The following is a 144,179-nucleotide window of genomic DNA, read 5'->3' as shown; positions in this document are numbered from 1 at the left end:
GCTCTTAAGTCTGCATTTTATTTGGTTAATAACTTCAAGCTTAAAACTTTGAAAATAATTGTTTACATTCCGTAGCATTACATTCTTCATCTCAGATGAAAATAAAGCATTGAGAATAAAAATACAGCTTGTTTTATGTTAAAAGAAAAATTTGCCCGAACACAGTCAAACCAGTCTACCATTAAATCCCATAGATTTTCAAATGTATACAGCTAAATTACATTTATCATTTCTGTTATTATATATTATATCTCATATTGCTTTACGTATATCAAATACATTCTCTCTAAAAGAATGAAGAAGAGGCAATTCCACAGGAAAATATGCTGCGAAATATTGCTTTTTAATCATATCACTCTACGCTCCTTGTGATGGATATGGATAGAAGGATGCTGCACCATTAAAGGTGGAATGGAAAATTTAACGTGTTGCTTGTGAAAGCTATACTGGTCATGTTGGAGGATGTGTGACCAATCCGTCCACCGGGAGGCGCTGTTCTTGTTGCTCACTGTTTGCTGTGTTCATGACAGATATGTTCTAACATTGCTGATGGCTGTATGTTTCACATCTTTCACCTTATCACATATGCTGATGAGCGCGGATGCTTGTGGCAGGTTACGTTAAGGAGATGCGAAATGGAACCTGAGGCTCATGAATATTTAATCATTCTCTGACCCCTGTGGTCTGATGGATCGTCTGTCCGCTTCTTACCTCGCAGCATGGCTATCAAATATGCATCGGGCAGAGAAGGAGAGGGACCCAGGGGGTCTTATTTAGCACCTACACACACACACATAGTATCACATATATAATTAGCATGGTGTTTACCCTTAAAATCTAAGGGTCTGTAGATAGGGGGTCCACACTTGAATTTTTCACTCTCTTAACATCATAATTTACATTTTACTTTCTAGTCAAAATAGCCATTAAGTATTAAAAAGGACATATTATGAAAGAATCACTTGTTCAGTGTTTGTACACATTATTATGTGGATCTAGAGCCCTCCAACCCCTAAACTGTGAAACAATTTGCAAACATCCCAGTCAGATTTTGTGGGCTGCCTATGTCCTGAAACGAGCCATTGTGATTTTTAGCTGTTACGTGGAGTGCAGGGAATTTAGAATTGCCCTATGGCTGCCATTTTGAGTCTCTCCAATCACAGCACTGGACATATGTTTATGTGAGAGCATAAAAACGAAGTTAAATGGAGCCAAACTGACATGAGTGAGACTAAACAAGGGCACTGAGTAAAAACTGAGAAAATAAAAACAAGAGAAGAAAGAGAACTGAGCGAAAACAGTTAAAAAACAGTGCTTCTGCTCCTCGCTCCTCACTGCTGTGCGCTGGGGTCGAGGTGAACAGCAAGTGGCTCATTATGTTTTTTATTATTCTAAAAACACTGCTGTGGTGTTTGATGCTTGTGGTACATTTTGTTAAGAGCAGGTCACAGATGTTAAATTAGATCCCAGCACTGTGTTAATGTGTGGAATGGGGTAGCGTATATCCTCTTAATGTAGGCATATAGTGTATAGAGGGGACTATCTATCAGCACCTATCCAATGTAACACCTGCGAAGTGTGCTCTGATAGGTATATGACTAGTGTATAAACAGAGCCAGACAGAATGGGGGAGGGAGAGAGGGCAGAGGAAACAGAGAGACAAAAGCAGACATGCAGCCGCAGGTGGCTGAGGGGTAACTTTGACAGATAGAAACAGGTACAAGCCACTGGAAAACCTGTGGTCTCCATTTATTTTTTATCTGCTTACCTCCCATCTCCCATCTCTTCTGAAAACAATATACTGCCATCTCAGAATATAGCCTTCATTATCCCCGAATGCAGCCAACATCTAAGACTGAACTTTGGAGATGTGGAAAAGTATCCCTGTACATTATTCCTAAATTTCACTCGTAAAAACTGAAACTGTAATTAGACCTGTCCCAATAAAGAGATTATTGACTTATCATACAATATACGAATATTTCCCCAATCATTTTTGCTGACCTCAATATTGTCCACTGGGTTTACTTGATGGTTTATTTACATAAAAATGAATGTCACTAGTAATTTAGCCATTCACTCTGTTCTGTTCTCTGGTTTTCTCTGGTCTATATTCTGGGACAATTATGTTGATTTGTTTGAAAATTAAGCACAAACAAAAGGTTAAGGGAAGCCTGGCTGTAATAAAATAATGAACAAAATCATAATTTTCCTGGGGCTTAAATCGTATTTAATTGCTGTTTATACTGGAACTTGTAGAAAGTAAGGGGGTTAAATAAATATTAAAAATAAAAAAGAAGGAGGAGAGTGAGGACAGAGCATGGATGAACGACAGAGTGAAAGAAAGAGCAGGTGTGTGGGGGATGGGGAGGAAAAACTGACTGATGAAGGGATGAAGAACACTACCTGCTCTGGATTACCCAATCAGATTAAGAGATTAGGCAGTTAGAGGAAGCGCACACATATTGGTGCTGCTGGAGAGTATGACACAGAAGGACAGTGTGTGTGTGTGTGTGTGTGTGTGTGCGTGTGTGCGCACGCTCCCACTGAAACATATGTCATTCATCTCATGGAACTAACCAGCCCCTGTTAAGGAAAAGACAAGCATATTTCCAGCTAATCTTTATCTGCTCTTTCTGTAGCATATTATTGCTGTCATAATAACAATAATTTCATTATTAATCTTATATCTATCTTTTATCAAACAATAATCCTGTTTGTAGAGAATACCCACTGACTCACAAACATGTTACAGCTACACTGTGTGTCCCAAGGTTGTGCATATGTGCCTTCTTTGTTTTTCACATATTATAATACTTATTATCATTACCCTGCATTAAACCCACTCCTTCAAATGCACTTGAAAACACAATGGTGTACTAGGGAAAGTAAGCACACATACAGCTGCTTTACTCAACAGCACTGCAGCTGTGGATGTTGAGGGAGCTTGTATAATCACCATAGAAAAGGGTAAATCTCTGTCATCAAAGTCACTGAAAAGCGTGGGCTGAAAGTCTATAAAGCCTTCCAGTGTTGAGCTGTGCAGCAGTGGAAAAATGTGTTCCCTGGAGTGATGGAACACCATCCAATATCTTTGAGATTAAATGAAGTGGGGTTTGTTGTATAGAACTAATCATCCAAAATTAGTACCTGATCGCATTATATCGCATTAGTGTGTGTGCACAACAAAGTACATGGTAATATCAATTTTGACTGATCAGGTGTCCACAAACATTTGGCCATATGGTGTAGATGACATGATTCTACCCAAACTCATTCGCATAAATTGTTACCGACAGCTTTAAGTAACTGTCCATTGGTTTCTGCTCTATTTTGTAACATGTTGCTTTGACTTAACAAATTTTCTGCCATTTTACAAGTACAGGGAATCCTTTGTGAATACAGTTTTGTGGAGGTCCCCCACTGATGAAGCAGATGGAGATTTGGGTTTACCAACGCTGCAGTGTCCCTTTAACAACACATGAGACAGATGTGGATGGAGCGAATGAAGAGAAGCAGGAGTGAGGTGAGTGAAACTGGTTTGTTTTTATTATTTCATGCAGGTGGCAGACTAAGCTGCGCTACAGAGTTGAGGAGTGATTTCCCTGAAAAGATGGAACATGCGATTTGTACTTTCCTAGGGTTCTCTAAATCTAGCACCACCTCGACATGAAATCAGCGTCCCCCAGATGAGCCGAGAGCTAGTGCCCTCAAAAACGTAAGACATGATACAAGAAATAAGGATAAAAGAGAGAGCACATACACACACAGACAAACTCTCATACACTCACAGACATCCACACAAACACACACACAGCTTTCTCTCCACTCCTAAATGGAACCAGAACCAGTGCAAATCAATACAAAATACACAACCCCTTTCACATGTGAAATAGACATTAATATACATGAAAAAAACCCAAAACAAAACAGGAAATAAACTATTTATACAAACAAATCAACGTAAATAGTCATGTCTCGCAGAAATGAGGAGCGTCTGAGAATGTAGAATGTGTGTGAGATGACAGTATTGCGCACATGATGACGGCAAGAATGAAAACTGCAGAAATGACCAGTGCATGAACTCCCTACGAATCCAAACAAACTGTAAAATGTGGGGCTGACTTCGAGCTGTGCTCATGACCACCAGGAACTTTCCTGGAATTTTCCTTGGAACCCAGAACCCTTTCTACTTATGTCCTCAGAGCTTTCACACACATCCAGCAGTTTCAGTAGATGGATAGATAGGTAAAGGATTGATACATGGATGGACAGACAGTTAAACCTTTATTGTTCCCAAGAAAAAATAAAACATAATGGAACTCACTGTTTAACATAAGTCACGGTTTATCTGTATTTCTGACCATGTGCTATATATTTGTTTTTGTTCTACACCCTTGCCTCACACTTCATCTGCTGCTTGTCCTGTGGGTGGCCCCCATGGTTACTGATGTTCCCAGGTGTTCCTTGTTGACCCCCTTAGGACCACCACAGAGCAGGTATGAGCAGGTGGATCTGAATGTGCTGGTTAGTGTGTGTTGTGCTGGTATGAGTGGATCAGACACAACAGTGCTGCTGGAGTTTTAAAAACACTGTGTCCACTCATTTTCCACTCTGTTAGACACTTGTACCTCATTGTAATGTCAGAGACAATAGCTCTGTTGCCAAATGGCAACTGAGAGTCACATTCAAAGAGGATTCCTCCAGCTTGGAAGCTGGAACTATCTCAGTTCCCACCTGGTCATGAGCATAGCTTTACAGATACACAAAACCAACACACACGCACACACACACACACACACACACACACATCTGTTCCCTCAAGACACTGAGGGAAACCTCATGTAGATTTGTGGATGTGTCTCTGACAAAGTCAGCCAGAAAAAAACATAGAAAAAACGATGCCCCTATTAAACACATTAATAATGCTTTGTATTGTACAGTATACAGTGTTATCTTTATTGTTTTATTTTCTTTTTTATGTTGCCCTCATCTGAGGCATGACTTGAAAACTGCACCATGTTAAGATCATAAATATTTCTCATATAATCATGCAGTATAAATAGATTTCTCAGATTTTGAGTTTTGAGAAAATAGATCTGAATGTTCTGACATGTTTGTGTACACACACACATACACGCACACACACATTCACAAACACACGACGGCTGCACTATATATGATGATGAAGGCCTTTTCAGCACTGATAGAGCAGAAGGGTGCAATGTGCACACAAGCCCTTTGACCAATCAGCAATAATTTTTACTGCGCGCTGACCAATCAGTCTCAGATGAGAATTTACACAACAAACAAATAAATAATTAATTTAATATCTTGATCATTATAGATTCATCTTTGTATATTTACACATTGCTGGATATAACATAATTAGAATGTGCAGCTGTCTGATATATCGTCCATATCGTGCTGCCTTAACACATCACAGACTCACAGACAGCGTCATCAGTGGCGCCTAATTAATTTTGATTTGCTCACTGGAGCCGAGAGTGTACAGAAAGCACTGTAAACATGCTGAGTGCGGAGTGCTGTGTCTGGAGATGTCTGAGAGCACAGTGTATGACAGGACAAATGCGTATACATGTAGAAAGCCAATAATATGTGTGTGTGTGTGTGTGTGTGTGTGTGTATGTACACAGAGATAACGCACTTTGGTCTGGTCAGTTTTAGGAGTTGATCCTGAGCTTGAACGACACACGGCCGGCGAACTTGTCCCTCTCATTTTCGGTGAGGATGTTGTTGGCGATAATTTTGCACTCCACATTGACCTCAGTGTTGAGAGTGATGTTGAGAAACTTGACAGCCACCAGAGGCTGAGAATAATTCACCTGCAGTGGTCAGAGGCAAGACTGGGCTTTAACCAAATACTCATGGAGAAAAAGTGTGTACGTGTGCAAAGATATTTTTTAAAGCAGTTTCAATTAGCATATTAACACTTACATTTTCAAAACAAAACCTACGGCTCATATATGAAAGGGACCAGCTTTTTTAAAAAAAAAAAGTACACAAAAATGTGCACACAATTTAAAAATGGCTGTGTCAACACTGTGTGAATTTTATCATTATTACCACACCAGTAAGAAATGGTTAAAATGTACTTAAAATAAAATCCTGTATGTTTGCACATTTCTTAAAAAGAATTTGAATGTATACCTGAGCTTTCTTGCCATAGTACGGGTAGTACATGCGGTCAAAGGTGCCATTTTGTGGAAAGTAAGCCACCTCCCCCATTTTATCTGTGTCATCCGCCTAAAAAGAGCGATAGAGAGAGAGAGAAAAAACACAGAGAGAGAAAGTAATAGTTAGCTAGCACTGAAAATATCAGCATTAATATTAATACTAAAACCTATCACCAATCATTTTAGGGACTGTACATGTTGGATGTTATGCGTACACCAGAAACATAAAGAAATGCTCCTGTATGTAATATAACTGAGTAATCATACATTAAGTGGCCTGTCCAAGCTCTGTCCACAATTGTTACCAGTCTCTACATATTTTAGCGAATGTTGGCAAAAGTCCTACTCAGCGAACCTGTAGAAACTATAGCGCACAACTCTGTTTTTGCCAACAAACCTACACTGGAAGTTGTATTAAGTTCATGTGCAAGGACAGGTCACGGAACTAGCATTAGCGTGGGAGGAAATTTGTTGTTTCCAACTAGCCTAGTTTTGATAACTCAGATAGCTGACAGGAATTCAGTTCAGTTTAGCAACGTTTTGAACTGGAAAATTAACCTTACATAACCATTCTAAACAGAGTCCACCATGTGTGGGTGGAGCAAGTTTTGAAAAGAAAAGAAAGAGCTGCTAATGAGAATCTCTAGCACAGAAATGAGAACTGTGTCTTCACCGGCCACGTTCCCAATGTCTAGAATCAATGCTTATCTTCATTGGTCAGCCAATCAGGGAAAGTAAATCTCAGTAACTCTGGATGAAGAAGAGGCCGGTGAAGATGAGGCTACTGAAAAAACTGGTTGCTGCAAATGGTTTTTGAAAAACAATTGCCTTAACTCTTGTCAAAAGAGATGTGTTTTTTGTTTGTGGATTACTTCTGTGTAAAATCCATCCAGGCAATCGTTTCCCACAAACAGAGCAAACTTCACATTGCGTCTGCTCAGCTTTGATTTTTTTAATGCTACTTCAGTCTGAATATCTGCCGTTCTTACCCATTCATCTTTGCCGGTTTTGTATTTCTGGGAGAGGAACACAAGAACAGGAGACAGAAACATCGCAACAGATGGAAAAGTGGGAATAAAATCATGGGGAGCAGAAGAAGGGAGGAGAGAATAGAAAGAGAAAAGCCAGAAATGGATGAATGTGAAGGTGAAAGTTGTCAGTGATGGACAATTGACAGAGGAGAGATGATGGAAATGGAGTGACGTCACTGGGAGTTCAGTGCAAATCTAGATTGTAAGTTAACAGGAGCTATAAGAAGTACTTGGAAACTTAGATCTACTAGGAGGATCTACTGAAGGTTTTACATGGTTAAGTTGTGGTCACATTAGACTTTAGTCAGTGAAATTTTGTGAGTGAAATTTCATTCAAATTGAAGTTTTGGGCTTGGCTGCAGAGATCTGAAGGGACAGGGCTTTGAACAGTAGTACTGTACATCCAAAATGGAGGAAATGCTAACTGTAGCCATGTATACACACAATACTTTATAAAACACGGTCCGAGCTGATTGTAAAATAGTAAGAAAATGTGAGGCTGATTTGTATTCAGTGGGAGGTTGGATTAGAGTGTATTTCTGCTGTGGCTTATGGCGGGGGAACTAGGCAATTCATTTGCTAACCGCATCAAAATGATGAAACTATTACTGCTTATTTTTACAGAGTCACACAAGCTGCAAATATCTAGTGTGACTATGGCTTTACAGTGCTGTTTCAGTGTAAAATATAAAAATAAAAACGCAATTGTTATGATTTACTAAATTGGCACGGTGGCCTTATGAATGTCAAAGTAATGGTCACTACTCTGTGGTGCCTTTCCCACATTGGAAATGCAGTTGAAACCAAAATTATATTCCTTTCATCTATTTGTCTTTATATTCCTCTCTCTCTATCCTTCACTTACCAGGAAGTTGCACGCAAGGAGTTTCAGATTAGACCACTGAATATTGGCCTACTTAATAATTCATCAGCCAATTAAACTACTACCGCTGTAGTACTTAGGGACATTTCCAAGAAGTCCCAGCAATCAACAGATATCCTGAAGGACCATTTAATGAAACTCGACCAATTCTGTACAACCAAAGAATTTCTGCTCAGACCATGAGAATGTAACTGCAACCCAGCTCCAGACTGACTAACGGCCAGGGTGTCCATTTCCAGCCGTGAAAGAGTACACCATAATAAAATCTCTCTGTACAATGGAGGCAGGACGTAGAGTCACGTTTTACAGAGGAGATCCATCAGTGTCTCCCTTCAAGGCTTGTTTTCATCTGCCATTACTCCACAGAACTGTGCAACAGGTCAGAGACCTCCTGGGAATTTATTTACTTTACAGTTTACAGCCATTAAACACAAATTATTAATATTTTTCATGTCATCAATTATTCCAGACCTAAACAGAACACTGAATGTCCAGGTATTTACTGTGTTCAGGTTTTCCTGGGGTCGTTGTACACATCTACACAGTTTGCATTTTTTAACTTCTCAAAGTTCAAGTAATTTTCCACAGCTTTGTACAAACTGGAAATACGTTTATAGGTCTGTGTAGGTCCACAGGGCTATAGGTAAAATACTGAACATTCACATACACCATGGCTGAAATGTAAAGTTTATTTGCTCACTGTGTGAAGGTCACTATCACAGGGTATGCTAATCTAACATCTAGGCCAACTACTGAGTGGAGGGTTTAATGAAACTTTAATAGGAAATAGATCCTGTTGATGGCAAGAAGAAAGGAGTGTGATGTAGAGAGAGAGAGAGAGAGAGAGAGAGAGAGAGAGAGAGAGAGAGAGAGAGAGAGAGACATATGAATTACCTTGGGACTACAAATAACGGAGGGAGGCTGACCATCCTTCCCTGGCAACAAACCAATCACCTGGCAGAGAATAAGAGAGAGAGAGAGAGAGAGAGAGAGAGAGAGAGAGAGAGAGAGAGAGAGAGAGAGAGGGAAAGGGAAGTTGAGTGTCATTAGAAAGCCAAACTAGCAGCGGTGAATAATAGATGGCGAGGCAGCTGGACTGTGGTGTCTCAGCAGTGTCCATTACCCAGAACACTCCTCTACTCACTGCAGGAAGTCTCCCACATAGAGTATTACATCTGACAGGGTTGACTCAAGCCACAATGAGGCCAGAGAGAAGTGAACTGAGGTGGACATACTGACCATGACAAAATCATGTTTTAAAAAAATTGGATTGTACAAAAACCAGACGCAAAGTCATGCTTATTAACATACACAGGTACACGTAAGACATGAACTCACTCAACCAATCACTGTTGTCTCTGCCACTGTCGTGACTATACTACTATTTATATTACTATTATGTTATCTACACTCCCTATAGTGTACGCAACTAGTAAACGATTATATACTTGTATATAAATGGTGTTTCACACTGTTTTTAAGGGTCAGTCTCAGCATAGAGATGTGTTTGTTGACGTACCCGGTTCAGTTTGATGATGATGCAGGGCTTGCCAACATTGTAACCATAGAAGCGGTCAGAGATGCCAGAGCAGTCCCCTAGGATGGAACGTTTGAACTGACACGAGCGTTTGGGATTGTTCTTCACATTGTTGCTGTCCTCTTGGTAGAAGTACTGGTCTGGTGTACAGACAATATTCTTCTGGTTCTGAATGGAGTCATTATAAGCTGAGTGAGAAACAGACAGGACCAGTTAGAGGCCAGTCACTGGGGCCAAATTGTTTTAACTATTTTATTGTCAGTCAAATTTTGAGATATTCTTTTTTTTATTATTAACTCCAACTCACATGAGATGAAAAATCTAATTGCTTTTTAATCAAAGATTAAATCACATTTGTCTCCATAGAGTTGGTCCCCCACATGGGGTGGCCATTTTTAAAAAATGTTTATTATACTGTTTTTGATACATCCAGGTCCCTAGGTGCCCGTATTATATTTCAGGATATCTGAGTAGTTGAGGATAAACAAACGTGATAACTCACACACATGCACGCACGCACACACACCCACACACACACACACACACTTACGCGAGAGGAAGCGGTCAAGGGCCTGAACGTGCATGTCCCAGCTCTCTGTGTTCTCTTTAGTGTACAAAATCTCCAGATCAGTACCTTTGGGCCTGATCATTACCCCTACAATGAGAGAGGGAGAGGGAGAGGGAGAGAGAGAGAGAGAGAGAGAGAGAGAGAGAGAGAGAGAGAGAGAGAGATTATATGATATGATATTAAATATGAATAGTATATAAGAACTAATAGGACAGTGTTAATACCTGGTGTAGCGAGTCTGTCCTGGTAGGTGGGTGTGTTGTCATCCAGTGTTAGAAGCAAGACGTACATGGTGAGACTGAAGAGTCCAGCCAGGAAGGTGTAGAAGGCCAGATAGAACAAGAAGATCAAACCTGTATATACATACATACAGACACACACACACACAGAGAAAGAGAGAGAGAGAGAGAGAGAGAGAGAGAGAGAGAGAGAGAGAGAGAGAGAGAGAGAGAGAGAGAGAAAGAGAGAGTAGGAGAAATCAATATCCATATGAGTTGTCGTGTTGGAAATATAGACAAAAACAGACAGATGGACTGTTAAGTTGACAGGTGTGTGTGAGAGACTGGGTGATGTGTATGTGTATGTGTGTGTGTGTGTGTGTGTGTTCCTGCCTGGAGACCAGTGGTACTGACACTGGACCAACCATAACCATGAACAGCATGCAATACAGAATATGAATGAAGGAATTACAGGATGAATGAACAAATTAATTAATGTTTTGCCAAAAAGAAGTAAATGAGTGCATCTGTGTGTGTGTGGTTGTATAAGAGTGTGTCTCCTCTCTCCTCTTCTTGTAAATGAACACTTGTTGGAGCAATAATCCTCTTAGCAGTGATCACTAGAAACCCTGCAATCCCCCACCCCTCTCTCTCTCTCTCTCTCTCTCTCTCTCTCTTTCATTCAGACATTTACAGAGAACGCATTTATGTTACTTAATCTTATTCCCCACAACACACACACACACACACACACACACACACACACGTCCCGATAATGTGTTTGGATTAATCCTGAATTGAACGCCTGTTTCTGAACAGATTAATTATCCCTAGAAGTATAGCATCTGACCCACAGAGGCCAATAATATAAATGGGTTTAGGGCCAGTTTTGAGAGATTTGCTTTTGTACATCATCAGCTACCTGCTATGACTGAACCAAATTTGTTTTAAACCCTAGAAAATCTACTGTGTCATTGCTGTCCAATCAAAAAACATGTATCTCCTTTTTAGTACATTGTTTTGTTTATTATATCATTTGAAACCAGCAGCTGTCTTTCACACTGTGTTAAAATGTCATGATGAATAGACCGATAGAAATGTGAAATAAAATGTTTTTACATTGACTTTCCTTGAAATTTTAAGTTTTTTTCCTTCTCCTCCTGTAAAGTTGCTGTTTTGGAGATATGTGTTTTTGTTCGAATAGTGACAATATGTAGATGCAAATGTTTATATAAAATCAACCACCTTATACTGTCAAGGTTACTCCATTCTGGGAGCCTGGACTGTACCATTCCACCTGGGGATTGGCTCGTGCTCAAGCTCATCTCAGGCTCCACCCCTTGGCAACTACTCACACCTGCAGTGATTCTGAGACTCATTAACTCACATCAAATACCCCTCGTTCTAAATCCTGCTTTGTGAGATCTGTTATGTTACTGAGCATAACGCCTTGTTAATTTGGCCTTGTATTTGTGTTGCCAACCTTTGCTTTGTTAGATTTGCCCTCCATGAGTCTGTCTGCTTGTGGATGAGGACTGTAGGGTTACTCTGAAGAAGGACACTGAGTGATTGCATTCTACCCACATGCCTCCTGTGTTACAAAATTGCTTTTATCTGTTTACTGTTTATGTCACATTGTTCGATTGGTGTGTGTGTGTGTGTGTGTGTGTGTGTGCGTGCACACGCAGAGGATCAGGGCAGGCTAAATTGCATCAGATCAGCAAAATGACATCACCATACAGAGCCCAAAGAAAATCCCATAATGCTGACAGACAAAAACATAACAGAATTTCAATCTGTACACGACCACGCAATTGGCTGCTGCTGCCCCTGAGGATGTGGCATAACGGACGGTACAGAGTTCGTTAAAACTTCATTGCTGTCAGAGCACATCCTCATATATTCCCAAAAAAATTGATTTCCAGGAGGAGGAGAGTGTTACCATCTCTATTTTCAAATAGATTACATTAATGACAAAATTAAAAATGTTTTTAAATTTTGACCCAAATTGACCCAGTGAGCCAATAAGGTTATGCACCGCTTGGTCAGAGGTTAGCGCTAAGCTATGTCAGGCCACTCACAGTCAGGCCACGTGTGACCCAGGAGAGTCCCTCTGTGGGGGAGAAATATTGGATTTCACCTTCTCTCACCCTGGCGTCTCCACTAATCACTGATCAATAGCAGAAAGGCAACAGAATGCAACATCATAGGTTGCGTTTGCATGTGTGCGTTGGGACAAATGGAAAGGCCCCATGAGAGTTAAAAAATAAGGATGCAATCTAAGACCCAACAAAATTCCATTAGGTTCACTAGGCCTCAAACACATACATTATACCACTTTTACATTTCAGATGCCAACACTTATAGAACGTATAATATCATTAGTGAGACAAGCTAGGGACTTGGATGTTGCCAGTTCAATACCCTTGACTGACAGGATAATGAAGAAACAGCACTGTCTCCTCCCTCAACATGTGGGTGTGGGTATGGGTATGTGTGTATTCAGCGAGTTCAGCTGAAGCCCCTCATGGAACTTGCAGGTAAATCATTCACACACTCACTCACTCATGTTTAGCAACTGCACCACAAGGGGGTGCTAAAAAGTGCTTTACATTATAAACACTATGCAGTGTACTTGTTATCTAATATAATCATCATGCCTATTGTCTTTAGGCTGAGTAAGCATTGCTTAGAAACAGAAATCTAATCAAATCAAATTAATTTGTATAGCGCTTTTTACAACTGATGTTGTCATAAAGCAGCTTCACAGATTTCTGGTAAGACCAAGTTTTGAAATGAAATGTGAAAATGTAAAAATACCCAAGGGCGTCGGTTGAAAGGAAAAACTCCCTCAGCTGAGGAAGAAACCGTGGGAGGAACCAAGGCTCAGAAGGGGTGACCTATCCTCCTCTGGTCAATCTACTGGTGATAATAGTTACACAGAAAATTCTCAAGTGTTAAATCAACACTATTAGTGTTAACTTAAGAGAGTGTTAAATTATTACACTAACAGTGTTAATTTAACACTTATAGTGTTGATTTAACAAAACTCTTTACTGAAGGAGTCACTGTAAAATCTATGAAAGCCTCTGAAACATATACTGACTGAATGAATGAGAGAGAGCTGCTCTGAGAGTTCATTTTTTTCCAGATACACAGCCACACATCTGCCCTACAGAGGCTTCAGTTGAGTGATAAAAATAACAATCATGAACATTTTAACCACTTGACCACCATAGTTATTAATGTATCATTCGTTAATCGCAACCCATACTCATATATTGACCATAAGCATATTCCCTCTATGTAGTGCAGCTCTGCTTCTCAGATGAATGCGTCACTGCAATGTGACAGAAGACACCTCTCCCTCTCTCTATCTGTCTATCTCTCTTTATCTCCTCTCTGTTTCTCCATGATGAATGCTTTCTGCACTCTTTTATCACTCTAATCAGAGGACTGACCAAAAGGCTGAAAGAGAAGAACAAAGAGCAGCGCATGATTAATTTAATTAAAGCAAACATGCACGCAAGCACACACACACACACAGGTTTGTTTTCATGAATTGTTGGCCCGTAACATAGACTTCCATTATTTTAAGGGGACTTTCCTGAACCTGATACGTAAGTACTACTTGCCTAACCCACAGCTTTACCTTAACTCTAACTCTAAACCTTACTCTAACCTTAAAACATGTCCTCGTCTTAAAACGGAAGGATTAACATTGCAGCGACCAATCTGCGGTCCTCACAAGAAAGAGGAGTCCTCGCAATTCGTGTAAACATGATATATTCCTGGTACCCACAAACAGACACTCAGAGCTGTCTCCTCAGATCTGACACTTTCTTCTCTCTCTCAAGCTGAATGATTTATTCAGACATCAATCACTGTGTTTACTGGAGCAGAGCTGCTTGAGGATGTTCCAGTCTATGAATAAAGAGAAAGAATCGGTGTCCCTCTCTGATCTATACAAGCTAATATCCCTGTTCCAGCAGGGCCTGCATTAACCCTTTTGAACCTTTTTATTTGGTTGTTTAACCCAGAGACGTGTTATCCAGAAAGTAATGTGGAACCTTTGAGAGTGCTGTTATAGGGGTGAGAGACTGAAATGTGGCCCTCATACCCTAACCCTAACCCTCATATCGACCTAGAGTTTCAGGAGTATAAGAGGCATCATACACTGTAGTTACTGAATTATTCATAGTGGTTACTCAACTGAATATCAAACCTAGACTTTAGGGGTGAAGGCAGAGTCAGGAATGCTCATCACATTCATGATCGTACTGTAGTGTATGGACGGGTGAAGAGCATTTGAAGAGTATGTAGTTCTGTTTGTAGAGATGTAGGAGAGTGAGACTATAATGTAGCAGCATCCTGCATTCTCTCAACTATAAGAGTGCTCCATCAGTACACACACAAACATCCCGCCAACACACACACACACACACACAAAATATCTGAGTTAGCAGTCTGACACAGCAGCTAGAGGGGATGTTCGGGCCCATTCTTCAGCTCTCCTGGGGAGCTGCTTTTCAAACTCTTTAAAGGCCTCCCCCCGCAATGTGCCGTTTTCCCACTGTACAATTCCTGCAAACCTCTCAATATATGACCACAACTGGGTCATGGATGAATCACTAACCAGTTCTCACTTCAGAACCGCTATGAAAACGGATGATATAGTGGGCTTTCTACAGCTTCCATTAAAGACGCAATATGCCATTTTTAATAATATCTATAAATGAATTATTATTTGTGCAATTTTCTCTGAAGTGCAACTAAACTGAGCTGGAGAATCAAACTGATTGCCTCCCTCAGTGAACCTGTTTACAGTCGATGGACTGTGTTTTCTAAAGAAGTTTATTTCCGGGTCAATAGGTGTCAGTACATATCCTGCGTCATATTATCTGGAGACGTCTTCCACCCACCAACATGTTAAAGGTTTGCTTTTGTTTATCGATTTCATGTCTGTCTAAAGGCCCATGAGGCAATATCCGACTCAGAGTCAGTTATACACAAGGGGGGAGTGAGTTCGTAGCCAAACCCAAACATTTATTTTCTCAAGAAAACGAGCATATTGATTTTTTAAAAGGGCCACACTGCATATTATTTTCTAACAAAATGTCAACTTCATGACATCCTACAAACATTCTTTATGTAGCATGGGTGTTGTTTGGTAGAGACCCAGAATCATTTTTTACAACGCCATTTTAAATTCAGCATAGGAGCCTGTATGTTTTCTGGGTTCTATCCCCTGAATGTCATTGCTTAAGGTGTGTTTCTACTCATTGGTTTGTTCGCTGCACAAACCAAAGACAGTCTGTTTTCAATTCACTTTGTTCTCTGTTTTGGTTTGTGCTCTTATACTTGAAACTAACCACACCGGAATTTATTTAAAAACGGACTGAACCCACCTGCTCAGGGGGTCTGGGTTTACCTGTTTTTGGCTGAGTTACCAGCTCTGTGTGATTAGGTTAATCAAACCATTCTAAAAATATAAAATATTATAAAAATGGTGGCTCTTGTGATTTGAAAATGGCACTCTTGCGAATGTTTAAGGACATGGAACTGAACGAATGGAACTGACTCTGTTTTCTTTCTGCAGCTTTTAAGTGATGACAGATCCTGCACTGTTTGACGTGTATGGAATTGCACTGCTGTGCATCTCTTTCCCAGGATTCAGCACTTATCGCTGTTTGTTATGGCACTAATGTTGACTTTGTATTTCTCTGCATCTAGGTCTCCGCATTGACTCCTGTGCCGGATGATATCGTGACTCAGTGGTGCTTGGACCCTAAGCTATCTCCAGTGGTGAGGGTGTCTTCTCTGAGTAGATCAAAAAGCAGTTTTATAAGTAATTTTGGACAAGGTCTTCAGCTGAATGACATAAAAGTAAATGTGAATGTAACTCCCCTCTCCCCCTGCCTTATTTCTGTCAATGGCATCTGCTCTGCCCTCAGCAGCACATATCCTCAGAAGCCCTTTGCTCTGCTCAGCACTGTCTTGCTAATTTCACCTCAGAGCTTCCAGTGGCTCCTCTAACAGTCCGACGTAAAATCAATCTAGAATTTATATAGTTTTGGGCTTTACTCCAAATGTAGTCAGTTAGCATAGTCATGTTTAGTGTCGGAAGTTTGCTTCCTTATTTTCTGCAGTAGAGCTATGAGGCTACTGTTGCTAACAAGTATAGGAAGTTCATCCTGCTTATTATCATTGTTTAAACCACACACAAACATCACACAGTTCATTTACAGTTTGTTGATTTGTCTAGTGATCTTAAACAGACCTGCTTATGGGTTTTGAACACTGTACAGCACACTCATCTAGTAAAAAGTGTGGCGGCTAATACTGGTTTTTGCTACACAATGGTTGCTATGTATCAAAAGAACATGTACTGGAGGAAGGACTTTAACAGGACGAGGAACGTTGTGTAAATGGCACCTTTAGCCAAACTACTCCTTTATTTAAGGCTTCCTTCTGTTCTGTCCAGAGCTTCAGCCTGTAAGACAGATCCTGGGTCATTGCTAAGTCCAGGTAATGAGGACATACGTTGAAGGGGCCAAATATACCACAGTTCAGTGCAGAGACAGAGATAGACTCATTAAAGGAGCTCAGAGAACACAGCAGCTTAACCGGGTGAAAAGTCCTAAGAAAACCCTTCTCTTTTTCCTTCTCTCTCTCTCTCTCTCTCTCTCTCTCTCTCTCTCACACACACACACACACACTCATACTAAAGCAATTTGCATGAACACACAGAGCTTAAAAAATAGCACACACACACAAAAAAACAAACAAACAAACAAAAAAACATGCACTCACATACTGCTAAATGTTAACACACACACACACACACACACAAATAGGTGTCCATCATTCATACAGGAATTAAACAATTTATACCTCTTGCAGCCAAAATGAATGAAATCAAAGACAATGTTATATTGTTTTGAAATATTTCTCTCTGTTATGGACATTAATTATGCAAATGTATGCTCCTTTCAGTGCATTTTATCAGCAAGAACACAAACAGCCAGGCCTGGTATTAATGTTATAATTTCAGTATACATATTGAATTTAAATAAATGTAATAATTGTAAGGATGCCTCAGTACTTCTTTTACTCTGTAGAGAGGAGTAAACCCTCTATGAGTGGGAGTTAATTTGCAGATGCTCTGATGTCTTTGAATTGAAGCCTTTGTCCCAGCAACTCCAACAGCAATGAGCCTATTAGAGCAGGATTACATCTTACACTAATACAAACACCCACACGCACACACACAAACACACCCACACACAGATGCATAGAATACATGCAATAGAAAAGATGTTGTGTCTGCAAATTGTCTACACTAAAGACAGCCAAAGAGGTGCACTCCTCTTCACTCTTCACCATTACACAACACGTATCTTATCACAAACCCTTTCATCAGCTCAAATGTGTGGTGATAGCTCCAAATACATCAATACATCACAATACTGATTGGGATCAGTATCGCCCAGTCCTGAGTCAACACAGCCCTGTGACAGGGAACTGAGCACTGTGGATGTTTCTGTCCTCCCACAGCCGCAGTCTGAACTCTGCACATTCAGCTGCAACAGTTTTCAGCTCCTGGTGCAGGCTCTCTCTCTCTCTCTCTCTCTCTCTCTCTCACTCTATCTCGCCCTCTTTCTTTCCTCTCTTTATGTCTCTTTTTCATCTCCTATTCTCTTATAAGCACCCCCCCCCCTGCAATAATCTGAGAGAATGGTGTGACAATAATTTTATTATTTAACTCTCTCTCTCTTTCTCTCTGTCTGTCTCTGTCTCTCTCTCTTTCTCTCTGTCTCTCTCTCTCTCTCTCTCTCTCTCTCTCTCTCTCTCTCTCTCGAAGAGCAAGCCGCCGGCTCGAGCCCGAAAATGCCGCAATGCAATACTGCAATACTAGCGCCGGGAAACTCAGGTCCAGTTAGCAGCTCGAACTGGAGTGAAATCAAACTGAGGTTAGCGCCTTACTGGAATTTCCCGCTCCACCTTAAAAACTGCAGCAGCTCTATCACACATGATGCAGAAGTTGGTTTATTATACGAATAACGCCGGTCTATCTCAAATACAGCATTTAAGTTTGGAACAATATTAATTATTTCTCTCTCTCTCTCTCTCTCTCTCTCTCTCTCTCTCACACACACACTCACTCACTCTGTCGGTGCCAGTCTGCTGCAGTATTTAAGGTGGCCCTGTACTAAGGCTCTCTCAGGTGTCTGCTGACGGTGCTGAATGTACTGGAGCTGTATTAAAGTGAACGCACCCCAGCTGCTCGCCGTCCTGCCGCAGAACTCGCGGGTCCTCGGGTTCCATATGAACTCCTTCCATGCGTTCTTCTTGTCGTCCTTTGCCATCTTCTCTGTTCTGCTCGGTTCGGTTCTGTTCAGTTCCACTCGGTTCTGTTTGTTGTTGTGGAGCGAAAGGGAAGAAACTGCAGCGGAAACCCGTGAGGCGAAGTGAAGAAGCCGGTGCCTGTGGTGCTGTCAGAGAGGTGCTCACGTCACCAGACAGAACGATTCTGATTGGACAACAGCACGATCCGCAGGAGCGAGAGAGAGAGAGAGAGAGGCTGCAGTAAACTATCGGTTAGAGAACACCTCCCTCACACACACCCACACGCACACAATTTATATTTCTCTATTTTTCTATCACTAATTTATTTCTTTTCCCTCTCTCTCTCTCTCTCTCTCTCTCTCTCTCTCTCTCTCTCTCTCTCTCTCTTCACCAGTCTAATAAATGCCGCTATTTGTTCCTGACAGAATACATTTTGAGGACAACATCTAATGTGTCGGTATTGAACTTTTTCTGTCTCTTGTCCAATAGGAGACCGGTGCGCTCTGTAAGCCCTGCCCTCATTCGTTAACTGACATGCTTCTGAACCAATCAGAAAAGGGGAGGGTGTTTCTATGGGGACGGTTGAGCTGGTGACGATGTGATGTTCCAGTTAAAGCATTTCTCCTAGCAAACAATAACAATAATAGGGCACTAAAATCTACCTTTTAATCTCTAAAGCCCTATATTTGGTCCACACTTCTGTTTCACACTCTCAAACTAAAACTCAAACTCAACAGAAATGCCGTTGTAGTGTCTTTACAGAACTCCGGATCAGCCGTAGTAAAGTAAGAAACCTATACCTGAATAAAGTTTTGTCTTGAGCTCCCAGCTAACAGGAAGCATGTCCACAACTTTTGCTAACGTTATGTAAAGGTTCTCCTAATGTTAGAAGCAAACGTTCTCAAAGAAACGTCAGTGGAACGTTCAATAAACGTTACTTGACCTTGATAAAAGTTCTCACGATGTTAGTTTAGTTTGAAACATTCCATGTGAACGTTACATGAACGTTCTTTTAACTTTTTATTTATTTATTTTAAATATGAATAGCTTAAAGGAATATATGTATGGTATTCTTTAGACACATATTAGGAAAGAGTCACCTCTTTTACATCAATGTTTGAGATAAGGTACACCATTGAAAGATGGGAATCCATTGATTGTGTTTAACTACATGAACTTTTTTTGTCTTATATATAATTCAATAACATGTTTAAAATTTGTACTGCTTTTTATCTTTTACTTAACAGGATAGTGCCCACCGGTGGGCAAAAACACTGATTGCTTATATGCGTAAGTATATCACAGGTCCAATATCGACAGTCAATGTACCAAATTAAAACATAAAGTTTCTGCTTTTCACTGGGATTATATTTTTATGTATAATTCCACTATAACTTTTCACAGAGCCACATTGGAGTCTATGTGTACATATTATACACAGTCGAATATACTTTACACACACACACACACACACACACACACACACACACACACACACATATATATATAGTCAAATGGGCAGACTCTATGACTAAGAAATTAAAAGAAAAAGTTATTCCAAAGTTCAGATAAACTATCAAAAGAACACAAAAAGAGCTACCAAATTGTGTTCTTATTAAAATTCTTGAGTAAGTTCATTGCAATGAACTGATAAATATGAAGAAATACTTAATAAACCTTTTGTTTGTTTACTTTGCAAGTGGAGCATACAGAGACCCACTAAAAGTTTGGATTTTTGACCACATTTAAATGTGATGATGATGATAATCATTTTAAAATTCATTTTTAATTCATTAAACTTTTTGCCTCAGTATGTCATTATCGTAGCAACTGAATTTTATCATTATTAAATTAGACCACTGTAGCAAATCAGAGTGATGTGGAGAAAAGTTTTTTATTTTTTAACAAATTGGAATGTTTGAGCCCTCTTAAGAGGGATTAACAGAACTATATACTGAGAAAAAATAATGAAATGTTAAAAGGGCTATCGTTTGAAAAAATCTCAACTTTTGACACTGCACTGCTGACTGTTCCTTGTATTTGACACAAGGTTAAAAAAAATCAAAAACAACAAAATAAATGCTCCACTGCAGTGCACAAAAGATATTATAGTGCATGCAATCCACTAATTGGCAGCACAGTGGTGCAGTAGGTAGTGTCGCAGTCACAGCTCCAGAGACCTCCCAAGGAGTCCCACTCCGGGTGACTGTCTGTGAGGAGTTGGTGTGTTCTCCCCGTGTCCATGTAGATTTCCTCCGGGTGCTCTGGATTCCTCCCACATTCCAAAAACACACCTTGGTAGGTGGATTGGTGACTCAAAAGTGTAAGTATGTGTGTATGAATATGTGAGTGTATGTGTTACCCTGTGAAGGACTGGTATCCCCTCCAGGGTGTGTTCCAGGTAGGCTCCAGACCACTGTGATCCTGAACTGCATAAGTACTTACACACAATGAATGAACAAATTAATTAATTAATGAAATTCTACTAACTTGCAATGAGTGAAAAGGAAAGAACAAGGAAACTGCAACTATAAACCTTCAAAGAACATTAAATTGTCAGATTCTTTTTTCACTTTCAGGGAAAATTTCCAGAGCAACATTTCCGTAATTGTAATGGAATGTTAAGAGTATGTTTTTACATTGTGCATATTCAGAACATTTAAAGACAACATTCCTAGAATGTTAAATTGAAGGTGCAAATAAGGTTGAGCTCATATTCTGGGAATGTTATCGTAACTTCAATATTAAACAAACTGGACAGATCATTGCTGAGGGAACATTTCAAAGCGATGTTCCCAACAACCAAAATAGAACATTATGGGAACATTCTAAGAACATAATTTGCAACATTCTAAGTATGTTCCAAGACAAAGTTCTAGAATCCTATATAATTGGTGTAAATAAGGTTGAGGTAACATTCCTGGATGTCAAAAAAAAAAAAAAAAAAAAATGGGACAAATTTATGTTGAGGGAATATTCCAGTGCAGCGTTCCCACAACCAAAATGGAACGTTAGGGGAAAGTTCCAAGAACGTAATGTTGTTAGCTGGGCTGCACCTTCACATTCGCTGAACTCTTTTCATCTTTAAAACAATCTCAATCAGGGAGTACTAGTGGTCTCTTAAAGCTACCATAGATCCAGCGCCCCCTGACTCTGACAAACTCCCGAAACTTTGAAATGCAAAAGATAGGAACCCTTGGCGAGGGATCACTACAACTTGGAGGAAGAGAGAGGCTGTGCCCTTATGTGTGGAAAGGCATGTTTACACTGTGGTCTCTTGAGTAAAACATCTTAAGGGATTGTCATGGGGTTACCAGTGGTTTGCTTGTGCTACTGTAATGGAAAATTACAGAACTCTGACTTTACAACCTTTCTGTGTATTGACATAGAGCATGAAACCATGAGCCCTTCTAAAAACCATGTTTAACAGCATGGTTTGGAAGAGGTGCAAAAGTATCTTGCAAGTGTGGTCAGGACTTTTAGCTTTATTTTTTAAACTATCTGTGAAGATGTGGTTTCCTTGCCATTTCTGTCTGTAACCAAAGGGTTTACTCTTGTCACAAATGAGTGATAAGAGAACATCGGTTGTTTCTTCCTCTGCAGACGTTCACACTATGCTTTGGTGTCAGCTTCTTTGCGCAAAAAAAGAAAACCAATGAAAGCCTTTGTCTCTCTTAATATTTAAGGAAGTGCATTTGTGAAGCCGTTAGACTCAGGACAGGTCAGCTCTTGGCTGACAGTGTCCTGCTGCAGAATTTAGAGCTCGGCGTACCTGAGTCAGATATAAAAGTAGAACTGGATTACCCAGAAGTCTGTGCTGCTTCAGGACATGGAGAAACTGTGTGTGCTGCCTAACCCAGGAACAGCTTTCCAAGCACTAATCTCTCCCCCTCTCTCTGACGTTTGTTCCCCCTTGTGCTGCAGTAATAGCCTCTACCCTTCAGGGAAAAAGCAAGATGTTTGAACACTGTTGTAAGTATAAGATGCCTTTGATCTGGAATTGCAATAGCAATGTCATGTACTCATGTTGGTTTACTAGTTCTGGATCACAAACTTCACTTCAACTCTGCCTAGTGGTACAGGATGGAGTTCATCACTCCAGAGAACTCCACAGCTTTATACCCCTCTGGCCCATGTTTAACAGTGAGCATGTTGAACTAAGGCTCACGTGCAGCTGCTGTGGAGCATCCCCTTCTTTGGGTGCACCTCACTTATTTGAAGGGTTGTTTATAACAGCGTTTCTCAATGTATAACAATATATGTTAGTGGTTTCCCTGCTTTACCACACTCTCTGCGACACAATATTGGGTTGTTAATGAACTGATTAATACATCTGGAATGTTGGGATCAGGGAAAATACTAAAAACTGCAGGGCAAGGTGCCTCCGAGACAAGGGTTGAGAAACACTGGTCTATAGACATGAATATATAATGTATCTTTTGTTATTCTGCACCAGTGGCACCCTCTTCTGTCTCTCAGCAGAGCTGCAGCGGAAGCACACACAGCTGTAGAGCCTCAGTCAGCACTACAGAACTGAGTATGCTGTGTGGAGAAGGAAGATCACTGAGGTCAGCCGTCTTAAGATTAGGAAACACAAACAGGCTGAGCAATCAGTGCAAAGAGCGCCTGAGATAAAATACTAATCAACACTTCTCCAAGGCCTTGAAGCTCCTTGGATATTTTACTACAGTGGGATAAATATTTCCATTAAATAAATAAGACTTACAATTCTAATCAGGTTGCCGAGAGGGATGGTTGTAGTTTTGCTCACAGACTCTTATTTTTGGACTATGGTATAGTTACCTGAGCAGGGACTTGAACACCAGGCTACTGTATATAGGTCTTACCGAGCATAATGTGGATGCCATCAGTATGTTTCATTATTAAGAGATATAACTGTTTAAGTAGATTTACCTCAGCACAATATGCACAACACTGAATAAGACAAACATCTTTACATCATGGTCAAAACAATGTTATTTTGACCCCCCCCACTCAAAGATAACACCTCGACACCCCAAACCAATTGTTCAGTTCATCATATAAAATTTATTTCATGACGATATCAATGCAAATATAGCACTACAGTGATTTCCAAGGTACATCGTATCTTACCATATCAATATATTATGGCACTCATAATATGGCCACCGTTTAAGTAGACACGCAAAGCCGACAGCTTCTGTAAACTAGTTTTCTCAATAATACTTAAGTTACCCCTTCATTGTAATAAATTGCAACTAGATGATTACTTAGTATATCTGAAGTACAAATTGGGCACAGTTTATTTAGACTGAGACACAGCCCAAACGTTCTGTATGTCGGAGAGACTCCTCTAAGAACTCTCAGCATGCATTGCACCAGCCCTCTTCCTCTACTGTGATTCTACTCCCTGTTTGATAAAGTCTTTACTCATCGTGGCCTATTGGGTTGCTGCCGTGTTGTCATCTCTATCTTATTGACAACCTGAAAACACCACTATGGCAATACATTGGTAGCACCATTTTTACACCATGGCTTCCTTGAGGTATAACTCAAGTAGTGCCATGGTAACACTACAGTAACACCATGGCAATGCCATGGAAACATCATGGTCATACCACGTTAGAACCATAGTAATGGCATCATTATAGCGCAGCCTCAGCATGGAATCACCAAAGTATTGTGGTCCGACTATGGTGTTTCTACAGTGTTACCATGGTGCATCAATCTAGCGCCATGGTAACACTATAAAAACATCATAGTAGGGCCACAATACGATGTAAAAATCACCATGGTAGCGCCCTACACCACAAGACAACACCACAACAACCCCATTACTGGCACTGCAATGTCACCTTCACATTTTTCAGTAGTGTTGACGAGGTGAAAACTGTACAGGTTGGTGCTAACTATTCAGAAAATAACAACGACGATAAAACACAACCACAGCAAGAACTGAAACCCACTCGAGTGCCATAGTACGGTTACGGAAGGATCCATTCATCAGTGGTGAGAACAAACTCCGTAGTATTTGACCTCCGGAAATAAATAAATAAATAAATAATAATAATAAAAAAAACAAAACAAACAAACAAAAAAACAGAAAAGTGAAACCAATGCATCAAAGTAAAGGAAGATTAAAAGAAGTGTTACCAGCAGTGAGGAATATGACAACCTATTTATAACAGCAGTAGTAATTCAATATAGCAGCAAACAGTATTCCAAAATATCCAAACAGTGACCAAAGTGGGCTGGTGGTTCCTGTACAGAAATAAACACATGTGTAAAAAAGCAGTAAAAGTAGACCTGTTTTAAAGGGACTTGCATAAATCTAGCAGAGTAAACTGTGTGGGTGTGTCTGTGACTGTGCCTTTAGTAAGAGGGCTTGCATTTCAGCGGGCCAAACCATTCGGTACAGTGTAGACAGGTTGCCACAGATAGAACTACTAAATTCCTTTATAAAACAATTAAACACCTTGTACTTTTATACATCGTATGCTACAATATATTTGTTGATTACAAGTATGAAAGTGGAAATAATTGCTACATAATCAATACAGTTGTACATTTCTATTATACAATTTTTAACGCTTGTGTATTTTTATTCTTAGCACGTTTTCTGTGGATTGGTTTTGTTGTGTGTGTGGGTTGTTTTTTTTGTTTTTTTTTTGTATTTGTGCGGTTAGTTCCAGCATTCGGTTGAGGAGTGCTGTTGCCAGAAGCCTGTATGTGGGATGCATACGAGTGAACCTTTGCTTGAAGGAACATTGAGAAATCGATCTTGACATGTCTGTCAGAGTTGGATAATATGGCAGGGTGCACACTGTCTGTGTGTGTGTGTGTGTGTGTGTGTGTGTGCCTCCCTGTGGTCATGGACCACTCCCCTTTGCACTAGGCTAATCTCCATGGCAACCCCTTATGATTGACACTTGCGACTACACTGTCACGGAAATGAAGACGGACAATAAGACTTTAGCTTATGTACATGGATTTGCGTATGATACAGACTTGTAGACCTGCAGAACCATCCAGAATATGTGGGTGTCTGCTCTGGTCTAGCTTTGTTCAAACTGCCCTGAAACACTGGACCATTCTCTTTAGAGCTCTGGAGTTTGAAAAAGAAATGTAGTTATACCTCTTTCACCAAATACAGTCAACATGCCAAAGCAGGTTTAGTCTATATCTCCCATTCAAAACTATGCAGGCCTGTAATTTAATTCAATATTCACTCAAAATATCCTCTACGAATAGATGTTCTTCACTTTTCATGTTTTGAATATCTAAGGAGATCAGATAAAGTCATAGGAAGATGATGCAATTTCAAAAATATCTTTTTTTTTTTTTTTTTTTTGAGAGTGGGACTCATAACCACCGTGCAAAACCTGAAGCCCATATTCTCAGAATAATTGACTCCAGGACCCAGACCTCAACATCACTGAATATGTTTGGGATTATTTGGCATTATTAAATGACTCAGTGTGGTTTGAGGCAAATATAGGATAATTTAGCTGCACAAAGCTAACTAGTAGCTTCTTGCTAACACCATTAGCCTCATAGCCACTGTGCCATTCTGGATCCTGGCCAAACTCTTCCTCTAATGACCCCACAGTCCACTTTACTCTGACCAATCAAAATAATAACTGCAGACTTTTGTTCACACATACTCCTCAAAGGCATCCAAGGCCCTGAGTCCATACTGACTCAGTTGTGTTTCAGAGCGGCCAGACAAGGCTAGAGCTGGTCTGCTTTACGTACTCTTGCGACAGCCTTTATTTAAAGAGCCTCTCTTCATGTGACTGATGTCTTCGATATGCTGTGACAAGGCTCTTTTCTGAGATCTTAGAGGTCGCTGTCTCCATCACGTGCATCAGTGGACGTTCCTGCTCAGTTCACCGTGTGTGATGTGATGTAGCTCTTATTTCCGATGTGATGTTGATCTGGACGTTTGTTGTTGTTGTTGTTGTTGTTGTTGTTTCAGTATGTGACAGTCAGACTCCTGCATTTACAGAGGCGTATTGCTACAAAAGTCGTATAAAGTGTAAGAGAATCTTCTGTCTGTTTCTCTGTGTTAAAAACAGGCAAACTCTTAGGTAGTATTACCCCAACAAGCTGCAACCATAAACAATCGATCAATAATCAATATTGATATAATCGAATACTCACTCATGTACAAACTACACCAGCACTACACACTTCTATTCATTACAGTGTGTGTATATCTGAATTAGGTTTGTGTGTGTATTGGTGTTTAAATTTGGCAACATGTTCCTGTACAATAGTAAGAGACCAGTCTTAATTTATGTAATTTCTGCACAAAATGGCCATTAAGTACACAATTGTTGGCCTATTTTTGTATGGATATTTGATCAAACCAGAAAAATAACAGCTTCTAAACATAGATTTCCAAAAAAATTAACCAAAAAAATGTAAACAATTAAATTAAACAAATTGAAATCCTATCTCAACTTTTCTGATAAGTATTTAAACACTTCAAAAACAAAAAACCCTTAGAGGCCATTTTGACTGGAAATTCACTAAATACAGGGGTGGTCCCTGACTTTTGCTCAGGGAAGTATGACTTGGCTGTGTGTTTGAATTCAAGTACACTGTGTGTGCTTGTCTACTGTAACATTCCACATTTCTCATCTTAGGTCTGTTCTTTTGGTCTACATTCCAGTCTCACACCCCCCCCCACACACACACACTCACACACCACACAAACATACGACTGATTGTTTAGAGACAACAAAACAAGGGCAAGGTGCGAACTGAAAATCAATCAGGATGGCATATACATACATACATACACATAAACACACACACACACGAACACACACACACACTGGAATGTAGAACAGGGAGCTATCTCCATATCTAGGTCCAAACCTTCATCTTAAAGCAGGCCTGTACCCACTCTCATCCCAGGGCCTGTTGATAATCTGTCCATTCTCCACTCTCTCCACTCATCTGTGATATGTTGGAACATTTACAGAGCTCCATCCCTTCATGTAAGATGTCCAGTACATGTCTGCCCCCCCCCCAAAGGTTGTAAACTCAGTGTGGTTCTCTTAGTAGTCAGGATGAGGCATGGTAGGTAAAAGAGAGTTCAAACTGAAGCAAATCTCTCCAGTGTGTGACTGTGTGCTGTCTTTATATGGCACATAAAACTCTGCGTGACACTGTCACACTCTTATTTCCCCCACCTCACCCACAAATTCAAAGATTTACAATAAAAGCACAGCTCTGTGTCTGTCTTTTTCCATTGGCACTTTTACAAATACGTTCACATTACAAGCTTTATTTCTGGCCTAGATCTGAATTTCACTGTATTGGTTGATTGGGCCATCAAAACTTATCAGGTTACGTATAATCAGCCCTGAAATGAATTAGTTCAATGTCCATTTGTTGTGGCTAAAAATGAGCTAGCCAGTTAAATATCACTGACTAGCTATTTGATGTGTTTCTGAGATGTTTTAGGCTACTACACTTTGTTTGGGTTAGCATGAACAACACTGTTTGGATAGTCAGCCACTTCTTAGCTTACCATTGTAATGGGAGGTAATGGCAACTTAGCAAACTACTTAGCTAGTTATTTGGCAATTTCCTTAGAAATTGGTCATGATTAGCCACAAGCTACCTATAACTACATGATAAATAACATTACTGTTAGCTAACACTAGCTATGGAGATATAGTAAGGTCCTTAGTTGGTAAGCTTAATGTTGTTAATGGTGAAAAAATTCACTACTTAATGTAAAATAATAAATACTACTTCCCAATAGAGTTTGAACGTATGATTAGCTTAAAATATAAATAATTATATATTCCTTTGCCATTTTATAAGGCTTTTAGAAGGGGTAGGGCTTGAAAAGACTCATATAATCTGATTTGTCACTTGTAATGTGAACGTAACCTATTTGTCTCCATCTATAATCATGTGGCCTTCTTTTATTCTCTCTTATGTGCCACCCCTCCTTTCTCTCTCTGTCAGATGGCTGTGTCCCACACCACGGCCTGTGGTCTCTGGCAGGGTGGTGTGCCTGTTTTTCGTGGTTCTGGGGTTTTCCTCCAGCTGGGGAGGATGGGCATGCTGTCCTGTTTGCAGAGGCTCTTGTCCGGCCGGCGGTGAGCTTTAATCTCCTTGCAGAGGCAGCGCTTCCTCTCAATCACCTCCAGCAGTTTGCCGTCTCTCTGGGCCGGGGCACCATGAGCGCTGCCCCCACTGGACAGAGGCTGCGCCTGCGCGGCGAGCTGAGCCAGTTGCTGGAACTGCAGCTGAAGGTGGTGCTGATGGAGCTGCTGTAAATGGTAATGAGCCTGTGCCTGAGCCTGTGCGTGCAATTGGGGACGGGCCAGAGATGGACTGCAGGGCGTCTGAGAGAGAGCCTGGAGCTGGAGAGAGAGAGAGAGAGAGAGAGAGAGAGAGAGAGAGCAACTGAATATTTGACACCTGCAGAGAGCAGAAAACACTGAAGCTGTTGTGGCTGTTTCCTGTTCAACCAGCAGATGGCAGTATTGCATAGTACCGCCTTCACCCAGCCATCCTGCTGCGATAGAGAAGGTCAAATCAGCACACAGTCTGTCTCTGCAGCGCGCGCGCGCACACACACACACACACACACACACACACACACTCACAAACACACACACACACTCACAAACACACACACACACACACACACTCACAAACACACACACACACTCACAAACACACACACACACACACACACATACACATTGACTGCGTCAGCATTTGAGCTTCTGCCAAGAGACGGCGGCACATGAAAAGCAGACGAGAGAGTACAACTGTAGCTAAAACACCAGGCACAGTTACTGTACCACTACACACACACACACACACACACATCAGACTGTCACTGAAAGACAAGGACCTGGACAGCAAAGACAGCGACAACAATCCAGTCTTCATGTCTCTGTTTGATCACCTGTATTTATCATCTGCCTGTCAGTTCCTCTCTCTCTCTCTCTCTCTGCTTCTCTTCCTCTTTTCTAATTCTCACCTCCTGTATCTCTTATCCCTTTTTTATGCTTTCGACCTCTCTCCCCCTTTCCCAAACTGTCTATCCCTCTCTCCTTTCTACCTCTTTCCTACTCTCTCCCTCTCTCTCTCTCTCTCCCTCTCCCTCTCTCAGTATGCCTGCCTCATTTCGTTTGGACTCAGTGACCCCACAGCACAGCTGTGCGCATGCGCTCCCTCTCTCTCTCTCTCTCTCTCTCTCTCTCTCTCTCACACACACACACAAACACACACACACACTGAGCTCATCTCTGCTGCAGACGGGTTTGGGTGGGGACGCTGGAGGCTCCGTCTCTTCTTCACCAGGCAGTACCAGACTGCGTTTAACTCCCCTCACACCCATTACACACTGATGCCACACACCACGAACACAGCCCTAATCTCACACACACAGCATTAGAGTAATCCACACATACACACATCACACGCTGTGAACACAGCATTAGTCACAAACACAGCGTTAGAGTAATCCACAAACACCATGCACTGCAGAGCAGGGTCTTTCGGTCCACAGAGGTCAGGTCATTCATTGAGCTCTTCTAGGCTTGGGTAATAAACCATAGACCACATCTGCTTCTTAGAGTTCCATTCTGTTGTACTGGAATGTCAAGCATATCATACATTCATTCAACTCCTGTAACTGCTTCATCCTGGTCAAGGGCTGCAGTGGGTCCAGAACCTTCCTGGAATAACTGAGCACAGGGAAAACACCCTGGACTGAGCACCAGTCCATTACAGGGCATCATACACTCACCCAGTCACTCACACACTCATTCACACCTCTGGACAGTTTAACACATTCACCCAGTAACACACACATGTGGACAATTTCACACACTCACCTAGTCACTCATACACACACACACACCTGTGGACACTTGCACACACTCAGCCAGTCATTCACAGCTGTGGACAGTTTCACGCATTCATCCAGTCACTCACACAATCACAACTGTGGACGGTTTCAAACACTCACTCATTCACCCTGTCACTCAGTGAGAGTTACCTGACTGAGAGCTTCTCTGGCTGGCAGACTGCTCTGTCTCTGGACGTCTCCTCCCGCCTGCCGCACTCCCGACGTAGAGGACGATCTACCCAACCGGCCCAGCTCTAAACACACACACACACACACACACACACACACACACACACACACACACACACACACACACACTCCTTTTTATTCCACACTATGGTGTCAGGAAGTGAATAAACATCCTGTATGTTGTTGCCTCGGGTTCAGTGGAACCATGTAATGTTTTAATAACCTTCTATTCTATAATGAGCCGTAAAACACACAGTTTGTCTCTGGTGGAATTTGCATGGTGTTGACTTCAGCGCTATTAGTTTCTGGTCTTCTGTTTAAGACCAGCTTTTAGCCCGGGGCATTACAAAACAGATCTACTCAAGTCTAATTCTACGCTCTACATACATTTATGAGGTCCGCGCTTTGAATAAAGGAGTCTTAAATCCACATTAGGAATGTACTGGAAGAGGCACATTGAGACAGTAAGGCTGCTTTGAAGGGCACTGACCTCCATTTCTGCAGGCCGGGAAGGTTTGGCAGGGTAGGGGCAGTCCGGCTCGGGGCAGAGCTCTGAAGCCCGGTGGTCCGTCAGCCCCTGCAAGGCTCTCACTGTGCCCCATTCTGCTTGACACCCGTACAGGTATCCCAGAATGCCCTGTGCCCTGGACTCCACCCCCAACATCCTCTCTGTCTCTCTTCAACAGGGCGTCAGTACTGCCGTTCCACACAAGTCCATCTTCTTCTAGACAGAGAGAGAGAGAGCGAGAGAGAGAGAAAGAAGACAAAAAGTGATGGGTAGAGTAGAGGAAAAAGAGAGAGAGAGAGTGAGACAGAGAGGTAGAGAGTGAGACAGAGGGAAAAAGGAGGCAAAGCGAGTAAAGGAGAGGGAGAAAGAGAGGGATGGAACAGTAGATAGAAAGAGAGAAAGAGAAAGTGAGAGAGTTTTCCTTGTAACAGTAATGTTGACACAGGTGTTTTTTAGTTCACTCACTGATCCCTCAGCTATTTCTCATCATATTCTTGTTCTTGACATATAAACAGACCTTCTCTCTCTCTCTCTCTCTCTCTCTCTCTCTCTCTCTCTCTCTCTCTCTCTCTCTTTTTCTTTCTCCTTATGCCCCCGTCACTTACTCTCTGAGTCTCTGCTGCTGTGGCTGAAGGACAATTTTCTGTGCATGGGCCAGTACGCCTGCTCGTCGATACCCAGGCTGCTGTCCCATGGCAGGAACCCAGACTTGACCTGCTGCTGGGCCTGTGTGGCTGAGGCTCCGCCCTTGGCTCCACCTTCTGGCTGAAGGGTGGGAAGCTGCGGACCCCCTCGGAGACTGTCGTAGGAGGGGGGTCTTCTGAAGCCCACAGAGGGGTATGTCCAGAGCAGTGGGCTGTCTGAGGGCGGGGGTTTGTAGGCAGGCAGGTGTGGAGTGTGTGAGCGCTGAAGGTGAGGTCGAGAGTGAGGTCTCTGAGAGGACGAGGAGGTGGATGCCGTCCCTGACGATGACGAAGCAGCAGTATGAAGGCTGGGAGTCGGTGTGGTGCTGGTGCCGGTTTGAGACGTGTGCGTGACAGAATCCGACTCTTTGGACTCCGGCGTCTCTCTGTCCCTGTCTCTCTCCCGGTCCCTCTCTCGCTCTGATTTGTCCGATTTCAGCAGGAAACTGACTGACTTGCCCTCCTTGGCCTGAGTCTGGGTCTGAGCCGAGGACTGTGAGGGACCGCCTTCTCGATACGTCTGTGATGATATGGAAAAAATATATAATTTCAGGTAAAGAGGCTTTTTAGTTAGTTCCAATATAATTATGCATTTATCAGAAAAACTGATAAGACAGCTGTTTTATACTTTCAGCCTGATTCTGTGGCTAGCTTGTTTATTGTTACATTTATTCAGACCTGGCTCACAACATATACTTCCATCCATCCATTATCTGTAACCGCTTATCCAATTTAGGGTCGCGGGGGGTCCAGAGCCTACCTGGAATCACTAGGCGCAAGGCGGGAATACACCCTGGAGGGGACGCCAGTCCTTCACAGGGCAACACAGACACACACACATTCACTCACACCTACGGACACTTTCGAGTCGCCAATCCACCTGCAACGTGTGTTTTTGGACTGTGGGAGGAAACCGGAGCACAACATATACTTATAAATCATAATTTAACTAAATTAACTCATATATACATTAGCTAACGTGCTAGTGGCAGTTTGGTTCTTCTAGTTCATTTTCTGCTTCTGGCAAGTTTACCTAGCCAATTAGCTATCTATTCTAACATGCTATTCCTTAGCTTATGTTAGTACTAGTCAAGCAAATAAAAGGTCCATATTTCTGTTTGCAAACATTAGCTAACTTCCTGGTTAGTTGCTAACTTAGCTAACTGTCCTAACTTGCAATTGCTTAGTACTAGGTTATATTAGTACTAGTCTAGCACATATTTGGCTACTGTTATTTGGACTTAGAGCTCAATGTTGTACTCATATTTTTTTATAAGCTAACATTCACTAAATTGATAGTGCCAATGTTGTTATTCAAGCTAATGACTGCTGCTAGCAAGATTAGCTATAATTAGTTAGCTCTTTGTTCTAACTTGCTATTCAAATATTATAGGTAGTCTGGCTAATACTATTCCAAAGCTAAGACAATGTAAGGAGGCATAACAAAACACTATTTAGATTGATTTTTAAAACACTCAGAGGTTTCAGTGAGTTTTTAGTGTGCTCATTTGCATATTGTAACCAGTAATTGTGATATCAGCATCTCAAAGACCAAACCCTGCAATACATAACAACAAAAAACACACTGTGGAGTCTTACTTCTCTTGATTTTGATGACTCCTTCTCCGGTTTGCGATAGTGGTGGTAGTGTGACGGTCGGTGGTGAGGGTGGTGGTGGTGATGGTGATGTGAGTACGGTGAAGATGATTTGGAGGACGGAGGCAGAGGGGTGGAGTGGCTCCTTGCTCTGAGGCCTGGTGCTGGGCCCAACTGTCCATCTTTCCTGTCCTTCTCTCTTTCCTTCTCTCCTCCAGAGCCTTCTTTGGAGCTGGATGTAGTCGGAGGCAGGCTGGATGGGGCCTGACCACAGGAGCTGCCTGACTTGGACGAGCTGCTCTTGTGATGCGCTGAGATGCCGCTCGAGGCGGCAGCCGGCTGGGGGAAGGCAAGTAGAGGCGGCTTGTGTTGCAGCAGGTTGGGGAACGGCGCCGGGATCTTGCTGGCGCTGCCTATTTCGGATTCTGACTTGGTGCCAGGCAGGAGGAAGGGGGTGGGGGCACGAGGTGGGTGGGGCGAGGCAGAGAGGGGCTGCGGGGGTATGGGTGTGGAGGAGGCAGAAGAGGTAGAGGAAGGGAGAGGGGAGGAGTGGGAAATGGAGACAGCAGCTTTGGGTTTGGAGGAGGAGGAGGAAGGGCATGAGGGAGAGGAGGATGCAGGGCGAGGTAGGGAGGAAGAAGTCGAGGAGGAGGAGATGGAGGATGAGTGGTAGCCTTTGCTGGACTTGTGTTTGGGGGGCAGGCGGCGCTGGACTTCTCTGGCTGCGTCTTCAGCCACGGGATACTTCATCTCCTCGTAAATGGCCTCGCCCTGGTCCGAGTCAGAGTCCGGCGTGGTTGCACTAAAGGGGGATGTGAAGTCATTGCTGTTATTGTCATATGCTAATAAAAGCAATATAAAAAGACAAAAAAATACAAATATATGTGTGTGGTAGTAGCTTTATGTGGCGTGCTACACAGCGCCCACTACTGGCCCTTAGTGTTTACACTACCTGGGTGTGTGTGGGTGTGGCGTTTGCGCTCCACTGGTTTCTCGGGTGAACACCTGACCCACCATCTCGATGTACACAGGCTCATCTTCTCCACCCTCGCCATGGGGGTGTGTCTCTGTGCTCTGGAATGGGAGAGGCGTGGCAGGGGGCGGGACACGAGGGGGTGCAGGGTCAAAGGAGAGCTGGGTGCTTGGGCTCCGCTTTGGCTTCTGGGGCGGCACTTTTCTCCCTGACATCTCCCCAGAATCAGACTTCTTCATCGCTGGAGAGATGAAGGGGAAAGGTGAAGGGAGAAATAAATCACCATAGCTTTATATATATTAATATTATTAATAAAAACATTTCATATAATTTAGTGCCTTACCACAAATCAATCAGAGGTCAGTCAGTCAAGATTTTGCTCACACTCACTCACCAAATCACACATTCACTCATTCACTGACTCAGTCACATACTCATTCAGTAACAGATTCACTAATCAGTGACTGACTTACACATTCACACTCACTCATTCATTCAGTCACTCATATGCCCAAGCACCCACCCACTCAATCACTCACTGACGCAATTGTGTTCTCTCTCTTAGTCAGGTTCTGACTGATTCACTGACCCAGTGAATCACTCAACCATTCAGTCCATCAGCAACTGACCCAACCATTCACTCACTCACTGATTCACCCAATCAGCAAATCACTCAAACACACACTCATTCTTCCTTTCACTCACCCATCCAGCCAGCCAACCACTCACTCACCTACCCACCAAATCATTCAATCACTCAACAATTCACTCACTCACGCAGTCACTCGCTCAGTCACTCTCACTTAACCAGTACCTCACTCACACATTTAATAAAATTCTCCACAAGGAACTCTCCACACACGCTGTGGTTCACACACACAGAGGACTGCCCCACTTACCATTCTTCTTCTCTGAGTGTTTTGGTGGGTGTTGAGGTGGTGGGGGTGGTGGGGCGTCGGGGGGTCCGTGGCTGCCTCGTGCAGAGTGCTCCTGTTGAGGCGTGGAGCTAAGGCGAGTGCTAGGGTGGCGTTTGGGTTTGGCTGGGGGGCAGCGGGCAGGGTTAGTGGGTGTGTGCGGGTCAGAGTCGGGATAGTCTCCGTTTTCCAGAGAGCTCCCTTCTCCCCCCTCCCCTGCACCCACAGCGTGGCAGGACTGGGAGCGAGGCGCCATGGCAGCGGCGCAGGAGTGAGGAGACAGGTCCTGAGACGCCGGCATCGTCATAAAACCCATCCGGAAATGACGACGGAATGAGGCCAGGTCACGGACCTTTCCTACGGTCGCTGAGGAGGCATCTTTACAACTGGAACTGGGGTATAAGAGAGCGAGAGAGAGAGAGAGAGAGAAAAAGAGAAAGAGACAGAAAGAGGGTATTCAATTATTTCAAATGAGTCTAATTGGTTGTTATTAAACGTGCATTTTTATGGTCATTGCACATCAGTACCACACACACACAAACACACACACAGACATTCTAATGCTGTAGGGGTAGCTGCACAGCTGGAACAACATACAGCCATCTCAGCACTCAGGTAGCATTTGGGGGTTAGGTGCCTTTTTCAAGGGCAAATTATCTGTGGATGTTGAGGGAGGAGATTGCACCGTTCCTTCACTACCCTGCCCCAGATTTTTCTTCCTGTCAAGGGCATCAAACTGGCAACCCTTCTCAAGGCCACTTCTCTAAACTTTAGGCCACAGCCGCCCACACAGGTGCTGTAAGTCCAAATACGTAAATACGTTGCCTGGCAGAGCTGGACGTTCATAGGAATAAATGAGCGATAGAGCAGAATACTTCTATATGATACGATGACTCTTAAAGACATTTTGGGTGGTATTAGGATATCTGTCTGACCAGCTTGGTCAGCCCTGGAGGTTTGGAGGCAGTCTGAATGGCACATTGTAAATAAATGTTATTGGTGTTACACATTCATAAATGATGCAGCAATAACAATAACATTGAAAGTTATGGTTATTTAATGTCATTTTGTATGAGTATAAGCGAGAGAGAGAGAGAGAGAGAGAGAGAGAGAGAGAGTTCTTCTAAGGTTACTAGAGCAGAAGGATAAGAGACAAGAAATTTGAGTAACAATCGGATCCCATTAAAGACGCCAGCGTTTATTTTAGCATTTCTCTGCTCCCCCTCTTTCTTCCTCCCTCTCTCTCTCTGCCTACCCCTTCTCTATCTGTCTCCCTGTTTCTCCCTCCCTCCGAAAACGCTGTTTAAATAGATCACAGTTAGTTTTCTTTCTCCATAACTCCACTCTCTCATACACCTCTCACACACTTCTGCTTATTTCCTGAACTGCAGAGTGGTCTCCAGCTGGAGTGTGAATAACACACCCTTCGTCTCATCTTCCCTGCTCTGCTTTTCCCTTCTGCTTTCTTCTCTTCTCCATTCTCTTTTTCTTTCCTCTGATTTTATTTTCTGACCTCCCTGCTTCTTTTTCTTTTCTTTTATTGCTGATTGTTTATTCTCTTTCCTTCTCTTCTTTTTCCTACATTCCTCTTCTTGTATTCTTGTCCATTATTAGTATCTTCTCTCTCTCTCTCTCTCTCTCTCTCTGTCTCTCTCTCTCTCTCTCTCTCTCTCTCTCTCTCTCATATGCCTGTGGGCCATGTCTCTTGCCCCTCTCTTCCTCCCCCCTTTTCCCAGTATCAAACTATTCCCTTTGTGAACATCCACTCCATCTGTTACCATGGCAACCAGCCCGCCATGTTTGTTTGTTGTTTGCAGATTTTTTTAAACACATAATTCCAAATACACATTGGCTGATATGAACACACACAAACTCACACACACACACACACACACACCACACACACACACACACACACACATTAATGTTAGCCGTCTGGCTCGTTAGGTGTGGCACAACATCACACACTGCCAAATCTAACGGCTTTCGTCAGAGGAACACACACACACACACACACACTCAGAGACAGAGAGAGAAAGAGAGCGTGTAAGAGAGACAGAGTTCACGTTTTATTAAGCTTTATGTGCTGTACATTATACTGTAAAATATCAAATATTTTAATTAGAATTCCATAGTCAGTAATGAGCTATTATAAATGAACTATTAAAGTGTAACATTGCTAATTATATGTTACATATTAACTATAATGCTATAAATGAACTACTGTATATTCAGTACATTAGGTCAGTCATTCATCACCAGACCATTAATGATGGTAATGTAATGTCAGTAATTAACTGTGAAAATATTGTACATGACTGTTAGCTACACTGTACTAATTTAGATTAATTATTGAATTATTTAGATTATTATCCTCTCTCTCTCTCTCTCTCTCTCTCTCTGACCCTGCTGAAGGTCGGGCGGGTGCTGGAGGCCCAGATGGATGCCACTCATCTCAAACCAGAATGCTCAGTGTGTGTATGTGTGTGTGTGTATAAACTGCTGTACTGACACACTCTGTTGTTAGGCAGAGGCTAGAAGAGCTGATCAGGCACACAAGCACACACACATAGACATTGCAATCACTTAAGAACATGTGTACCTACCTCTATAATGTTACCATTACATTTAAATTATTAAGTAAATATTTAGTATTTTTCTGTGTAACGTTTTTGTGTCAACAGCAGGTAATGTGTAATAACAGTAAATATCACAGTAAAACAAACACACTGCTCCTGAACACACGCATGGGAAATGAAAGGATCATTTCAAAGCTCTTAAGCTCAGAAAGACACTGCAGGGCAGATTTCATCCGGACTCTGAGAGATGGAGGGATGCCCAGAAGGAGAGAGAGAAGTCTGGATAAATGGATGGATGGATGGATGGATGAAGGGGGATGGATAGATGAATGAAAGGGAGCTGTTTGAATTCAGAAGCAAGACGAAGAGAGATGGAGGGGAACGAGTGGGAGTGAACAGCCTGCTTCCTGGAGAGAGAGAGAGCGAGAGAGAGAGAGAGAGAGAGAGAGAGAAGAGAAGGAGGACGAGTATAGAGTAAAGACAGAATAGAAGAGAAAGGAGGAGGGAGGGAAAGTGATAGGGAGAGAAAGAGAGCTAGAGAGAGAGAGGAGGGAGGGAATGAGGGAGAGAGAGAGAGAGAGAGAAAGAGAGAGAGAGAGAAAGAGAGAGAGAGAGTGATGTAAGGTAAAGAGGGGTTAGCTGGTTTATGTATTAGGGAAGAAGCCGTGCTTTCAAGCATCAAAGAGCTCATTTAGGACTTTAGCGTGTGTGTGGTGTGTGTGTGTGTGTGTGTGTGTGTGTGTGTGTGTTTGTGTGTGTGTAGTTTTAACCAGAGGCAGCTAAAAGCAGGTCTTTTTTTTTCTTTTTGAGGTCAGGATGTGATGTGAGCTCTCTATGTGTCATGAATCCAGAGCATCTCCTGCCACACACACACACACACACACACACACATACAGCTGAACACTGTCCCTCATGCACACACAGAAAGAGTGACCTAAAGATATAAAAAAACATGGTTTCAGAAACACAGCTTTTTATGCAGGTTAATGGCAGGGTTATGTAGGTGTGATGTCACCTCTTTACACTTCTGTTAACTCTATACACGCCTGCATTTCCTTACTCCAGGAATGCTGTTGTTGTTGTTGTTGTTTCAAAACTAAATAATTGTTTTAAGTGCAAACATATCTTTTTACTTTGGACATCTACATGCAGTGTAAAGCACATTTAAAGGGAACATATTTGTGGGAGTAACAAAAACACTTGTTCAGTGCATAGGAGCCCACCAACCCACACACTGTGAAACAAGAGCCCACCAACCCACTCACTGTCATACAAGATCATCCAGTCAGTTTCTGAGAAACGAGAGAACCAAGGTAAACCAAAGAGTTTCTGTGTGCCTCGTTTGACACAGCTGTGTTTGTGCACTGTGTGTTGCTCTCTCTCATTTAAAGGAGCAGATACTGGCCATTCTGAACAGGGCTGTTTAGAAATGCTGGGGAAACACACTGCTGTGGGGTTTGTTCCCTGTGGTATTTTGACAAAAGCAGGTCACATATGTTGTATTAAGACCATGTTCGTTTGTGGGAAAGTGGAGTAATATGTCCCTTTGAAGGTGCCCCATTCCCCGTATGGACCACTGCTGGCTCTTTTGGTGAATACAGACCTATCTGTACAATACTATATTGTGGCAGGGCTATGAAAAAGCACATTGTGCTGCACATTTTCACATTTCCATGGTCCAACATTATGGCCACTGCAAACCTCCAGTCTGTTTAATATTCTGTGAAGTATTTAACTGCAGCTGATGCATCCAGGAATCCATGAGGGTGAATGTACTCAGTAGTGAAGTAGTGCGTGGAAGAGAGCAATAGCGTGCCTTTACAGTCTGTAACTCCATGCATTTGCATAAGGTAAATGTATGTGTAGGACACTGTGTATGTTTGTGTGTGTGTGAAAGCAAGCATTTGTTTTGCTGTGCCTGTGCGAGTGTGTGTGTGTGTGTGTGTGTGTGTGTGCGTTTGTGATCTACTGGGACACCAGAGGGCCAGATTGTCCCTGGAATATAGGCCATACTCCTACTCTTCCTTCCTTCTCCCTTTCTCCCTCTCTTCCTCTCCCTTCCCCTCCTGAGTGGAAGCAGAAGTTTAACATATGAAATATGAAATACAAAGGGCTTAGTTTTGGCTCAGAGATCTGGGCCTGAACTTGAATGAACCCTATGTTAAATGTTCTCTCGCTCCCTGACTATTTCATTTCATTTTCATTTCTTTGAATCTCTCTTTCTGAATCTCTCTCTCTCCCACTCTCTCTCACCTCTTCTTGCCCTCCTGATCCCGATGTCTCCAGTCCATTCGACTCTTGCGGTACAGCAGGTTCATGTCGCCACGGAGAGGCTCCTCCTCGCAGCCAATCACAGCGCAGTGCAGCCGCTGGCCCCGCCTCTCTATGTCACGCAGGAAATGCTCCACCGCCACATCCTGGGCGGAGCCAGAGCTCATGGTATAGAAGACCAATGAGAGGCAGGGGGAGGGGTTTTCCCACCGATTGGCCCCGCCTCAGTTACCTGTGCAGGTGAGACAGAAAGGATGGGTTAAGTGTTTAAACCTGATCATCACACATTCATTTCAGGCTGCTGTCATTATCCTCTGAATTACCATGAGGTCATTAGTGGACAAAGCAGGATCACTTCCACGTTCATGACAGAACCAGGCTAACACTCCAGAGCACTGAAATAACATCACAGCACAGTCAGTCTACCATTAAACTTCGTCAATCTTACATAACATCATTAGCTCCTCAGACTGAAGGCAACTACTGCCAAAGCCCCTTAAAGACTCCCTTCAGTGAAAATAAAGTGTTTAAACTTGTTAGCATGTCCATGCAATGGTGTTTATGCTAGAAGACCAGTCCTGAGGAAAATAAGCTGTGTTCTAACAACACACTGATTCAGACAGGCAGGGTTTCTTACATCACTACATTTTTACATTTGTAGATGTAGTAATACATCTATTCTGCTTTTAAAGAAGGTATATAAGTGAAACCTTACTTTTTCATAGGGTAACACATGCTACCACAAGCATCAAACCCCACAGCAGTTTTCCCCCTGTCTACAGCCCTTTTCATAATAGTTTGTTTCAGCGCCTGTTTGTTTAAATGATAACGAGCCACTCGCTGGTCACCGTGACACCAGCACACAACAGTGAGGAGCGAGGAGAAGAAGGTTTTTAGCCGTTTTCGCTCTGTTCTTTTTCTTCTTGGTCCTTGTTTTCTCCATTTTTTTACTCAGTGCACATATTTCTTCACTCATTGTTTCTGTTTTGCCCATTTAATTTATTTTTTGCACTCTCACATGAACACATGTCCTGTGCGGTGATTGGAGTGACTCAGACAAGACCCAGACATGGGGGCGGGGCAATTTTCATGTCTTTGCACTTGACTTTAGAAGCGGCTCGTCCCATATTTTGTGACTAAGACGGTTCTTGCTTTACAGTGTGTGGGCAGGTGGGGTTTTACGGTGCCCAAATATATAATATGTCACTCTCAAATTAAAAACATTTACCTGTATTTTTGTGGATTTTTTTTACATCGTTTGAACACAGCAGCTGTCCTTCACATTGTGTGACAATTTCATGATAAATTGATGAAACAAAATTACTTAAATAAAATATTTTTTTACATTGAGTTCCTTCTGAAAGTTCATTCATTCATTCATTCATTCATTCATTCATTCATTATCTGTAACCCTTATCCAGTTCAGGGTCGTGGTGGGTCCAGAGCCTACCTGGAATCATTGGGCGCAAGGCGGGAATACACCCTGGATGGGGCGCCAGTCCTTCACAGGGCAACACAGACACACACACACACATTCACTCACACACTCACACCTACGGACACTTTTGAGTCGCCAATCCACCTACCAATGTGTGTTTTTGGACTGTGGGAGGAAACTGGAGCACCCGGAGGAAACCCACGCGGACACGGGGAGAACACACCAACTCCTCCTTCTGAAAGTTAAGTTTTATTTTTTTTCTCCTGTAAAATTATTTTCTTGGAGATACATGTTTTTCTTTGGAGAGTGACTAGATACACACACATTCATCTTTTTATGTTTCTTTTAATAATTAAAAAGTCAATTAAGAGGTTTGGGATAAGTAGTAAATATTGTGAATTGAATTAATATATTTTTAATTGAAAACAAAAGAATTCCTTTACGATAATGACCTGATATTCAGTGCCTTTACACCACCCCAATGATCACAGGAAGGTATTAGTGTCTTTGCGACATGCCATTTATTATTAACCACTAAGTCCCAATTTTAATCTCATGCCTGACACACGCCTGCATAACACTAATATAACATTCATTTGACCTAAAATCCTGGACATGGAGGTCAGACTCTCAGGAACAGAGTCACCCCACGAAGCCCCTGTGTGTGAGTCAGCGGCTCCATGGAGAGGTGCTGAGCAGCGGTGCTTCATTCACCCACACGGAAAGCACACAGCTTTAGGCACCTACGCTCAGCTCTTCCCCGGCACTTTCCCGGCTGCACTTTGATGTTACTTCAGCAACTTTCAGCTGCGTGAGGAATTAAAACAGGCGCAACAGCGCAAAGATGTAGGGCAAATTACTCACATCCTGATCCAGACTGGCTCTGACAGCAGCGCTTGTATTCACAGAGGGTCAGTGAGTTACATCTACAACACAGCTCTGGACACAGAAACAGGCGGCTACTTCCATCCCACTGAGACCCCTGCTTCTAATTCAACCAGGGGCTCAGTATGTTGCTTGTCCTTTGGGGACAAAAAAGACCTTCCAGGTGTTGTTTACTCACAGATGTGTGCCATAAAAAAACATTGTGAATAGAAGGGCACGCTGCTTAATCACGTCTTCATCACTGCTCTGTCTCCATCACTGCTCTTTATCTCGATCACTGCTCTACATCTCCATTACTGCTCTGTATCTGCATAACTGTTCTAACATCTCTATCACTGCTCTATATCTCCATCACTGCTCTGTATCTGCTTCACTGTTCTGTATCTGCATCACTGCACTGTCTCCATCACTTCTCTGTATCTGCATAACTGTTCTGTATATCCACCACTGCTCTACATCCCCATCATTGCTCTGCATCTCCATCACTGCTCTACGCCTCCATAACTGGTCTTTATCTCCATCACTGCTCTACATGTCCACCACTGCCCTATGTCTCTGTCACTGCTCTACATCTATATCACTGCTCTGTGTCACCATCACTGCTCTATCTCCACCATTGCTCAACATCTCCATCACTACTCTCCATCCCCATCACTTCTCTACATCTCCACCAATGCTCTACATCTTCATAACTGCTCTACATCCCCATTACTATGCTGTATCTCCATTACTGCTCTCTGTTTCCTTCACTACTCTGTGCCTCCATCACTGCTCTACATGTCCATCATTGTTCTTCATGTCCATCACTGTTTTACATCACTATCACTGTTCTACACCTCCATCACTGCTCAGCATCTACATCACTGCTCTGTATTTCCATCACTGCTCTGTATCTCCATCAAGGCTCTACATCTCCACCAATGCTTTTCCTCTTCATCACTTCTCTACATCTCCATCACTGCTCTGTGTCTCCATCACTGCTTTGTATCTCCACAACTGCTTTGTGTCTCCACCACTACTTTCTATCTCCATCCCTGCCCTCCATCTCCATAACTGCTTTGTATCTCCTTCACTGCTTTGTATCATATCACTACTCTGTATCTCCATTTTTCTATTTACATCACTGCTTTGTATCTCCACCACTACTCTCTATCTCCATCACTGCCCTCCATCTCCACAGCTGCTTTGTATCTCCACAACTGCTTTGTATCTCCACCACTGCTCTGTATCTCCACCACTGCTTTGTATCTCCACCACTGCTCTGTATCTCCACCACTGCTTTGTATCTCCACCACTGCTCTGTATCTCTACCACTGCTTTGTATCTCCACCACTGCTCTGTATCTCCACCACTGCTTTGTATCTCCACCACTGCTCTGTATCTCCATTACTGCTTTGTATCTCCACCACTGCTCTGTATCTCCACCACTGATCTGTATCTCCATTACTGCTCTGTATCTCCATCACTGCTTTGTATCTCATCACTACTCTGTATCTCCATTTTTCTATTTACATCACTGCTTTGTATCTCCACCACTACTCTCTATCTCCATCACTGCCCTCCATCTCCACAACTGCTTTGTATCTCCACCACTACTCTCTATCTCCATCACTGCCCTCCATCTCCACAACTGCTTTGTATCTCCTTCACTGCTCTGTATCTCCATTTCTCTATCTCCATCACTGCTTTGTATCTCCATCACTGTTCTCTATCTCCATCACTGCTCTGTATCTCCACCACTGCTCTGTATCTCCATTACTGTTTTGTATCTCCACCACTGTTTTGTATCTCCACCACTGCTCTTTATCTACACCACTGTTTTGTATCTCCACCACTGCTTTGTATCTCCACCACTGCTTTGTATCTCCACCACTGCTCTGTATCTCCACCACTGCTTTGTATCTCCACCACTGCTCTGTATCTCCACCACTGCTTTGTATCTCCACCACTGCTCTGTATCTCCACCACTGCTTTGTATCTCCACCACTACTCTCTATCTCCATCACTGCCCTCCATCTCCACCACTGTTTTGTATCTCCACCACTGCTTTGTATCTCCCCCACTGCTTTGTATCTCCACCACTGCTCTGTATCTCCACCACTGCTTTGTATCTCCACCACTGCTCTGTATCTCCACCACTGCTTTGTATCTCCACCACTGCTTTGTATCTCCACCACTACTCTCTATCTCCATCACTGCCCTCCATCTCCACAACTGCTTTGTATCTCCTTCACTGCTCTGTATCTCCATTTCTCTATCTCCATCACTGCTTTGTATCTCCATCACTGTTCTCTATCTCCATCACTGCTCTGTATCTCCACCACTGCTCTGTATCTCCATTACTGTTTTGTATCTCCACCACTGTTTTGTATCTCCACCACTGCTCTTTATCTCCACCACTGTTTTGTATCTCCACCACTGCTTTGTATCTCCACCACTGCTTTGTATCCCCACCACTGCTCTGTATCTCCACCACTGCTTTGTATCTCCACCACTGCTCTGTATCTCCACCACTGCTTTGTATCTCCACCACTGCTTTGTATCTCCACCACTGCTCTGTATCTCCATTACTGCTCTGTATCTCCATCACTGCTTTGCATCTCCACAACTCCTTTCATCTTCTTCTCCTTCTCACAGTTCTCCATCTTGACCTCTGGTAGAGAGATGCAAATGTTTACCATCCTGCCCTCTTTTACTCATTCACTTACTCACTCCCTTACTTCCTCCCTCCATCTCTGTTTGTGTTGAGAGAGGAATATCTGAGTAAGCATGAGAGGAAGCAGGGCTGGCTGTAGGCCCCCGGGCTGCCCTCACTGTGCCTGTCTGAATCTGTAGCTTCTAATGCGGCCTGTCACTTAGAGCACGCACATGCTCGGCCCACACAGCGGACGAGAGAGAGAGAGATGAGAAGTAGGAGAGAGAAACATAGAGAGAGAGAGAGAGAGAGAGAAAGAATGAAAGAGAGAGAGAGATAGACAGACATGCAGAAAGAGAGAGAGAGAGAGAGAGAGAGGCTTGTTGTGAGGCAGATATTCTACAGAGCACTCAGAGTTTGAGCAGTAACTAGTGTGAGCGTGCGCTCTGATTGGCTGAGAAAGACACCACTGTCAGCTGCTGTGCTTTTTCAGTAAGGAAGAGGGGGGTTGTGTTGCTAGAGCAGAGAGTTGCTGATCATGTGTGTGTAAGTGTATATATATTTAGACATGTGTGTGAGTGAATGTGCGTGTGTGTCCAGATCACATCAGCTCTGTGTTCACACATGAAAACTCAGTGGAAAAAAAGTGCAGTGGAAAAGCTGCAGGCGCCAGTGGCCTGCAGAGGCATCAAGCAAACGATTTGCAATTTGTCCAAACACTGAGTGCAAGTGTCCAATAACGATGCATTTTGATAATTAGTTAAGGTCAAAAGGTCAAGGTGTAAAATATTTGCCATACATCTTTTGAGACCCACATCTACACTACACCACACCTTCTACTTTCAGGTCTACCCTCTGCTGACACAGATCTTCATTTCTGCAAACATAGTTTGTAAAATCTCCACAGAAACACACAAATCAAAACAGGGTGCTCTGGAGCAACAGCACAGGTTTGAGGGCTATAAATGCACTGCGCTCTTTTTCTCTGGACAGATGAAGCTCCATTAAAATGCTGTTTCTGATCCAGAAGTAATCTTGCAACATCATGAACTGACCTCACTATATCCCCTGGCTGAATTCAATCAAGTCCTCACACAAATGCTCCAACATGTAGCGTAAAGCCTGGGTTTCACCATCTGTTACTTTAAAAGATAAAGGGCCACTCGCTGTAATGAGGAGAGAGGGGTAGAAACGCTGGTTTTAAATCGGTTTACTGTGTTTATCCTTGGGTTTGCGAGGACAAGCGCTGTGATTGGACAGACTCAAAGGATGGGGCGGGACAATACTGAAGTCTCTGCACTCCATGTATGAAAATCAGGACATCAGTGCACCTGCACTGAAGAAGCGATTTGAGAAGGATACTGGATAAACAGGTGTTCATAAACTTTGAGCCATCTCTCACTCTCTCTCTCTTTCACACACACACACACACAGACACACACACACACACACACACAAAGATAGATAGATAGAGAGAGAGAGAGAGGGAGAGGGAGAGAGAGAGAGAGAGAGAGAGAGAGAGAGAGAGAGAGAGAGAGAGAGAGAGAGATTGAAGCACAGATGTGAGGCTTCCTCTGCTTTTATCTTTGTCGTTTATGTTGGAGAAGAGAACTGAATGAAATATAAATGAATTTACATAATGACTCATTAAACTAGTTCCTGTGAGTCAAAATATGAAGAACTGGGTCAGTTCACAGAGCTGAGAGCTGAGCAGGAAGCAGTTCTGCACAGATCTGTTACAGTGCCATTAAACACATATTTCTTACTGTACCCAAACCCCCAGGTCTGTTACTGTACCCAACAGCTGCACAATCTGTCATTTATTAAAAGGTAGGCCATCATTCACAGGGCTATATAACATCTATATATGTCAAGACTAAGGCTGAAGGTAAGAGCCAGGTGCAGCTTGTTTCCTGAAGCAGACAGTGATCGAAATGCTCAACATGATGTCGTTAATCATTGTAAACATTTTTTTTTTGGTTTATTTTTTTTTTACGTATTTCTTGCCTTAATGTTTATGACCAAACAAAACCCATCTCAAATTCAGTAATTCCTGTAATGATAAGCATTTTAGTCTCGGGGAGATGGTGACAATAAAATCCAACAAATATCTGCAAATTCCAAAATATATATAAATATATCTGATGCCGTGGCTTATATATATCTACTACTGTACCCAGCACATCCACACTGACCTACTATTAGATTAAACGCTTTAAAACGGACTGGTTTCGCTACCAATCTAAGCTATTTCCTGATGTTTCAAACACAAACGTCTATAATTAGAGCCAAAAAAGATCAATATATTCAGCATTAATTCATTATCTGTAACCGCTTATCCAATTCAGCGTCACGGTGGGTCCAAAGCCTACTTGGAATCATTGGGTGCAAGGCGGGGAATACACCCTGGAGGGGGCGCCAGTCCTTCACAGGGCAACACAGACACACACATTCACTCAAACCTAGGGACACTTTGGAGTCACCAATCCACCTACTAATGTGTGTTTTTTGGACCGTGGGAGGAAACCGGAGCACCCGGAGGAAACCCACATGTACACGGGGAGAACACACCAACTCCTCACAGACAGTCACCCGGAGCGGGAATCGAACCCACAACCTCCAGGTCCCTGGAGCTGTGTGACACTACCTGCTGCGCTACCGTGCCGCCCTATTCAGCATTCAATCAGATATTAATTCATTTTCAACTATTCAGAATTTGGATTAGCAGCTGGGATATTTTATAAAATGCCAAAAAAGTGCTTTTGGCTCTAGTTTAGAATATTTACATTTAGAATATACACTATATAAAAGATCGCAGAGAATTTAGAGAGCTCGATGTGCCAGTGGACAGAGTCTGTAGTGGACTGGAAACTGTATGTATTTTAAACAGAGGCGTGTTTATTTACGTGTCCATTCAGTTTCCTCTGTGAAGCTCTCAGCACATCAAGGCCACATTCAGCTTCACTGTATTTGTCTTCTCTTCTTCCGTACAGCTGACTACTCAGCAATTACAGTTACGAGGTGTGTAATTACACAGATAGGACAGACACACACACACACACACACACACACACACACACAACACACACACACACACATCAGTTAGTCACTGTATACTTGGGAAAGTGAATGGTGGGGAAAAATACACACCATAAACCACTCTGATGTACAGAGACTTCCACAGCAATTTCAGGCACAAATCACACATTTTCAAAACAGCAGTGGTCTGCTAAACTGAAGCCTGAAACAATCCATACCTGAGACTTTAAATGGAACACACTCTGCCCATTCTTTCATACATGAGCCAGTGTGGCGTCCTCTGAAAGCGTTTATGATTTGCTCTGGGCAAAACACCAGACGGATAAACCCCCCCAGAAGCGCTGTACCCCAGTGTAAACCTCCCTGTTTAAAATGACCCGTTCAGGTGCTTGTCGGTTTAAATGATAATGAGCCACTCACTGTTCACCCTGACCCCAGCCCACAGCAGTGAGGAGTGAGGAACAGAAGCTCTGTTTTTTTTTTTTTATCTGTTTTTGCTCTGTTTCCTTTCTTCTCCATTGTTTCTCCACCCTAGTTGTGTCTGTGTTTAACTCTGTTTTTGCGCTCTCACATAAACACGGGTTCAGTGCTGTGATGTTTTCTGACAGAAATGCCCCACCTTTAAGACCCTACTATTTCAGCTAAATTTGACCCCTTACCTGACCAGGAACTGACGGCTTATCATTTGTGTTTCTACAGTTTTTTGGTTTGTTATTAAGTGTATGTGCTAACGCAAAAAAAATGGGTACTTAGTGTTCTCCTGCAAATGTGTTGAGCACTAAATCATTAGCTGTTCATATTTCTTGATGTAAGCATTATTAAAAATAATGATATTAAAAAAGATATTTTAAAGTAATAAATCCCACAAAACCCTGATACTGAGAAAGTCAGTTACTAATTGGACGGCTGGATGTAATTCTTGCAGATATATTTTTACACACCCACAAATTTCATCAAAACGCATCCCCAGGCTTCCACACACACCTACATTAACACACACACACACACTGAGGCAAATGCTTGTTTAAGAGGAAGTAAGGGGTCAGAGGTCAGTCAGATGCACCTCATTAGAGTTCAGCAGCAGATGGAGGCACACACACACACACACACACACACACAAAAACAAGTGAATAAATAAATACAAACACATAGACATGCATCACAAATGAACAGCTAATCAAACACATGCATACACTCACACTCTCACACAAACACATATATGATGGACATTATCAGCGATTATTTCTGATTATTTTCTGATTACGAGCCTTTAATAATCTCTGATGTGTTCATTTGGATATTCTGTGGATTTGGATTTTGGGGATTTCTAACTCAACCTAAAAGCTGCCAGCTGTGTGAGAGAGCGAGGGACTGATAGAGAGATAGCTAGAGAGAGAGAGAGAGAGAGAGAGAGAGAGAGATTCCTCTTCCCATCACACTCTGTCTGCACCTGGCTGTCGTCGTGGCGACTGGTCCCCTGTCAGTCTGGAGCAGAGGAACACTTTAGTGCAGCAGACACATAGCGCAAGAGAGAGAGAGAGAGAGAGAGAGAGAGAGAGAGAGAGAGAGAGAGAGAGAGAGAGAGAGAGAGAGAGAGAAAGAGAGAGAGAGAGAGAGAGAGAGAGAGAAGGTACAAGAGACAAATAGCTAGACAGGGGATAGAGATAAAAAGGCACAGAGGGAGTGAAATGGAGGGCAGTAAAAAATGCTAAAAAAAACAGAGTAATTGTAGAGAGAGGAGAGGAAGAGGAAAAGCCTGGAGGAGAGAGCGAGAGACAGAGAGACAGAGAGACAGAGAGATGTGCAGTGTGGAGGAATACATGCTGAGAGATACCTAATGAGAAGAGGAGAAAGATGGAGGAATGAAGAGAAGATAACAAGGGGGGAGGAAGAGTGAGAAATAAATATAGAAAAGAACAGGACTTGATGAGATAGATAGAAAAATAACTAGAGAGAGAAAGAGAGAGAGAGAGAGAGAGAGAGAGAGAGAGAGAGAGAGAGAGAGAGAGAAAGGAAGAAAGGAAGAAAGGCCGAGTGTCATAGAGAAACAGAGGGAGAAGTGTGTTGGTGAGAGAGGATGTGAAGCCATGTCTCTCACCCTGGTGACTGTGTGTGGTCTCCTAGCAACACTGTCTGCCTCTCTCGCTCTCGCTTGCTCGCTCGCCAAACTCACCATCCTGACTGGAGATCTTCACTCACTGAGTGTGTGTGTGTCTGTGTGTGTGTGTGTGTGTCTGTGTGTGTGTGTAAATAGTTTCCTTTATTTGCAGCCCACTCGCCACCACTCAACACACGTCATCACACACACACTTCACTTTCTCCTGTAAAACACTTCACATGTACACACACACAGATACACAGACACACAGACACAGACACACACACACACACACACACATGCAGAAGCCATAGAGGAAGAACAACAAATATGCTGCCCAATGTGGCCTCAGTGATGGTGAGAACTATAATACCTATGATTATCGGTTCTGATAGTGTGATTATTAATTGTGATGATTAGCATATTTGCATGCAGCCCTGTCACATCACCGTGGAGACGGTCGCGATGCGTCAGACCATGTGACTATCTGCCAGAGAACAGTCGGCTTAGAAACCAGCACATGATTCAGAACACAGCTCATTCACTCTGTATCATAATCATTTATTATCTGTGGTTATGAATGTCTGACTGCAAAAATAATGTATGCAGCTATATTCATAAATCAGTGAGCTCTGGTCAAATGATGAGACACGCCTGCATGGTTTTGTGCACAACTACTATTTATTTACTTCAAATAAATAATTTCTTGCTTCTCTCTCTCTCTTCTTCTCCCCTTCTCTCTCTATATATATTTTACCCCGCCCCTCTCTCCTTCCTTCATAACCACAGTCCTGAGGCAACACTACCATCTCACCCTCTCCCAGAGGTACAGAGGTGGTGATCACTAAGGGGAACATATGTTCATGTGTGTTGTTTGTGTGTGTGTGTGTGTGTGTGTGTGTGTGTGTGTGTGTGTGTGTGATGAGGATGGTGATGTATGGGGTGTGTGTAGGCAGTGGGCCAGAGGGATTTCACAGTGTGGTGCTGACACTTTTTGGCCTGCACCTCAGCAAAGCTAAAACATGAGCTATGACACAGGCCTGGAACAGGGGGGGCTTCAATAATGCAGAGAGAGCGAGATTGGTTGTGGAGGGAACAAGGGAGTGAGAGGCAGAGAACAAGAGATAGTGAAAAAAAGATGTAGTTATATGTTTGCCATATAAAACATATTCAAATATAATTCATATGAAATACCTTTTCCACCAGATAGGACACTGTGTTTGTGCACGCCCCCAATTCACAGGGGGGCGATTTAACATGGGGGAATTTCTAAAGCTTGTCTTATCCTGAAGGATTAGCACGACCTGGACTTATTTACACAGCTTGGATTACTATAACCTGAGCTTACTTCTACAGCTTGTTGATCAGTAGTAAAATGTGCTAGTAACTTTACTGATGCTAGAATACATGCTCTTTAAAACTGACCATGCATTCAGACGGGATTAAAATCACTGAGGTACTCTGGAAATAAGGACATGGTTCTGAAATGTAGGGGGCACAGCTGGTGACAAGGTGGGGACCAAGAACAGGTTCAATTATTGCGTCAAACAATTCACTGCTTTAAACTGATTTTATGTTTTTAACTGAAAACCGATAAAAACTGACTTAATCAAGTGATATTAGTACAGCCACATTCAGCTCTGGTGAACTGGAGTTATTAGAAATGCATTAGAATATGAATACGAATATGAGCCGATTAAAGTACTGCCTTCCATTCAGTAAACGCACTGAGTCTGAACCTGTAAAAGCCCCGGAGCTGGAACTCACCGGTTCTGACCTCAGCTTACCTGACCACAGCTCACACACACCGCCAAACACACTCGTGGCCTACCTCCTCTCCTCTCTCTTTCTCTCTGGCTCTCTCTCCTCCCTTCTTTCTCCTATTCTCCTTTTTATTTCCCTTCTCTACTCTCTCATGTGGTCTTTTCTGCCTCACATAAGAACCTCTGTCACTGATGAATCTTTCATATTCCTAGCTAAAAATAAACCACTCTCTCTCTCTCTCTCTCTCTCTCTCACATACACACGCACATACCCACTGACTCCCACACTTACTCCCCCACACACACACCTACACTCATATACAGGAACATTCACTGCCCCCCCCCCCCCCCCAACACAAACACACACACACACACACAAATACTCATTAGCACTACATTAGCTAACATCCGTTTGTCTGATGAAGGGAGCACAGTTTTCATTTCTGTAAACACTTTTTTATATGACATTTGTTATTAAAACTTTTATGAAATGTTATTATGCTTTTAATTTCCCCTTGGTTTTTAGTGTCTTGAGCCTATGAACACTTCTCTATTATTATATACCGTTACTATTACTATTATATGTTATGTATTATAATGTTATATATGTCAAATACATGTTATATATTATAAGTTACACATTGATAAACACACTGATCATATTAGTCATATTTTGCTTCCCATTTTAACATTTTCTAATATCAAACTATTACATTCTATTAATGTATTATTTTATTATTTTGGGGTTTACAATCTTCAAGGTTTCATTTGAGTTAATTATAAGAAACACGTGTGTAAAATCTGTTAATATTTCTCCATGTTACTGATGTTTGAAAATTAATCATTTAATGACTAAACATGGCAGGTCTTAAATATCATTATAAATAAATACATGAACTCATTGAGTATATTTTACAAAATCAGCGTCATTAACTGCACAGGTGAAAAATATCCCGATATTTTAAAAAATGTATTTAATGAATGTGTTTATTTAAGTGTTGATGCAGTGTAAAATCTTGCCAATGAAAGCCAGCAGATGTGGAAAATTAATGAGGTCAGCTTGAATTATTACGATCAAGCGATTACGTAATAACTGTGACAGTACTGTAGGCTCCTCAGACACAGGGGTGGATTAGTGGCTGAGCCAAAGGGGCCAGTGCCCAGGGGTCTCTGAGTGCCAAGGGCCTCCAGGGGCCCAAAGTGGCTGAATGACTGGGGACAGTTCCGTTGGAGAAACAGAAACAAGTTGAATGAATAGTAACAATGTAGAAAATGAACTAAAGGTCACCTTGTCTCTAAATATAAAGTAATTAATTGCCCCCAACATGAAGAAAATGGGCAGGAAATAAGAGGCTAATTAACATTAAATGAGAAGGAATACTTTCTAAATAGGTTTTTACAGGATTTTTAGAATGTTCACATTGAACATTGTAACAACAGAGTGGCACTTCATTACACTTACATAATTATGTGGAAACATTCATTCATTCATTATCTGTAAGCGCTTATCAACTTCAGGGTCACAGTGGGTCCAGAGCCTACTTGGAATCATTGGGCGCAAGGCAGGAATACACCCTGGAGGGGGCGCTAGTCCTTCACAGGGCAACAACACACTCACACACTCACACCTATGGACACTTTTGAGTCAACAATCCATCTACCAACGTGTGTTTTTGGACTGTGGGAGGAAACCGGAGCACCCAGAGGAAACCCACATGGACACTGGGAGAACACACCAAACTCCTCACAGACAGTCACTCAGAGTGGGACTAAAACACACAACCTCCAGGTCCCTGGAGCTGTGTGATTGCAACGCTACCTGCTGTGCCACAGTGCCGCCCATGTAGAAACATGATTATGATCATTAAATACATGCATTAAAAAGTGACTAATGTGTGTAATGACATGCACTGTACAGTAAACACACTGTGATGTTTAATGTAGAATTCATAATAAGTAACAGATGCATTAAAATGTAATAAAAAGCCTATGATGCTAAACACAGAGCAAATCAACAGATAATAATCATTTATTTATTTATTATTATTGGTAAATTGTTTGATTACACTGTGCTAAAGGAACAGTTTATATAAGGCTTGCTCAGGGGGATATTTAACTCAACAGAAATTCTCCATTTAGCCAGATAACTTAAGCCTAAAGACCAGGATTATCCATTATTAAAGTCCCTCAGCTGTGCTCCTATTGGAAAGTGTTGATTTTGGGTTGTGGCTATCCAGATAACTGAGAAACCTAGATCTGGTTTTTGTGGTATTGCCAGTGTGTGGTGTTGGGGTGGAGGCTCATAAAGACTCTTGTGCCCAGGGGTCTCATGAGACCATGATGCGTCTCACTTTATAACTGGTATCAATATGGCTTCTATGTTTGAGTGAGTGGGTTAATGTGCAGTTGGGAGTAGGTCTACTGCATATATCACTGCAACACACACACACACACACACGTGGTACTGCGGCAGTTGGCCAATTAGACTCCGCCTCAAATCCACTTCTCACAGGTATCTCCACACAGACAGAGACTCTGTGAACGTGTGTGAGTGTATGTGTGTGTGTTACAGTACAGTAACAATGGCTGAAGCCTCACCATGGATTATCCACTGTTTGCCTGATTCTCCGAGCTGACAGAAAAAACCACTCCTCCTCCTTTTCCTCCCTCGCTCCTTCTCTCCTCTTTTCATTCTCCTGCACTCTGTCTCTGTCTCTGCATGCACAGATGCACAGAAGCACTCGCTGACCCCCTCCTCTCCCTCCTTTTCTCTCCCTCTGCTCTTTTTCACTCCCTCCCTCGTTCTTTCCCTCTTTCCCAAGTCCGTCCTTGGCTGCACCATGTATTCACTGGAATCAGCAGTAAGCAAGGTGACTCAATGCAATTCACACACATGAACAAATACACACATACATACACACACACACACACACAAACACACACAGACGACATCAGCAAGACCTGCCTGTGTCTGATGTATCCTAGACTTTTACTGACCTCTTTACTGAGCTCCATGTTTCTGAAGGAAGGGTTTGTTACCGTGGAGATGTGTGGAGCGCATGGTTGGATCATGCATGTAACTATGGGCGTAACATAATGATGAAAGCAAGGTGGCAGGAGGGAGCTGAGTAGGTTGTACTCGTGATCAGAACAGGCAGGGGTCAGAACTTCAGCACTGATACTTCTCATCAAAATCCAAAAACAAGGCAATGATCAGCAACAGATTAACAACAAGACAGTACTGATCAGACAAGGCAGGGAGTATAAATACACAGAGCACGTCAAAACAGGAGCACCTAGGGATGAACAGAAACCGTGGTGTCTGAGCAAAATATGAAAAATCAAACAGTGAAGAACAGTGAACACTTAAAAATCTCGGAACTGGCAACCACTACATTTAACTGCTTCATTTTTATAAATGTATTGGATCATGAAATCTCAGATGTCTCAGGACATTGTGCACTCACTACATACTTTATTAAATATCATAATTCTACTAGTGGATATTTCATATCCAAGCGGTTGTAATGCCAACACATTCCCCACATTACCATTAACAATTAGACATAAGGCTAATCACCCATCCAGCGATATTTTAGCAGAAGGCTTGCTGATATGAACATTAGTGTTACCTGTTCTCATAAGACTAATGATCCTAATAATAATTCTGATCATTGATTCACAGAACAAGCTGCTAACAACAACAGAACAAGCCATTTTCGGGCCTTTAAAATACAGCACTCTGTGTTACTCACTTTTCTACCAGACGTGTAAATATAAGCTGAAGATGAAGAAGGTCGTTTTAGGGTCAGCTTTGACTGTAAGCAACTTGAATAAATGAAAGTGTGTGTGTTTGTGTGAAGAGGCACTGTATTAGTGATGCAGACTTGGATACACACACACACACACACACACACACAAACACTCACACAGCTGCTAATTCATCTCCAGTGAAAAGAGGATCTGAGCCTTTGATTAAGCATCAGTGTGTGGGAACGTGAAACAATATAAACACTCAGAAAAACATGCACACACACACACACACACACACACACACACACACAAACACACACACACACACACACACACACAAACACAGAGGCAGACAGTGAAGTACTAGATCCTTTCAAACATGGATCCCGAGGGAGGGCTATGTTTCATAGTTTGATTATTACTAACTGTGTATTCAGAGAGGAAAGGAGAGGTGTGTGTGTGTGTGTGTGTGTGTGTGTGTGTTAGAGAGAGAGAGGGAAAGAGAGTGCATAGGTCGTGTAAGGACAGGCAGAGTGTAGGGATGACAGTGGCAAAAATAAATCACACAGCTCGAGGCGGGAAAGAAGTGTAACCTATTTATCAACACACACACACACACACACACACACACACACACACACACACACACACACACACACACACACAAGACATAGCTAACATGCAGTAACCCAGCTTTTCTACGGTTGCTAAAGCTACTTCTGCTACCCAACAAGAATTCCAGCCCAACGACACCTCCTCCGGTATCTACACTACATGTCCAAAAATCTGTAGACACGCCTTTTCATTCGTAAGCTCAGTGAGTCTAGAGCAGCTGCACATGAGATCATGCTCAATGCCAAGCGCTGGCTAGAAGACTGTAACCTCCCAACACTGGGCTGTGGAGCAGTGGAACTGTGATGTAGAGAGTGAGACAAAGAGATCCATCTAACACAGTGGGTTTATGATCCAGAACTAATCATCCAACATCAGTACCTAACCTCACATGAGTTCACGCATGCATTCAAATCCTCACACAAATTTCCTCCAACATCTGACGTCAAGCCTTCCTAGAAGAGTAGATGTTGCTTCTGCACCAAAGAGAAGAACAAATTAACGGTAAATCATGTGTAAATCACACTTTACAAACTGTTCCTTTACTCTGTGTGAGATATTTGGGTGGCAGCACGGCAGAATGACCTTAAATCTCTCTGTGTTACTGGGGCAAGATGGCCCACTGTGTGGAAGAGGAGGGGAACGATGCCCAGCACAAACGGAGCTGTAATTCTGCCTGGCAGCGTTTCTCCAGCTTTTTAGCACATCAAACACAGAGCCTCCAAAAAATGTACCAAAAATAGATAAAAGTTGAACATCTCCCCTTCTCTGCTGTGGATGTTTGGATACAGCTCTCTCTGAAACATTCATGTTCTCCGTCACTCTCGCAGACTTCCCATGTTGCCGACTCGCTCATGGCTAAAAACAAGCTGTAGTCTCCCATCTTCTCGGTCTCCATCAATTTTAAACTAGTCTCTGGTGATGTATAGTTCTTTACTTAGTGAAGACACTGCTTATAATGCATGAAGTCAGAGACTGGAAAGATGAGTCATAGTGGACACAGATGTGCAATTGTGTCAGGGCATGAAATGGGACACAATGGAGCACCTGCACATGAGCCCATGTGTGTATAGGATGTGTAGTTCGTTGCCTAGGCTCTTTGCTGTATGGGGAACATATACAGTACATGAATGTCAGCTCACATATTCATCCACTTAATCATTCATCTACTTAATTCAATAATATACAATCAATTATTCAGATCAGTCTGGGAGATAATCAGACATACCCAGCATTTGAAGATTTGCCCGCAAATGAAGATGATTTCTAAGACCAACAACTTACTTAGAGTTCAAATTTGTTCTGGAGTTACACAATGCTGTAGCTTACGAATAAATATGCAATCTGATTGGCTAAAAATGTGGATGTTTAACTAGCCTGGATCTCACTCACTCTCTCACTCACTCACTCCCTCATACATGCTGACTTACATTCAGACACATTCAGATGAGTCCTACTCAAGAACAAAAACGCGTGGGCTTCCTGCACACAAGACTATGGGAACATAACTTGGGAAGTGGAAGATGACATAAAACAAGAACACAAGAGCGTAAGAACACACAAGAACCCACACTGAGAAACAGCAAACCCTTCACTCACTCATATACATACTCAGTCACCTTTAGGCACTGAGCCACAGGGGGCAACCCTACAGCTGGTTTGATCAGTTTCTACAGAAAAGTCAGACCACAGGTCAAAACATCAAAGCATAACGTATTAAAGCATGATGAATTTGGTAAAAATGAAGAGCTGTGAAATGTCCCAGAGAATAATCTGGGAGAGAATCTAGGCAAAGTAAAAAAGCAAAAATTTTAAATTCTATAGGGAACCCTTTAAGGCTGTTTTTATAAACGACTCTGGAAGCATTTGCCAAAAGTATATGATGACAATTACATAGTTGTGATATTCACATGGACACAATCCCTGTCGTGTAATATTGCATAAATCATTAGTGCACAACTCCAGTCCTTGAGGGCCGGTATCCAGCAAATATTGGTGATCCCCCTGCTCACACACACCTGATTCAACTCATCTGTTAATTGCCAGGTTTAAAGGGTGTGTTTAATCAGAGCAATCACCAAATTTGCTGGATACCGGTCCTACAAGATGGGAGTTGTGCACCTCTAGCGTAAACCATAGACTTAGCATGCCTACACACTAGACAATACAACTATGCAGCGTTATACGCATACGCATGCAGCTCTTGTCTGTCTAGAAGATGTGTATATGGCTGGAGCAGGGGCGGAGTTTGTATAGGTCAAAATCTTGTGGGAAATTAGACATTTTACAACTGGAAGGAAATACGGACTCTCAAAATCCAGACGAAATCTGACAAACCAGAATTAACACAGAAACACTGTAGGCTGTGAATATTTATGTTCTGTCAGTCCGGCATCAAGAACTGGTAATAGGTACACTGCCTGATTAGCTTTCCTCCATTTTGGATTTTCATCCCTCGTTTGCCATTGCCCGCCCATCCTTGTTTCTATTGGTTCACGTCAGAGTCCATTGCGCCAAAAGTTGAAATGATTTGAAGGAGTGTTGTTAACTGAATACAGGCGCGTTTGTAGTCTATCAGAGCTGTCACTGAGTCCTAACTGAAACACATTTGATCAATGCGTTTCTGACGCCACATCAGCCTTTAGTGTGTACACACCCTTGCTCCTGTGGATTCTGACCTTATATCACATACAGTCAGCTACAAAATGGAAAACATTGCTATGATTATGTACTGTCCACTCTGCATTGTCTAGTGCTGGTTTAGCGTCCCTGATTGTTCGCTACATTAGTTTTGTAGCTCCTATGCAAAACTAAAGCATTATAGAACTAATAACCACTGATGAGCCAAAGTTAGTTTAAAGTTGCATCTCTAATGCAGCAATGCAGTGAGGCCTGTTCAGGCGCTAATCGAGCATTAGCACTTCTGGCAGAAGCAGGATTTCATTTTAACATACTGACAAGGGCTATGAAGGACCTATAGCATAAATGCAGCTATAAATGCAGCTCTGCTGTGGGAATTGGACGGCTGCTGCGCTGTCAGAAAAATAAAAAGTCTGAGTTCCCAGATTAGCACTGTCATACTGGCGCTGCAGAAACTAGCGTGATTCCCTCATATGTTGCTGTCTCTCTTTCTCCCTCTCTCTGTCTCTCACTTTCTATTCATCTCTTGTTCTATGGAGCATCCTCCGTCTCTGCCTGTCGCTCATCTCTCTCTCTCTCTCTCTCTCTCTCTCTCTCTCTCTCTCTCTCTCTCTCTCTCTCTCTCTCCTCTCCCTTTCTGGGTGTGTGTATGTGTGTGTGGTGATCAGCCTCCCTCTGAAGCAGACAGCTTCGATGCATACATGCCGGAAAATTTCAATTTGGGTTTTTCCAGGAAAATCCGCAGTGAGGTGCTTGAGCTTGGATCATCCAGACAGACAGACAGACAGATACACACACACACAGAGAGAGAGAGAGAGAGAGAGAGAGAGAGAGAGAGAGAGAGAGAGAGAGAGAGAGAGAGAGAGAGAGAGAAACTGATGGACTAACAGACAGCTCTAAAGCTGGGCGTGAAAAATGAGCTTTAAAAGATGAGCATTTGTCAAAGCATAATCAGCATCTCTCTCTCTCTCTCTCTCTCTCTCACACACACACACACACACACACACTGTCTCTCACCTACTTCTCCATGTCACTCTGACACACACACACTAGTCTCCTCCCTTTTGCTCTTCGTCTGGGTCTCTCCCCATCGCTCTCTCTCTCTCTCTCTCTCTCTCTCTCTCTCTCTCTCACACGCTTCAACCTTTTGCTCCGTCTGTCTACCTGAGCGCCGCCATGGCCTTATAAGGATGAATGTCTGCTCCTTCTTTTCCTCTGCTGTGCTTTTATTCACACCTTCTCTCTCCATCTTTTTCTTTGCCCTCTCCCCTGCTCCTCCTCTGGCTCCAGTAAAGGCTAAATAACTCGGTGCATGGCATGGTGGCCATGAATGAGCTGCTTGTGTATGTGTGTGTGTGTGTGTGTGTGAGGGAGAGAGAGAGAGAGAGAGAGAGAGAGAGAGAGAGAGAGAGAGAGAGAGAGAGAGAGAGAGAGAGAGGATGAATGATAATGAGAAAGATACTGCAGGTAGGGGAAAGCACCACTGCAATTCAGCACCAATGCACCCCCAGTCAATGGGTACAATGCACTAAAAACACCCTCTCTCTCTCTCTCTCTCTCTCTCTCTCTTTGCCTGTCTCTGATTATTAGCCAATCAAGAAGATAATAATATCCACCTAAAATGTACCTAATAATCTGAATGCTTATTACACCTTTACTGTACCTACATAGACTCACTCACTCACTTGTTTATGAATTCATTCATTCATCCATCCAATATCTAATACCTAAAATGAGCACTTCTCCAGGGCTAATTGCTCAGACATGTAAATGCACTTACTCAATGAAGTGATTCTTACTGAAAGGGTCCACTGCTGCTATGATCAGGTCCTGTATTGATTATCTGTCTCCTCTAACGCTGTCTGAATGCTCCAGACAAGGTGGGGCATTTTCCCATGTCTGCACATACACAATCTCTCTCTCTCTCTCTCTCTCTCTCTCTCTCTCTCTCTCTCTCTCTCTCTCACACACACACACACACACACACACACTTACTCTCCCTTTCCCATCACATTTACCTGTCTTCCTCTACCTTCCCATTACTCATCTTTTGTGCTGTCTCTGTCTTCATCTCTCTTGCCTTCTTCCTCTATCACTTTCCTGCTCTCCTTCTCTTATCTCTCTCTCTCGTTTCCCTCCTTCTGTCTCTCTCAATCACTCCCTCCTCTCTCTTTGGTTCTAATTTTCTCTCCCCCGTCCTCGTTTTACCTCTATATCTCTCTTACACTCACCACTCTTACTCATCTATGAATTTTTCAATCTCTCTCTTGTTATGTCAGACACCTACTACTAACTCTGGCCAATGCCGCATGCTATAAACGGAGATCATTAAAGCAGAAGCACACACACACACAGACACACACACACACACAGACACACACATACTACTGGTCAGCAGCACACCCACACCCACCCACACACCATGCTGTACACTGTCAAAGAAAAGGTAGTGTAGACTATATTATTTAATAAACACGTCAGTATATAATCACAACAATGTAAATATATCACCACATGTTTTAAGCTCTATTATTGTGGTTCTATAAAGACCAATTACTTTCAATAATCAACCATTAAAGAAACATTTTGTGGTATAGAATCAGCAGGGGCACCGCCAGGGAATTTTAGGCCCCATGAAATGATATCAGATTTTTAGGGTCCCTGCCTGTCACAGGCTTTCAGACTCATCCTAATTAGCCTCCAGTAGCCCAGTAGCAGTATTAATAACAGTAGCTAGAATAAAAGTATTCATAGAAGAAGTACAGTTGCAGGTAATCTTAATAATAGTGATACGCTAGTTTACAACAGTAGTAGTAGGACTACACTTAAAGTAATAATACCAGTAGTTATAGTAGCATTAGTAGCCTAGTAGAAGTTACAGTAGAAGTAATGGTAAAAATATTAGTAGTAATAACTTATTATCTGTCTAGTAATAACAAGACGCTAACGGTATATTTATGGTAAAACTGTAGTAGTTGTAATTAGCTAAAAATTGTAGTAATAGTAGCAGTAGCCTTGATACCAAAAATATTAATAATATAGTAATATAGTAAAAATTATAATAATAATACCTATAATGTACAAATAAACACACATATACACCAATATATACCAATGTTCCAATAATATTAATAGTAGCAGTAGTAGCCGTAGAAATTGTAGTAATCATAGATGTAAAAGTAATAATGGTAGTATTAACAGTGTTATAGTATCTTAGTAATAACATTAATAAGCTAGCAGTAGGTGTAATAGCTGTAATAATAATAGTAACAACAAGATATAGCAACCACCGAGGTCATGGGGATAATAGTGGACTAGTATCTTTAGATAGTGTTAGTAGCAGTGGTTGCAGTAATAGTAGGAATGATAGTAGTAGTACTCCAAGCTTGTCACACGTGAGCCGCCGTTTACCGGAGACGGTAGGTACGTGAGGAGAATATAAAGGGGGTGGTAACGAGGGGGAAACCGGTGAAAACACAGTGAGGAAAATCCCCGCATCACAAAAATACACGATAACTGAATGAAAACTGAAACGTGGCGTGGTTTAAAGGACCGAGGCGCGCGGCAATGTTTTTTAAAGGCTTTCTGCCAACCAATCACCATTCAAGTTCATACTACACACACACACACACAAGCACACACACACATACACACACGACACTGTACTTGTGGGGACTGTCATTAACATCTGTATAAATGTAACCATGTAATAGCTCCGAAAGCTAAGTCTAAATCTAACCTCATATGTATCTGTTTTCCTAATAATGTGAGGATATTTGGTCCCCACATGGATAGCAATGACAAGTACGAAACACACACACGCACATAAAATTTATTCATGTTTTATTAGTCTATAAGGGAATTAGTTCCCTGTTTTTATTAACCCTTCTCGCGTACAAGGTGCTGTTTTTGTGGCGGGAAAAAAACGAGACGTCAGCTGACACTGACATTTTCAATGGAAAAACAAAAACACAAACACAAGTGCTGCACCATTTAAGGTGGACGGGAAAATTGGAAGACGCTGGTGAAATGAGTCAACATCAGTACGGCGGTGAAATGAGATGGACGCGGTGTTGGGTTCTGATGTAAATAAGCATAAAATATAAAAGGAAAAGGGAAGAAAATAAATTCCAGCCTCCTCTGCATCTCCACCCTCTCCCGCAGCCCGCGTGTTTACAGCCTGGCGGCGGGCAGAGACTGACCGCTGGGTTTAGCCGGACCTTTGGAGAGTGTTTCTGAATGAATTTTGACCGTGCGGAGGTGCTGGTGTCTACATACCCGGCTTGTTTTGGCGTTTATCGCAGACCTCAGACTCGGAGTCAGCAGCAGCCACGGGATAAAAATAGAAAAATAATAATAATAAAAAATACAGTCTACAAAATGAACCGAATGTCACGCGAATGTAAACATCACAATCCTCCGCTCCAGTCCCGAGGAGAACCGGCGTGGGGGAAAAACGCCTCTGTTATCCGTTTATCCGTTCCTCACTGCGACGCTGCAGGGCGGGAAAAAACCGAAAACATCAGAAAACAGGCGCGTGAACCGGAGAGGCGTCTCGTCACGTGCCCGCCGTTTCACCGTTTCACCGCGATGAACGACGAGACCAAAACAGAACAGCAATGTCATCCGTGTCAACATTAACGTCGTTGTTTTTCGTTTTCTCTTCGTTTTTCCTGTTGTTTCCTTCCTTTTCCAGCTTTTTCAAAAGCAAAATCCCACAAAAATATAACAGCCCCCGAAAACAGAGCTCGCCACTGTTTTCAGTCAGCGCGCGCGCCTCGCCGGTGTGACGTCGCCGCCGCCGCGCTGCGCTCGCGCTGCCGCTGTTTTTGTAACGGTCGACATTTTTCAGTCCGCCATGCTATACGCGGAGATGGCGCGCGCGTGGAATTGTTTTTTCCCCCTCTTTGCTCCTTTCAAATTCAGCACCTGATTTGCTCGGTTTATGTGCGCGGGGACATAAGCAGGTCTGCGAGCACGAGGAGCTACAGTCTGAACGCTCTCTGGACGCGCAACAGAGAGCACAAGTCCCCAAAATAAACACTACACACGGACTCGGGCGCCTTAGACAAACTGTCTTTAATTTTGTGTAGTTTATAGTCACACTCAGACATTCACACAGACCACACACATACTAGCGCATATATATATATATACCAGACGCTGAATATATTTGACTAAATGACTAACCCCTCAGACCAGACAGACTATGTATAAACCAAATGAATGCACTTTTATGACACTCTATGATCTGTGATGATGATGATGATGATTTTTTTTAATAATACCTATTATTATATTCTTCCAGAAGTGGCACTGGGTATTCACTGTGGATTAGACTCTTATATGGGCCTTACTCTGACTACAGGATACAACATGGGTCTGATCATTATTTGACTGATCCGGACGATGGTCGACAAGAATGTGTGACAATCACATTCTGAACTGTCCAGTACCTGAAGTGAGTTTACAACTGATCTGAATTGACCCACTAACTGAATTGACCCAGTAATAGCTCTTTTCCACCAAAGTAACTCTGGTTCATGAACCTGCTCCATTCAGGACTCTTAGAACCTTGGTGCTATCCAGCAAGTCCACGTTTCCAACAGTTTTATGGGAACTATCAGCAAGGGAGCATTACTCAGTTTCACAGTTGCTGAACTCAGAGCCAGAACCATAGATAAACAGGTCCTGCTTAGTTTGTGAAGAGCTGAGTAAAGTAACCAACACACCTCGTGTGTTGTTGACCAGCCTCAGAAAACACACAGGTGAAGCATTTTGCTCTTTTATTTCCCATTTCAAAATGAAAATATACACAGACCTGTCAGGTTCTCTGGCAAAGTACAATATATTCCATTGTGCAAAGACTCTTTTTTTGAAGCTGCGAGCTTTCTCAGGAACGTCTTGGTTCCAGCTGGGAATTAACTTTCTGGTTCTGGAACATTAATGTCGGTGAAAACTTGCCAATAGCTTCCAAATTAGGTTTGCGAATAGGAAACGAACCATGTTCAGCTATAACTCAACTGACTTTGTAACTGAAATGACTTACACATACACCTGTGGACAATATCACACACACGTACACCTGTGGACATTATCACACACACGTACACCTGTGGACATTATCACACACACGTACACCTGTGGACATTATCACACACACATACACCTGTGGACAATATCACACACACGTACACCTGTGGACATTATCACACACACGTACACCTGTGGACAATATCACACACACGTACACCTGTGGACATTATCACACACACGTACACCTGTGGACATTATCACACACACGTACACCTGTGGACAATATCACACACACGTACACCTGTGGACAATATCACACACACGTACACCTGTGGACATTATCACACACACGTACACCTGTGGACAATATCACACACACGTACACCTGTGGACAATATCACACACACGTACACCTGTGGACATTATCACACACACGTACACCTGTGGACAATATCACACACACGTACACCTGTGGACATTATCACACACACGTACACCTGTGGACAATATCACACACACGTACACCTGTGGACATTATCACACACACGTACACCTGTGGACATTATCACACACACGTACACCTGTGGACAATATCACACACACGTACACCTGTGGACAATATCACACACACGTACACCTGTGGACAATATCACACACACGTACACCTGTGGACATTATCACACACACGTACACCTGTGGACATTATCACACACACGTACACCTGTGGACAATATCACACACACGTACACCTGTGGACATTATCACACACACGTACACCTGTGGACAATATCACACACACGTACACCTGTGGACATTATCACACACACGTACACCTGTGGACAATATCACACACACGTACACCTGTGGACATTATCACACACACGTACACCTGTGGACAATATCACACACACGTACACCTGTGGACAGGTTCACTCACTCTCATCTGTTGACAGTTTCCCTCTCACAGTGATCCACACTGCTGAGACTGGATCAGTGTAGGCCTCAATTGCCGCAAAGACACAGGGACTGGACCAATAAATGGCGCAGTTACAGCAAAGAGGCGGAGACTTGTGGCTTCATTTAAGAAACCACTGCACTGCGTTATTTCATTCTATGTCTTAAAGTCTCTGGACACCTTTTTATCCAGCAAATCTCTGGATAATCCGTTGGGTTGAGAAGACTGTTCTCTCTCTGCTTCAGCAACAGCTATGAAGACATTATTTTAGAACATTGTTGTCACGATTTAATTGCCTTCAGTCACAATAGCATTACTGAGATCATGTGCTGATGTTGGATGATCTGTTCTGGAGCACACACTCATCACCTGTACTGGATAGAGACCCTCACTCCAGAGAACGCAGCTCCACGTCTGCCACTGCGGGGGCTTCATAGCCCACCAGCCCAACATTTGCATTGGACAGAGTTCAGTAAACACAGAACATCTCATTCTGTCAGTTTGTTTTACAAACTGTTTTACAAACGCGAGACTAGGCCTGATGGACTGGGAAATAGAGAGAGAAAAGGACGGGAAGGTACGAGAGACTAAAAAGAGGCAGAGGAACGGAGTTGGTCGAGAGGGAACGATAAAGTGTGATAGAGTGATAGTAGGGAAAGTGTGATGCAGAGTGATATATATATATATATATAGAAAGGGTGATAGAGACAAAGAAAAATGAGATTGTGAGAAATCGAGAGTGAGAATGAAATGAAGTGTGTGTGTGAGAGAGAAATAGCGAAAGAGACAATGAAAAAAGAAGTGAAAAGTGGGTGTGAGAGCGAAGGTTTGTGTGTGAGAAAGGTGAGCGATAAAGAGGCAGAGTTAGAGTGAGATGTGGAGACTGAGAGACAGAAGGGAGTGTGAGAAAGAATGAGACACAGAGAAGGCGATTAATGTGTGTGTGTGTGTGTGTGTGTGTGTGTGTGTGTGTGTGTGAGAGAGAGAGAGAGAGAGAGAGAGAGAGAGAGAGAGAGAGAGAGAGAGAGAATTAAATGCCGTGCTACTGATAAATCGTCTTTAACGTTGAGAATTCCAGGCGTGTGACGACTCCCTTTTGGCCACGCCCATTGTAGAAAAATCCTGCACGCGAGGACGGCTGCGCTTTGAAGTTCCCGCGCAGGGCGTGGGGCGGAGTTTGGAGAGGGTGAGGAGGGCAGTGGCCAGGTTTGACTCTCCGCGAAAATGGCGACGGATTTGATCCTGTTTTCGTTCCTTTATTTCGACACGACCCCGGCGCCGCCCTCGCTCTTCGGCTGTAAACCGGGCTTAACTCGGAACTTCGTCGCTAACGATCCGCTTTCACGGTCTACGGAGCTTTGACTGACAGACCCCCTCCACCCTGAGGAAAAAAAAAACACAACAGCCCACGTCGCGTGCACGCTGACCAGTGTTATCTCGCGTGCGGATTGCACCGATCAAAGTGCAATTCCACGTGCGCGCACTCGTCCCCGAGAGAGCGAGGACTGACGGGCTGACCGCAGGAATGAGCGGCAGCGAGGTTCTGAACGGCACAGGTGAGATAACCTTAAATTTTTTTTCTCAGTGAAGGGACTGTTCGACCAGAGTCCGAGCCGCAGTCTCGAGGAGGGAGTTAATGACCAACATCTGCTTTGAAGTCGTTTTTATATCAGCTGTTTACACTGGAACAGTGCAGGGTTTTCAGGGAAGATTTGTGAGGTATATCGAGTTGAACCTTAAATTTCTGGAGAGATCATCATGCGAGAGGAGGACAGGCTGGGCACTGCTGGACAAACCACACATCATTTAGTGCACTGTCTGTATGCAGCTACATGTAAAACTATTCAGTCAAACCAGAGAGAGAAATCGTTTATTGCCTTGGCAACAGTGTATCTCACTATATTCATGCCAATAAAGCACCGCTGAATTGAAATGAGAGAGAGGATGATTGAGAAACCGAGGGGAAAGAGAGAGAAAGTAAGTAAGCAAGCAAGTATAAGCGTGTTCTCTGTTGAGGATATCTATTTGACCCTGTTTACACAAACGTCTGCCCCAGCTGTGCTCTGTGGTGTTTGTTGGTGTGAGGCTGAAGGAACGAAGACTGAAGCTGAAATCTGGTATATTACCTAACATCTGTGCTGCAGGTCAGGAGGTCAGATTACACACTGTCAGATATGATAACATACTAGAGCAGAAGTCAGAGATGAAGATGAGACTGCTGACATTCCTCCAGCAGGGTTAAAGGTTTAAAGGGGACATCCTGCCACAGTTTGAATGTAAACAAAGGTGGTAAGTGTGGTCTGGCGTGAAAAAGTCCACTCTAGAGAAGCCTAAAGGATCTCATTTCTTCACAGTAGTGGTAGGAACCAGATGTCTGGAGGGTGTAACTTCTCTAACTCCCCCTGAAAAGACCTGATCACACCTGTATTGTGCTGGCTATGGTGTCTACTCTGTCAAAACACACCTGTTTACTGGAGTGTTAAAAAGTCTCGAGCGACTGCTTGGCATCAGAATTCTAAACAATGCCCACTGAAAAAATGGCACACACATATGGCATACTTCTAGCAACCATACAGGAGCAATTGTAGTTCTACAATTACAATATTTTTGTTGCTCTGCATATTTTGTCACCCCCTTTCACCCCCATCTTCAATGGTCAGGACCACCACAGAGCAAGTCACAGCAGTGCTGCTGGAGTTTTGAAACCCTGTGTGCACAGTCCATCAAAGGTCCTGTATATGTTTGTAAGCCAAAGCTGTATTTTCCCCCTCAGAATGTTTCTCTTTCAAGAAGTTCATCAAATACAGTGATTTACTTCATGAGTGTAACCGTTCTTTCTTCTGCGATGTGTCTTTTCTTCAGTTGGCGCAATGAAGGAGGAAACAGAAAAATCCCGGTGGAAACTGTTTATTGAGGATATCAGTGTTTTACAGCTGGTGATGACCTTTTTGTTCATGGGTGAGATATATATCACACACATACACAGAGCGATAATGATCGATGATATGAAGAAATAAAAAGATGAGATGTCTCAGAGTAACGCCTGTGATGACCAACTCATATCAGCTTGCGTCATCCTGGACACTTACTCAAAGAATGAGGTCTTGGGAAGTGTCCCTTTACAATGCCTCTGTCCTATGTTTTTCTGGACCTGAGCTGCACCTTTAACATGTATGTGTATGTTATCTTTCATTTTTAATTGCCCATTTTCTCTTAATGAGAAACATCATCGATGCTCTGGAGAAGGCAGGCTACTTTATCTTCCATGATATTTGTTCTGCTATTTCCGATGATGATAGTACAGTTATGAGAACAGTTTTGTGCTTATTTACAGTGTGTTTTTCTGTGTTTTCAGGTGTGTCATGTCTGCTGCTGATGGTGTACCTGATGTTCACGCCTCTGTGGCCCATTCCCACTGTGTATTTCTCCTGGCAGATCTATGACTGGCATAAACCTGAGAGAGGTAAGTGGCTCGTTTTTAACCCCCCCCCCCACACACACACTTTATCCTTTCCCCATTTCCCAATAACACAATCCCTGATGAAACAATTGCACCCATTGTTTTTTTTGCAATGCCTTACACATTAACCCACCTCTTCAGGCTCCGTCTTAATCTTATTTCCCCATCTTTGCGCAACACATCCTGGGCAGAAAGTCCTGTATCTGAAGAGCTTGTGCACGGTCTGTTTATGTAAATGTTGCCACTTGTAGTGTCTACCCAGAAAAACCACTGATGAGAAATGGCTTTCTGTTATGTACAAAGGGAAAAACAAATTCAGTCATCATTTATATATCATTCCTTATGAAAGACAGTATTCTGTTTGTTTAATATGCTAAATGATCTCAGCTCTCAAGGAACCAAAGTTTGTTTATCATCAAAAATTAGCAAACAGTATTTATGAAAGGAATATTTTAGTATTTTTACTTAATTTTTTAATTATTATTAATTTCTGTGGAAGGCAACTGTCATGAGATAAAGAATTAGATTTTTTTTGTCCCTGACTGAACCATGTTATGCTCCATAGAGTGGGTCCCCTACACAGACTCTGATATATCCAGGCCATTAGGTGTCAGTATAATGTGGGTTACATAACACGAAGCAGCATGAGTGGAGAACATGGCTCATTGCTCCTTTTATGCAAAACTCAAACTGAATTGTGCAAGGTATTGGTATATTCAGTGTTTTAGGCCACAGCTGCACTTTCAGCTCTCCCCAAAACCACGTTACGATTTTACAACTGTGACTGAGTGCAGTGCTGTCCACTAGGTGGCAGAAGAACAGAGTTTGTGAGGAACTGGAAAGTCTGGACACACTTCAAGGAGTACTTCCCAGTGAAGGTAGTCTATACAGACACTTCTTATTACTGACAGCTCTTTGGAATGTTTTAAACTTTATGAAATGTAATGAAAAAATTTTTTAATGAATAAATATATTAAACAACATATTTTGTAATGTCTTTCTTAAAATAATTGAACAGTTCTACTTTTTTTTCTACAGCTGGTGAAAACTGCAGAGCTCAGTCCCAGTAAGAACTACATTCTAGGTTGTCACCCTCATGGCATCATGAGCATGGGGGCATTCTCATGCTTCAGCACAGAGGCTGGGGGCTTTGCAGAGACTTTCCCTGGGGTCCGTTCTACTCTGGCCGTTCTGGCCGGACTCTTTCGCCTTCCAGTCTTCAGAGACTATGCCATGGCTGCAGGTCAGTGAATGGAGATTGATAGAGAGATATTATCTGCTTTTTGTTAAAATGGGGGAGTTCTTCACTTTTTTTTCACATTAAAGCACAGTTTAATTGTCATTACCTTTAATGATTTTTCAACATCTATTTTCAGATTTATATATATTTTAATTTTTTTTTAAACCCTCATCTTTGTGATGATCAGTGTATTCCTACTATGATTTGTTCTATTCAAGCAAATGGAACAAATCCAGAAAATCGACTGAAAGGAGTGGATGGTTACATTTTTATGATTCAGAAGTGCAATGGAAGTTAAAATTGCTTGCTGCTTTAGCCTCTACAAATGCCTTTTCATGAATAAGTCATTACGAGGAAATTGTTTGTCTGCATCAAACAAAACTTAAACATTTATCTAATATGGCAGAAACATATATTTTTAGCATAATATGTTGTTCTTGGCCAAATAACAATGATTTAATAATGCTGTCAAAGCAGTTAAATTATAGATAATACACTCTATTTGATTTGAATTCAAATGTTCACAGGCCTACTTCCGGTCAGTAAGGAGAGTCTGGAGTACATATTAAGCCGAGGTGGTGCAGGCAACGCTGTGGTCATCATCATCGGGGGAGCGGAGGAGTCGCTGGCGTCTTCTCCTGGAGTTAACACTGTGGTCATGAAACACAGGAAAGGCTTTGTGCGACTGGCCTTAGAGAACGGGTAAGAAGGAGAGAGAGGAAGAATGAGAGAGAGAACAGTAAAAGAGATATTAAAACATGTGAAATTAATGCTGGAGTAATGAAATTCTATCAGTTGTGTTTGGGATAAGCTTGCTAATGTTTGTGAGACTGAATGCAAGCAGATCTCACAGCAATGTGCTGATATTCTCAGAAAGGGGGCCAGTAGTGTATATATGAAAGCAGCTCATCCAGTTTGAAGATACATTTGTATCCACACAACTCTGAAAAAAGTACCCCCCTTCCTCATATTGTTAACTTAGCCTTTATGAATCCAGTACAGTGTCTTCTATGTGCCATTCTTCCTTGTTTAACTACGTTTCCCACGTGCCCTTGCTGTGCCCCAGGGCCGACCTGGTTCCGGTGTATTCTTTCGGCGAGAATGAGCTGTTTCCTCAGGTGGTTCTATCCGAGGGAAGCGTGGGCCGCAAGCTGCAGGCTCTCTTTAAGCAGATCATGGGTTTCGCCCCCTGCATCTTCACTGGGGGGCGCTGGCTCCTCCTGCCCTTCAGAAGACCGGTCACCACTGTGGGTTAGTCCAAAATAAAACACCTAATAAATCCTGTAAATGCTATCAAAAGTGCTCTGGAGATGGGTCCGCTGTAGCCTTGGACTTTGAAATTGCACAGATAGAGACGTCCAGTGTCAAAGTGACTCCAAAGTGTTACCAAAACTGGCAAAAATACAGAGATAGCAAAGAGTGAGGAAAGTCTTGGGTTATATGTAATTTAGTTATTTATAGGTTTTGCTGGTGACTCAGACAGTCGCAGAGGCAAGATAGATCGAAAGTGAAATAAAAGAGCTTGATGTAATATCTTAACATTAATATAGTTTTAAAGACCCCCTCCAAGGTAAATCAAGTGTTGAGCCGTGTTAACATGCGCATGTGTTGTTGTTTACACATCAAAAGATGCTTCATGAGAGAAACAAAAGGTTCATGGCTGAGCGTTTTTGCTTTGAAACTAGAGAGCTCCAAAACAGTCTCAAAAACACTGATTCAGGTAACCAGGGTTTATGACATCACACAGCGAAGGAACCAGTCCCATTAAAGTTCAGAGTAGGGCTTTCGAGCTGTAGATGAAAGACTGAGATGTGGGTGGGGAGAGAGGCAATGATCATTTAAATATTCATATATGTGTATACTTAATGAAGGTGAAGGTGTAGAGTTAAGTCTAAAAAACTATTATTGTATTAGGGGGTTTCTGTCTTGGAAATCGTTTCTACATCTGTAATTTTGATGATTCTTTTTTTAGTTTTTAAGGATTTAAAAACATTCCATTCATTCCACACTCCACATATGGCAAACCAAAAATGATAACCAGTAATCTTGAATTTATTGCTTTTTCCATGTATCCACCTATTCAGCCTCTTAACAGTTTAGCCACACCCATTCATACTCATTCAGATAATGAGGCACAATGCAGTGCAGCCAATGGGAAACAAGGTCAAAAGAAAATTCAGTGTTTATAAAACAAATTAAATTCAAGTGGTTTATTTATTGCTTTATTTTTAATTTCTCTCTCTCTCTCTCTTTTGCAGTGGGCAGTCCCATATCAGTGCCTTATGTGTGCAATCCGTCCAAAGAGCAGGTGGACCACTATCACATGCTGTACATGGAGGCTTTAACCAAACTCTTCCACACACACAAAACCAAATGTGGACTTGCAGAGACACATGAGCTCCGCATCATATAGATACTACACACACAGAGACAAAAGCCAAGTGCACACAACATATCACACAGGGAGCAGGCTTTAAGTTTCTCTGCACTTTCTCTGAGGAGACTGAGCCAGTGTCCTCAAAACGACACCAGAGCTTTGGTACAGGTTTTTTTTATCATTTTAAAATATTTACAGAAGTGTTTAAATTCCCACCGTCACTTACTCAATTGTCCGGTCAGAACAGCCTGAGAGTTTGTGTGTGATTTCATATAAAATGGGAGGAAAATACAAAGCAGCTACAAATATATAAAATGCTTGTTTTTTAACTTCCATTCTTTTCCAAAATGTGATCTGGATTTCCAAGAAATCTGCTGGGAGATTTCTCCACAACTCCAAAGTGCAGTTTTAGAATCGGGAAATAACTTCTAAAGTAGTTCCCTCTGTGTGGGACGATCATTTTCTAGCTTAGGAATATCTTCTATCACTTGTGCTTTTTACTGTTTTGACTGGGTATGACATAAATGAGTGGTGGTGTTGTACTTTTGCACAGTAAAATGATGTGTCACTGCAGTGATGATGCAAACAGCTGCAGTTTTCATGATTTCCAATCAAACAGTACAGATTGCTAAATGATTTACTGATCTATCACAGCAATGCAAACACTGGGTGCCTTTGCTCTTGCTCCAAAATTCATATTACTGTTTTCCATAATATTTTATAAACCAGTTCTTTGCAAAACGATTACAGCGAATATTGCACTATTAGGAGTGGAGTCCTGTAACAGGTTGTAAAAATGTGAAGATGAATGTTTGTACAGGACGAGGCGCAGTATGACTGTTATAATAATGATTTTTTTTTTTTTTTAAAGAGATTTTCTTTGTAAGGTTTTAATCGTAAGGTGCAATAAGAAAATGCTAGACTAGGGCATTACTGAGACATTGATTTTGTCTCCCTATGTATGATGTCTGAGACAGTCCTGTCACTGCTTCATATGGAGATTCAGTACTGTATTCCTGCATGAAAAGCAAGGGCATTTCTTTTGAATATGTCATTATACCATTTATCAGGAAAACCATCCAAACTTCCACAGAACCCAGTCTTCCGCTGAGGACGTGTACCATTAAAGCGTCCCTCTGCCACATCAGCGTGAATGTGCACTGGGCAGGAACCACCTCATCAAATGGATTATAGAGAACCATGGTGAAGTAAAATCTGGCAGTGAAACATAGGAAATATGGTTTTAGCCTTTCCATCTGCACCTAAAATGAAGAGAAAAAAAGCAGCAGTTCTCAGGCAAATTCTTCAGCAGATGGCGGATATAAGGGGAGCTCCTTGATGCCAGCGAACATATTCATTCATTTCATGATACACCATTATAATGGTAGGGTACCAGGAAAACCATGAAATCCTTTTACTATGTGAATCCATTTACAATGAGTGTTTTAGACATTTTATTTAGATCTATTGTAATAAAAAAATTGGTTAAAAATTTTTTCATAATCTATTTTTTTTCTTACACATCTTTGGTGCAGTAGAATACTACAACACGTAGAGTCACTGTCACACTGGGGTCTTGGGGTCTTTTTTCCTCCCCTCACCTCTGTGTGGCCCATATCTGTGTGGGCTTCTACTCACACTCCAAACGCACATTGGTAGGTTGATTGGCTGTGTAAAACTGTCCGTGTGTGTGTGTGCAATAATATGATTGTAATCACAAAATACTTTTATTTTACAATGTTTATTTCTTTTAACATAAGCAATAACGGAACAAACAACAGCCTGAAACAAGACTTTGTGGAATTCACAGGAGAACTCCAGCTCCTTTCAAAGAGCTGTCTCAAACAATGCTAAGAAAAGCAGACTGTATCCTGTGGGACTGAAAGCAGTACATCCTGTAATGTGTGATACACAAGAAGAAAATCACAGTCTGTATTAGAAGCACGCTGACTCCTGCAACTTCAGTCATTACCTTGGAGCCAAAACCAAGTTCAACCACTTCAGCCTCATGCTGCAGCACCAGCTGACAGAGAACACACTTCTGTGTTTAAATTAAAGCTGATTCCGCTCTGTCTTCTGTGCCACTGGCCAGGTGTTGGGGTATGTGTTGACCTGCCTAATGTGGGTGGTATGGGAGATGGTTTCATCCAGCACAGCTGCTAGCAGATTTCCAGTCCAGCTGGACAGGTGTTCTGAGACATGAGTGTTACCCCTTGGGAATGAAGTGAATTAACCTGCAGATGAGCAAGTATAGCAGGAGCTCTAGGAGTTCAATGAGTGCATGAAATGTCTGTCTTGCGTCAAAGCCTGTACTTCTGCAGAGCCTCTGAGCAAAGAACCTCACCCCTTTTCCAAGTAGGATGTCCCGATCTCCTCTGGGAGTGTTTTACATGGAAAATGGACTGTCTGGTAATGTTGAACATGTTTTCCAACAACCAGCATGAAGCATTACACCGTCCACTTGAGGCACCTGCGAAAGAGATGACAGTCAGAGGAATGTTCACAATGTGAACCAGATTTTCTGGTTTTGCCGGACGGACACTATTCTACCTAAGCCCTTTGTTTTGTTTCTGAAACCTAACTATACACACAGGCTTTCTGATGTTTGCCTGTATGTAATTCCAGGTCAGATTTGATATCTGTGTATTTTCTGCTCCAGTGATGTACAGTGTGGATTACCTGGTCTCGTGATGTGTCCCTAAGCAGCGCACACAACAGTAGCGAGCTCCACAGGTCACGCAGGTGTAGTTGGAGGGGAAGCCGCACACAGCACAAAAATGACGCTGAGGAAGTTTAGAGGGCTCTGCACAAGCTGTCAGATAGTTAGGACCCTCACTTACACTCAGATCCTGCATTCACACAGAGAAACACAAACAGGAGGCAGTAAGTGATTGATATCTTTTTTGGGGGGCGCAAGAGAGAAACTACAGGGAGAAGAGATAAATGTGTTTTTAACAGCACACACAACTCACCTCCTCCTCAAGTAGCGCCTGAAAGTTTTTTCGGAACCGCTGCTTGAAATGGTCCCCTCTGGTTTTTTTCCTCCTCTTCCCTGAGGTTACAATCATACACACACACACACACAGACTGTAAAACACACTGGTTCCCAAAGTGGGGTGGTAATTGCAGCAAGGGTGCAATAATGCAGATGACTGCGATATATAATGCATATCATGTGTAAGAATTCCACTGTAAAGGTGATTTGTCACTATTTTGTTTTGTTCAATAAGAATTTGCAGTTTTTGTATGTATTACAATGTTTAAAACATCAGGAGTACAAATACGTTTTAATGCATGTTTTTTGTGTGTGATTTATCATTTTAATTAACTCTATACCTATACTCTATACTATACCAACAGTTGTTAAGATGATTTAAAATGGAGATTATGGCGTTTCGTGGTCTCTTATTCTAATAAAATGACCATTGTAACACTAATTAACAGTTTATTTATTTTTAAATTATGATAATAATACATTTAAATTCGTAATACCTTTTTACCAATGTTTTATATTAAATAAAAAAAAATGTCCCTGCCCCTAGTCTAACATTTCCAAAACTGTTCATGTTTAGCATCACATTATTGTTTGTGTAGTATAAGCAGTGATGCACAAGGCCACAGTAACACCTGTGTGAAATATTCTCACCAGATTCGTTATTCTCATCAAACTGTGGCAGCCTCTTGACCAGCTGCGGGAGGCTTGCATGAGGGTCATCCTGAAAGTTGTCCTTCTCCAGAGCCTCGAGCTGCCGAGTGAGGCGGCGTTGACGGGTCGCAGTGTCCAGCACACGCCGCTGGCTTGGGTCCTGTGACCGCACTGTACCAGATGACAAAACAAGATGATGTATAAACAAGATCAGTTTCAAGATATGTAGCACCCAGTGGATCCTTCTAACTAATTCATTCTCATGTTCAGCAGGCTGGAGATTCTCCACAAGGGGGGAACCCAAAACACAAAAACACCATTGGTGCTTTGTGTCATAAACACTCTGTTCTTTAAAATAATGTTACTTCTCCATTCCCTTAGTCAATGTCATTGCCTTTGGCTAAGGGACAACTTTGGTTTGGTTGCTATGATCATCTGGAGATTTGACACAAATCGCTTCCTGTTCCCTTTCAACGCCAAGAAAGAATGCTTTACTTACCCTGATAGTGTGTTTTATGTCTAACTGGAAGCAACAACCTGTTTAGGGCTTTTTTCTGTTGTGAAAGGCATTTGTATCTTTGTATAGGGCACTATAGAGTGGCAAGCCTTTTGTGATGCTTCCAGGCTACAGCAGTTAACACGTCTTCTTGTATCATCAAATCAAATCTAATTAAATTTACTTCTATAGTGCTTTTTACCACAGATGTCACAGGATCAAATTAATTTCCATTATTTCCCATATTAATCATTCCAGAACAGTAATGACAAATATTAGAAATCTCCAATGATACATAATCAGTGAAAGCACAACTAATGGAATACTGAGGGCTTTGTATGTAATGCCCCCCAGTTGTTTTTAATAAATCCCTGAACACTCAAGTTTATTTAGAATTACATATAAAAAGTTATTAACTAGAAAAACAGCCTTAAATGTGGTTGAGATGCAACTGAACAACCCGTAGCTCGAAAACCCTGCCTTGAATGTTGACAGTATTGGTCCCCTAAGTTTGTGACGTATGAAACGCTGCATATGTTTATTTCACTCATTATACGTAAGAACTACACCACACGACCATGATCACTGGAGTTTCTTTAAAATACAGTGAAATATTAAAACAACTGGCGAAAAATAAACATACTTGTGAACGCGGTTCATGTTTTATAACACAAAAACAGCGTACTAGTGTGATTAACACTTTCCACAAGTAACTTAATTAACACTAGTAATATCTGAAGTTGAATTCTTGTTTGATTTTTTCGTTCCACCTTAAATGCCATAGTGTACTGACGCCATTTAAGATGGAACAATAAAATGAAATCGTGCATTAAATAGTGGCCACATCAGCCTTGCACTTAGTTTTCTGCTACCAAAGGGCAAAAAATTCTCAAAGTTCTTTGAAATGAACACAAACCTCTGGTTTTAATAACAATTTCACATCATTAACTCTCTTAGAACAGACACTTTACCTACCTGCTATTTTCTTCTCCGCCATTTTCAAACGCAAACTCCACTACGGAGACCTGGCGTGGACAAGTTTAGTTGGAGTGTCCGTTATTAGATCGCCCTCTGCTGTTTGTGTTCACAACGTATGTTAATATTGAATGAAAGGACGTTACACATCACAGATTAGTAAAATTTGTAACACCGCCCCGACACCTAGACCTTTCGCTTTCTTTCTCTCTCACCTTTTGAATCAGAAATGGAGGACTAAATTATTTTCTCTCCTTTATCCTACTCTTCTTTTTCTCACTCTCATCATTCACTGATCCATGTGGAATCTACATTTATAATAAACTTGTGCAGTCATATTAAAATATTTTTACTGACCATCTTAATTAATGATTAATGGTTTGAACAAATAAAATGAGGGCGGCCTCAAGTCACGTGATCTACTGGAACGCGCATTCGGTGACTTGAAATGAAAAGTGAAAGCAGTGAAATCCAAGCAGACGCCCATGGTCTCACTGCGATTCGGCGTTTGTTAAGATTTTTGCCGCAAAAATGGAGGTTGACGGATCAGGTCAGTAATATATTGGTAATATAATATATAATATGAATATAAAAAAAAAAAAAAACGTAACTTTTCTTGTGTGTCATTAAAAAGGGCATTACAGTTCGCGTGCTTTGTATTTTACCTGTGATAGTTAAATTGTTAAACATTTCTTTGCTTTTCATAATGCTAGATTAATTCATTCTTCATTAATACTTATGTTTAGCAGTGTTTCTTACCTGTTTATTTTGTTTTACAGGTAATGATCAGGCTCATAGGGGTGACGATGAGGCTATAGGATACTATGTTCCTGGACCACCTGTCTATTTTGACTTTTTGAATTTTTTTCATGAAAATCTAAACCTGAAGAAGGTGAACACAGTGGAGGAGTGCCATTTCATAGTGGCCTTTTGCCAGTGTCTTTCGCAAAGTAAAAGGAACACTGAAAACGCTTTGCAAAATCTTCCTTCTGATGCAGGTATTTACTCCTGTCAGGACTGTGAGACCTTTAAAAAAGTGAGATATTTTATTAGGACTCAAGGACTTTGATCAAGTTCACATGAACTGCATTTATTTTACAGACAAGCCTGTTCTTCAAGTTATGTTATATCAGACATCAGATCTAGACTACAGCTGGGTACCAGACAGTTGTGGAACTGTTGTCAGAAACCATATATTCACAGTGGGGTTTCTGATTTCTGAAGATAAGAAACTACTGCAGAGTTGGAGGAATGATGTTTCATTGGCCAGAATTAAAGTATGGATTGATAAGGTATTAAGGATTTCTTTTGCATGAAGTTCTAAACATGTCTTTATATTCTGTTTTCACTAAAGTAATTACTATTTGGTTGTTATATCCTTTAAAAACAAAATCACATAGCTTTGTATTTTTCTTCACAGATAAAAGTAAAAAAGCCTGAGATAAAATGTAAGTCAATATATTTACCACCCTGTTACCTCCTGCACACACATTATACATTGGGTGCACTTTATATACCTCAGTTGTCGATGTGTATGTTTTTTACTGTACCATGAATCCTCCATAATCAATTTAAATGCAAACACAATTCATTCTGTTTTTAACATATATATATATAATATAATTTAGGTGCAGATTTGACCAATAGGAAGAGCGCTGCACCTTTTTAATATTGTTTTCTTTACATTTGTTTAATTACAGGTCAGAGCTCCTGTCCAATTACAGAGACGCTGAGGCCACTTTGTAAATACCTCACTATTAAAACTGGAGAGACACTGAACTGTTACAGTGAGATAAAAACAGTCCTTCATAAACGAAGGCCAGAGCTACAGGAGGTGACAGAGTTGGACAAGTGTGATGTCATTTTTGTTTTCTCTCCTGACACCATTGCAGCACTAAATGTCCTGCCAGGTAACTCTTGTATCAAGTCTTTATTTCTAAACTTTCCACTGCATGCTACTTAATCCTATATTTAATGAAGGAAGTATTTAAATTGTGAATAATAAGGATGTTATTATATTACATGAAGAAATCTAAAATATATGAAGTACACATTAATTTATGAAGTGATGCAGAAAAAGTCCACAAAACAATTTCTTAAATCTTTTCTTTCACAGCCCTCAAGCCAGTTGTTCTGTTTGAGCTCCAACAGCTGTCTGAAAACAATAAAACTTTTCACGGCAGCAAAAGATATGTATTCCGAGAGAACATATTCAGAGTGGACTGTCTGCTCAGTGACAATACAGGATTAGAGAAGTGCGAGCAAAATGATGAAGAACTGCTCAGAGTTGCAGACTGGTTAATTCCTGAGGTGAGTCCTGATTCTACTCATTTACTTTTAAAGGGAGAGCATCAAAATATTCTTGTGTTATTTTTTTTAATGGATGTGACAACAATGTATTTTTACTACACAGAGATCAAGGCAACAAAAATCTACAGTGGTAAGCTTTCTATTACTCTTTTTAGGTTAATAAGGACTGTTATTGCCTGAAATTTGAGAAAGAGACTTATTTGATTATGTTTGTATTATTTACAGGGTGGGGAAAGAGGATCATATGACAGTAAGTTATAATTATGAACATAGATAATATGCTGATTTTAATCACTGAATGTGATTTTTAAATTAATATTATTATTTGCTGTTCTAGTGGTGCTACATCCCACATCTAACCCAAGCAGCAGCAGATCTGTATCCAATAATAATATGCTTACGGTGGACTGTCTGTGTTCTAATGATAAAAAGCTACAGAAATGTCATCAGAATACTGAAGCGTTGCTCAAAGTTGCAAATTGGCTAATGCCTGAGGTGAGGTCTATATTTCTGTTAATTTGTTTGTAAATAAACTGTATATAAAAATATCAAGTGATTGCCTGCATGAACAATTGAACGCAGAGGATTCATATTCAATAAAATCCATTAAACAAGCTTTCCATATCTCCAGACCTTTGTGATACAGCTAACCTTTGCTGTGTATTTTACAGGAGAGTGAAGATGGTCCAAATCAAGGAAAGCGTAAGTTATAATCAAAGCTAAAGATAATATGTGAGAAATAGTATCTATTTATTTATTGTGGTGTTGTTCTGATAAATAATTTTCTGTCTCCAGGTCCAATGCTGAGAGAAACCAAACCGGTTAAAATTTTCAGTTATGTTTCTGGGAAAACATTGGGATCCCATGATAATTTTATAAGAACTCTCAAACAAAGAACAAATGTACAGGAGGTGTTTCGAGTGGAGGAGTGTGATGTCATTCTGTTTTTCAGTCCCATTGTTTCTCGAGCTGGAACTGACATGGAAGCAGCACTGAAGAAATTTGATGATACTTTTGGTGGTAAAGTTACATTAACGATTGTTCTGACAAATTATATATTTTATTAGAAGGATTATTAAATATGTTATATATACATTTAATAATGTATTTTTTTTTTCAGTCACTAAGCCTGCTGTTATGGTGGTGCTTCATCACACAATTGACCCGAACAGAATTGTAGCAGACAGCAGCAAATCTGTGTCCAGAGAAAATACACTCACAGTGGACTGTCTGTTCCATGAGGATAAGGGACTGCTGCAGTGCACCAAGAATACGGAGACACTTAGCACAGTCTCAAAGTGGATTAAGACAAAGGTAGTTTACTTAATCACTGGATGTTTTGGACAAGTTTATTTAGTTTATAGAGGTAACTGTTGCTTTTGTATGTCATGTGTGCTTTGGCAAAAAGTGTCTACCTCTTCACAGAATATTTGTTTTTCTCCCGTTAACTAAACAGGCAGACTTAAAAATACGTTCAGGATCACAGACTAATGAAATGACACAATTTAGCAAGGTAAGTGTTAACAGAAATATTTAATTCTACTATAAGAGCAACAATCTTGCACAGTAATGTCTGTAAGCCTGTATTTATTCCTTCAATATATATGAATGCACGGCAAATATAAATATTGTCAGTGTTTGTATCCTCTGTAACTAAAATCTCTGTAACTTATATTTGTGTGTTTGAGAGAATATATTTTTCTTTTATCTTTTTTCTTATAGACAAATAAATGTAATGGTAAGTGATGTATTTTTTTTAGTTTTGCTAATTCTGCAAAGTTTTATTCAAAGTTAACTTCTGTTCACTAATCTGAACAGACGACAACAAAAATGGAAGTAGGTGACATATTGCTGCAGTCATTTTGAGCAGCACAGTTAGGCGAGGTATCTGGACGAATGAGAAGTGAAAATGGGGAAAATGTGTGGTCTCGGTGGGTTTTGTTAAATCCATTTGACTTGCTAACTTTTGGATGTAAACATTTAAGCTTCTTCGTAATTTCCTATTGTCCTGCACACTGGGAAAAAACTTTTAAGATGCAGGTTTCAATGAATGAACGAAACTGATCGGTCATTCTGTCAAACTGTATGTTCAAATGTCCAATTTCAAACAACATTAAAATCTGATTGAAATTTTAATGTGGTTTTATTGCCATTCAGACTGCAGAAAATTCAGTTTTGCTTAAATCAGAAAAATTAGATTTGCCTTGTGGTATGAACAAAGCCTTAGACAACACAGTGCTGTTATGAATGACAGTGTAGTGACTGTGTGGTAGATAATATTGCTTAACTAGAATATAGGTTAATGGAAGAAATATTTTACTGATAGTCTGTTTCAAATTTCAAATGTCAGTGTTTAAGTTAAAGCTGCAACAAAATGTGAATATACCCCATGGCTAGCCTGATGTTATAAATTTGTGGTTCACAGTCATTATTATTTTAATTATTATGATTATGCATCATTATATTGTTTTTCCTTTTGTTTATGGACTAATTTGATTACAGATCAGGACTACTGCATAAATGCAAAGAAATATCTTAATAAATACTTCACTGTTTCACTTGGAAATATACAAAGATTAAATGAGGACATAAAGACAGCCCTTTATAAACAAAGATCACAGCTACAGGAGGTGTCTACAGCGGAGGAGTGTGATGTCATCCTGGTTTTCTCTACTTTTGTTTCTCAAGCGCAAACTGACATTAAAACAACACTGAAAGGTCTACTTTGTATTCCAGGTAATTCAGCAATCATCTGTTTATTTCTGATGGTTTTTATGATTGGGATAAAGAGTCTATATAAGAAAACTGCAGTAAGAGGATATTGGCCTACCACTCATTCCTTTTCATCCAGTTCAAGAAGTTGTATTATCACGTTACCATATGGCCAGTAGTGTGAAAAGTTAATGAGTCACTGCAAAGCAGAAATCACTATTAAGGTCTTCATAATCATACAGATGCATGTTTGTCATATGTTTATACCACATTTTTATTCCTGGTCATGTTGTGTCTGTTTGCTGTCTTTAGCAGCAAAGCAGGCAATGAATTCCCTTCATGACACCCATCATTTGTGTATGTTTGGGACAAAACCAAGGAAAACAAAACCTCATTTCTTAAAGTTGTATTTCAGTCTAGTATAAATTTATTTACCCTTGAAAAAAATATTTTAATTGATGCACAATCAAACATTACATGGCTGTATTTGAATTTTCAGCATTTAATGCTTGTTAACACAATGTTTTAGCATATTTCACTCTTTTTACAGAGCCTAGTGACATATTATCGGTTTTATGTAGAAATCTAAACACAATGTCACATAGCATAATCTCACTCTTTGTCTCTCTCTCTCTCTCTCTCTCTCTCTCTCTCTCTCTTTCTTTCTCTCTCTCTCACACACACACACACACACACACACACATAAAGGCAGACAAAGCTCCTATTTTGTCTCCATTTTTGAGCCGTGAACATCCCCGTGTAAATTCTGTGTCCGAAACTAAAGATCTTCCTAAAATTTTGCTCAGAAAATTAAGAGACTCTAATTTAAGAATAATCAAAATTACACTGAGAGATATTATAATAAAGTAAAAGTAGTAAAAAATATATGTAAAATATCCGATGACAATTCATTAGTGCTTCACATAGGGCCCACCACATTCTCTTCCTACCTGCAGCCACAAAATTCTGTTGATTCCTACACCTCAACACTAAGCAACTAGGTTATCAGCAACCAGCTACATCTAGCAATGTTTACCCACTATATATATATATAGCTTATAATACATAAAATAATAATAGCTTGATTTACACTATATATATTTACACTAGGGGCGGCACGGTGGCGCAGCAGGTAGTGTCGCAGTCACACAGCTCCAGGAACCTGGAGGTTGTGGGTTCGATTCCCGCTCCGGGTGACTGTCTGTGAGGAGTTGGTGTGTTCTCCCCGTGTCCGTGTGGGTTTCCTCCGGGTTCTCCGGTTTCCTCCCACAGTCCAAAAACACACGTTGCAGGTGGATTGGTGACTCGAAAGTGTCCGTAGGTGTGAATGTGTGTGTGTCAGTGTTGCCCTGTGAAGGACTGGCGTCCCCTCCAGGGTGTATTCCCGCCTTGCGCCCGATGATTCCAGGTAGGCTCTGGACCCCCCGCGACCCTAAAATTGGATAAGCGGTTACAGATAATGGATGGATGGATGGATATTTACACTATATTGATTTACACTATATATGATTAACACTCCTATAATTTATTATATAGGATTTTCATTTTTAGCTTGTAATTTTATGTTTCTGATGAAATGTATTATCTGAGAATGTATTTTTCCTAAGTACAACCCAGTGTGCTGGAATATGGCATCAGAACATTTTTATATGTAAATTTTTGTAAAAACCTTAAAATAATAATTCAAGTTATTATCTACTATTTTATGTAGAAACACATTTATATAGGAATATATTTGTAATTTATATATTAGTTAACTAATGGAACAATATAGAAAATAACAGTCAAGGAAAGTATATGATATAATGTAAACATTTCTGACGCATTTGAAATTAATTGATGTAATGATGTGGACAACAGCTAAAATCATTATGATATCTTTTTTTTCTTAGACCTCAGGCCTGTGGTTTGGATCGTTTTCCATAACATTTCTGACCAAAAAATGAAAATTCCAGACAGAAATAGATCAGTGACTGCAGAAAATATAGTGGACTGTCTGTATAACAAAGAAAGAGGTATCCTACAGTGCATTAGAAATTATGGAGCAATGTGTATAAAATGCCAAGTTGAAAATGGTCTAATTCCTAAGGTGAGTTGCAGTCCATAGGTCTATTAATTTAAATATATACAAAGTGTATTAGATGATCAGTGATTTCATATTTTGATTGTGCTAATAATTTACTTCAGATGATTCATGCTTACTGAAATTCTCAAAATCAAGCTTTCCATATCTCCAGACCTTTGTGATACAGCTAACCTTTGCTGTGTATTTTACAGGAGAGTGAAGATGGTCCAAATCAAGGAAAGCGTAAGTTATAATCAAAGCTAAAGATAATATGTGAGAAATAGTATCCAGTCGAATTTTTTGTTTATTGTGGTGTTGTTCTGATAAATAATTTTCTGTCTCCAGGTCCAATGCTGAGAGAAACCAAACCGGTTAAAATTTTCAGTTATGTTTCTGGGAAAACATTGGGATCCCATGATAATTTTATAAGAACTCTCAAACAAAGAACAAATGTACAGGAGGTGTTTCGAGTGGAGGAGTGTGATGTCATTCTGTTTTTCAGTCCCATTGTTTCTCGAGCTGGAACTGACATGGAAGCAGCACTGAAGAAATTTGATGATACTTTTGGTGGTAAAGTTACATTAACGATTGTTCTGACAAATTATATATTTTATTAGAAGGATTATTAAATATGTTATATATACATTTAATAATGTATTTTTTTTTCAGTCACTAAGCCTGCTGTTATGGTGGTGCTTCATCACACAATTGACCCGAACAGAATTGTAGCAGACAGCAGCAAATCTGTGTCCAGAGAAAATACACTCACAGTGGACTGTCTGTTCCATGAGGATAAGGGACTGCTGCAGTGCACCAAGAATACGGAGACACTCAGCACAGTCTCAAAGTGGATTGAAAAGAAGGTATTTTATTTCATTAGTGAAATCACTTTGTTGTCTGATATATAGTTTGAGCTTCTTGTTGTGCTCATATGTTGTATATGATTTGTCTCACAGTGATGTCTGTATGAAGATGATTTATTTTTCTCCTTTCTTCACCCAAGCAGGTGGCTACAAAAACCAGTTCAGCCGATCAGTTAAAGAACAAATTTGCAAACAGTATACATTCGACAACTGCTTGGGTAAATTCTTTAAAACTTTGGAAACAACTGTGCATATTCAGTGTTGTTCTTGTGCACAATGTCCTCTTTGAACCTTTACAAGAAGTGTAAAATATACTGAACAAAAATATACATTTCACACTTTTGTTTTTGCTCCCATTTTTTCATGAGCTGACCTCAAAGATCTAAGATTTTTCTATGTACACACAAAAAGCCCTTTTCTCTCACATATTGTTAACAACATTATTCAGTACAAAAGAGCTGATAAGTTTTAAGGAAGAATGACTCAGTTGACTATAACTAGGAATTTAATCTGTAAATAAACTTATAAAGTTTAGTGCACACTGCAGTAATTTTATAGATGATATTTTATTCTCCTTTACAGTTAAAGAATAGGATGCCAGGAATTAGTTCTGTAAGTATCTGCCATGAATTCTGTGCAGTCCCTAGCACAGAAATCTGAGTCAGAATGTAAGCTTTAAATATTTTGTCTAGCGTAGCTTTTCTATCATGATACATTCTGAGTGTTTTGTAATATTTAATAGTATATTTATTGGAGAATTTATTCTTCCTTCATTTTTCACAGGACATAAATCAAGGTAAGTGATACTCATGCACTAAAATCAATAAAGCACATGTTCTTTTCTGCAGTGAAAAGTGTACTTTTTTATATTCATGTACTTAAACACAACTTAGAGCTTCTAAAACCTAAATTCAGTCCTAGATTTTGGTTATATTTTTTATGTATATTCTAATTTATTAGACTCTTTCACACTCCAGCTCTACCACAGGTCAAATCTCATGTTGGAAATCTGAAGTTTTTCACTTGTGTTACGGGAAAAACGCTGGACTCTCATAAAGATTTTGTGAGAACTCTCTGCAAAAAAAGAGCAGAGCTACAGGAAGTGTTCACTGAGGCAGAGTGTGATATCATTCTGGTTTTCTGTCCCATTGTCTCAGTGGCTGAAACTGACATTAAAGCAGCGCTGCGACAACTTCATTATAAAACTGGTAATGCACATACACATCTCTCTATGCCCCTGAATCAGTCACAAAAGCATTTCTTCTGGTTGTTAGTCTCTATTTTTCCATTTGAAACCATGATCACAATGAAACATTGTTAAGATTAGACAAGCAAGCAATGCTAATAAAAATGATATCAAAAAGTATAACCATGTATATGTTCTTTGTTGCAATGGTTTATTTCTCTGGCATTTTTCAGAGAATGTATTCAGTTGCTTATTTTTAAATTTCCAAGAAAGCATTTTTTTCTCATTGGATTGCTTGATACAGAATCAGACATTCTAATGGAAAGAATATCGATTTCATCAAACGTAATGTTCTTGCATGTTTTACAGATTCTAAACCTGCAGTTCTGGTAGTACTCCATTGCACATTTAACCCCAACATGTGTGTTTCGGACAGCAAAAGATTAGTAAAAAGAGAGAACACACTCACAGTGGACTGTCTGTTCTGTGAGGATAGAGGAGTGCTGCAGTGTGATAAGAATCAAGAGGCTTTCAAAAGAGTTTCAGCTTGGATTGAGAAGCAGGTAGCTTTGCTTCATCAGTGAAATCAATTAATTGTTACCTGCCATTTTTTTGCAAGCTGTATGTTGTTTTGAATGTTGTATGTGATTTTCATTTTAATTAAAACTGTATATTTTTCCTTCTTGAAGCTAAATCCAGCTAAATATCAGATAAATAAAGGACTCCAGGATGATGCCAGGGACAACTATGACCGGATCAGAAACAGTGCTGAGGTGAATAGAACAATGGGAATTGTGTTTCTGTAGCAGATAGTCTATAAGACACTACTGTCATTGTCCATATTAATTGGGCTATTACATTTTATTTTATATTAGAGAAACAAAGGATCAAGCTCAGCTAATCACAGAGAGGTAAGTTTCAGGAAAGCTTTCTCATCTCCCTAGTGTAGAAGTCATTAATCACAACATTTGTTTAGTATAATTTTATATAAATTTTAAATGCTTACAATCTTTTGGTTGTTAATTTTTTTGTTCTATCTATTGAACTATGTGATCATCAAAAGTGAATTTTCATGCTCACTACTTGTTCAAGATGAAAATAAAAGCATGAGAGTGTAGAGACTCAGCATCTTTGGGTTCTTGTCTCATTATAAGAGTTCTGCATGCATTATATTTTGTACATTATTTGCTAGCATGATGAAAGATGTTGTTGGGGGCTGACAAACAAGTGAACTGACCCAGGCCTTTCCTAACTAAGGCCCTGCCACATCTTATCAGGGCCTGCCAAGGCTACGTCTTATGAAGGTCTATAAATGATTTACAACTTTTTTATTAATGGTTTATAAATTCGGTTACACATTAAAAGTCATTAAAATCATTTATTACACATAGATAGAAAGAGCAACAGTGATCGTTTGTTTGCCAAATAGTGAACCCATATCCATTTACACTGAACAGGTGCCGACATTAACACATATTTGGTAATAAGTTTAACCATTTCAACAACCAAATTTAATCAGTTAACTACTGATAGAATGCCTTTTTATACATTGATGATAATATGGTGTACCTGAACTTATGAAATGACTAAATTCATTTTCCCAGGTCTGAGCTTATACTTTACCTTTATATTTTCAATAAGTTCTTACACTTTCACTATGTGACAAAGGGAGGTTTACAAGCTAATTAATAACCATGTAATAACAGATTTTAAACCTTTTATAAACCTTTATAAATGTACTCTTTGTTTAAAGTGGTACCAAGATTTTCCCTCTCTGTGTTATAGGATATAGTACCTGAGAAAGGCTTGAAGATACAGAAAATTGACCCATCTAGTGAGTGCAAGAAGATTTTAATTTCTGAAAACCCAGAGAGAGAGCGAGAGTAAAGATTAATGCATAATGTATTATAACACTACAGATGTTTAAGGTCTGGTAGTTTACTCCCATTTTCAGTGAAGAAGAATTGTAAGCATTGTACTGAAAATATGACTTTAGGCGCATGCCATTAACTTAACTGGAACATAACTGGAACAACAAATTCAAAATATGGTCAGAAGATGTTTTTTTAAAACAAGCGTTGCTGAAAAGCTGGAAGAGACATAGCATGGTGTTTCTCTTTCCCATTTCTAATGTCTGTAAAATTGATAAAATTCACAAAATGTTTTATGTAAGTGGATACTGTAGAAGGTGCTAAGTTTATTATCTATTGGAGTATACCTGAACACATTATTTCTAGGCCCTCAACAAACATTCATTAGGAAGCTAAGATGTCACTGCATTGAAAGAGGAACAGCACTGGATCCTCAGCGACAATTTCTGAGAGAACTGAATAATGAAGTCCCAGAATTTCAGGAGGTGTGTTCAGTTGGAGAGTGTGATGTCATTCTGGTGTTATGCACTGACGGTTTACCACTGGATCTTGATGGAGTCCTGCAAAATATTCCTGGTAAATACTGTTTTAATTAATTTGACCTGAATGTTCTAAAGCTAAAGGGGTTAGTGTGTATTACTCATCCTACAAACCGACATTAAACAAAACCCTTCTCTCCACAGACAACAAACCTGCAGCTCTGGTGGTGTTTCATGACTTTCTTCACCATGAGAACATAGAAGACACCAGCAGCTTTGTGATTAGAGAGAATACTCTCACAGTGGATTTTAGGTTCCTTAAAGGCACAGATCTACTGGATTTTCCAGGAAATATTGAGGCTTTAGGAACAGTTGTGCAGTGGCTGAAGGTATTTATACTGTTTGTCAGATTACTGCAAATTTTATGATTCTTAACATTCATCTGTTGTATTAGCACAAGTACAAACAGAGAGATCAACCAGAATAAATCTACAAAGTAATTTTTGTTTGAGATACCTCTATTATTCTGTTTAAAGGGGAAAGAAGTCAAAGAAAATATGATGACCTGGGATGCAGCTGCACGACTCTGAAGAAAAATTCTGAAGTCTGAAATCCTGAATAACCTTCACAATCACACAGAGTTTAAAAAGGGAGCAGACATTTACATTAAGTTAAGATAAGCGGAAATGACTTCTGAGGCTTATTTTTGTGATGATTTAATATTAAAAGGAAAGTTCTAAGCTCTGTGATTTTTTTGGGTGTATTTGTATGTTTAAGGGGAAACTAACGAATCTTGTTTGTACTTGACTAAATTAACTTGTCTGTAAGTTTTTATTCAATGTTCCGATTACCACAGTATTATTTCATTTAAAATTTTATCTAGGAAAAAAATCACACAGACTGAGATTCAGGATAAAGGACAGTCAGGATAACTGATCATTCTAAAACCTTTACTAACTTTTTGTATATTCATTTTTTTCTGTTTTATTTTAACCCTCCACACTTAGAGTCTAAGAAAGTGCTGATGATGTTTTGCAGCACAGGATACAGGAGCTTCATATATCAGTATCATGTTGCTTCATATATCAGTATTGCTAATGCATGTTATAAATGATGCTTTGTGGTGAGCTTTATTGAATTGCATAATAACAACATAAGAGTCTATCAATATTGCCTAAGTCAAACATTGTAAGTGTGCAGTTATTTAGTTGTTTTCGTGTTGTAAGGCTCACATTGGGCAGAGCTTCTAATGAGAGTAATGCTGTGCTAATATTTAATCTTGGGAAAGCAGTCCTGATCTACAGGGAACAACAGAGCTCCTGTTTGAGGGTTAGAGGGTAAACTGGTGAACTCAAAAACTGTGATTCAAAAAATAATTCTAAATAAATCACCAGTAGATACGGGCTGAGTATATTAGTTCCAACAAGTCTTATCTATAACTGCAAATGGATTTGGCATGTGCTTAATAAGGAGAAACACCCAGACTGAATTATGACAAGACAAAATATTCTGTTCACTATAAAATATCTGTAAATCTGTAGAAAATGCATTGTAGTAATGTTCATGTGTGTTTTGTGTTGCACTGTAATGTTTCAAGATTAAGCAGTAAAAGTGAAATAATGATTGTTTTTCATACTAACTGTAATAAAGAACACACTCCATCACAGCATGTCATCAAGTTACATTAAACACCTTAAGATTAAGTGAGGGTTTAGGCTTTAACTGAAACTTTAAACCTGCTATAGTTTAATTTCTTTAGCTGTTCCATGTTTCGTTCTTTATTGGTTGTTGTAAATAACAACTTCTGGATACCTTTGTGTGGCTTACGAACTTCTTTATTAAATCTCAATTTCTTTACAGATCTCGAATCCCCGCATATAATGTGCTACATGGCTAATCCTTTTTTTTTTACTCATGGGGTCCTTATTAATTATGTTCTAAACCAATCACAATATATTATTTGCTAGCATCCAATCACAGCATCCATATAATATTTAGGCAGTATCCAAGCCAACTAAGTAATTAGTCTGTGATATTACACCCAAATATTACAACTTCCTTTTTAAAAAAAAAAAAAAAAAAAAAAAAAAACGAACAAAACCCTTGGGACTTAATACATATGTGCACCGGACAATTATTCACTGATAACGTAGAACAAGAACATTACAGTGGTTTTCAAATGTAAGGGCAGCGATCCACCTACACCCTTTTACAAATTATAGATCCAGAATAACCCTGGGCTTGACTTGACGTCCTGATCTAGTACGATAGATTGGTGTGTCCGTTTCACATACTTGCTCTGGGTGACTTGGTGTAAGGTCAGTACCCTGGGTATCATTAGCTGATTCAACAACATCACAAGTGGAGCTTTCATTCAAGTGTGATTTTTACCAGGTGACGACGATTCTGACAATATACCGAACCTTCAGCTGTACGGACGTGGTAAGAAGGAAAAGTATCTGCTGGGCTTAGAACAACAGCTGGTTTCCATCTGCCATGCTCTTGGACTCTTATGATTTCACCTGACTGTAACGGTGACAATGGCTTTGCTGATCTGTTGTAGTATCTCTTTTGGTGGTAACGTCTCTCAGCTCTCTTTTCCAGTATTTTGCAGCGGGTAACAACTTTTGGCTGAAGCTGCTTGTCCGTATTTGGAAGAATAGAGTGCAGACGTCGACTCATCAGCAACTGTGCTGGGGATTTGAAATTGTCCACAGGAGCATTGCGGTATTCTAAAAGACTTAGATATGGGTCTCTTTGATCCACTTTTGCTATTTCCAACAGTGATTTTGCAATTTGCACAAACTTATCTGCTAGACCATTGCTTTGTGGGTAGTGTGTGCTAGTTGTGATGTGGGTGAATTCCCAAGCCCTAGCAAAACCTAGGAATTATTTGGAACTGTACTGGGGTCCATTGTCGGATATGACTGTATCCGGAATGCCATGCCTTGCAAATATAGCTTTGAGCTTAAGGACGATTGCTGGAGATGTAGTGGAGCTGAGCTTTTCTAGCTCAAAATACCTGCTGTAATAGTCAACAGCGATTAGGTAGTCTTCATTGTTCCACATGAACAAATCTGTGGCCACTACTTGCCAAGGTCTATCAGGTACCTTGTGGCTGATCATGGACTCCTTAGCATTTGAGGGACGATGTTCAAGACAGATTGGGCATTTCCCAATCAGGTTTTCTATCTCCCTGCACATTCCAGGCCAGAACATGATATCACAAGCTCTTTGTTTGCATTTTTCTATTCCCATGTGTCCTGCATGAATTCCGAATAACATCTCAGCTCTGAGAGAATGAGGAATGACGATCTTCTCACCTTTGAAAATGATTCCTTTTACCTCAGACATTTCATCCCAGTGGTTCCAGAACGCAGTCACATTCTGCGGGCATCCCTTTCTCTCTGCTGACCACCCATCCTTTATGGTTGTTTTCAAAACATCATTCTCTGTTTCTGCCTTGATTCTGCCAAGCTGTGTGCTACTGACAAGTAAGTTGTAATACAACATGTGCACTTGTACATCCATGCCTTCACAAAGATTCTTATCATGACACGGTATTGCCTTTCTGGACAGTGTGTCTGCAACAGGTATTTCCTTACCCGGTCTGTGTATGATTGTGAGGCTGTATCTCTGAAGCTGGAGAATCATCCTTTGTAACCTTGGGGGTGCTGCAGCAAGGGGTTTTTTCATGATTGACTCAAGGGGCTTATGATCACTTTCCACTACAGTATGCTGACCATATACATATGCATGGAAATGTTTGCAGTCGAATAAGATGACGTACAGCTCTTTTTCAATCAGTGCGTAGTTGCTTTCACTCACTGTGAGAAATTTGGATACATATGCTATATGCCTGCTCTCTTGCAGTAGAACAGCACCAAGGCCGCTTTGTGACGCATCCACCTGGAGCCTAAGTTCTTTTTGTGGATCAAAATAGGCCAAAACCGGACCTGGTTCCGTCGTTACAAGATCTTTCATCTGCTGGAATGCCTCATCATGCTGCGTTTCCCAGGTAAACTCTTCGGAATCCTTCAACAGCTGCCGCAGAGGGGCATTAATGGATGATAAACTGGGACCGAATTTTGCCAGGTAGTTTACCATCCCCAGAACTGCCTGGAGCTCAGTCTTGTCTTTCGGTGGCTCCATGTCTTTGACCGCAGCAACTTTTGCAGGATCCGGTTTTATACCAACACCAGTTAGGAGATGTCCGAAGTAACTCACTTCATTGGCTCCAATTATGCATTTTTCTGGATTCAGCCTGATTCCTCGCTCACGAGGACATTGTAATACTGCCTTGAGGTTCTCGTCATGCTCATCCTTTGTCTTGCCATGAACTAAAATGTCATCTACAATTGAGGTGACCCCATCAAGTCCTATAAATGTTTCATCGATTTTCCGCTGAAACTCATTCTGTGCTGAAATTATGCCGAAAGGCAAGCGAAGAAACCTGTAGCGCCCAAATACTGTATTGAACGTGGTTAATTTGGACGATTCTTCAGTCAGCTTGATTGCCCAGTACCCTGATCGAGCATCTAAAATGCTGAAGAATTGAGCACAAGATAGCCTTGATGGGATATCATCAAGTGTAGGTAAGGGATAATGAGGTCACTTGATGGCTTTATTTAGATCTCTTGGGTCAAGGCATATGCGAAGATTCCCTGTACGGGGTTTTTCAACTACCACCAGAGCATTTACCCAATCTGATGGTTCTGTTACCCTGGCAATGATACCTTGTTTCTCCATTGAATGTAGCTCTTTTCTCAGATGGCTTCGTAAGGAGAATGGTATACGTCTTGGTGGGTATATTACCGGAGTCGCATCTGGCTTTAAATGAATTGTGCATTCACCAGGAAAAAGACCTATTCCTGTGAAAACGTCTTTAAATTCGTCCATGAGGGATGGTTTACTGACTTGGTTGGACACAGATAGGACTAGCTTGATAAGGTCCATGTCTAAGCATGCTTTCAAGCCTAAAACTGGAGGGGCATGTGTCTCTACTACATAAAAGTCCAAAAACATTTCTTTGTCTTTATACTTACACGGCAGACAACACACACCTTTAACATCCAGTGTTTCTCACCATAGCCAGACAATCTGAGAGATGTTGGCATCAAACTTGTTTTTTGTTCCAAGCTGAAGTATTCTTGTAGGGGAATTACACTGACTTGAGCACTGGTATCAAGCTTGAACTTTACCTCCTTTCTTTGTGTGCCAATGCCCACATATAAAAACGCCTGCTCCCCTTGAGAAGTGTGACTTTTCTGAGAGACTACATCAAAAAACAGCTCTTCAATTACTGTCTCATCTTGTTTTTGTTCTCCCACTAAATGCACTGCCTTTTTATGGCGGGTGCGGCAGACTCTTGCAAAATGATTGTATTTCCCACACTTTGAGCACTGTTTCCCTTTTGCGGGGCACTGTTCTTGTCCACTATGTGATTTGTTTCCACAAAAACCACATTGGCAGGGTTTTTGTTGCTCTTTATTTATGCCGTATGCACCCGACGGTCGCTTTTCCTTTAAGCTGCACTCACACTGAGGTGTGTGCCTTGATACCTGCCGGCTGACTGCGTGCACGGGCTGCTCTCCGAAAGTACCTGATCTTCCAGCTATAGTTTTAAGCTGAGCCTGTGCTATTTCGTGAGACCTTGCAATGTCTATTGCTTTATCCAAAGTAAGTTCAGAGCCAACACTAAGTAACTTTTCTCTCACTTTCGGCGAATGTATTCCAAACACTATCCGGTCTCTCACCATCTCTTCACTGTCTGTATAGTTACAGTCTTTCACAATTAAACGCAACTCGGTCAGGAATTGCTCAAATGGCTCGTTAGCTTCCTGTACCTTATGATGAAACGTGTAGCGAGCGAAAATTGCTTTCGTTTTGGGTGAGACATTCAATAATAGGACATAATAGGTTTTGAGTACCTTTGCTTCCTCGTCAGTGAGTGTCCATGTGTTGTAGATATCCCTTCCTTTTTCGCCTATCCACAAAAGGAGATAGCTGCACCTTTCATCTTCACTTTTCACCTTGAGTGGGCCCATGAACATAAGTTCCACGTGCTGCTTGAACTTGCGCCAAGCTTCCAGCAAATTGCTACCTTCCCAGTCCATGCACGGCAAGAGAACTCCAGCGATATCCATTGTGTCTGTTTTGCCGTTCAGCGCGACAGTATTCCGTTTACTTCTGACACCATGTTTCGTTCTTTATTGGTTGTTGTAAATAACAACTTCTGGATACCTTTGTGTGGCTTACGAACTTCTTTATTAAATCTCAATTTCGTTACAGATCTCGAATCCCCGCATATAATGTGCTACATGGCTAATCCTTTTTTTTACTCATGGGGTCCTTATTAATTATGTTCTAAACCAATCACAATCTATTATTTGCTAGTCTCCAATCACAGTATCCATATAATATTTAGGCAGTATCCAAGCAAACTAATTAATTTTTCTGTGATATTACACCCAAATATTACATTCCCTGCTTTGAGAGAAAATAAAGTTGGGGCAAACGTCTAACATTGCTCCCTACTCCCTATGCAGTGCACTAGGTGGTTTATACACTAAGCAGTTGAGTGTATGTCTAACACAAAGAATTATTCACTGTGGACTCTTATGATATCCCCGTGTCTTCGTGGGTTTCCTCCGGGTGCTCCGGTTTCCTCCCACAGTCCAAAAACACACGTTGGTAGGTGGATTGGCGACTCAAAAGTGTCCGTAGGTGTGAATGTGTGTGTGTCTGTGTTGCCCTGTGAAGGACTGGTGCCCCCTCCAGGGTGTATTCCCGCCTTGCGCCCAATGATTCCAGGTAGGCTCTGGACCCACCGCGACCCTGAATTGGATAAGTGCTTACAGATAATGAATGAATGAATGAATGACTCATATGATAAACGTGTGCAGAACAGCAGTCCTTTTTAAAATGCTGTTACTGAACTTCTAAATGAATCATAAATGATTTGGACAAATACAAGCAGACAAGCAGTTGTATTCATTTGAATTGACCAATAGGAGCGCTACCTCTAGTCACGTGATACACTGGAAGGCGCAGTAGTCAGTGATGTTGAAAGTGAAAGCAGTGAAATCCAGACACACGAACGTGGTCTCACTGAACTTAAGGGATTTTTAGGATTTCTGCCACAAAAATGGACGTACTCGGATCAGGTCAGTAATATAACGCAGTATGTATTATTATTAGTATATGTTATTACATAATTAAACCATTTAGGCCTACATTAATAAAAACATTTGCTTTTGTTGTGCCTTGCAATTTCTTTTAATCAAACTACGCCAGGGTTGCTGTGATATTTATTAATTTAATAGAATACTGTTTATACTTGCTTAGTTTAATTAGATAAAAATAGGTTATTTCATGTACTGATATTGGGCGGCACGGTGGCACAGCAGGTAGTGTCGCAGTCACACAGCTCCAGGGGCCTGGAGATTGTGGGTTTGATTCCAGCTCCGGGTGACTGTCTGTGAGGAGTTGGTGTGTTCTCCCTGTGTCCGCGTGGGTGTCCTCCGGGCGCTCCGGTTTCCTCCCACAGTCCAAAAACACATGTTGCAGGTGGATTGGTGACTTAAAAGTGTCCGTAGGTATGAGTGAATGTGTGTCTGTGTGTGTGTCTGCGTTGCCCTGTGAAGGACTGGCGCCCCCTCCAGGGTGTATTCCCGAATTGGATGAGTGGTTACAGATAATGAATGAATGAATGAGTGAATGTACTGATATTGTATCTGATGCTGAATATGAATGAATATGCCTGTACAGCCTATGTGTGATATATTTCATTATGCATTAGATGCTACATGGTGTTAGTATGGTTTGTGTGATTTATTATGAAATAAAAACGGTGCACACACCCCAGCTAGCAAAGATAGATCTGGGCCGATTCTGGCTCAGGCTCGGCACTGTTGGCTGGCGAGGCGATTGTCATTGCAGTTGGCACTAGAGGTGGGCGATACTGGGAATTCAGCTCTGGGCTGAGTCACACACAGACAGAGAGTTTGCACAGCAAAGCTTGAGTATCGATCTTGAGTATTGATCAATACCAATACCAGCGTTGGTATCGATATTATCGATATTTGGATCGATCCGCCCACCTCTAGTTAGCACACTACACTGATCAGAGCATTTTATTAAATACACAATAAATATGTGGCCCACATCTACAAATAAAAAATAATACTGGTAACTGTTAGGAAAACAATGTAGCAAATGTTAAATAAACAGAATACTTATTTTAACTTGTTAAATGCCATACAGTTATAGGTAAGATTTGTTAATATTGTAATATTTTAAAAAAAACTGAGCCACAATCGACAGAAATGATTGTGGTAAATAGGGTTAATATGGAGACGTGGTGAAGGGAGGAAATAATTATTTAGCTAAACTTTTGAAGACAGCTGGACTGGAACGACGATGAAGATTTTTTATTTATTTATTTATTTTTTAAATGATGAAGATTCGTGCTATTTTCTGTGACTGCAGTACACAAGCATCTCTCACTGGCCTCATCCCGTAAGTATTTCAGTTTAACCGTATGTTTTTGGATACATAAGAATTTTGGTATTGCCCAATCGTTTGGTATCTTTAATATTATGCTCGTTATTCTATCAATTGCTGTATGTTAGCTACACAGCTACGTAATATTGAACCGTTTTCTTATAATGACAAACTTTAGCTAACCTGTTTAAGAATAGCTAGCTAGGTCCTTTTTTTCCTCTGACATAGAAAACATTTAAATTATATGACAATCGCTCTTACATTAGACTAATATTTTAATTTTAGTAATTATGTCGTTCATGGCATATTTTACAAAAAGATGTGAGCATTTTGTGGGTTTTATGTCACACAGGACCGCTTCCCTCAGTATAAGAATAATAAATATATAAATAAATAAAACTGTCTAAATACAAGAAGACATATAGTAATAAGTAGGTTCAAATACATTCTCAATCTCAGTGCTGGTTTTTGGTGTAATGTTTTAAGTATAATTCCACATAAAATAATTCTTTGTTAGGGAGTAGCAGTGATTTTGGGCTAGTGATTAATGGGTTGAAGGAGGTTTAATTAAAAATGGTAGAAGTCTATTTATTGAGAGAAAAAAAGAAACAAATGCATGTGAAGTAGTTCATTTTTGGAGCTGTGAAATTAGTTAAAATGTTCAAAATTAACTATGAACATGAACTAATTCATTTTCTTTATGTAATTATGTAAAGATGGACTGCAGCAAGAAAACTAATCGGGCAGTGAGAAAAGCAGATAGGAGTTTAATTTATTTAAATGAGATCTTTAGCATCAGTTTGTAGCATATTCGTTTGTGTAATAGTTTGTACTATAACCTGATAATCTTGCCACATTTGAAGCTCTGTAGTTAATGAATTTTCATGCTTAATCAGTTTACAGGTTTTCATTAACAATTTTTAAAGAAAATATATTTAAGAAAACAGAACATGTATATAATCTCTATATGTTTAATTATAGAGCTGGAATTCAACAAGGGGTACAACTGAGGTGACTAAGAGGGTTCTTTCACTACACTGCACATCCTGAAGATCCCTGTTGTCCAGGCTGCCAGAGATGAGAATACAGCTGATATTTCCATCATTGTTGAGGGCATTGAAGTATTGACAAAGTGTGACAACACAGCAGAGGCTTGCAAACTGTTGATGGAACTGATGTATGCCATGAATCAAAGTCAAATGTCAAATAAGTCAAATGTGTACTTCCACACGTTTGAGGAAACTCAGACTGTTGTAAAGTACCCTTCTGCCATGTAGAAACTCTTTTTTTTTTACTTTTCCAAACCCACTGGTGAAATATTTATTTTTTGATTATAAGCGTTTGCTTATTTGGCCTGATGGCCTTAATGTAGTAAATTACATAGTTTTAAAGAAAAGTCTGAATGTAAATGGCAGTTCTTAGGGTGTAAAACCAATTATGTTTCTTTGAAAAACAGTATTTGTATGTTAATTGGATTTAGGAAATCAATGACAATTTCAAATGCCAGCTACAAATGTATTTTCTATTGATTTTATGTACTGTTTGTATACATTGCAATTGCTGTATGTTAACATTGCTTCAAGTTTGTATGAAAAGCACAGTTACTGATCTCATCACACTGAACTGGGCTTTAAACACCATGTATGTACACTGTCAGAAATGTTCTCAATATGGTGGTACCTTTTGCTTTCTCTGTGGTGGTACCCTCAAGGGTATATATTTGTACATTTAATTAGGAACATAATTATATTATAAATGTAGATTTTAAAATCGTGCTGATTTCATACACACTGTTTCATCTCTAGGACTTTTATTATGTTTTTTTTTTTTTTGTATATGACACATTTCTATAATCAAATATTACAAACATGTATCTCTCCTTCTGGAGAAGAGAATGCAACGTACCTTTATGGAACAAAACTGGACTTTTAAATACTGTTGTACCTTTAGTGACCAATATTGTACCTTTTTTTGAGAGTGTAAGTTGTTATTTAATAAAGCAGTAATTTCTCCATGAACCTGATTCTATCCTTTTCTGAGGGAAGGGTGTTGGTGTGGCAGCAGTGAGGAAGGTGTATAGAAATAAACTATTACCACCGGTAATGAGCCAGATCTGGGCAGAGTCTGGCACTTATGGCTTCTGGCACAAACTCGGCCGTAGTCCGGTTATCGCGATTTAGTTATGGCTTGCCAGAGTAGGGACGAGTCATTTGAGCCGCGCATTAGCCTCAACACTCGGCCGAGTCTGGGCCGAGATTTTCCCAGACTCGGGCCAGAACTATTGGCCCACTCTATGGCCGTTTTAAAGACAGCAGTATGTGAACACTGCGCCAGGACACTTATTTAATAACGCACACTTGTCAGAATAATTACAACATTGAAGTTATTGGAGCAGATCAGGCATTCAGTTCAGACATTACTCTGAGCCTTCCTCCCTCAACACTGCCTCAGTACTGAGGTCGTTTCATTTATTGTAATCTTTATTTTGTTTCTCTGCATTTGTTTGATTACAGGTCAGAGCTCCTGTCCAATTACAGAGACGCTGAGGCCACTTTGTAAATACTTCACTATTAAAACTGGAGAGACACAAAACTGTTACAGTGAGATAAAGATGGTCCTTCATAAACGAAGGCCAGAGCTACAGGAGGTGTCTGTGTTGGACAAGTGTGATGTCATTCTGGTTTTCTCTCCTGACACTGATGCAGCACTAAATGTCCTGCCAGGTAACTCATGCTTCAAAACATTCCTCTACAAGTTTGTATTCTTAGTTAGAAGTGTGCTCTGCCAGCAATTACTTTTAAGTATTAAATGTATGGACATCATGTTAGACATAGCAGACTTACTGATCCTTTAACCATTAATGTAATAAGACAAAACATGCAGTTTCATGAGTGTCATATGGCATTAGACATTAAAAGCACTTTTCAGATCACTGTAGCTATGATCTGATCCTGCACAACTCTTCAATTCAAAGGCCCTGTGAAATTTATTTTATATTTTCTTAACTTTTATTTTGTTTCTTCACATGTTCTTTTTCAGATATTTTTCCACTGGTATATAGGTGTTTTAACTGTTTTTTAGGGAAATATGTGTTATGAATTATACTTACATAAACAATAGCACAATGGCATTTTTGTATTTACTGAAATTACATGTAAAAGTAATGTTGATAAAAAATATCTTTTAAATAATAAGTACAGTTAAATAATAATTAGGGGTGGCATGGTCACACAGCTCCAGGGACCTGGAGGTTGTGGGTTTGATTCCCGCTCCGGGTGACTGTCTGTGAGGAGTTTGGTGTGTTCTCCCTGTGTCCGCGTGGGTTTCCTCTGGGTGCTCCGGTTTCCTCCCACAGTCCAAAAACACACATTGGTAGATGGATTGGTGGCTCAAAAGTGTCCATAGGTGTGTGTGAGTGTCAACATGCGAAGGACTGGTGTTCGTGCCTTGTGCCCAGTGATTCCAGGTAGGCTCCGGAACCACTGTGACCCCCTAGGTGTTAGTGTGCGTCACCCTGTGAGTGTCTGGCGCCCCCTCCAGAGTGTAGTCCCGCCTTGTGGCCAGTGATTCTGGGTAGGCTCCGGACCCACTGTGACCCTGAACTGGATAAGCGGTTACAGACAATGAATGAATGAATGAATAAATAATAATTAATTAAATAGTAATAATAAAAAAAATAGTACCTCATTCAAATTCCATTATAGTTCAGAAAGGTAGACCCTTATGTAAAGAAGATGATCTTGTGAATCTATGTAAAATTAATAAAAATAAAATGCAATGTTCTATTACTAATAGTAATATGAAAGCTTTTGTAAATCGTTAAATAATGGAATCAATGTCATAAACAAACGTATAACACAGTCTTACAACAAAACGTACGACAGTCCTTTACTGTAACCTGACAAACCTCTAACTGCCCCAATAAACTCAAAAAGCTTCAAAATAGGAGTTGACAGTCAAATGAAAAGGTGTAGTCCTGTTTACTTTCTGTGGAGAAGGATTTTGTGAGTGAAAACACATCACAGAAGTTGACTTTGGATTGAATATATATAGATAGAATATAAATATAATCATATATATATATGATCACATTTAATGGATTGTTATTGTTATATGAAGTGTATGCTAACTGAGGAAATGATGCAGAAAAATCTAAACCTCTCATTCCACAGTGTCCAAGCCTGCGATTCTGTTTGTGCTCCATCAGCCATGTGACCACAATAAGAATCTTCACGGCAGCAACACACATGTATCCAGAGAGGACACGCTCAGAGTGGACTGTCTGCTTAATGATAAAACAGGTTTACAGAAATGCAATCAAAATGATGAAGCACTGTGCAGAGTTGCAGACTGGTTAATTCCTGAGGTGAGTCCTGCTGGTTTAGATTTAAAAATATATTAGAAAATTCTTGTGTAATTCTATTCATAGTTTTGACAGGAATGTAATTTTACTTCACAGAGATCAAGGCGTCAGAAATGTAAAGTAAGTTTCAATTAATGTGGTTTTTAACTTTAAAGATGAGAGCTAAAATAACCTTAAATTGTAGAGAGATTTCAGTGAGATTCTCAATATCTCTATGTTCCACAGGTCATGGAAGAAGACTCAAGTCTGTGTAAGTTATATCTCCAACATTTAATATGGGGGAGGGCAAGTGGTGATTTACACCTAAAATGTTCAAGTCAGAAATTTAATGATGGCATTTTTTGCATTGACTGACCTCCATATTAGGGAGATACTAAGCATAAATATAAGAAACAGGAGCGGCTGATGAAGCTGCCGTCGCAGGGACAGGAGCAGCTGTGGAAGCCGCCCTCGCAGGGAAAGGAGTGGCCGTGGAAGCCGCCCTCGCAGGGACAGGAGCGGCCTGGGTGGCCGCCTTCTCACAAACAGAAACAGAAGCGGCGGAGGTCGTCGCCATCACAGGGACAGAAGCGGCTTGGGTGGCCGCCTTCACGGGCACAGGAGCAGCGGGTGCCGCCTTCACAGGGACAGGAGCGGCCTGGTTGACCGCATTCACAGGGACAGGAGCGGCTGTGGAAGCCGCCTTCTCAGGAACAGGAGTGGCAGGTGCCGCCTTCTTAGGGACTGGAGCGGCCTGGTTGACTGCCTTCACAGGGACAGGAGCGGCTGTGGAAGCCGTCTTCTCAGGAACAGGAGCGGCTGGGTTCACCGCCTTCTCAGGGACAGGAGCGGCTGGCTTTGCCGCCTTCTCAGGGACAGGAGCGGCTGGGTTCGCCGCCTTCTCAGGGACACGAGCGATGGAGGTCGCTGCCATCGCGGGAACAGAAGCGGCGGAGGTTGTCGCCATCACAGGGACAGGAGCGACCTGGGTGGCTGCCTTCACGGGCACAGGAGTGGCGGGTGCCGCCTTCATGGGGACAGGAGTGGCCTGGTTGACTGCCTTCACAGGGACAGGTGCGGCTGTGGAAGCCGCCTTCTCAGGAACAGGAGTGGCAGGTGCCGCCTTCTCAGGGACAGAAGAGGCCTGGTTGACTGCCTTCACAGGGACAGGAGCGGCTGTGGGAGCCGTCTTCTCAGGAAGAGGAGCGGCAGGTGCCGCCTTCTCAGGGAGTGGAGCGGCTGGGTTCGCCGCCTTCTCAGGGACAGGAGCGGCTGGCTTCGCCGCCTTCTCAGGGACTGGAGCGGCTGGGTTCGCCGCCTTCTCAGGGACAGGAGCGGCTGGGTCGCCGCCTTCTCAGGGACAGGAGCGGCTGGGTTCGCCGCCTTCTCAGGGACAGGAGCGGCTGGGTTCGCCGCCTTCTCAGGGCTAGGAGTGGTTTGGTTCGTCGCCTTCTCAGGGACAGGAGCGGCTGGGTTCGCCGCCTTCTCAGGGACAGGAGCGGCTGGGTTCGCCGCCTTCTCAGGGACAGGAGCGGCTGGGTCACCGCCTTCTCAGGGACAGGAGCGGCTGGGTTCGCCGCCTTCTCAGGGACAGGAGTGGCTGGGTTCGCCGCCTTCTCAGGGCTAGGAGTGGTTGGGTTCGCCGCCTTCTCAGGGACAGGAGCGGCTGGGTTCGCTGCCTTCTCAGGGACAGGAGCAGCTGGGTTCGCCGCCTTCTCAGGGACAGGAGCGGCTGGGTCGCCGCCTTCTCAGGGAGAGGAGCGGCTGGGTTCGCCGCCTTCTCAGGGACAGGAGCGGCTGGGTTCGCCGCCTTCTCAGGGCTAGGAGTGGTTGGGTTCGCCGCCTTCTCAGGGACAGGAGTGGCTGGGTTCACCGCCTTCTCAGGGACACGAGCGATGGAGGTCAAGGGAACAGAAGCAGTGGAGGTTGCCACCATCACGGGAACAGAAGTGGCGGAGGAAGCCGCCATCACGGGAACAGAAGCGGCGGAGGACGTACTGGAGCTGTTGAGGGTTTATGGGGTCTGATGGGCGCACTCTTGAGGGATTTCTTCAACCATGGATCCCCCAGAGGTGCGCCCCTGTTAGCCTCACCTCTGTTGTCCTGATGTTGGAGGCTAACAGCCCCTACCCTTAACCCCCCAACAAAAATTTCCCTGGACCTGAGGGGGTAATCCTCCAGCGAGGGGGAGACTCCAGCACACTTCTTTCACCGGCTCCTTCGACTGCTGGAGCAGTCACTCGGTTCATGAGTTGACTCCTCCTGAAGGCGCTGTTCAGCTCTGGCGTGCACGTGCTGGAGCCGGCTACTCAATTCTGCAGCCGCCTCTAAAACATACCCCACAGGATCTCTGGGGCCGGTACGGAACGGCATCCGGCGAATAGCACACCCAGCGAACAGATTTTCTGTGCTAGCTGCGTCCTTTAACAGGTCGGTCATTCTGTCAGGCTCGCTGGGCGGACTGACGGAGGCGGACGCACTTGCTAAAAACACAGCGAACTTTATTAAACAAAAGATAACAAAACAAACACAAACTGGCTTGAGGGCAAACACGAAGCGGGGAACAGATGAGACCCAACGACGACAGGAAACGAGACAATAGCAAAGACAGACTAGACTGGGAAACGAAGTGAAACAAAACTGGATACGAAACCATACAAATGACCGACAACTAGGAAGTGACACAAGAGGGCTTAAATACTAAACACAGACAACGGACACCTGGAACTGGAACAGGGGGACGGATTACAAAGGAGACTGATGAGGACAAGGGCGGAGACACGAACAATAACAAACAGAGCCATGCGCTAAGTGAGCACATGGCGAGGAAAACAGACATGAGAGGACAAGGGTATTTCCCACTTTGTCTGAAATAACCTCAATTACATCAAGACATCGACTGGGAGGTGGTTTTTCCCATTCCTCCATACAGAATTCCTTCAGCTGTGTGATATTTGAGGGGTTTCTTGAACGCACAGATCACCCCACAGCATCTCAGTAGGATTAAGATCCGGGCTCTGACTTGACCATTTCTTACTTTTAAGCCATTCCTTGTGAATTTACTGGAATGTTTTGGCTCATGGTCATGTTGCATGGTCCATGTCCACTTCAGCTTCAGTTTTTTGAAAGATATTCTCACATTTTCCTCAAGCACCCTCTGATACAGTGAAGAATTCATAGTAGATTCTATGATGGAGAGCTTGCCAGGCCCCTGCTGCAGCAAAGCAGCCCCAAACCATGACATTTCCACCTCCCTGCTTCACGGTTGGTATGGGGCTCTGTGCTCAAATGCTGTGCTGGTCGTATTTTGTTACTGTGCCCAAATAATTCAGCTTTGGATTCATTTGTCCAAAGCACATTGTTCCAGAAGTCCTGGTCTTGGTCTATGTGCTTTCTGGCAAACTTTAGTCTTGCCCTGATGTCTTTTTGACAGCAAGGGTTTCCTCCTTGTGCAGTCGTTTCCTGATGGTAGATGTATGTACCTTGACATCAACTGTGTCAGGAGTCATTTGTAGGTCCTGTGATGATATTTTAGGATTGTTGGAGACTTCTTTATGCATCTTGAGGTCTGCTGTTGGACTGAACTTGTTAGAATGGCCTAACATGGCCATGTCGGCAGGTGGTTTAAATGTTCTCCACTTAGAAATCAGCAATTCTACTGTCTGGAAAATAATTTACAAATGTTATGAGATCTTTTTACATCCATTCCAAGGCTCATATACATCTAAAACCTTCTTTCTGAAGGCCTCAGAGATCCCTTTAGATCTCGACATGGCGATACCACTCACTTCAGCCACCAAGGGCAAATCAAACTAATGTCTAAGGTTTAAATAAGAGCCTCCTCCAATGTCCTCTTTAATGATTGTCTAAACATTTGCAGCTGATGTGGTGTATCTGATACTAAATATAAAATATTTAAACAGTAATAAATGTAGGGGTGTCCTAACTTTTTCCTCACAACAAATGTACAATTTTGTTGATTAAATTTTACAACTTGCGTTTATAAGTAATTTCTTCAGTTTTATTTGTTTAGTTATATCAGCTCCATCTCTCAATACTCATATGCCATTATGTTTAAAAATGTTCAAAAAGACTGTGATGATGTACAGTACCTCTGACACATCACCAAGAGAAATCATTACATGTATGCTTACCTGTACTTACTCACCTGCAGATGGGTCATGTGAGAGGGAAAAGAGTACTATCTCCTGATGCTGAGTTTTACTTACCTGGTTGAATCCATTCTCCATAGAGGGAAGGGAGAATTAGCATCTAGAAGAAGGAAAATATGGGCGGCACGGTGGCGCAGCAGGTAGCATCGCAGTCACACAGCTCCAGGGACCTGGAGGTTGTGGGTTCAATTCCCGCTCTGGGTTACTGTCTGTGAGGAGTTGGTGTGTTCTCCCTGTGTCCACGTGGGTTTCCTCCGGGTGGTCCGGTTTCCTCCCACAGTCCAAAACACACGTTGGTAGGTGGATTGGCGACTCGAAAGTGTCTGTAGGTGTGAGTGAATGTGTGTGTTTGTGTTGCCCTGTGAAGGACTGGCACCCCCTCCAGGGTGTATTCCTGCCTTGCGCCCAATGATTCCAGGTAGGCTCTGGACCCCTGCGACCTTGAACTGGATAAGCGGTTACAGATAATGAATGAATGAAAAAGAAGGAAAATATATTCACTAATAAATTTTGATATTATTAATAAATATAAAACATGCCATGGCCGTAAATGAATCTTGGGAATGTTGTTAGTTCATTGTTATTTTTATTGCTTATGAAACTTGTGTATCCAAGATACAATAACTTTTACCTCTTTAGGGAATGGTATATTCTAGGGTGCGGGGCTACCTATATATATATATATATATACCACACAAGGGTAAAAGAAGGGGAACACTCTGCTAGACCGTAGTGAGAGAACATAACTTGAAGTGTATAACAAGACTCAATTGAATTTATTGTCTCTGCTAATAGAGAGTTTTTGTTTTGTTAATTTCTGTAATCATATATATTGTAAATAGTGATGTAAAGTCTGGTGTGTAAATAAAGGTGGAAGGGAACCAAAGATCGAAACCCCTCGGTGTTATTTCGAGTCGACCCTACATGGTCTCAGGCCTCTCGCCCGACTCTACCCATAGAGAACACCTCCCACCATTACACTTTGCGATGGTTGAGGGGTGAGCTTTATCACAAAGACAAAGGTTTTCATGGGGTGCCCTAACTTTTTAACTTTACACCAAAGGCTGAACATATTTTGTCACTCACAGATCTGTAATGCTGGATCACTTCCCTCAATAAATAAAGTGTAATATTTTAGTCACATTTGTTTTTAAGGGGTTTATTGGGTTCTATTTATTTACTATTGGGGCCTGTGTAGAAATCTGACGTTGTTTAGTTCATATTTATGCAGAAATACAGAAAAGAATTTCACAAACTTTCAAGCACAACTGTATGTGTTTTTAAAACTATATGCATTTTTCAGATCCTCCACAAGAAGAAGCCAAAAAAATTTTCACCCCTTTTGGGAAAACATTGCCCATTCATAAAGATTTTGTGAGAAATCTTTGCAAACACATAGCAGGACTGGAAGAGGTGTCTACACTGGAGGAGTGTGATTTCGTTCTGGGTCTTGGCTCTATTTTTTGTACTGGAACTTCCAACAGAGAGACACTGCGGAAGCTGAAAATGATACCTGGTAATACACAGTACATTAGAAAACGTGAGGTAGCTTTTGTCTTTCTGTCAGGTTTAGCTCTGATTGATTTACTGAACTAATTCTTCACTTTCTTTTGTCAGACACTAAGCCTGCTGTTCTAGTGGTGCTTCACCACACGTCCAACACAAACACGAGAGTTCCAGACAGCAGCACATTTGTTACCAGAAAGAATACACTCACAATGAACTTTGTGTATCAGGATGATCAAATATTACCACAGTGTCCTCAGAATGATGAATCATTGCGCATAATTGCTGATTGGTTAATCCCTGAGGTGAGTCATTGTCTGTAGTTCTACTAATATATTAATAAACGCATATATTGCCTGATGGTTGACCTCTGGCATAGATTCGTAATTTTTTAGACATATGGGTCTGAATTTTTTTATTCTGATTTTTTTTATGTGAATATTTTATCACCTCAAAATTTAAAGTTTGTCAAATTCCTTACAAAAATAATTAAAATATAAGATATCCATACAAATACAATTACAATATTCAAAATTCAGACAAATATAATTCAAATATTCAGAATTCAGATTCAAATACATATGTCATTAATTTAGCTCCATAATTGACAAAGTTTATTTTGATTGAATGATTGTTTAGACAGTGTGAAAATTATAATATAATTTGGAGTAATCAATGTGGCTTAAACACACAAAAGTCAGATTTGTGTAACTCGAGGTCGATTTCTTATGGCTACAATTTGATTTTTATAGGACAAGAAAGAATCTTCAAGTCCAGTCAAATGTAAGTTATCATCTGTGTGGAAACACTGAATGCTTCATTAGTTTGGAATACAGATTTGCCTTTGTTTATTTTGGGGACTTTGCTAATAAATATATTATTTTAAAGATGTACCACAGAAAGAACCTGAACCTGTGAAAACCTACACTGCTTTTGTGTGGAACACACCAGGATTTCATCTTGATTTTATGAGAATTCTCAAACTAAGAGCAGGTCTACGGGAGGTGTCTACAGTGGAGGAGTGTGATGTCATTCTGACATTTTGTCGACTTGTTTCTGATGCAGCAACTGACATTAAAGAGGCACTGCGAAAGCTCAGTGATTTATCTGGTAATACACATTCCAATACTGATTAGTCCAAACCATTTTTAAAACGCCCAATTTGCAGTAGGTATTTGTAAAATGTGTATTGAGGTTTTGTTAAATTAAATAAGAATAAGAATCTGTTCTCTGGAACCTTAACTGACAAAAGCACAAAGAAAGGTTGTCACTGACCACCTCAATTTTATTTTGTAAATATGTTGTAAATATGTTTAGAATTTAATTCCTGGCAGCATACTCTCAAAAACTTGGGACAGAGGTGTGTTTGCCACTATCTATCACTGTATCCCTAAATTACACTGTTTAATAATTTGGGAGGAGGGAGCAGTAATTGCTTTAGTTGTGTAGGTAACACCGTTAACTCTATACATGAACTTATGCAGAAAAGCCACAATTTTTCATGGTTTGGGCTGATGTTTGAGGGTATTATTTATATTCCACTGATATAGGTATTTTCGAAAGACGTGTGTCTCCCACATGCCATTGTTTCTTTAAGTGCAGTCCATGGTTATTTCAGCAAGACAATGCTAACCTTATTTTGCATGTGTTTCTACATTGTGGAGTCTTCTATTGAAAATGTATATTGCGTCATGAAGAGGAGAAACTGATAACAGTGATGATTTAGCAGTGATTAGGGACCTGGAGGTTGTGGGTTCGATTCCCGCTTCGGGTGACTGTCGGGTGTTCTCCCCGTGTCCGCGTGGGTTTCCTCCGGGTGCTCCGGTTTCCTCCCACAGTCCAAAAACACACGTTGGTAGGTGGATTGGTGACTCAAAAGTGTCCGTAGGTGTGAGTGTGTGAGTGAATGTGTGTGTGTGTCTGTGTTGCCCTGTGAAGGACTGGCGCCCCCTCCAGGGTGTATTCCCGCCTTGCGCCCAATGATTCCAGGTAGGCTCTGGACCCACCGCGACCCTGAATTGGATAAGCGCTTACAGATAATGAATTAATGAATGAATGAAAATACCCTGTCAGAAATGGAGCTTGTATTGTTTAAGTCACATTAAGTACTCATTATTAAAATCAGAATTTTCTGAGCATATTTGGTAGCAGCGTATTCGTTTGCTTGAAGTCTCATTGTTGATTGATCCACTAAAGTAACTGCTTTCTCTCTCAGCCACCAAGCCTGTTCTTCTGGTGGTGCTTCATCAGACATTTGACATCACTGGGACGGTAGCAGACAGCAGCAAATTTGTAACCAGAGAGAACACACTCACAGTGGACTTTCTGTTCCATGAACAAACAGGACTGCTGCATTGCACGAAGAACAATGAGACCCTCAGAAATGTCTCAAAGTGGATTAAGAATATGGTATTTGACTTCATTGTTGGATGTTTCTGATGAGTTCATTTAGGTTCAGAAGTGAATTGTTGCTTTGCTATGTCACACGTGCAAAAGATGTCTACTTCTATAAGGACTATTTCTTTTTCACAGGCAAACTGGTCAGCATCACTGCCTAAAGCTTTAACCAATTTTAGAAAGGTACGTGTGTATGAACTCATTTTATCTTATCGTTAGAAGTCATCATGCACAGTGCTTTTTTGCAAGTGTGGCTTTTCCTTAAAAACTATTGAACGTTCAATAAAAACATTAAACAATAACTGCTGTGTGGGCCCTCATGTTTGGAAAGCCCTGTAACTTGTATCTTTTTACTTGTTTTCTTACAGAAAATGGTGACATGTAAAGGTCAGTGGGCTTCATTTCTGTAATATTAATATTATTATTACTATTATAATATATTAGTATCACTTCTGCATATTCTCATCTGAAGTCAGTCCTAAATTATTTTGTTTCTGTTTAATATGCTATGGGGGACACGGTGGCCCAGCAGGTAGTGTCGCAGTCACTCTGGTTGTCTGTCTGTGAGGAGTTTGGTGTGTTCTCCCCATGTCCACGTTGCTTTCCTCCGGGTGCTCCAGTTTCCTCCGGGTGCTCCGGTTTCCTCCGGGTGCTCCGGTCTCGTCTCACGGTCCCAAAACACAAGTTAGTAGGTGGATTGGCAACTCAAAATCGTCCGTAGGTGTGAATGTGTGAGTGTTGCCCTGTGAAGGACTGGTGCCCCCTCCAGGGTGTGTTCCTGCCTTGCACCCAATGATTCCGGGAAGGCTCCGGACCCACCATGACCCTGAACTGGATAAGCTGTTACAGATAATGAATAGTATGCTATGATAAATGTTACATATTTTAACTGATTAAAATTTCATTTATATTTTTACATTATTTAAATCTGTTAGTCTCCGCAAATACAGACTCCTGCACAACTTCAGAGAAACGTCAGTCACCGCTTCACAAATACTTCAGAGTTATGCTTGGAAAGACGCTAAACTGTAATGAAGAGATAAAGATAAACCTTCACCGTCAAAGGATGGAGCTACAGGAGGTGTCTACACTGGAGGACTGTGATGTCATTCTTGTTTTCTGTCCTGTTTTGCCACCACTTGGAATTTACATTGAAGCAGTACTGAGAATTCTATTCGGCCTTTCAGGTACTTCATGAATCAGCTCTTTTTGTCTTTGTTTGCCCTCAACCCTGAAAGGAATTAAGCAAAAAAGACAGTGATGAGATAAATACATTTTTATAATAATGCATTTCAGTGTCATACACGTTAAGTGTAATTCATACATATACACTATAATGAAGTCTTAATTTAACTCAATGTTATGAAGTAAAAATAAGTCTTTCCTTCCGCAGCCTCCAAGCCTGCTGTTCTGATGAGGTTCCATCACATGTCTAATTGGGACTAGGTTTATTGGGAAAAAGAAGTGTTACTGCGCTAGGTTAAGCCTGAAAAGTGAAAATGTTAAATAATTCATAACAAATTAATATATTTATTTAATATTAATAAATTATTTTTTATTTGTGAGGCATATATATTATATTACAATAAAGCAAATACCATAAATTAGGAAAAGTATATGAAGCAAAATGTATGAGTTATTTGAAGTAAACTGATGTAATGATGCAAAGTTTCACTAAACTCACTCTGAAATCTTTCCTTCTGCAGTCTCCAAGCCTGCGGTTCTGATGGCACTCCATCACACATCTGACATGAATAAAATAATTCCAGACATCAGCAGAATTGTGACCAGAGAGAACACATTCACAGTCGACCTTCTGTTCCAAGAAGACAGAGGATTACTGGAGTGCACTCGAAATGATGAGGCTTTGTGCCGAGTTGCAGATTGGTTAATACCAGAGGAGAATTGTGGTCTATAGTCTTAGTTAATGCTAAATTAGGGTTAACTTTTGCTTTATTTTATAACCTTTACAGGAAAAGATTTAAAAAAGAGCTGAGAAAAGTGAGAATTTGATCTGTAACGTATGGAAGCCTGTTTCCACCACATAAAAAAAAAAAAAAGTCATTAATATGCAACTTGCTATCTTAATATTTTGAGATACTATCTCATTATTATAGTGTAGTACACTATGATGAATGTGCATTCATTTTACTGAAAGAAATTTGACTTTTTGGGACTTAATCTGCCGAAAGTTTTCAGTGACCTCTCTTCACTCTCAGTCACTCTTCCCAGTCCCAAGCCCAGATCAGAATCTGAGATAACAGCCAGACGAGTCGTAAACCACACAACAAGCCACTCCAGGCCCTGTTTATGACTCAAGGTCTTAAAGGTCTCCTCAGTGGAATGCAGAGAGACACACAGAGACTCACAGAATATTCAACTTTGATTCAATGTTCTCTCACACATATTAATGACTGTTAAAACTAAAAGAATCAAACATTTCTTAATTCATAAGTTCTTACCTGGTAAACAAGCTGCATATGGGTACACCTGTGTGAAATTAATTCCATTTAGACAATCAAAACAGGTGGAATTAATTTACATGTGTTTAAAATCACCTGTTTATATAAACTTATGTAGGAACCAAGGTAGCCGCATACTCTGTGTGTTATTTGGTAAAGAATGATGTAAAACATGGTTTTGTCTGAATTACATTACTTTCTGTCTTTTATATTGTAAAAGCATGATTCAGAATTCTTGGATATTCATTCAACAGGAATCTTCCTTAAGTCTTTGTCTTGTCAAGTCTCATAAATTGAATGGGTACAGGAAACATCCAATCAGGAGCAAGAGATGCTCCAATCCTCAATCCCTGAGGACCAATCAGGCCTTCAAGGCAGGTTTCCTAAAATCTGGTTAAAAACGAGTGGCGCAAGAAGTTTAGTCTCTTCTCTTCAGCTCAGTACTTTCTAGAGAAGCTCTTCAGATCTCGTTTATGGCTCTGTCTTAAAACAGGCTTAGGCTTTTCCATCAGGGTCTAGGCAGAACAAACCCAGAACTTAGAAAGAAAATGTAGAGAGAGAAGAAAAGATGAGGGGTGGAAGGGTGAATCTGCTTCCTGCCCAGCAATTCAGCTAAGAGAGCCCAGAAATTCCAACCTGAAGTTTTATTTTTATTTCTAGAAGAAAAACTATATTGTAAATTCATCAAAGATTAATGCCACGCCCAGAGCATGAAAGAGATCTCAGACCTCTAATCATCAAAGTGGGGACTAGAGTTCAGGATCAGTGATGAAGAAGAAGGCCACATGCTCCCAGAGAATGATCACCTTCTGAGGTGGTGTCTCTGAGCAAAGGCCACATGCATGGACGTGGCTCTCACAAGGAGGATTAGCAAGGAAGAAGAATCCCACATGCCCCTCAGAATGCCACCAGTTCCAACAGAGTGGTCGCCATGTCCAAGGCTGTGTTATTGACCAAAAGCCAAATGGAAGAAAAGGTGCAATGCTACAAGGCCCATGTCTGGGAGAAGAAAGTCCAGCACTTCGGTGATGTCCTGCAAGCCATCTTCACTCCTCTCCAGGGATACGTCACATGGTTTCATTCCTTTCATAGCTCAGGAGTGGTGCTGAATGCTTTGCTGGGATAAACTGTAGCCTTTTTAGAATTTAGAGTAATTATCATAGAGAAATTTCCTCATATATTAATCTCCCTGCTCCCTCATATAATTGCTGTAATCCATTCCATTATATGAATGTATAATCAATATTCATTATTTGATATTACCTAATAAATATTAATTAATGAACCAGTTGTGTGATAAAATGAGTTCTTGGTTATTTGTTTGTGTGTGCACCTTTCTTGTACAGAGTTATTACTTTTGGGCCAGATTCAGTTTTGGAGCCAAGAACCTACAGCGGGTCAATGAGCATAATAATTAATTCTGGCTAATTCCGCTATATTATGTGTAATGACGCTCAGCATTACGGCTGAGATTGGACAGGTAAAGACACTACGTATTACTTAATGGCACCCAAACATGGAGCTTAGCAATATGAATGAAATAATTAATTATTATTAAAATAATAATTAATTATCACTGACTCAACTACATAAGCCAGTATACTGAGATACTGTAACATTATTTTGAGATAGTATCTCATTTTGAGACAATCTCAATATATTGACTTGGTATCTCAAAATAATGTTACCCTTTTACCCTGTCTGGTGTGCTAAGAGCACATGGCTGTTATTGTTTTGTTCCATTTCCCTTCTTGTCTCCTCCTTAGCTCCACCCTCTCGCTGTGCCTCCTTTGTGGTCCTGCCCCCTCTTTATTTGATCCAGGTGTCCCTTTTCTGTGTTGTGCATTTAAGTTCCTTTGTGTGGCTACTTCTTTGTTGGGCATTTCCCCTTCAAGCAAGTACCCTTCTAGTCTGTTTGTACTTCTAGTCTGTCTTTGTACCTCTCTCTCATCTGTTTCCCTCACACTTGGCCTTGTCTGTTTGGATTGTTGTTGCTCAAGTCTGTCTGTATTTCTCCTTAGCCTGTGAGAACTGTTGTGTGTCTTCCTCTAGTCTGTTTTTGTACCTCTCTCTTAGTCTGTCTGTACCCTTTAATCAGTTTAACTCTCCCTGTCTAGGTTTAGTCTGTTTAGTTCTCCCTGTCCACTAGGTCTTTCCGTCTTAGCATTATCTGCCTGAGTCTCTCTGTTTAGCTCTCTCTGTCCAGGTCTCTTTCTGTCAAGTTTTTTGTATCTAAGTATTCCCTGTCTAGTTAGCCCCATTTATCTCTCTTGAGTCCCTGTTGTGTCAATAAAAGTGTGTTATTGTGTTTGTGTCCGCCTCCTTCAGTCAGTCAGCCAGGTCGTGACAAATGAGATCTCAATATATTGCCTTAATATCTTAAAACAAGATAGTATCTCAATATATTGGAGAAGGGTCTGGGCGCAGATCTCACTCCTGAGGCTACCTCTCCTGTGGTACCTATCTGAGGCGCCAGAGAAGAGGTGGCGCCGTTTCCATTATCGCCATCTAGTGTCATGGGGTGGTTTTGCCAGTAGACCCAGAATTGAAACGCCGTTTGTGTGGGAGCGTGTTTGTATGTGTCAAAATTTTAGACGGACAGATTTGGAGTTTTTGACGGTACGTTACGAGATGTCTTTGTTTAATTAACGAAGATATTGGGTCGCTGGGATAACTTTTTGTTTTTCCGAATTAATGAACTCACATTAGCTCTGCATCTACCTTGCTAATTTAGCTAGGTACGACAATCATTAGACGCTGTTTGTCACGTCAGGCTATATATATATATATAGCCTGACGTATTAATATATTAATAAAGCATTTTTGGTTTGGCATGAAGTAGATTAACCAGTTGGCTAAATGTGTTTGGTTCTTAGTTACGCAATGTGTTTTAACACAATATTTTTTTGCCATTATGTAGCATTTTGTACAATCTTTATATATATATATATATATCATTATTTATTTATACATTCATCTATCTGTCGTTGTGTCTGTATGTCTATGTCTGTTGTTATATGTGCATATACTGTCCTGGTCCAAGGCAAATGCATACACAGATCAACCAAAAACAATGTATACAACAGAGCAATAGATGGACTTGAGTCTGTAATTTTATAACTACAAAATGCTCCTGTGGACAGTGGAGCTGAGAGAATAGACAGTGAGTGTAGAAACAAGGAGTTGGTCACAATATGATGGTTGATCAGTGTATAACTGTCTACAAAACTTCCATTAATGCAATTATTAATGTATGTTTTTTTTTTTCATTTTTACATAGATGCACTCTTCAGTCTGGCTTTGTGGTTCAGACCCATCTTTAAACAGATGCACAACATGCTGCAAAATGTTTCATTGTCCTTTGTGCCCTGTGAAGTTGTTTAAGCCTACCAACTTGGCAAGAGTTAAGAAACACATTGAAATTCACTGGAAAAATGCAATACAGTTTAAAGGTAATGTAACCCTGCTATTTTTATTTTTTTGGCAGCACAAAGTTCATGTTGATTCATGTGTTTTATTTTTTATTTATTTTTCACATTTTTCACAGAATATCAAATTCACAGATGTCATCAGAATTGCAGATCAGAAGGACACTATCACTGCCCTCTGTGCTCAAAAACCATTTTGAGGAGAGATAATATGGAAACCCATCTTCAGGCTTGTCAAGTTACTTCATCTGTGGCGCACACACCTTCACCTGCAGAAGTACCTTTCATATCTGCTATATTCACTTCAAATTCCTTAAAGGAAGCACCACCTCATTTAAAGTCAACCACACCCCAAGCACATACTTTAACAGTTGGTGCTTCTGAGATTTTATCATCTACTCCTGCACTTTCCTCTACATCATCCACTCCTCTGTCACTTCCTTCTCCGAAAAAGGCTCAAACGACATCACCCCAAAGAGTAAAGTGTCCTCACTGCACTACAATTGTACATGAGAAGAATTTGCCTGGTCACATTTCCAGAAAACATTCAGAAGAAAAACCAGATATAACCAGCACATCACATTTGAAAAGCGTTTGTGTGGATGCGACCAATGGTGTGTGTGCTGTTCAAAGAAGCAGGCATGGTTTTTCTATACCTGTTCATGTACAGAGAAAGACATGGGGCAAAAAACACTTTACTGGATGTGAATTAGAAGAATGTTTTCAGTACCAGCTTCTAGCACTACGGAGTGGATTTGCCTTCAGCCACTGTGAACATATTCGTTCACTTGACTATTGTTCTCACACCATAAGTGAAGAGTTCCTTCAAGAGGGTGTTCTAGATGAAATGGTGCATCATAAGCTATTTGGTGTATCAAAGAAGATTCTGTGCATAAAAAGACAGAAAGCAGCCATGTCAGCCCATGTACCTCTGTCTGTAGAAGTAACACTCAGTGGTTCATCCCAAGCAATATGTCTATCTATTTATGAGCCAGTGAAGAAGCACTTCAGTCGTCTTGGCAGAATTATGGTGACCTACAAGACAAAGAAGAACTCATGGCATTGTCCTTGTGCTAAGGCAAGAATGTCTTGTGTGCACAAAAGTATAGCAAAATGGCACTTATTCCAAACTCAGAAACACTTATTTGAGACAGATTCACATGCTGCTGTGACAGACCAGCCCACTACCCAGCCGATCTACCCTGTAACAGACCACTTGGAACGTGTAGTACAGTATATTTGTACTCAGAAAAAAATTCCCTCCAGACTCCCAGAAGACGTGACAGCTTCCAGAGCACCATTTAATTACCCAACAAAACTTCTTCCAACAGAGACCAATTGCACTTTCTGTTCGAGTCATCCTGTTTGGATAATCCAGTGATGATAACAAACAAAGCCCGGATTGTGGGTATAGGTGGCAATATTGACAGTAAGTTTAAGCCTTTGATTAATACCTCAGGTAATTTTAAATTTTTATTCAGTAACACTTATTATTATTATTTCTTCCTTAGATGTGTCAACTTACTTCAAACAATGCACTCTGTGTCAGATGGTGTACCGTTATCAAGAGTGGAAAGCAGGACTCCATAATTTTGATGATCATGTTGTGCTTACCTTGGAACTCTGCATTTTTCTGAGGCAGAACCTTCAGGTAAAATAACACATTGAATGGTACACTTAAGTGGTTGAGTATTAAATGTTGTCATACGTTTTTTTTTTTTTTTTTTAAAAACAAAAATGTCATCTACAGAACCATACTGCAGTCTCAAGAACCATAAATTCACTGGAGGGACTTCGGGGTGTTAAATTTCCATCAAGAGACACCATTCTACATGCATATTGCCATTTTGAGGCGCTCACAAGTCATGATTATACATACTCCTGTATTAATTGTGGCTACTACCCTGCTGTTGTTATTATGGATCTACACAAAAAAGGAGCCTTCAGCATGGCGGGTAAGTTCTTCCTTTTAGAGCATCTCAGCCCATACTTAATCCCAGAGAGCAAGTTGTTAGCCCACCTCATCCCAGAGACCTAGTTGCTAAATGACCTCATCCCAGAGACCTAGTGGCTAGTCCACCTCATCCCAGAGACCTAGTTGCTAAATTACCTCATCCCAGAGACCTAGTTGCTAAATGACCTCATCCCAGAGACCTAGTGGCTAGCCCACCTCATCCCAGAGACCTAGTTGCTAAATGACCTCATTCCAGAGACCAAGTTGTTAGCCCACCTCATCCCAGAGACCTAGTTGCTAAATGACTTCATCCCAGAGACCTAGTGGCTAGTCCACCTCATCCCAGAGACCTAGTTGCTAAATTACCTCATCCCAGAGACCTAGTGGCTAGTCCACCTCATCCCAGAGACCTAGTTGCTAAATTACCTCATCCCAGAGACCTAGTGGCTAGCCCACCTCATCCCAGAGACCTAGTGGCTAGCCCACCTCATCCCAGAGACCTAGTGGCTAGCCCACCTCATCCCAGAGACCTAGTTGCTAAATGACCTCATCCCAGAGACCAAGTTGTTAGCCCACCTCATCCCAGAGACCTAGTTGCTAAATGACCTCATCCCAGAGACCTAGTGGCTAGTCCACCTCATCCCAGAGTCCTAGCTGCTAAATAACCTCATCCCAGAGTCCTAGAGAGTTGCTAACCCTCCTCATCCCAGGGTCCCATCTCGAACTTGTCCCTGCTTGGGTTTTTTTTTTTCAACTTTTAAATAAACAGTTTTGGATATTTTACCATATTAGATCTATTGTGAGAGTGGTTAGGCTTCCTTGTTAGTAATATGTTGCTTTAAGGGCTGGTATCTTTTAATGGGTACATTCAGAACCTTGTAGAGTCAAGGACTGCATTTAATCCCTGTCTGGAAAACAAGCCTAAAAGTGCTTTTTGTTTGACAGTGAGTGACATAAAAGAGCCTCCTAAAAACTTCAAAGGAGAGGTCAACATTGAAGAATTTTGGAACTCAGTCAATTTTGAAATGATTGCTCGTGGATTTGTCCCCAGTAAGTTTATGAATTGTTATTTTAATAATTATATAATATTATTAATAATACATTACATTTATAAAATGCTTTCAAAAAGCTTTGACAGTTGGTTTGATTACCTATGCACAGTGACACCTTCTTGTCATTATTTTTGTTATTGATTTATTAGGTCGTGCAAAAAATCCCTGGGCTGTTCATCCATTTTATGAATATTGGGCACCATGGATTGGCAGACACACCAGAAAAGGAGACTGTGTGCTTAACACAGAGTATGAAAAAGTCTTGCCTGTTCGAGAGAGTCCAGAGGCAGAACTGTTCATGATAACAGAGGAACGTCTTATGGATGAGCTTAAAAAACAAAAGGTATAACTAAAACATGAGTAGTGTAAATGCAAAATGAAATGTGATGAATGCACTTTATTTCTACACTTGTTATTTTCTCAGCTCCACTGAATGTACAGGACCACTATGTAGTTATGCAATTACAGACTGTAGTCCATCTGTTGATCTGCATATTTTGTAAACCTCATTCAACCTGTTCCAACCCCTGGTGGACTTTAGCACTGCAGTGACATGGATGGTGATTGTGGAGTGTTACTGTGTGTTGGACTGAGTGGATCAGACACAGCAGCACTGTTGGGTCTAACAAAATATTTAGATGGACAGATAGACTACAGTCCAATTGTAGGGCTATGAAGTGAATGTGTGTGTGTGTGTGTGTGTGTGTGTGTATTTCTCTAGGTAGGCACAGTGCACAAACTATGCAAGGCATGCCACATAGACCCAAGAGGGTCACGTGATGACCTAATTGTAAGATTGCAACAGGAGATGAAGAACAGGCACACCTATGACAAGGTCTTTCAGAAAATCTGGGGTGCCTCTGGTAAGCAAATTTCAGAAAAGTTATTTTGCCTGTCCATCATTTTTGTTCTTCTCTTCCTTATATTCATTTTTTTTTAATAGGTGGATGGTGTGTCATTGCATGTCCACATGGTGTTGTGTATAGTTTGAAATTCAACTTAAGGGCAGAAAGTCCTAGAGACTTCACTGATCTTCCCCTATCATGGAAACACATACCAAATGTGTCAGTCTATGATTTTGCTCGTGGTTTGGCCACACATGCCAACTTGAGATTTCCAGCCATCATACCGTTCAAACCCCATGAAGGACGTTTGGCTGAGCCTACACCTGAAAACATTTCTGCAGCACAGAAAGGAAAACTTGAAGTGTCCCTCTCTTGGCTTGTTGAAAGGTCTCCCAATTCAGATGGTAGTGGCCATCCCATCACTGGGGCTAGCAGTCATTATGTGCTTTACGATAAGCTTCATGAATCAAACACAAAGGATCAGAGGGACATCTTAAGGAGAATCAATCTTGTCCCAGAACTCCAAGGTTCACTCAACAGTCAGATAGCAGAACAATTGTTTGGAAGTATGCGAAAAAATAATTATTTTCTGAACAACATGTCCCCCTCAACACATGTATTTTTAATGAGAAATATTATTCACCATCGCAATACATCAGTGAACTTCCGCCTTTTGGAGACACAGCTGAAGAGAGGACTAATGGACCAGCGTATTAACAATATAACTCTGAATGAGCTTGGGCAAGCAGTTTTAGGTAAGTGTGTTTATGTTAATTATATACATCCTGGTTCCTTTTATACTCTGTGCGTGCGTGCACAAATTAACGTGCTTTCTGTTCAAACCTCCCAAGCATCTACACATACACAGCAGTCAGGTGTGATGTCAGTGGAACAAAAATCCCCAGAACCCATGCAGCCCCAAACACTTGTGTCTTCGTGTGATGATGGTAGAACATTTTTTGCTTTTAAATAACAAATGTATTGTCCAAAATATATATATATTTTTTTCTCATGTCACTCTTTGTCACTTGTCATATGCAGAATATGAAACCTGTGGGATGCAGTGTGAAGCCCGCACAAAGTTTCAGAACATCAAACCTTCTTGGGCTTTTTGGTCGTTGACTTTTCACTCTGACCAGGAGAAACTGGTATAAGGAAATTTATAGTCCAAAATAAATCATATGTTTAAGTACCAAATAGTGATATGCAATATATGTTTAATATGATGTTGTTTTTACAGCTTTCTTATGTCCTAGATGAACAAAAGCCAAGACAAGAGCTTATTGTAAAAAAAGGAAAAATTTGCCTTGTCCGGGAGGACTTTTGGACTTTGGGCTTGCCCCAAGACATGGAAGCAACGGTGATTAAATATTTTTAAACCATTAAACATATTGTATAATTAAACCTATACATGTAATGTATCTGAATCAGGTTAGGCTGCATGTGTGTTGATTTATTTACACAGAACCGACACTTCATTAAGTACACTTCGGTGCAAGTGGCTGGACAGGGTATTTATCTGTTTCTTGCTATTTGTTTGTAGGTAGGAAATGCCTGCCTCAGTATCATTGATGGAATTGCCAGAGCACAGGTAATAATCACACAGCTAGGAATTTTCTTTGTAATTTTGCTGATTGTGGTTGTATTGTATTAATGTAGGTATTAATAAAAATAATTTATAGGGAAGGAATATTTTCATTGCAAATATCTATGTTGTGCCAACGTGGTTACCTCCTTGCAATGCTGATCCGCTTGACCATCTCCCAGTAAGTGTTTGCACTCTAACCTAAACCTATTTTCGCAATATTCAGTGTTATCGTGTGATTATTATGTGAATAATATCTGTATTTCTAAGTATGATGCTCAGTTGAAAGAGGCCCTTGTCATCCCACTGTGGACATCAGGACACTACATTTTATCAGTAAATTAATTTAATCATTTGCATTGTACTTTTTCTTTGTTTTCAGTCTGGTATTGGACTGTTATAGGAAATGTTGCTTTGCTAACTGTATCTATGACATGGGATGTAGTGAGCATTTTGGTGTGTAAGATGTTTACTGAGAATGCAGACTTCATATCCACTCATAGGTTTTGAAGCCAGCCAAGAGGGAAATTCTTTTTCTAGATCCCATGTTCACAAAAAGAACTGAATCTCGTGGATTTGGTGATCTGATGTTCCAAACAGTGTTGAGGTTATAGCTTACAGCAAACATTGCATGCCGTTCAAGTATTTACCAGTCTCGTTCCAAGACCAAGTGTGTAACAGCATGGAATATTTGGGTTGCAATTTCATGTTCTGTTTGATGTTAAATTTTATGTGTGGTTCATTGTCAGCTGAGGTGGGTTGATGATATTTCTTTGCTTAAAACTATTGTTTTCTTTGAAATGACAGTAATCTGGCTCAGATGCTGAACCCAGGACAGTGGGAGGAGAAAACGGGGTGGGATTTGCAGGTAAAAAAAAACAAATAAAACACAACTCTTTCCCACCTTTATGTTAATATTAAGTTGTTTCTAACAGAATGTTTTTCTATTAAAAGGACCTTCCAATTCAGCACTGGGGAAATGATTGTGGCATCTTCATGTTAATGGTGACAATTTTGAAACTTATCTGTTTATTTTATCTTATTTTTATGCATTTATTTATTGCTTTTCTGTCATATGTATATTAAATGATTGTGTATCTGTCTTTCTCCTTTTTCAAGTATGCACTTTATGTTGTACTGGATGGCTCTTTCGACTTCACTGTTGTGAGTAGATTTTATTTATTTATATTTTTATAATATATATAATATTTTTCTTATAAATAATAATAATTTAAGTTATTTTATTTAGCATGACATGCCAATGCTACGTAAATGGTGGTGTGTAATGATAATGGAGAACTTTGAGATAGAAGGGTAAGATCATATATTCTTCTTTTCTTTTTATTTTCCCCAGCAATTTACTTGATTATTGAAAACATATATGATCTTTTTTTTAAGCTATGGAAAGAGATTTGCCCACTGGACAGATGATGCTAAAGCTCTTTTGAAAGGACACTTGCAACCTGTCTTCCGGGTCGGAGAACATGTGTGCAGCCAGGTTACGTTTCAAGATTGGTTACAGTAGATTGATATTAAAGATTAAACAATATTAAACAATCCAATTTTAATAATTCAGTGTAATGATCCAGTATACTGATACTTCTGTTGATTTCAGTTCCTGTTTGGTTATATTTCTTTATTGGTTGATATCATGGTATATAAATTATATATAGATATAGAATTATAGAGTCTTTTCTTTAAAAAAAATCATTGCTATGAATTCTTGCTTTGCTACATGTACTGTTTCACTGCAGTATTACACTGACCATAATGAAAAAAAATATTCTCACTAGGAACCTCTACCACCAGTAGAGACGGAGCAAGAACGAAAATCTACACACCACTACCACTGTCTTGCACTGGACATATATGCCTGTGTGTACCAAAGGATAGGAAAAAAGTAATAGAAAATTATCTTTTGCATAAACAATTTACCAATTTAACATTGAAATATATGGTCTAAAACCTGTGGTGTTTTGTTTTTTTTTTAGATCAATGTATTCAGAAGTGCAGTCAGTGAATTGGGTCCAGTGTCAGTATTGTGGGGCTCAGCTGCATGCTGACTGTGCTGGAGTGGAAACATTGCAAGAAGACGTGCCATTTAGCTGTGGTTGTCACCGCCCAGAGCCCTATCTATATAAAAGGTTTATTTTATTATGTTAAATGTTTTCTTAGATTATTTGTATAAAATACATGAATTTAAAAAAATGTAAACTTTTTTTGTGCCTCCAGGACATACGCAGCCATAAGAGAAGGATCAGTCATCAACCATGTAACGGATGAAGAAATTCTTGTAAAGAGCATTTTTATTTGTGAATATACCTATTTGTGGACACTTTATTTTAGGCTAGCTTTTTTCCTCCCTTTTTCTTTACTGTTTTAGGTATATTCATATTATATTGGAGAAAGCAACTTTTTACTTGTTTCATTTTTAAAACAGTTATTAGCCTCTATTTCTGCTTGTAGACACTACAAAGGAATTTACAACAAGGAATATTGAGGTCCAACAGGATGTTCCTTCATGAGAACCCCACATTTCACCCAAAGATGAAGCAAATTAGAGACGGAAGCATATCAGTTTTTGATGAAGAACAGGTGAACACATTTAAGATATGGTTTATTTATAAATAAACAGGCAGTCATGGCCTTGGTGCTGGAAGGTTGCTGGTTCAATCCCCACAACGGGCAGGACCATCCATGGCTGAAGTGTCCTAGAGCAAGGCACCTAACCCTCAAAAGTGTGTGTGTGTGTGTCCACAGATGGGTTAAACACAAAGGTCAGGTTTCGTTTTACGGTTATACTATGATCATAAAGCATGTCACCTGTGAAAATAAATAGGCTAGATGTGTCGAACAGTTTGAAACCAGTGGTTTCCATTCCTTGTCCCGGAGTACTCCCTACTCTGCAATTCAGAGTGTCCTGCTCTGATGCAACTGACACCTGATCAAACCAATTGTTTTATTCAGAGGTCAACAGTCTTATCCACAAACAGATGCTACAGGTTTTCATTACAGCTAAGCAGAAACAAACCTTTTCAATACTTTGAAGACCGAAACCAGGTGATTAAACAAATATAATCAGCTGAACTCCTGCTTGATAAGCATTAAAACCTGCAGCCACACTGGCCCTTTTTGGATAAGACTGGTGACCAGTGGTAGGTGAGTTACAGCAAGAAATAATTAAAATGTGCAGGCTCTCTGTTCCAGAATTGGGAACCAATGTCCTAATATAATAATCTGATCTTTTATAATTGGTGTATGGCTCACCATTCTTTCAAAGACAAATTAAATGGTGCTCAGGTCAAGTCTTGATTATAAGTAAAAAAAAATTAATGTCACAAGCATCATTTTACTGTCTGTTCATATTTATGTCCAATAGTGTATAAATAATTTTTTTAATTTCTCATAGACTGAAGCCATCATAGAGAGGACATTTGAGGTGATAAAATGCAACAGAGCAAGTCTGAAGAGTACCTCGTTCGTTTTAGAAGTCATGACTCCAGAGAAATTATATTTAAAAAATGTTGTTTATTAACATTGCATTGTCCTGTCTAATCAATAATTTATCTCACTTTAAGATCACCATCCTTCTGCTGAGAAAATTGGAAGGATTCAGCAGATATGAAGCTGAAAATGTTTTTTCACGTGTAGCTTTTGAATGAGTCAAATTGATTGCTTTTTTCATTCTCTAGTTTTTGTTGGATTTTAAAAAACTGCTTGCTTTTATTATATTGTTTTGCTGTTTGCATTTTGCTGTTACGTAGTATTGGTTTTTTTTGTGTGTGTGTGTGATGGCACAGTTTGTTTTATTAGTAAAAACCTGTTATTGCATGCCATTTATTTTCTCTGTACAGATTTGTTTTATTTCATTATTCATTATTTATATTATTTGTATTCTGTAGTTTGTTTTTATAATAAACAGAATATTTGCTTTTATTACATTGTTTTCCTATTTAAATTTGTTTTAACTGTAGAATTTGTAAATTTAAAAAAGCTGAATGTGTGCTTTTTCTTAATTTTTAACTTTTTGCATTGTTGTTAAATTATTCAATTATTTTGGAATACAAATAAATAAATACTTTGTTTCCAGTGTACTTTACTTTTGAAAACGTGCTTTTATAAGGTGTCATTAAAAATACAAACTTTTTTTTTTTTTTAAGTAAATGCAATAAGAACGAAATTCTTAAAAAGGATGCCTAAAAATGTAGAGAAAGTGTCGAGATTGTTAGAAATCACAACAATTAGCCTTTATTTTAATTCACCGACTCGTTCATATTAGAACATAAACATATCGTTTATATCCCAATCAAATTTAGTGGAGATGCTGAGACTAACCTCATTATTAGCTAGGAAAATATTTCACTGACCAACCATATACTATACATCCAGGAATATATGTGACTTAAATTTTGTGTACATCATAATATATTACAGAATCGTATAAAATGCAAAAACATTAAGTTTATTTACAACTATTTCCACTTACTACAGCCAGAGATTCGTACACTGCGTTTTCCGCCATGTTGACTATCAATCATGTGACTTTCAGAAATAGTGATGTCATTTGCCGGACTCAGCGATGAGATAGGTCTCGGAGGAGAGGAGGACTGACAAATGAGATTCACGGCCTGACGCTGTTGATATATTGCCTTGGTATCTCAAAATGAGATAGTATTTCAATATATTGACTTAATATCTCAAAATGAAATAGTATCTGAAAATATTGACTGAGTATCGCACAAAAATGAGAAAGTATCTCAATATGTTGACTTTGTATCTCAAAATATGAAATAGAATCACGAAATATTGAGAAAACAACTTGAATATTAATGAAAAAAAATGGATGCCTTTTTTCATTATATTTTATGTGGTGGAACAGGCTTCCATAGTAAAGCAATTAGTTTAAAAACAGGGCAGTAATTTCATAGATGCTGTTTAATTCTTCTTTACATGTCAAGAACCATATATGAAGAACTGCATCTTTATTTTAAGCCTTGAGTATGTTGTAAATGCACAACTTTTCTATCATGATACATTTTGATTGTTTTGTTACATTGGTGTGTTAATAAATAACTATATCCCCCCCCCCCACAGGATGTAAAATGAAGTCAGTGATAATCATGCACTGAAATCAATCAAGAAATACATTTCATTTAGTTTTATTTTTAAACACTGTCTTATTTTAATTGTCTTGTAATAGAACACAAACAGGAACACTAGTGTCTAGCAGTTCTTCAACCTGTATTCAGTCATATACATTGGTTATTTATTAAGGTATATTCCCATTTAAGAGGCTCTTTCTTTCAGCTGTGTCACAGGTTAAATCTAGTGTTGGAAAGCTGAGATTTTTCACTTGTGTTATGGGAAAAATGCTGGACTCTCATAAAGATTTTGTGAGAGCTCTCTGCTACAGAAGAGCAGAGCTACAAGAGGTGTTCACCGAGGCAGAGTGTGATGTCATTCTGGGTTTCTGTCCCATTGTCTCAGTGGCTGAAACTGACATTAAGGCAGCGCTTCAACAACTTCATTATAAAACTGGTAATGCACATACACAAATACTCCAAAAGACTGGATGGTTTTGAAGCTTTTCTCTAAAATCAATGATAACTGGAAACTTAGGTGTATTTGCATTAATTAGTAAAAGTTTTCAGGTGTAGGCTTTTATAATACTGAAGAGGTGCATTTTTAAGAACACTGTTTGATCAAACATGAAGGAATATCCAATATTTCACTCCAATTCCAATATAATGTTTTTACATGTTTTACAGTTCTGGCGGTGCTCCATCACACATTTGACCCCAAAATCTTTATTCCCAACAGCAACAGATTTGTAAAAATAAAAAAGAACACACTCACAGTCTGTTCCATGAGGATACAGGGCTGCTTCGTTGTGATAGAAATGAAGAGGCTTTCAGAACAGTTTCAGTATGGAATAAGGAGCAGTGACATCACTTTCTTCTGTCAGTTTTTTGGGAGCTGTAGTTTTTCATTCATTATCTGTAACCCTTATCCAGTTCAGAGCCTACCTGGAATCATTGGGCGCAAGGCAGGAATACACCCTGGAGCCAGTCCTTCACAAGGCAACACACACACACACACTCACACCTACAAACACTTTTGATTCGCCAATCCACCTACCAATGTGTGTTTTTGGACTGTGGGAGGAATCCGGAGCACCCGGAGGAAACCCACACAGACACAGAGAGAAGACACTCCTCACAGACAGTCACTCAGATCTCTAACAATTTTCATATTTCATATTTTTAGGCATCCTTTTAAAGAATTTGGTTATTATTGCATTTACTTTAATAAAATGCTAGTTTGTATTTTAATGTCACCTTATAAAAGCACATTTTAAAATGATTGTTAACTAAATTACACTGGAAACATATGAAGTATTTATTTCATTCATTCATTCATTATCTGTAACCGCTTATCCAATTCAGGGTCACAGTGGGTCCAGAGCCTACCTGGAATCATTGGGCGCAAGGCGGGATTACACCCTGGAGGGGGCTGAAGTATTTATTTGTATTTCAAAAATATTAAAATAATTAAATAATTAAAAAAAAAATTCAAAACGTGAATAAACAAAAATTAAGAAAAAAACATATTAAATTTTTGTAGTTTACAAATTCTACTTAGACTTAGTCTAAAAAAACTAATTTAAATAGGAAAACAATGTAATAAAAGCAAATATTCAGTTTACTATAAAAACAGACTACAGAATAAATACAAAGAATATTCTGAACAGAGTAATCTTGCATTTAATAACAGCATTCTTGCTTTAATTATTTATAAAATATATGGAATAAAACACAAATATGAACAGAGATAAATGTAATAAAAGAAGTAGTTAGAAATAAATAAATCCTACAGAATTTAAACAGAGAAAATAAGTGACATGCAAGAACAGGTTTTTACTAATAAAATCACCTGTCACAATGGGGAAAAAAAAACAATACTATGTAACAGCAAAATGCAAACAGCAAAACAATATAATAAAAGCAATCAGTTTGAGTCATTCAAAGGCTACACATTTCAGCTTCATATCTGTTGAATCCTTCCAGTTTTCTCAGCAGAAAGATGGTGATCTTAAATTGAGATAAATTATTGATTAGACAGGATAATGCAATGTTAATAAACAAAATTTTTAAATATAACTTTTTACCTCTGGAATCATGACTTCTAAAATGAACGATGTACTCTTCAAACTTGCTCTGTTGCATTTTATCACCGCAAACGTCCTCTCTATGATGGCTTCAGTCTATGAGAAATTCATTCATTCATTATCTGTAAACGCTTATCCAATTCAGGGTCGCGGTGGGTCCAGAGCCTACCTGGAATCATTGGGCGTAAGGCGGGAATACACCCTGGAGGGGGCGCCAGTCCTTCACAGGGCAGCACAGACACACACACATTCACTCACACACTCACACCTACGAATCAAGTAATATTCTTTCAAATGGTTCCCCAATCACTGGAATGGGACAAAGAGGAGCAGGAGGAATAACCTGATTAGGTTTCCCTGAGCACTGACAAACATGGCAAGAATGGCAAAAGTCTGCTACATCCTTTCTAAGCCCAGGCCAGAAAAAATGTTTAAGTATATGAGCATACGTTTTGGTAATACCTAAATGACCGGACCAAGGGTGATCATGTGCCAATTGAAGCACATGCTGTCGGAAAACATTTGGTATCACAACTTGATAAACACAAGCGGCCTCAGAATTTGTACGAGGTAACCATTCCCTCAATACATTATGATCTAAAAAAATAGACTTGTTTATCTCGTGTTTCTGTAGACAAGGCAGCAAAACATTTCCTCAAACTAGGGTCAGCCTTTTGGGATGTTACAAGCTGGTCACGACTAATGTTCAAATTACCCATCCCCTGATCCCCAGTCTTTTCACTATGCACAAAGGCTGTAGATTGTTCCATTGGACATTCGGAAGCCGTATAGCAAGACGAGTCATCCTGGGCTAAAAATGAATCGGCTAGGTCAACCACGTCCTCTAACAATTTTGCTCTAGCACGTGTCACAGCACAAGCAGGGAAAACCATAGGATGATCTTCTAATACCCCAGAAAGTGCCAACACATTACTGTCAGACGGCTTATCTATGACCTCTAGTACTGGAAGAATACTACCTCCCGCTATGTCGTTACCCATGATAAATGTAACCCCTTCCACGGGTAAAGAAGGACAGACATCCACTCTATTTGCCAGTGGCGAGACTGGAAGTCAAATAAACATGGTGCAAAGGAACCTTAATATACTGCATAGCAATGCCCCGACAGAACACATATGAACCACAAAATGACTGATCATTGAAAGGCAACACTCCTGCTAATACAAATGACTGTGAGGCACCCGTATCACAAAGAATAGTTATGGGTGACTGACTTTCCTCAGACCCAGCAAACGAAATATACCTCTGAGTAATAAAAGGCTGATAACTAGGATCTGGAATGGTAGTGGCAATTTCAGGATAAACCGAAGAATGTTTATCTACCAATGCCACACTGTGATTCTGATTAATGTAGGATGTTTGCTTTTCTTGCTTACGTTTTAGGTTGGGGCATGTGGCTATTAAATGACCAGGCTTATGACAGTAAAAACACTCATCTGAGGTTCGACCATATTGGACCTGCTTAGGCCGCCGGTCAGTTACTACTGGAAAGTCGGTCTTAGCGGTCTTATAGATTGTTTTGTGGGTCAAAACATACTCATCTGCTAATACTGCTGCTTCTGACAAAGATGTAACTTGACGTTCATTAAGGTAAATAACCACACGTTCATGTAAGCAGTCCTTAAACTCCTCCAACAGAATCAGCTCACGCAAGGATGCAAAATCTGACTTTGCTAGCCGAGCACCACTTATCCAGCAGAGTCTCTTTTTCCCTAGCAAACTCCACAAAAGTTTGTAATGAGCTCTTTTTGTGTAGGCGAAATTTCTGTCTGTATGCTTCAGGCACAAGTTCATACGCACATAAAATGGATGCTTTAACAACATCATACTTCAAGCTGTCCTGTAATGGCAGAGATGAACATACCTCCTGAGCCTTGCCTAATAACTTGCACTGTAACAAAAGGGACCACACATCTTTTGGCCAATTTAAAGCTGTAGCTATACGCTCAAAAACCCCAAAATATGTATCCACCTCTGTTTCCCTAAAAGGCAGTACTAAGGCAATGTGTTTACTCACATCAAATGTTGGAGGGTTGACAGAAGAAATGGGAGGAGCAGAAACAGAAGAGTGGGAGGAGGACACGGTGCAATGTCCGGCTGGATGGTGGAAGGAGGAGCAATCTTCATTGCTCCTATCTCCAACTCCCTTAGACGGACCTCCCGGTCAACTTCTAACTCCATCTTCCGGATAGCCAAACGTAAATCCCGTTCAGCTTGACGTGCCTCGGCCTTTTCCTGAGCCTCTAATTGGAGATGAGCGATTCGCACTTTAGCACGTGCTTCAGCATAAGACCCGGCAGTAGATGGAGAATAAGGGTCAAAACGAGGTAATGTCGCCCTTACTTCTTCCTCTAGTTGTTCTTGCTCCTCAGACTCAATAACGGGAGTTACAACCCTCACAACTTCCCCCACCCCAGTACTTGTGGGAACCTGTGTTTGAAGGCTTTCAAACACCTCTAACTCCCTTAATGCCACAATGAGTTTACCCCTTATGTCCTTTACTAACATCTGTTTAGATACAGAAATGTTGTAATGTGCAGCTATTTCTAGTAATTCATCTTTACGGCATTTCTCAAGCACTTCCAAGCTAGGTGAAGCAACAAAAGCAGCCACATCAAACGATGCCATGTCCAACAACAAAAGCCAGCAAACCCTTTTACAACTCTACACATACAAGAAAAGAAAAAAAAAATATATCCCTGACGAGCCCCCAATTGTTACACCCCTACTATTGGGCTCCAGGGTCTAGGGTGGTAGTAGTAAGGGAAACGTAACAATATGTGCAGGTGAAAAAGAAAAGCCAGCCAAAAAGCTAGAGACCAAGTGGTTCAGGGACTACAAACTTTACTTTAATACAAACGACCATACCACAATAACACACGACAGGTGGACAAACCTTAGGAGGGAGGAACATGGACAGTACCAAAGAAAAGAAAATAACAAAACATGACTAACACCTAAGCTATGTCAAGATACTCTAACTATATTCTATAAAGAAAATACAAGGGGTAGTACCTGCCCTCTACTCTGGTGTATCTATACAATACAGAGCCTACGTGTGCACCATGTAAGTGCGCACACATCTAGCTTGCTCTCAACCTCCTAGGGAGACAGAAACAAACAGACAACCTGACAGGACTAGGACACGGTTTCAAACAAAAAAAATAAAAATACTCCAAAGGCAAAACAACACTAACATAAGGTAGACAGCATTAAACTAGTTTTTTAAGACACACACCAGCACACAAGACCATACAGCCAGAGTCAAACAATTTCCAAGCAAAACAAGTGAGCCCAAAGATGGCTGCCTTTCTGACTTCCTGGTGCAGCTTAAAACCTTTAAGCCCCACCCTTTTAGGAGCAGTAAGCTGTTGTGGCTGGTTGGGATTGGCTGGAGCTGGAAGGGTTGCCAGGTCCATGAAGTGACAGTCCAATCTACCTATGAGAAGAAGAGAAAGAGAGAAAAAGAAAGAACCAGGAAACAAAACAAGATAACAAATAGATGCACAAAATTGTTGCATGTAACAATTACATTGAATAAATTATTAAAATTCATTCATTCATTCATTATCTGTAAGCGCTTATCCAATTCAGGGTCGCGGTGGGTCCAGAGCCTACCTTGAATCATTGGGAATACACCCTGGAGGGGGCGCCAGTCCTTCACAGGGCAACACAGACACACACACACCCCTACGGATACTTTGGAGTCACCAATCCACCTACCAATGTGTGTTTTTGGACTGTGGGAGGAAACCGGAGCACCCGGAGGAAACCCACACGGACACGGGGAGAGCACACTAACTCCTCACAGACAGTCACCTGGAGTGGGAATCGAACCCACAACCTCCAGGTCCCTGGAGCTGTGTGAGCAGTACCTGCAGTACCTGCTGCGCCACCGTGCCGCCCATTATTAAAATTTGATTGGTTAATATTTAATCTTTAATATCAATCTACTGTAAGCAATCTTGAAACCTAACCTGGCTGCACACATGTTCTCCGACCCGGAAGACAGGTTGCAAGTGTCCTTTTAAAAGAGTTTTAGCATCATCTGTCCAGTGGGCAAATCTCTTTCCATAGCTTAAAAAAACCATATGTCACATATGTTTTCAATAATCAAGTAAATTGCTGGCAAAAAAAAAAAAATAAATAAAAAAAAAAAGAATATATGATCTTACCCTTCTATCTCAAAGTTCTCCATTATCATAAAACAGCACCATTTACGTAGCATTGGCATGTCATGCTAAATAAAATAACTTACATTATTATTATTTTTTAAATAAGAAATATAAATAAAATCTACTCACAACAATGAAGTCAAAAGAGGCATCCAGCACAAGATAAAGTGCATACTTGAAAAAGAAAGACAGAGACAACCATTTAATATACACATGAGAGAAAAGCAATAAATTAATACATAAAAATAAGACAAAATAAACAGATATGTTTCAAAATTGTCACCATTAACATGAAGATGCCACAATCATTTCCCCGGTGCTGAATTGGAAGGTCCTTTTAATAGAACAACATTCAGTTAGAAACAACTTACTATTAACATAAAGGTGGGAAAAAGTTGTGTTTTTCTTATTTTTTCTTTTTCTCCTCCCACTGTCCTGGGTTCAGCATCTGAGCCAGATTACTGTCATTTCAAAGAAAACAATAGTTTTAAGCAAAGAAAACAGCCCACCTCAGCTGACAATGAATCACACATAAAATTTAACATCAAACAGAACATAAATTTTCAATCCAAATATTCCATGCTGGTACACGCTTGGTCTTGGAACGCGACCGGTAAATCCTTGAACGGCATGCAATGTTTGCTGTAAGCTATAACCTCAACACTGATTGGAACATCAGCTCACCAAATCCATGAGATTCAGTCCTTTTTGTGAACATGGGATCTAGAAAAAGAATTTCCCTCTTGGCTGGCCTCAAAACCTATGAGTGGATATGAAGTCTGCATTCTCAGTAAACATGTTACACACAAAAATGCTCACTACATTCCATGTCATCGATACAGTAAGCAAAGCAACATTTCCTATAACAGTCCAATACTAGACAGAAAACAAAGGAAAAATACAATGATGTCCTGATGTCCACAGTGGGATGACAAGGGCCTCTTTCAATTGAGCATCATACTTAGAAATACAGATATTATTCACATAATCATCACAAAAACACTGAATATTTCAAAAATAGGTTTAGGGTTAGAGTGCAAACACTTACAGGGAGATGGTCAAGTGGATCAGCATTGCAAGGAGGTAACCACATTGGCACAACAGATATTTGCAATGAAAATATTCCTATAAATTATTTTTATTAATACAATACACCTACAATTACCTGTGCTCTGGCAATTCCATCAAATGGTACTGAGGCAGACATTTCCTACAGCAAGAAACAGATATATACCCTGTCCACCCACTTGCACCAAAGTGTACTTGATGAAGTGTCGGTTCTGTGTAAATATATCAACACACATGCAGCCTAATCTGAGTCAGATACATTACATGTATAGGTTTAACCATACAATATGTTAAATGGGTTAAAAATATTTAAATCATCCTTGCTTCCATGTCTTGGGGCAAGCCCAAAGTCCAAAAGTCCTCCCGGACAAGGCAAATTTTTCCATTTTTTACAATAAGCTCTTGTCTTGGCTTTTGTTAATCTAGGATATAAGAAAGCTGTAAAAACAACAATATTAAACATATATTGCATATTATCACTTTGTGTACTTAAATGTATGATTTATTTTGGACTATAAATTTCCTCATACCAGTTTCTCCTGGTCAGAGTGAAAAGCCAAAGACCAAAAAGCCCGAAAAGGTTTGATGTTCTGAAACTTTGTGCAGGGCTTCACACTGCATCCCACAGGTTTCATTTTCTGCATATGACAAGTGACGTAAAAAGTCACATGAGAAAAAAATATATATATATTTGGGACAATACATTTGTTATTTAAACACAAAAAATGTTCTACCATCATCACATGAAGACACAAGTGTTCGGGGCTGCATGGGTTCTGGGGATTTTTGCTCCACTGACATCACACCTGACTGCTGTATATGTGTAGATGCTTGAGAGGTTTGAACAGAAAGCACATTAAGACAAAATTGATTCTCCTTAAGATGTCCCTCTGATCCTTTGTGTTTGATTCATTAAGCTTATCATAAAGCACATAATGACTGCTAGCCCCAGTGATGGGATGACCACTACCCTCTGAATTGGGAGACCTTTCAACAAGCCAAGAGAGGGACACTTCGAGTTTTTTACTTTCTGTGCTGCAGAAATGTTTTGATGTGTAGGCTCAGCCAACTGCCCTTCATGGGGTTTGAGTGGTATGATGGCTGGAAATCTCAAGTTTGCATGTGTGGCCAAACCACGAGCAAAATCATAGACTGACACATTTGGTATTTGTTTACATGATAGGAGAAGATCAGTGAAGTCTCTAGGAATTTCTGTCCTTAAGTTGAATTTCAAACTACACAACACCATGTGGACATGCAATGACACACCATCCACATGTTAAAAAATGAATATAAGGAAGAGAAGAACAAAAATGATGGACTGGCAAAATAACTTTTCTGAAATTTGCTTACCAGAGGCACCTCAGATTTTCTGAAAGACCTTGTCATAGGTGTGCCTGTTCTTCATCTCCTCTTGCAATCTTACAATTAGGTCATTACGTGACCCTCTTGAGTCTATGTGACATGCCTTGCATAGTTTGCGCACTGTGCCTACCTAGAGAAATACACACACACACACACACACACACAAATTCACAGCCCTACAATTAGACTGTAGTCTATCTGTCCATCTAAATATTTTGTTAGACCCAGCAGTGCTGCTGTGTCTGATCCACTCATATCATTCCAACACACAGTAACACTCCACAATCACCATCAGTGTCACTGCAGCGCTAAGGTCCACTAGGGGTCAGAACAGGTTGAATGAGGTTTACAAAATATGTAGATCAACAGATGGACTACAGTCTGTAATTGCATAACTACATAGTGGTCCTGTATGTTCAGTGGTGGGCTAACAACTTGGTCTCTGGGATGAGGTGGGCTAACAACTTGATCTCTGGGACGAGGTGGGCTAACAACTTGGTCTCTGGGATGAGGTGGGCTAACAACTTTGTCTCTGGGTTGAGGTGGGCTAGCCACTAGGTCTCTGAGATTAAGTATGGGGCTGAGATGCTCTAACTCTCTAACTTACCTGCCGTGCTGAAGACTCCTTTTTTGTGTAGGTCCATAATAACAACAGCAGGGTAGTAGCCACAATTAATACAGGAGTATGTTTAATCATGACTTGTGAGTGCCTCAAAATGGCAATATGCATGTAGAATGTCTCTTGATGGAAATTTAACACCCTGAAGTCCCTCCAGTGAGTTCTTGACACTGCACTATGGTTCTGTAGATGACATTTTTGTTAAAAAAAAAAAAAAAAAGCTATGACAACATTTAATACTTAACATCTTATGAAGTGTACCATTCAATGTGTTATTTTACCTGAAGGTTCTGCCTCAGAAAAATACAGAGTTCCAAGGTAAGCACAACATAACGGTTGATAACGGTACACCATCTGACACAGAGTGCATTGTTTGAAGTAAGTAAGTAAAGAAGAAAAATCAGATTACAAAGTTACAGTGTTACTGAATGAAAATGTAAAATTACCTGAGGTATTAATCAAAGGCTTAAACTTGCTGTCAATAATGCCACCTATACCCACAATCCGGGCTTTGTTTGTTATCATCACTGGATTATCCAAAGCAGGATCACTAGAACAGAAAGTGCAAGTGGTGTCTGTTGGAAGATGTTTTGAAGGGTAATTAAATGGTGCTCTGGGAGCTGTCACATCTTCTGGGAGTCTGGAGGGAATTTTTTTCTAAGTACAAATATACTGTACTACACGTTCCAAGTGGTCTGTTACAGGGTAGATAGGCTGGATTGTGGGCTGGTCTGTCACAGCAGCATGTGAATCTGTCTCAAATAAGTGTTTGGAATAAGTGCCATTTTGCTGTACTTTTGTGCACACAAGACATTCCTAGCTTAGCACAAGGACAATGCCATGAGCTTTTCTTTGTCTTGTAGGTCACCATAATTCTGCCAAGACGACTAAAGTGCTTCTTCACTGGCTCATAAATAGATAGACATTTTGCTTGGGATGAACCACTGAGTGTTACTTCTACAGACAGAGGTACATGGGCTGACATGGCTGCTTTCTGTCTTTTTAAGCACAGACTCTTCTTTGATACACCAAATAGCTTATGATGCATTATTTAATCTAGAACACCCTCTTGAAGGAACACTTCACTTATGGTGTGAGAACAATAGTCAGGTGAACGAATATGTTCGCAGTGGCTGAAGGCACATCCATGCCATAGTGCTAGAAGCTGGTACTGAAAACTTCTAATTCACATCCAGTAAAGTGTTTTTGGCCCCATGTCTTTCTCTGTACATGAACAGGTATAGAAAAACCATGCCTGCTTCTTTGAACAGCACACACACCATTGGTCGCATCCACACAAACACTTTTCAAATGTGATGTGATGGTTATATCTGGTATAGGGTAGTCAGAGAGCTCCCCTGCTCTGCAGACGTAGGCTCTCTCATGACTCTCTTCAACAGTCTTGGGCCCCTCGTGGTCCAGAGAGAACTGATTTTTTTATATTAATATTGTCCAGATAGAAACTATAGATGAAGAAAAGCTTTAACCCTAGTGAAATTTCAACACCACACCCAGAGCCTGAAGGAAACCTTAGACCTCTGACCCTAAAAAGGACGACAACGCCTCCGGACCAACAATGATGAAAGAAGACGGCCGCACGCACCCTCAGAATGATTTTCTGAGATGAGGTCCCAGGAGAGACCTACTTGGACTATCCCTCACAAGGCGGCAGATCACCGACAACGAAGAATCCCCACAGAGACCTTCAGAATGCCACCAGCTCAGAGGGCTGCGTCTGGAAGCCATGGGAGAAAATGAACGCCGGCGGTTGCAACCTACAAGGCCCGCGTCTGCAATTCTCCAGGAAGCCTCCAGAAGGCACCGTCAGCAACATGCTCCCTGTCCATCTCTGGATAGGTAAGGTCACATGGTCTCATGTCTCTCATGGCTCATGGGTTGGTACTGAAAGTTTGCTGGGATAAACAATAACCTTTCTTAGAACTTAGGGTAATAATTATCATAGAGAAATTCCCTCATATATTAATCTCCCTGTTCCCTCATATATCACTGTAATCCATTTTATTATATGAATGTCTAATCAATATTCATTATTTGATATTACAATTAATAAACCAGTTGTGTGATAAAACCAATCCTTGGTTATTTGTTTGTGTGTGCACCTTTCTTGTATGGAATTATAACTTCTAGTTCAGATTCTATTTCAGAGTCATGTTTTTCATCTCTGTGTCTTTTAAGGGACTAGTTTGTTAACAAAACGCTTCTCAAAATTATATGTAAACTCTAGAAAAACAACATCCCGGACGTTTGTGAAATTCCGCCCCGGACATTTTTTAAGTCTAAAAAAGAGGACATGTCAGTGTAAAAGAGGATGTCTGGTCACCCTATTTCCACCTTAAGTAATCTAAAAAAGCAAAAAAAAAGTGAATATTGCCCACCGGAGCAGGGATAGAGCAATATCCTCATCTCGATTCATTATTTTAATGTTTGGAGGTCTCTTCGCTGTCTAAACATCTCAGATGCCATGAGGACAGAACTCCTAGGCCATTTCAAATATTTTTGTGATATATGGACATTTGAATTTTTATGACTTTAAACACGAATCATTTTATGCATTCGTGTTTTTTTTTCTTTTTTTTTTTTTTAAACATTTAAAAGATTTGCACCCAAAAAAAAACTGGTGAATCCAACTACTGCTAGCTTCTTTCTGCAAATTTGGGGAAAAGAACTTTAAACGACTATTTAGTTTTGCTTGGTATGTTTATTAAGAGTTTATATTACCTAACAAAAATAATATTTTGTCAAAATGGTCAAAATATCTTTGCTGTCAGTGGTTAATTCTGGATAAGAATGGACAACAGTGGTTAATTTTGTTTCAGGTGAGAAAACAATCAGCCATATTGAATGCTGGATGGTCAGTCTTGAGGGACACATCATCTGTGAGGGCATACAGCCAACTCTCTTGACCGGCCTTGCTGCTGTGTTTTTCACATTCTACATCTTCAATCTTCAATATCAAGTAGAAGCCCCATGTATACTCAAATTAATTCAAAGGTATTTTTCACACTCAATTTACAACCCTTACTGTACAATGAGAGAAGTGGATTACTAGACTGTACTCAGAATCATGAAGCATTGAGCAGAATTGCAGATTGGCTATTTCCTAAGGTTAGTTGTGGTCCATGTTTCTGTTAATTTAGTCATTAAAAAGTGTATTAAACATTTGAGTGATTTTCTTGATAGTGTTTTCAATACAATACACTTCAGAATTGTCTGCAGGTTCCACATCTGTTAGGGTAAATTCTCCAGAACAACAGTGTGTGTTTTGTGTTGTTCATGTTCATGATGATTTCTTGCAATCTTTACAGAAAAATAAAGGTGCTGATAATAAACCTGGCTTTCTGGAGAAAGTGAGTGATGTGAGAATAACTTTGGAGATCTGATCTGTATATTGATTAGTTTTAAACACACTGCATTTATATTTATATATGACAACTGCTGCAAAGAGGGTTTCAGAACAGTTTCAGTGTGGATTGTGGAGCAGGTAGCTTTACTTCATCAGTTAAATCAATTGTTGACAGGCTGTTATTTTTCTGATATTTATGTTGTTTTGAAAGTTATTTGTGACTTGAAAACATATCAAATGTAGAAATTATTAATTTTTCCCCTTGAAGTTAAAACTGGCTAAATCACAGACAAAGCAAGGATGCCAAACTGACAATGTCACAACCAAAGATAACCGGTTCAGGAACAGTGCTGAGGTGAATATAACTATAAGTATTTTTTTTTTCTCTGTAACACTACAGACATTGTCTTTATAGGTCATAGTTAATCATTTTATTTTATATTAAAACAACTGGTAATCAAGCTCAGCAAAACATAGAGGCAAGCTTTTTCATCTCCTTTAGAAGTCATTGGCCACTGTGACATTTGTGTTTGTTATATTTTGTTACGTTTATTCTTTTTGTTTAAATGTGTACTAAATTTAAATAATTTTGGTAAAACACATCCTACAGCACTACGTTCTCAGAAAGAAAAGTGAGGTAGAGGTATGTTATTAGTCACTAAAGGTACAAACAATAAAAATGGACCTTAGGTACAAAGTGAGTTGATAATTTGTAAGCTTTGAAGATTACAAGTTCAAGCTTTTATAGAACTGTGTAAAATATAAGAACATAGTATAAGTCCTGGAGATGAAACAGCCATTTGAAATCAACATAATTTAAAAATTATTTGAGATTTTAGTGATCATAAAGGGTTATTTTGGCAGGCTTTGTTCAAGATGGAACTAGAGACATGAAAATGCGGGAACTCTGCATCTTTGGGGGCACCTTTTATTATAAGTCTGCTGCACACATTATATTTTCTACTATTTGAATTAGCTTTGGATGAATTTTGTTAATTTTCAAACTGTCAGAAATGTTGAGGAGGTGGTCTGGGCCCATATTTTCTAAATATTAAATTTCTTATTATTTCTTTAATGTCTGCAAAATTAAGTTCAAATTTAGGTAAGATGATTATTATTTCAAATGGCTACTGTACCTGCGTTCATCATTTATTATTTATTTTCAGGTCCTAGAGGGGGTCTCAGTAAGAGTCTAAAATGTTTCTGTAATTCCAAGTGGAACTACACAGGGTCCAGAACAAGATTTTCTGAGCGTACTTCATGAACAATTACCATATCTGCAGAAGGTTGATGCAGAGGGAGAGTGTGATGTTTCTCTGGTGTTCTGCACTGTTGGTCAATCAGTGCAATATATTCCTGGTAAGTACTGTTTTAATGAATGTGAACTGAATGTTCTAAAGCTAAAGGAGTTAGTGTACAGTACTCATTCCACCAAGCAACATAAAACAAACCCCTCTTTCCACAGACAACAAACCTGCAGCTCTGGTGGTGTTTCATGACGTTTGTAAAGAAGAGAGAACAGATGACAGCAGCAGATTTGTGGCTAGACAGGCGACTGTCAGAGTGCACTGTTTGTTCCTTGAAGGCACAGGTCTACTGGCTTCTCCACAAAATACTGAAGCTTTAAGCATAATTGTGCAGTGGCTGGAAACCAAGGTATTTTTATTGTTTGTTGATTACTGCAAATGTCATGATTCTTGAACATTCACTTGTATTAGCACCAGTAAAAAACAAAGGATAAAAGATAAAAGAGTAAAGCTATGAAGTAGATCGTGGTTGAGATTCCTCTGTTATTCTCTGTCTAAAGGGGAAAGAAGTCAAAGGAAATATGATGGACTGGGATGCAGCTGCAAGACACTAAAGAATTCTGAAGATCATTTAGAAATCCTGAATAACCTTCACAGAGTTTAAAAATGGAGCACATGTTTACATTAAGTCAAGACAAGCAGAAATATTTGGACTTCTGGGGCTTAATTCTGTGCTGCTCAATTTCTGTTATGATTTGATATTAATTACTATAATGTTTAACAGGAACATCTTATTTCACTTAAGAAAATTATGTCTAGGAAAAATATCACAGACTGAGTATTTTTATTCAGGTTTGCTCTCGTCATTGAACGACACAGGATAAAGGACATCTATCGGGAGTTTTATTTTGTTATCAATTTTATTTTAAACCTCACACACTTAGAGTCTAAGAAAGTGCTGATGACGTTTCGCAGCACAGGATACAGAATGTTGATCATGTTGCTTCATATACCAGTATCACTAATGCATGTTGTAAATGATGCTTTGTGGTGAGCTTTATGGAATTTCATAATAACAATACAATAATCTATTAATTTTGCCTAAGTCAAACATTGTAAGTGTGCAGTTATTTAGTTGTTTTCATGTTTTAAGGCTCACATTGGGCAGAGCTTCTAATGAGAGTAATGCTGTGCTAATATTTAATCTTGGGAAAGCAGTCCTGTTCTACAGGGAACAACAGAGCTCCTGTTTGAGGGTTAGAGGGTAAACAGGTGAACACAAAATGTGTGATTCAAAAATGATTCTAAAGACAACACCAGTAGATACGGGCTGAGTATATTAGTTCCAACACGTCTTATCTATAACTGCAAATGGATTTGGCAAGTGCTTAATAAGGAGAAACACCCAGACTGAATTATGACAAGACAAAATATTCTATTCACTATGAAAAAATCTGTAAATCTGTAGAAAATGTATTGTAGTAATGTTCATGTGTGTTGTGTGTAGCACTGTAATGTTTTAAGATTAAGCAGTAAAAGTGAAATAATGATTGTTTTTCATGCTAACTGTAATAAAGAACACACTCCATCACAGCATGTCATCAAGTTACATTCAAAAACATTAACATTAAGTGAGGATTTAGGCTTTAACTGAAACTTTAAACCTATGTTATAGTTTAATTTCTTTAGCTGTTCCCTGCTTTGCGAGAAAAGAAAGGGGAGGCAAACGTCTCACATTGCTCCCTACTCCCTATGCAGTGCACTTGGTAATGAACAAGTGGTTAATAAAGTAAGCAGTTAACTGTCTTACAGTTAACTGTATTTGTGTTAGACTAAAATGTCTAACACAAATAATTATTCAGTGGACTCTACATTTATGATAAAAGTGTGCAGAAAAGCAGTAATTTTAAAAATACTGTTACTGAACTTGTAAATGAATCATAAATGATTTGGACAAATACAAGCAGACCGGTTCTGTTCATTTGAATTGACCAATAGGAGCGCTACCTCTAGTCACGTGATGCACTGGAAGGCGCAGTAGTCCGTGATGTTGAAAGTGAAAGTGAAATCCAGACACACGACCGTGGTCTCACTGAACTTCGGGGATTTTTAGGATTTCTGCCACAAAAATGAACGCAGTCGGATCGGGTCAGTAATATACCGCAGTATGTGCATAATCTGTTATTAAGTGTGTATTTACATAATTAAACCATTTAGGCCAACATTAATAAAAATATTCGCTTTTGTTGTGTCTTGCAATTTCTTTTAATCAAACTACGCCAGGGTTGCTGTGATCCCTATTTATCTATTAATTTAATAGAATACTGTTTATACTTGCTTAGTTTAATTAGATAAAAGGGGGTTATTTCTTGTAATGATATTGTATCTGATGCTGAATATGAATGAATATATGTACACCCTATGTGTTATATATTTCATTATGCATTCATACACGGTGTTAGTATGGTTTGTGTGATTTATTATGAAATAAAAACTGTGCACACACCCCAGCTAGCAAAGACTAGCGATTCTGGCTCAGGCTCGGCACTGTCGGCTGGCGAGGCAATTATCATCAACTACATCCATCTCTGCAGGCCGGAGGCCAGCATGTGGGCGGAAACAGCAAGTGGGAAGGGCGTACGCAGCAAGTGGGCGATCTATGTTTTGTGGGAAGGCGAATGTAGGAAAAGCAGCCTTTGTGATTTGAAAAAAGGGCACAGTTTCTCTCCAACAGAACTAGGTACCCTCTATTAGTTATAGTTTAAAATATTAGGTTTCAGTGAAAACGAAATACATAGCACTTCTGATATTTTAATTATATATTTTTGGTAATCTGATTATGGGGTGAACTGCCAACTTATGAAATCCATTAGGTCTCTCATGTCTACAATCATTATTTTAAGTTGATTACAGAACTATAGGACTGTATTATTTGTTTTGTACTCAGCACAGTATTGGATTATAATCATTTTAAATGTATAAACCCTTAATTAACACTG

The 144,179-nt window shown here is 40.5% G+C and overlaps 8 protein-coding genes and 1 long non-coding RNA gene across 13 annotated transcripts; 6 read left to right on the top strand and 3 right to left on the bottom strand.

Annotated features, from left to right (window-relative positions):
• Window positions 1-7: 7 nt before the first annotated feature.
• atp1b2b (ATPase Na+/K+ transporting subunit beta 2b) lies at window positions 8-18,900 on the bottom strand. The gene is made up of 7 exons (XM_066658874.1): window positions 18,713-18,900; window positions 10,441-10,569; window positions 10,199-10,303; window positions 9,631-9,836; window positions 9,006-9,065; window positions 6,172-6,267; window positions 8-5,846 (listed from the first exon to the last, which is right to left on the bottom strand). Exons 1-7 carry the CDS (start codon window positions 18,801-18,803, stop codon window positions 5,685-5,687), a joined length of 849 nt encoding a protein of 282 aa, XP_066514971.1. The 5' UTR covers window positions 18,804-18,900; the 3' UTR covers window positions 8-5,684.
• A 9,648-nt stretch (window positions 18,901-28,548) lies between these two features.
• On the bottom strand, window positions 28,549-63,582 carry LOC136682004 (neuronal tyrosine-phosphorylated phosphoinositide-3-kinase adapter 1). The gene is made up of 9 exons (XM_066658795.1): window positions 63,513-63,582; window positions 40,354-40,603; window positions 35,507-35,913; window positions 34,587-34,848; window positions 33,638-34,436; window positions 31,961-32,558; window positions 31,338-31,571; window positions 30,809-30,912; window positions 28,549-29,156 (listed from the first exon to the last, which is right to left on the bottom strand). Exons 2-9 carry the CDS (start codon window positions 40,536-40,538, stop codon window positions 28,752-28,754), a joined length of 2,994 nt encoding a protein of 997 aa, XP_066514892.1. The 5' UTR covers window positions 40,539-40,603; window positions 63,513-63,582; the 3' UTR covers window positions 28,549-28,751.
• Window positions 63,583-67,406: 3,824 nt separating this feature from the next.
• mogat3b (monoacylglycerol O-acyltransferase 3b) lies at window positions 67,407-74,794 on the top strand. Its single transcript, XM_066658840.1, has 8 exons — window positions 67,407-67,781; window positions 69,088-69,183; window positions 69,581-69,688; window positions 70,493-70,563; window positions 70,724-70,928; window positions 71,453-71,627; window positions 71,992-72,176; window positions 73,184-74,794. Exons 1-8 carry the CDS (start codon window positions 67,751-67,753, stop codon window positions 73,336-73,338), a joined length of 1,026 nt encoding a protein of 341 aa, XP_066514937.1. The 5' UTR covers window positions 67,407-67,750; the 3' UTR covers window positions 73,339-74,794.
• Window positions 74,795-75,068: 274 nt separating this feature from the next.
• On the bottom strand, window positions 75,069-78,528 carry znhit1 (zinc finger, HIT-type containing 1). Its single transcript, XM_066658927.1, has 5 exons — window positions 78,420-78,528; window positions 76,949-77,119; window positions 76,275-76,354; window positions 75,982-76,151; window positions 75,069-75,772 (listed from the first exon to the last, which is right to left on the bottom strand). Exons 1-5 carry the CDS (start codon window positions 78,439-78,441, stop codon window positions 75,751-75,753), a joined length of 465 nt encoding a protein of 154 aa, XP_066515024.1. The 5' UTR covers window positions 78,442-78,528; the 3' UTR covers window positions 75,069-75,750.
• Window positions 78,529-78,889: 361 nt separating this feature from the next.
• si:ch211-271e10.2 (uncharacterized protein LOC101886059 homolog) lies at window positions 78,890-87,483 on the top strand. Of its 5 annotated transcripts, none has more exons than XR_010798447.1 (22): window positions 78,890-78,969; window positions 79,199-79,417; window positions 79,521-79,711; window positions 79,840-79,867; window positions 80,120-80,329; window positions 80,536-80,729; window positions 80,833-80,859; window positions 80,955-80,979; window positions 81,067-81,224; window positions 81,401-81,431; window positions 81,525-81,749; window positions 81,850-82,043; window positions 82,186-82,242; window positions 82,452-82,467; window positions 83,232-83,465; window positions 85,334-85,530; window positions 85,719-85,749; window positions 85,852-86,076; window positions 86,176-86,369; window positions 86,513-86,587; window positions 86,952-87,165; window positions 87,347-87,483. XR_010798447.1 is itself a non-coding variant. In XM_066658812.1 (21 exons), exons 1-21 carry the CDS (start codon window positions 78,951-78,953, stop codon window positions 87,380-87,382), a joined length of 2,589 nt encoding a protein of 862 aa, XP_066514909.1. In that variant the 5' UTR covers window positions 78,890-78,950; the 3' UTR covers window positions 87,383-87,469. The 5 variants fall into 5 exon arrangements, 1 of the variants encoding a protein (XP_066514909.1); XR_010798441.1 differs by having other exon boundaries at window positions 86,510-86,587; XR_010798435.1 differs by having other exon boundaries at window positions 86,513-87,165.
• LOC136682413 (uncharacterized) lies at window positions 87,399-91,726 on the top strand. The gene is made up of 8 exons (XM_066658882.1): window positions 87,399-87,577; window positions 87,925-88,118; window positions 88,245-88,328; window positions 88,431-88,466; window positions 89,341-89,389; window positions 89,793-90,002; window positions 90,110-90,294; window positions 90,442-91,726. The coding sequence occupies exons 2-8, from the start codon at window positions 87,975-87,977 to the stop codon at window positions 90,493-90,495; spliced, it is 762 nt and encodes a 253-aa protein (XP_066514979.1). The 5' UTR covers window positions 87,399-87,577; window positions 87,925-87,974; the 3' UTR covers window positions 90,496-91,726.
• Window positions 91,727-96,975: 5,249 nt separating this feature from the next.
• On the top strand, window positions 96,976-114,547 carry LOC136682181 (uncharacterized). The gene is made up of 14 exons (XM_066658814.1): window positions 96,976-97,071; window positions 100,924-101,133; window positions 102,583-102,776; window positions 102,870-102,893; window positions 102,999-103,023; window positions 108,228-108,440; window positions 108,542-108,735; window positions 109,183-109,213; window positions 109,319-109,540; window positions 110,646-110,839; window positions 110,963-111,010; window positions 111,196-111,214; window positions 111,763-112,014; window positions 112,534-114,547. The coding sequence occupies exons 1-14, from the start codon at window positions 97,053-97,055 to the stop codon at window positions 112,743-112,745; spliced, it is 1,857 nt and encodes a 618-aa protein (XP_066514911.1). The 5' UTR covers window positions 96,976-97,052; the 3' UTR covers window positions 112,746-114,547.
• Window positions 114,548-118,061: 3,514 nt separating this feature from the next.
• On the top strand, window positions 118,062-122,916 carry LOC136676344 (HMG domain-containing protein 3-like). Its single transcript, XM_066653282.1, has 13 exons — window positions 118,062-118,146; window positions 118,229-118,368; window positions 118,468-118,672; window positions 119,617-119,721; window positions 119,873-120,066; window positions 120,445-120,586; window positions 120,667-121,323; window positions 121,420-121,515; window positions 121,610-121,716; window positions 121,809-121,928; window positions 122,112-122,159; window positions 122,536-122,539; window positions 122,903-122,916. The coding sequence occupies exons 1-13, from the start codon at window positions 118,098-118,100 to the stop codon at window positions 122,914-122,916; spliced, it is 1,881 nt and encodes a 626-aa protein (XP_066509379.1). The 5' UTR covers window positions 118,062-118,097.
• Window positions 122,917-124,220: 1,304 nt separating this feature from the next.
• Window positions 124,221-125,904, top strand: LOC136682544 (uncharacterized). The gene is made up of 4 exons (XR_010798660.1): window positions 124,221-124,297; window positions 124,386-124,446; window positions 124,620-124,748; window positions 125,563-125,904. It is a non-coding gene; the product is annotated as an uncharacterized lncRNA (long non-coding RNA).
• The last annotated feature ends 18,275 nt before the right edge of the window (window positions 125,905-144,179 follow it).

This window comes from Hoplias malabaricus, chromosome 2 (assembly GCF_029633855.1).
Source record: "Hoplias malabaricus isolate fHopMal1 chromosome 2, fHopMal1.hap1, whole genome shotgun sequence".
NCBI lineage: Eukaryota > Metazoa > Chordata > Actinopteri > Characiformes > Erythrinidae > Hoplias > Hoplias malabaricus.
Note: the sequence above shows the minus strand (reverse complement) of the source record. Positions and strands in the feature narration are given on the sequence as shown.

Coding starts and splice junctions, on each gene's coding strand:
- LOC136682413 (XM_066658882.1), top strand. CDS start 87,975: ATGTGTGTTTCGGACAGCAAAAGATTAGTAAAAAGAGAGAACACACTC. Junction 88,119..88,244: donor CAGCTTGGATTGAGAAGCAG/GTAGCTTTGCTT, acceptor TCCTTCTTGAAG/CTAAATCCAGCTAAATATCA. Junction 88,329..88,430: donor GGATCAGAAACAGTGCTGAG/GTGAATAGAACA, acceptor ATTTTATATTAG/AGAAACAAAGGATCAAGCTC.
- znhit1 (XM_066658927.1), bottom strand. CDS start 78,441: ATGGCGGAGAAGAAAATAGCAG. Junction 76,355..76,948: donor TGATGAGAATAACGAATCTG/GTGAGAATATTT, acceptor TTGTAACCTCAG/GGAAGAGGAGGAAAAAAACC. Junction 76,152..76,274: donor AGGCGCTACTTGAGGAGGAG/GTGAGTTGTGTG, acceptor GTGTGAATGCAG/GATCTGAGTGTAAGTGAGGG.
- si:ch211-271e10.2 (XM_066658812.1), top strand. Junction 85,531..85,718: donor AAAATGGTCTAATTCCTAAG/GTGAGTTGCAGT, acceptor TGTATTTTACAG/GAGAGTGAAGATGGTCCAAA. Junction 86,077..86,175: donor ATTTGATGATACTTTTGGTG/GTAAAGTTACAT, acceptor TTTTTTTTTCAG/TCACTAAGCCTGCTGTTATG.
- LOC136682181 (XM_066658814.1), top strand. Junction 101,134..102,582: donor AGCACTAAATGTCCTGCCAG/GTAACTCATGCT, acceptor CTCATTCCACAG/TGTCCAAGCCTGCGATTCTG. Junction 109,214..109,318: donor ATCTTCAAGTCCAGTCAAAT/GTAAGTTATCAT, acceptor ATTATTTTAAAG/ATGTACCACAGAAAGAACCT.
- atp1b2b (XM_066658874.1), bottom strand. CDS start 18,803: ATGGCAAAGGACGACAAGAAGAACGCATGGAAGGAGTTCATATGGAAC. Junction 10,570..18,712: donor CAGGACGGCGAGCAGCTGGG/GTGCGTTCACTT, acceptor ATGTATATACAG/GTTTGATCTTCTTGTTCTAT. Junction 10,304..10,440: donor GGACAGACTCGCTACACCAG/GTATTAACACTG, acceptor CTCTCATTGTAG/GGGTAATGATCAGGCCCAAA.
- LOC136676344 (XM_066653282.1), top strand. CDS start 118,098: ATGATAACAAACAAAGCCCGGATTGTGGGTATAGGTGGCAATATTGAC. Junction 121,717..121,808: donor ACTCTGACCAGGAGAAACTG/GTATAAGGAAAT, acceptor TTGTTTTTACAG/CTTTCTTATGTCCTAGATGA. Junction 121,929..122,111: donor CCCAAGACATGGAAGCAACG/GTGATTAAATAT, acceptor ATTTGTTTGTAG/GTAGGAAATGCCTGCCTCAG.
- mogat3b (XM_066658840.1), top strand. CDS start 67,751: ATGAGCGGCAGCGAGGTTCTGAACGGCACAG. Junction 67,782..69,087: donor CGAGGTTCTGAACGGCACAG/GTGAGATAACCT, acceptor TCTTTTCTTCAG/TTGGCGCAATGAAGGAGGAA. Junction 69,184..69,580: donor GATGACCTTTTTGTTCATGG/GTGAGATATATA, acceptor CTGTGTTTTCAG/GTGTGTCATGTCTGCTGCTG.
- LOC136682004 (XM_066658795.1), bottom strand. CDS start 40,538: ATGAGCTCTGGCTCCGCCCAGGATGTGGCGGTGGAGCATTTCCTGCGT. Junction 34,437..34,586: donor CCACACCCACACACACCCAG/GTAGTGTAAACA, acceptor ATCCCCCTTTAG/TGCAACCACGCCGGACTCTG. Junction 32,559..33,637: donor AGTCATCAAAATCAAGAGAA/GTAAGACTCCAC, acceptor ATATCATCACAG/ACGTATCGAGAAGGCGGTCC.